At 42.9% G+C, this 144,179-nt stretch overlaps 1 protein-coding gene across 1 annotated transcript; it reads right to left on the minus strand.

Annotated features, from left to right (window-relative positions):
- Positions 1–18,384: 18,384 nt before the first annotated feature.
- CARD10 (caspase recruitment domain family member 10) lies at positions 18,385–100,375 on the minus strand. The gene is made up of 23 exons (XM_089528116.1): positions 100,121–100,375; positions 98,952–99,205; positions 97,250–97,386; positions 92,637–92,855; positions 90,747–90,884; positions 81,058–81,383; positions 74,614–74,796; positions 69,089–69,244; positions 67,477–67,602; positions 66,092–66,289; positions 64,284–64,430; positions 60,978–61,093; positions 57,913–57,953; positions 56,516–56,636; positions 52,240–52,420; positions 45,624–45,747; positions 44,112–44,352; positions 32,917–32,974; positions 31,919–32,009; positions 30,901–31,053; positions 29,688–29,809; positions 23,140–23,255; positions 18,385–19,105 (listed from the first exon to the last, which is right to left on the minus strand). The coding sequence occupies exons 3-23, from the start codon at positions 97,254–97,256 to the stop codon at positions 18,898–18,900; spliced, it is 3,072 nt and encodes a 1,023-aa protein (XP_089384242.1). The 5' UTR covers positions 97,257–97,386; positions 98,952–99,205; positions 100,121–100,375; the 3' UTR covers positions 18,385–18,897.
- Positions 100,376–144,179: the final 43,804 nt, after the last annotated feature.

Below are 144,179 nucleotides of genomic sequence, written 5' to 3' on the forward strand. Positions count from 1 at the left end.
GTTACTAGCTGAAATTGGCAAGAGTAGAGACTGCTCGTGGCTAGCGGTGCAAATCCTGACTGTTTTGTCCTTGCATGCAAAAGAAGAATAATCACAGTGGTTTCCCCCACCTGGTGAGAGAATACGAACATTCCTCTGCTGTATTCTTCCCAAATTTGAATGCCTCAAAGTGTTGTAAAGGAATTATTCTGCAGAGAAAAATATGGGGGGGGGGGGGGGTGGCACAAAAGTCTTCAGTCATTTCTTCTGTGCAGAAAATGAATTCCCTATGCGCTCACACAAAATGTGGATTATTTGCACGTGTGTGTTTGCATGCAGAGAATGGGTTTCCTGTGTAGAAAAGTGTTTTCTGTGCAGGAGACCCATCTTTTGTACAGGAAATAGTTTTCTGGTGTGAAACCCTTACATGTTTTACTCCAGGAATAATTGCTATTCAGTACTTCAGATCATCTGAATACCAAGAGAAAATTCCACATAATTTTCATTGGTTTATTGTTCTTCCAGATGTGGTTTTCTGACAGTAGGGACTATTTTTTGACCTGGTAATGAATAATTATGAATATTTTTCCATCTCTAGCTAATGCTAGCTGAACACATATATGCATACATATGCATGTGCATTGTACAATTCTTCTGCCTTTTACATGTGTGCCTAACAGACTGGTTGCTGGAAACAGAAAGACCCCCATGTTTGAGAAGTGAAAGCAATCATGCTCACCCCTTCCTCAGCTGCTTATTCTTGAAGAACTTCCCATAAGGGAAAAGCTTTCATTCCAAGTAGATCGCACTGCTCTGCATTTTTATGTGCATCTCTCTCTTTGTTACATGCTTTGATGAGCAGTGACCTAATTAAAAAACGTTGCCTTTTAGAATATTATCAATGGCATCTCAAAAGGAAGATACATGCAGTTTGTCGTTTGACCTAGATTTTTAGATTCCCATTCATTTTTTAAATCCCTTTTGGTTTTCCAAGCTGCTTTAGGCCCCAACTGTGCAACTGTACCCATCCATCAACTTGGGACTATATTTGCCGTCTCCATCTGCCCCTATCCCAACACCATCTTACCTATTGTTGGCTTACATTTGCTCAGATCCTGAAAGAATTTTTTTGCTGTAATCCCACCAAAAGCATCTGAGGAAGTAGAGTGAAGTCTAGGAAAGCTCATGCTGTCAACTTCTTTCTTTCAGTTAGGGGCTGTACAGAGGGCCCCCAAGGGATGGAGGGATGCCGCCCCTTTCCTTGCTGGATCAGGGCTGCAGCAACCGCATGCCTTGGCCCCAATCTAGCCTTTCCATGGCAGAAAATGAAGCTGCAAAAACTGGCTCCTTTTTGCATCACAGAAAGGATGCCACAGCTGTCAGTGCTTTGTCTTTTCGGCGCTCCTTTGGGGTAGTGCATGTACACACTGGGCCAAGGGAGCACCATGACGCCTCCCACTGTGCGGTGAGGTGCACAGCATCACACCGGCATGGGGGCAGAGTCGGGGCATGCAGTGTGCGGTCACCATGAGTTGCCCCTCTTGTCTCAGTGGATCTCATGCTAGATTGCTCCCACTTTGCAGTTCATAGCCTTTGGGGAGTTTCATAATTAAAGAGTTAAATATAGAAGCCCTATCCAACTACCTGTTAAGTGACCACACAACAGCCCACACGGTCTCCAAATTCTCCACAGGAGTAGCAGGGGAAAAAAACATGGAAAGCAGGAGGGATGCCTATCTAGCCCAAGGTAACCAACTGAAGCTCACACTAGACTGGGGGTGGGGGTGGGCCAAGCATTGGCAGCAAAGGAGGAAGTGGCATGGATGGTTTGATTACTTTCCTCCCCCTTTCCTGTGCTTCTGTACCACATCACCAAGCACTGTGCCATCTATTACATCCAGATTCTCTTCCAGAGGGCCAGGAAAGGTCATTCGTCCTATAGTGTGCATCCTCTGTGAAGCTAGGACCAGAGGGGTTCCATGTCAGTCGGGCAGTGCATCCACTTGGGGTTTTAGTTTGATTTTTTTTAAAAAAGCTATCCAGTCTTGAAAAATACAATTCAGCACCATAGGGATTTCTTTGAAAGAGCAGACTAAAACCCAGAGCAGTTTTACTGCCCTCCTGATATTCTGCAATTTTTTTTGGTGCTCATATAGTCACAACCAATTTAGCAGAAGATTGCTGGGGAACTTCCTACACTCAACCTTTTCTGGAGCTCTTTTCTGCCACTTTTCATAAATCTGCTGGAAAGCCTTTTCATTTACATACCATTTGCCAGTCAGCAGGCTTTTCCGCACATCGTTATTCCTCTAATTCCTCCAGGAATCAATGGCATCTCCTCCCTCATGCTCACCCCTGGCTGAGAAGATGAATGCCTTGGCTTGGGTAGGGGTATGGTAGTAGCTGGTGCCCACTATGTGGGAAAAATATCTCACAAGTACATTCACATAAATACTACACAGCTCTAACAGCCAGGTAGCAGCTCCCATGTCAGTGTGGTGAACATGTTCTGGGTTTTAGTTCGAACTACAAAGGACTACATATGGTGCCCATCACTATTTCCCCAATAATTACTTAAAAATTCAGCTCTTAACCCAGAGTAGATTCCTTGCTCCACATACATGGAAACCACCATGTACAACTGATATATTATCTAGTCCAGGGGTGGGCAAAGTGCAGCCTGCTGATGACATGTGGTTCTTCAAGGATGTTTTTGTGGCCACCAGGGGTCAAAATGCACCCAAATGTCCCCAGTTGCTTTCTAGGGAATATTTTTGTCACATTCCTGGATCTCCCTTAGGAGATTTAAGGCCTAAGAGAGAACTCTGTAAAAACAAGAAGTAAATAGGACTGGAAGTTGCATCCTGGTCTTTAAAAAGGGCTTAAAATGGGGACCCTAATGTGTATGGGAGCCAAAATTTATTTGTTTGTTTGTTTGTTTAGTGGAGTAGGTACAATGGGGTGGGGGGTAGGACCTAAATACTCTAAAGGTATGGGATTCTGCCTGATCTTGGAAGCTAAGCAGGGTCAGCCCTGGTTAGTACTTGGATTGGAACCTGCCAGGTGCTGTAAATTATGTTTCAGGGAAAGGAACTGGCAAAACCACCTCTGAGTATTCATGGGACCCTGTGAAATTTATGGGGTCACCATAAGTCAACAGGTGACTTGAAGGCACAGACACATACATGTAGTAGGAGGTGCACAGCCCTTCAAGGTCTCCAGGGAACTAGTGTGGCCCCTTAGCATCCCACAATTGCTTACCCTGATATAGTCCATGTAGTTGTTTGCTGTTGTGCTGTGTGCTTTCAGTTTGTTTCCAATTTCTGGCAGCCCTAAGGTGAACCTATCATGGGGTTTTCTTGGCAAATTTCTTCAGAGGGGGCTTGCCTTTGCCATCTGCTGAGGGTGAGAGAATGTGACTTGCCCAAGGTCCCCCAGTGGGTTTCCGTGGCCGAGCTGGGATTCAAATCCTGATCTCCAGAGCCTTAGTCCAATGCTCAATACATTATGCTACACTGGCTCCTCACAGTCCACACTGCATGTTAAATTAATCATATACAATAACATCCAAAATACACGAAACAGTTCCACTGCTTTGAAAGTTTGCATCATGTATTTTGTGCATTTTCGTTGGCTGAATAAAAATATCACTGTTTTGTGGGTTTTTGATGCTCTTTTACATTGCTATATAGTGAAAAACCTACCTTGAATATTTCCTAAATTAACTATGGCGCGTTACAGACCGCCCATTTGGGGCGGCCTGTATCCGGCCCTTTCCCCGCTGGATTAGGGCCTCAGCTGCCACAGCAGCAGCCTCTGAGGCCCTGATCCGCCGCTTTCCAGGCCACGGGGAAGCGGCAAAAGGTCGCTTCCCCACAGCCTGGAAAGGGGTGTCCTTGGGGCTTCATGCCCCAAGGACACCCGACGGTGGCGGGGAGGAGGAGAAAGGGGCCTTGCGTCACTGGTGCAGCCGTATAAAGGCTGCACCAGCAATGCAAATCCTAGAAGGAGCTCCATTTCGGAGCTCCTTCTGGGGCCGCAAAAAAGCCGTCCCAGCCGCCCTAGCACGGCGCGAGGATGTCATGTCTGTGTCGCCCCGTTTGGAGGCAGCACATTCGTGATGTCCTAATGGAGGCACCCATCTAGAATGGGTGCTGCCATTTTGTATGTACCGTGTGCGTACTAGGGTTGGGGGCGTCTGGAAGAGACACCACCCGGCAACCCTAGTACATACACGGTACGTACTTTAGGCACGTGTGTAACGTGCCAATGATAGGGGAGATCTAATACAGAGATAAACAATCTTTTGACACCCCCCCCCCCATGAGTCACACTGGCTGCCTATTAGCTAGCATCACCTCTAAACCAGGATGCATAGCAAAATGCCTTCACCTATATTTTCTCTGTCAGCCCCAAAATCATCAACAGAGATCTTATTAGTTCTTTTGTAACCAATAGAATGTAATTGCATCAAATGATGAAGGTGAGTCAGTGGTAACTCTGAGCCTTTGAAATTCTCATCTTCTCTCAGTCTGAGAAGCAAAAGCTATACAGTCAGACCTTCGTATCCATAGGAGATCTGTTCCAGATACATACACCCCCCACACACAGAGATACTAAAAAATGCTGGATCTCAAGTCCCGTTTGTCTCTAATGGTGGCACAACATGCATGCAGTTTCTAACACAGCCGCATGCATGCACCACCATTTGGGACAACAGAGTTTGCCATTTGGGGATGCTCAAATCCACAAATGACAAGCCTGTGGATGGCAAGGTCCCACTGTATCTATTCTTCAAGATCTACTGAAAAAAATATAGACAGGTGGCTCTGGGGTCAGTGGTTTGGTGAATTAGTCTGAATTTTAAAGGTGCTATTTAAAGTGATGAATTTACTTAAAATATATGGCACCTTGGATTTCCTTTAAAATTCTGACTAAAACTAGGAGCAGATTCTCTGCCCAACCAACACTGGAGCTGCCAACCTACACTAAAGGAGAACACATCTACTTGCTTAGGTTCTCCCAAGATTACCATAATTGTTGTTTCCTGTATTATAACTGAAGTGTTTTGAAAGCATTTATTACCTTTCAAAATCAGAATCACAGAGATAAAAGAAACCACAAAGGCCATTCAGTCCAACCACCTGGGGAATACACACCATCAAAGCACTCCCAACAGATAGCCATCCAGCTTCTGTTTAAAAACCTCTAAAGGAGAATGCACCAGAGGCGGTGTATTCAAACAGCTCTCACCACCAGGAAGTTCTTAATGTGTAGGTGGAATCTCTTTTGCTGTAGCTTGAATCCACTGGTCTATGTCCTAATCCCTAGAGCATCAGAAAACAAGTTTGTTCCATCCTCAATATGACATCCCTTCAGATAGCTAAACATAGCTATCATGTCACTCCTTAACCTTCTCTTTTACAGACTAAACATACCCAGCTCCCTAAACTGCCCTGATAGGCCATGGTTTCCAGTCCTTTTACCATTTTAGTCACTGTTCTCTGGACATGTTGCGGTTTTACAAAAAAATATTTTTTTGAAAAAAAATGTTGTATTAGGAGTATATTTTAAGGTTAGGTATTTAGCTATTTCATTATATCAAGTTGTATACATAACATAAGCCAGTGGCAATAGCCATGGATGGACATCATGTGTCATGTTGTGCAAGTGAGCCCAGGATAGAGGGAATGGGGATGACAATAAGGCTGGCATTTCCCATGGCCACCCTCTCACTCTCGGTACTCAAATACACATTGTTGTTGTTACTTGCTGTCAAGTCAACTTGATTTATGATGATTCTATTAAGGAGCGAGACCTCCAAGAACCTTAGTCATTGACTGCCCTGCTCAGATTTTGTAAACTCAAGGACAGAACATCCTTGATTGATTCAATCCACTTGCAATGCGGTCTTCTTTTTTCCTCATGCCTTCCACCTTGCCAATCGTTATTTTCTTTTCTAGTGAGACATGTCTTCTGATGACATTTCCCTGGTGGTGCATTGGTTAAATGGCTGTACTGCAGCCACTCACTCATAAAAATCATAAGGTTGTGGGTTCAATACCAGCCAGGGGCTCAGGGTCAACTCAGACTGGCATCTGAGGTCACTAAAATGAGTACCCAGCTGGTTGGGGACAAGTAGCTTCCACATTGTAAACCGCTTAGGGAGGGCTTAAGTGCACTGATAAGTGGTCTAGAAATGCACTTGCCATTGCTATTCCAAAGTATAAGAGTCTCAGTTTAGTCATCTTCGCTTCTAGGAAGAGCTTAGGCTTGAACTGCTCTTGAACCCATTTATTTGTCTTTTTGGCAGTCCATGGTATTTGCAGAACTCTCCTCCTCCATCATCAAATTTCAAATTTGAAATTTGATTCTCCTCCTGTCAGCTTTCTTTATATCCAGCTTTGACAACCACACACAGACATCAGAACTACTATGGTGCAGATGAACCTGACTTCAATATTTAATTATACCAATCCTTTATTTTCTCTCTCTCTCACACACACACACACACACACACACATATATATACACACCTGATGCTCAGGGAAAGTAATGTACATGGGGAAAATGGTGCACACTGACCACAAACTGCCCTCTCCAGATAGATTGCATATTTCCCAACTGTTGGAGAACTTGGCAGCAGGGCTGGTGGCCAGTGGATTTGTTACCTCTGAGTGAGGAGCAACAAACCCATTCTGTTATTGTGCTGCTCCTCCTGCAGCTGACTTGGGTTCTATAGGAGCTGTCCTGGTGCTGAATTTCTTTCCCAAGGAATTTGGCTGGCTCTTGTATGAGAAGCAGTTGTATGAGAAGCAGGAAGAGTTGCAGTTTATGATATGATATGTCCCAGTATACTCAAAACTCATAATGTAGTGCTGTATTTTCCAGTAACTTGTATGATTCATAGCACCACAGCAATGAAAACTCCATCAGGCCTGGCCTAGAGTAAGAAGATGAGCGCTCCCTTTGCCATCTGATATCATCCAGCCTCAGAGGGAGAGAAAGGCCTGCCAGCTCCATCAGGCCTGGCCTAGAGTAAGAGGAGGAGCCCTCCCTTTGCCATCTGATATCATCTGGCTTCAGAGGGGGAGAGAGGCCTGCCAGCTCCATCAGGCCTGGCTCAAAAAAAAAAAGAATGAGAGCCCTCCCTTGGTCCAGGCCTCAGAGGGAAAGAAGAAATGCTGCACCTGATCCCCTTTCCCAACACCCTTTCTCCTTTTGTGTTGTGTCTTTTTAGATTGTAAGCCTGAGGGCAGGGAACTGTCTAATTAAAAAGATTGTATGTACAGCACTGTGTAAATTTACAGCACTATATAAATAAAGGATGATGATGATGATGATGATGATGATGATGATGATGATGATGATGATGATGATGTTACTCCTGGCTGGTGGGAAGAAGAGGAGGATTAGGATTGGAAAAGGTGGGGTGCAAAGTCACCATAAGTTAAGAGTCAGTGTAAAGGCATATAAAAACAATATGGAAATCTTCAATTCTGGGAGATTTTTTAAAAATGTAAAGCTTCCAAACTTTCTGGAGGCTAATGCCTTATGTGCAATGGGCAAATGCACACCTTTGGAGCCACAGCGAGGGTAAACTGACTCCCCTTTCTTTCCTATCTTCTGAATTCTCGACTTATAAAAATCATTGCAGTAAAATCTACCAAATGCATATGTTCTATTTCTCATGATGGACAAGCTCCTGGCATTATGAGAGAAAGAGAAATGAAAAGTGCACCAGGAATGTGGCTGCTCACCTTCCCCCACCGTGAGGTAACTACTATCATTTTCTGAGCAACAGGGAATGATACAGGCTTGCCTGTAATGACCATACTCAAAACTCCCAGCAACTGTGAAAGGCATAATTTGGTCGCACATGGCCTACTAAATAGTTTATATGAATTAATGATTAATCAGGTCTACATCTGCCTAGGACCAACCCAAGACATTTTGCTTCCTGAGGTGAAATTGTAAATAGCACCCCATCCCCATCATACCACTGTGCATAGAAGCCAAGGCTGATCAAATTAGTTTAGTACCTGAAGCAGAAAATCCCACAAGTGCCTTTTTCAGGGATGGTAGTGATGATGAGTGTTTGATGATTTAAAAGTAATAATGTGCTGCCCTTTCAAGATAGCTAAAACCAGCTGCCTAAGATGATCACCTTACTCTGACTAATGGTGGGGGAGACCTACAGCTTATGAAGTGATATTTCCCAATATTCCCAAAACTCATAATGTAGTACTGAGTCTTCCAATCACTTGTAAGACTCACTCCACTACCTGAGCTTAGCAATCAACTTCCGGTCATGTTAATACAGGCATACCCCATTTAACAAGGCCTCTGACAAAGAAGCACCTTTTTATAAAGTCCTTTTACAAGGTCCAGTCCAACCCTTCTTTTTCTTGCCTTCTGTGCAGCTGTAAGGTTTTTAATTTTAGTTTAGTTTAAAGGGGACAGCATTGGCATTGGGAGGATGGCGAAGGAAAGCTGAAGAAAGACAGGCTTTCAGTGTTGCACTGCAGCAGTGTGTCTGCAATAAAGAGTGCAGAAAAACTTGGCCTCGAAAAGAATGGGATTCTATTCTAGGTGATCCTACTATGGCTGGGTGTGTTTACGTACAACAGGCAAGGTAAACAGCTGCTTCCAGAATCATTTACTGAGAGTCTGTAAAGAGAAAAACAGAAGAGCAGACTAACCTGCCTCATCAGCTACCCTGGCATGTTGAAAAAGCATATAACTTTGCCACCAAAAATGAAAATAATAAGAAAAGTTGAGGCTGTTGCAAGAAAAAAATCATCCATGATGACTTCCACTGGTTTTTAGAAGATGCAAAATGTTTTTGTTTATTTATGCTTGACTTGGCTGTTTCATTTCACATGTGCATAATGTTAGTTTTGGACAATTAATTTGCTGAAATATCTTGAACTGCTCTTCTGTTTAGTGGTGTTGGAACCTATCCCTGTTTTTTCCAAATGTTATTACTACCTCTGATACCAATGTTTCTGTTAAAAAAAGTAAAGCCCAGGAACATATCAACTTTGTTAACTGAGGTATAGCTGTATAGCAAATCTACCAGGAGCTTACACATAAAAGACATATTTCAGAGCTAAAAATGTACTATGATTCATGAAAGCAAAAATTTGGTAGCCAGTGTCTCACAGTATTTTCTATATTTCATAGCTTTCTCTCTGTCAAGTCATGTTTCCAACCCTCATTGCAGCAAAATATATGGGGGGGGGGGGGGGATGTGTGGATAGTACCTGATAACCTCTCACAAATCAGAATGGTGGCGAAACATAATTTCCATGAGCTGTAGTCAGCAGGTGTTCCTGACTCACTATTTGCTTCTCTCCATAATAAGTGAAAACAACAGAATAAATTATGCAAAGGAATAAATGTTGTAAATTATGCAGAAACAGGAGATATTATGCAACTTTTTATATCTACATAATTTATATAGGTTGCAGAATTTTTCATTTCTTGGTACAGAGTTAAGATTGCCTAGACCAAGGAGTTTATTGCATTCAGGTTAGAACGGCCCCTGAGCATTCTTAAAGGGACCATTCTGAGGACAGGCGGTGGCGGGAATGCTGTATATCGCACAGCGAGAACGCCGCCACCGCCGAGCATTCCCCTTCTGTTCTGGAAGTGTTCTAGAGGGCCAATTTTCGAGAATGCTTGAGAAAGCGTTCCTGAAAATCGGCCCTAGGGAACAGAAGGGGAATGCTAGACGGTGGCAGCGGCGGCGTTCTTGCTGTGCGATATACAGCGTTCCCCGCCACCTCCCATCTCCAGAATGGTCCCTTTAAGAATGCTCAGGGGGCGTTCTAAGCTAAATGCGATAAACTTCCAAGACTCTTTTGTGTGGGGAGCAATGCGGGTGGGAGAAATATATGTACAGGGAGGCCTCAAGGCTTTGAAAACATGTATTTTGGACTACAGCACCTATCTCCAGCTAGCACCTACTCTGAAAAATATTTTTGGAACTGGTAGTCCCTCACAAAAAGTAAAAGGAAGGAAAGCCCAAACTTGGATTATTGTTGCCCTAAGATGAACCTATCATAGGGTTTTCCTGGGCTGAGACTGTGTGACTCACCCACAATCACCCATCGCTGAGCAGGGAATTTGATTTCCATGGCTGAGCAGGGAACCAAACCCTGATCTCCTAGTCCAATGCTCAAACCACTACACCACCATGGCCTTTCCCATATTTCCACCTTTCTCTCAAATCAGAGTCTACAATTGTACTAGAAAAATGCTCATCACTTTTCATTTTAGATGCACTTGAGCCTTTGCCTCTTCCAAAGTCAATGCATTCTATCGTCCTGCAATCTCTAAACGAACTCTGGGCAGCTTTCTGCCTCTTTGGTGCTCCCCAGATATTTTCACATACATAATTTTTAGATTCCCTTTGGACATCAGCACATTTCATTTGAGAACATTGTGGCTCTGTGTTGCTGAGGTGCCTGGTGTGTTAGAACCTCCCTTGTTAGATAAACTTCATGTTTACAAGCCAATGACCAAGGTGGGAATCCGAATGAGCCCATCCTTGAGGCATGCTCTATCAGCACAAAACAACTGCCGAGTGCTTAATGTAATGGCAAGGGAAACCCCCAAGTAATGTAGAAGCAACACATAAATGTAATTAAATGATAACCTTCAGCTTTACTGTAGGCAATTCTTCCTTGATTTGGAGAGCAGGCCAGGGTATCACTTCCTTGCCTCCTCCCATGGCATTTGCGACTGTTCGGCCACTTTCCCATTATAATTTAAAGTAAATTGCTGAGCGGTTTATAAGACCGTTGTTCCCCTTTGAAACCAGTTCCAATCCTACTGTGGTTGATTTTAATTGCGATGAAGTGAGGCAAATGCAAAAAAAAAAAAAAAAAAACCACTCTTTCCCGACACTAGTTCTTTGGCAGTTTCTTTGAAAAGAATCAATTCCGACGTGTGTTCAACAAGTGAGAGCAATAGATCTGAATTGCATCCTTCTGGAGGGGAGGGATTAATGGCAGAGATCCACCATCCCCCCCCCCCCCCCAGTGCTGCCTTTGTGCTTGTGGTGTGACCTATGGGCATGCTCAGTGCTGCAGTTCACATCCTCCTGGTCTAACTTCTCAGGCTTTGGCTACTACCTCCCATACCAAGTGTAGGCAAGTTGTGGCTCTCCAGATATTGTTGAATTGCAGCTCCTAGCATCTCTTACCACTGGCTATGTTGACTGGGAATACAAGGAGCAGCACTTTAACAACATCTGGAGAAGATCACCTCAATCCACAAGTTTTTGTTCCTGATGCTAGAAAACTAGGCAGAATAAAACTAGATGATGTATAGAGTCCCCCCCCCCCCGAGACTGGATCTCTTTGATCTTGAGATGACAGAGGTATGCAGGATCTCTTTGTTCAATGTCACAAGTGCTAATATGATCTGACAAGGGCTTCTTACATTTTTTGATTTTCTGATATGAGGTACAAATCTGTAATGCATATATGCTTGTGTCATGAACTGGAAATTTAAATGTATGCATGCCTACTGTGCTCCTGTGTGAAGATCTCCTTACACACAAGGGACTAGTGCAATTTCACATGGCAAATTTGGCAAGGCAGAACACAGAATTGCCACACAGACAAACCAAACAGCCCAGCAGAGTCTCTGCCTACTGAGTAACTCCCCACTACATCATCCCAGCTCATTATCCTTTTTTGTGGGCCTCTGACAAATGTATAACAAGGGTGAAGATGCAAATAAGGGATACCAGGGTTTAGGCCAAAAATAATAATGTTCTCATTAGAGACAAGTTTGTTGTGTGTCTTCAAATCATTTCTTCATCACAGGGTTTTCTTGGCAAGATTTGTTCAGAGGGGCTTTGCTATTGCTGTCCTCTCAAGCTGAGAATATTTGACTTGCGCAAGGCCACCGAATGACTTTCCATGGCTGAGCAGGGAATTCAACCCTAGTCTTCAGAATCCTAGTCCAACAACCAAAACCACTACAAAAGGTACCCTGTACTTGACCAGAAAACACTACAAAAGGTAACCTATTATGAATACAGAGGCAATAAAGACTACATGCCAGAATACTTCACAAATGCACAGAGACAGAAAGAGACTTAAATCCAAATACACTGCAGAAATAATTCAGTTTGAGATCACTTTAACTGCCTGGGCTCAATATTAGAAAATCCTGGGAACTGTAGTTTATTGTGGCACCAGAGCTCTGACAGAGAAAGCTAAATGACTCACAATACTACAGTTCCCAGAATTCCCTAGCATTGAACCAGGGCAGTTAAAGTGGTCTCAAACTGGATTATTTGTGCAATGTATTTTGGACCAGAGACAGACAGACAAAACAGACAGCAGACAAACCTGAACACACACACACAAACAGCAGCTCTATTATCTACCAAGGGTATGGCTAAACAAGGATTTTAAAACCTTTCTTATGGAAGAACTATCTTGGTCTCTTCTGCTTCATACCCATTCTTTGACACCCTTCGATCACTTTGTAGGAATCCAAACCCCAGAAGAGAAAAGAAATATCAGAAACAATAGGCATTTAAGCTAAGTATAGAACAGGATCTGTCTAATGTTTATAGTTCATAACGGGACCTCTTTAGACCTGGAAAATGTGAATGTCCCAATTTATTGTTTCATATGAATATTTGATCATTGTGTTTCAGCTTTGGAGGCTTTTCAAAAAGACATCCTGTGACATTTTAAGAACATCAGACACTACCTTATACCTTAAAGACTATTATTCTATTTAGTCCAGTATTTTCAGCACTGAGTAGCCTCCAGGTTTTCAGACAGGGTTCTCTCCTTAGCCCTACCTGAAGGTCCCAGGACTGAACCTGAGCCCATCTGTAAGCAAAGTAGGTGATCTTGCCAAACAGCCTTTCTCCTGCTTTAAATGGTTCATTATATGACTTCTACAAGGTATTTACAACCCTTAATAAGTGCCTGCAGAATCAAATGGCATTCCTCTGCTAAACAACCCATGGGTGTCCTTGTTTCTTAGCAGAACAAATTAACCCATGTGGTTAATATTTATCCAAGATTCCACTGTCCCAGCCCCATCTCCACAGAGAACTATGTTACTGCACTTAGAGGAAATGGGTAAGCACTAAAAAAGCAGAGGGTTTTTTTTTGGGGGGGGGGGTTGTTTTTTGTTTTTTACTCTCAGTGAATCCTGGAAAAAACTGTGGGAATGAGACACAGGTAACAAAACAAACTTAGGAAAAAGAAGCAGGCTAGTTTGACTCTTGTCCAAGAGATTGCCAACATTATGTTTCCTGGGCTCCCTCAAGTCAACCTAAAGCACAATTTTTAAAAGTGATTTCCTATTTACACATCACTATCTGCTTCAGCCACCCACTTCAGCTGCAGAACAGATTAACCTCAGGTCAGCTATTCACCTCAGCATTCCACACTAATGGGCCAAGTCTTTGCAGGAGGATGACTTTTTAAAGGTAGCCCACTCCAACTGTTTTCGTTTTATATATGTGTGTGTGCTTGAGAGAGAGGCAATTCTATAATTATCAAAACAAATAAGTGAATGAAAACAATAAGCAAGCATTGTTTCCACAAACAAAACCTAGGGAATGCACCCTCAATGGGAAACTGGGCAGACCAGCTTGGAAAACTATCTCAGGCAACTATCAAAACTACCTCAACTATCATCACTGCCACCTTCTCTAACATTAGTAGTACTAGCTGGGTTTTCATGGGAAGTTTGGTCAGGCCACAACATAAAAGCCTCCGTCTTTTTAACAGTTTGAAGAAGCACACTGGCATCATCCCACCTCATTTCTCCTAAATATTCCCTCATTCACTGCAGTGTAGGAAATGGGTCAGGCTATTTGACCTTTTAACCTGGTGTTGTCTGATCTGACTCTATTGACAGGCAGAAGTCTTTCCTATAACCTCCCATCTGATCTTTTTAAATATGTATAAGTGGAGGTGCCAGGACCTGGACTAGGGGATCTTGTCTTAGCAAAACATGTCCTTGCCCACTACATTATGGTCCATTCCCCAGATGAGTACAGTGTGTAAAGACAGGTATCTTTGTCAATACCTGGAACCAAAGCCAAGATGTCTTGATTTTTAATTCATTGACACTGCCCCAGCTGAGCTACATTTGACTCATCTTGCTGTTCCACCTAAATGTCCCAGACAGGACTCTTATAGCGTTCTGCAGTGAGGGAAAGGGAAACTAGGCAAATGAATGCAGAAATGTGGGATGGGAAAACATGCAAAAACATGCTTCTTTGAAATCTAAATCTGTTAAATAAAATGTACTTAATTATATTTGGCCATAAAAATTTTAAAGTACCAATATAAATCAAAATTCTCTTTCATACACACACGGAGAAGGTAATATAACTGGCTTATGAAAATACTCAGTTGTTAAAACATTGTGTCACACAAGAGAGGAGAACAAACCCTCGGCATACACACTCCCTTGCAGGGGCAAACAAAATAGGTGGATGATTTTCAGTCATATTCCACCCATCAAATGCTTTCCTCATGAAGGGAGTGTCCTGCCTGATGTCAAATATGGTACTGGTTGAAAACTTTTTTTTTATTTGCCAAGACTTCCACTGTGTCCTCTAAGCTGATTTTAATGTTGTTTACCAATTCTGTTGTTGACCAACTCTGCTGCTTTTGAACTTTGCTCTCATGAACCCTAAGAATGTCTGCTGTGTGCAGGAAGACCTGAATGAAGTCAGAGTACAAACAACTGAACACCTGTCTATCCATCTGCCAAAAGTCACAGAGAGGAACAGAGGAGCAGTGGACATATCTTACATGATATTTCAGTCTGGCTCATGCTCTCACTTCTTCCACACCAAGTTGCAGACTGGGCTGTGGGAATGAGCTGTGCCAGAGCTCACATTTGTCATTTGCATAATCTCCAAACTGCAGCAACTCTGCTTGAAATAATTTGGAGTTGCTGGTTCATTTTTAGAGGCAGCAATGTCTTGGCTCTCCACGACCACAACAGACAGGAAGATCTTGATGGTGACTTAATGTTCTAATTGTTATGTGAATTAATGATTTCCAGTATTAGCCTGTTGCAGCAAAAACAACTCAAGAGTATTGTGGCACTTTAAAGACACAAAAACCTAATGAGAAAAAGAAATATGGAACTGCCCAGAATCATAGAATCGTAGAGTTGGAAGAGACTGCACGGGCCATCCAGTCCAACCCCCTGCCATGCAGGAAATCCAAATCCAAATCCCCGACAGATGGCCATCTAGCCTCTGCTTAAAGACCTCCAAGGAAGGAGACTCCACTACACTCTGAGGGAGTTTGTTCCACTGTCGAACAGCCCTTACTGTCAGGAAGTTCCTCCTGATGTTGAGGTGGAATCTCTTTTCCTGGAGCTTGCATCCATTGCTCCGGGTCCTAGTCTCTGGAGCAACAGAAAACAAGTTTGCTCCCTCCTCAATATGACATCCCTTCAAATATTTAAACAGGGCTATCATATCACCTCTTAACCTTCTCTTCTCCAGGCTAAACATCCCCAGCTCCCTAAGTCTTTCCTCATAGGGCATGGTTTCCAGACCTTTCACCATTTTAGTCGCCCTCCTTTGGACACACTCCAGTTTCTCAATATCCTTTTTTAATTGTGGTGGCCAGGAACAGATCCAGACTAGTTGGAGCAGCAGGGCCAGCCTAAGACATTTTGCTGCCTGAGATAAAGGGCAAGATAGTACTCTAATTTCATATACAGAAACTGACCAGACCAACAGTTGGGTGTCATTTTGGTACTTGTGGTGGAATCTAACATCCTCAATACAGAGTTTGGAAAAGTTTCTTTTATAGACTACAGTGAGCCCTCCCCATATGCAGGGGGATTAGTTCCGGACTCCCTCACATATAGGGAAAACCTATACGTGAGGGGAATACCTATGCGACGATCAGGAGCACCTGCAATCAGCTCCGGCTGATACACCAGCTGTGCCCTTTCCTGGAAGTAAAGGACCTAGAAACTGTTGTACATTCACTGGTAACTTCATGACTTGATTTCTGTAATGCGCTCTACATGGGGCTACCCTTGTGCCTAGTCCAGAAACTTCAACTAGTGCAAAATATGGCAGCCAGGCTGGTCGCCAGAAAAACTAGGAGTGACCAAATAACACCCATTCTAAAATATCTTCACTAGCTGCCTATTAGTTTCCAGGCACAGTACAAGGTATTGGTTATAATCTTTAAAGCCCTACATGGCTTGGGTCCAACCTATTTGAGGGATCGCCTGCTCCCATATAATCCGCCCTGCACTCTCAGGTCCTCTGGGAGGAATCTATTGCAGCCTTTAAAAACCAAACTAACTGCTACCTCCCAGAGGACCTTCTCTGCACTTGCTCCCAAACTATGGAACAGCCTGCCAGAGGAGATCCATCAAATTGCCAGCTTAGACAGCTTGAAAAAAGTTGTCAAGATGGATCTCTTCTAGCAGGCCTTTCCTGAAGAAAAGGGCCGGCCACAGAATGACTGCCCCTCCCCCACATCATGTATTAGCCCACTGCTCTGTCCTCATTATATTTTTTATTGTTTTTTAATTGTGTTTTTAATAGATAAATTAATTGTAATATGTTTAATCCTGTTTAAGAGGGGAAATTTGGAACATAATTTTGTAAATGTGGATATTTTAATATGTTGTGAGCCACTTTGATTGTCTCGTTACAGAAAAGCGGGATAAAAATAAAAGTTTTATTTTTATTTTTTATTTTATGTACGTTCAAACCCCACTCCTGCATGTGGTGTGGTGCACATGCCACTATATCTCCCATTATACCTCCCATAGCTTCCACATAAGGTTAAAGCTGCATATGGCATGCCCGTGTATAGCGGGCGCACTGTACAACTCTCAAAAGTATGCAGTCACCGTGACTGTTATACAATTCTAGGAGATAAAGACAAAAAGGAACTTTTTCAAGCTCTGTCTCTAGAATTATAGAATCATAGAATCAGAGTTGGAAGAGACCCCAAGGGCCATTAAGTCCAACTCCATATATAGGTATACACAATCAAAGCACCCCTGACTGATAGCCATCCAGTGTCTGTTTAAAAAACCTCCAAAGAAGGAGATTCCACCACACTCTGAGGGAGTATGTTCCACTGTCAAACAGTTCTTAATGTCAGAAAGTTCTTCCTAATGTTTTGGTGGAATCTCTTTTTCTGTAGTATGCATCCACTGCTCTATGTCCTAGTTGCTGGAGAAGTAGAAATGAAGCTTGCTCCAGCTTCAGTATGACATCCCTTCAAATATTTAAACAGGGCTATCTTATCACCTCTTAACCCTCTCTTCTCTAGGCTAAACATATACAGCTCTCTTGCACCTGAGGACAGCAGTTTAGGGTAGGGTTGCCATAATTGTCCACTAAAACCCGGGACAAAATGTAGGACAAATTCTTGACCAAACTGTAGGACAACTGCAGGACAAAAATCAGCCCAAAAAGTAGGACATTTAATGTCCTCCATTTTTCTACATGAGTGGACAATTATGGCAACCCTAGTTTAGGGTAAAGCCATAAGACTCACAATGCTCTCTCCTCCCACTCCTACAGCATTTGCCAACTGTGGTAGCTGCCTCACTGTGCCTAATGATCGGGCCAGCCCTGCATGAGTGCTGGTCACAAGGCCACAGTTCTTTCCTTAGAAAAGTATACTTTTCTAAGCTTGTGTCTGCTAGCGCAAAACACACAAAGAGAATGGAAGAAACAACACAGATAGGAAAGGCTTACTGGAGGAAAGAGAACAAATTACTGGACCCCAGTGGTCAAGAAGGGGGCATGGAGTTTATATTGCATATAGTTAGTCTTTGGAACTTGCTTTTCTTCAAAGACTTCAAAGACAGTACTTTTTTAATCCAGTGAGAGCAGAAAAATTGGGCCTCAGAGTGGTATGCAGCAAAATGGCCTCAAGGTATGCACCAAATGTTCAGGGGGTCCACCAGCACAGCTGGCACTCACTTTTCCTGTTCTCAGCTCTGCAGGCCCAGGCAACTGAAGGGAGTAGCACATGAAGCTGGTCTATGTAAAACTCACCTCAAGACTCACAAGAGGAGGGCATCTCATGAGACTTCCAGAATGCTAATCTTGTGATAACCTAGAAGCAGCCCTCTCATAAGACTTTAGGTGGGCTTTATATAGGCCTGCCTCATACATACCAGCCAATCTTGAGCTGATCTGGTAACAGAGATAGATGTTGTATATAACTGTTTGAAAAACCTGTCAACCCCAGTTGGGTGGCCCGAAATATTTTTTTTTCACCAGGACCTGAACCTGCTCTTGACAGCCCTGTCTAGGATCAAGAAGAGAGAGGGTGTGAGTCCTCACTTTACACAACACTGGAAGAAGCAACTAGTCATTCATTTCCTTTCTATGCCCAATTTAATCGACATTTACTAGGTTGGCCTTCTGATAAATAAAAAAATCCATTTATAATTTTACACACAATGAATTGTTCACAACAATAAGGTTGTCTCAGAAGCCCATTACAGTTGCTGAGATGGAGGGGGACAAGTATTGTGTCCACACATGTACATGTATGCAAACATATCTTCCTCTGGCTGCTTCCCCTCTCTGAATGTGAACTAAGGAAGAAGAAAGAATCACAGAAAAGAATCAGGATTTGGGAGCATGAGGTGGAGGCTGAGGAACTAGGCACTGGCTGATTTGGAAATCAGGAAGAAATGAAATGGAGTGACAGTTTTCACAGGGAGATTTCTCCCATTTTCAGACTAAGCAAAGAAATGACTAGACCACAAAGGCACCAAAATGTGCAGGATGTGTGGAGTGAATCTAATGTCCAGGAGAAATCATGGTGGATCATGAAGTTCAAGCCACTGTCCTGCAGAGGCTGCTCTTCTATAGATGTCCCCAAAACATACCAAGGCATAGCAAGATCACACATCATTCTCCTCAGCCCACACTATCCTGGTCTGCTCTTGGAACACCTGAGCCCGCACCACCTTCACCAGCTCCTCTGCACTACCCCAGGCCTGGTGGTCCACCCAGGCCCATGAGCAGGGCAAAGCGTAGAGTACAACCTCAGCCCTCCGGCATTCCTTCAGCAACTCAGAATCACGTCGACCTGGTTTCCCAAGTAAACTCCTAGGAGGAAAGAAGAGAAGAGGAGAAATGCACCATCAGTATATTCTTCTGGATGCTATGAATAATGCAATAGCAGAGATGGGCTAAGTCAAGCATGTTAGTTTAAGCACTCCGAAGTCTAATGGGCTGATCCCAAGAACTGATGGGCTGCCAAGGAAATGCTTCGGCTGGTGTCTCCATAGCCTGTTGCACTACTGCAACATTACAAATTACACTGTACCTGCATCGCTAGCAGATGCAAACATTTCAGATTTCTGGCTGAAGGATCTTACATTTTTGACAGCTGAGGACAGACACTGCAATAACCCAAAACAAGGCAGTTGATCTTTAACTCTTGGTGAAACCTGGTGGTCCATGCATATTTGAATAAAGGCTTTAGAGCAATCTTCTATATCTCCAGAAGGGCTAGAAAACAACACCTGCCTGAAATCATGGATTATCAATAACAGTCAACTAAATGGACCCCTCAAGCACCTTTCTACATTCCTATGTGACACGTGAGTACAGGCATACCTTAGTTATCAAATCCTCTGACAAAAAAAAACTCCTTTTTACAAAGTATATTTATGGCTGCCAAGCCCTCCTTTTCCCCCCCCCCCTTGTCTTTCAGCCAGCTAGATGTTTTCTAGCAGCATCAACATTAGGAGGATGGTGAAGGAGGGCTGGAGAAACACAGCCTTTCAGTGCTGTTTTGCAGCAGTGTTTCTGCCATAAACAATGCAATAAAACTTCAGCTGGGAAAGAGTGGGATTCTACTTTAGCTGATCCTACCATAGTATCTGCAATATCCTACTGTAGTACTGTTGTATCTGCCTATAAGAGCCAAGGAAAGCAACAGCTGTCTCCAGCAAAAGTTATCCCCAGCACATTTTTTAAAAAAGCATAGATCTGTGAATTTGGCCACTAAAATGGAAATCATAAGAAAATGGGAGATAGGTGAAAGAAACATTTCCACAACTTTCTGCATGCCTTTTGTCTTCAAAAGAACTGCTGAGAAAGCAAGGCACATTCTAAGGTTCCAGAATCCATTCTAGAGCTTAGAAAATAATACTTTTTTGGATAAAAACTCCTCTATCCTTGGAGAATTCTAGGAACTGCAGCCTCCAACAATGTAACTTTTCTAAGCTGTGACAATTCATACAGAATGCTACGTAGGTCTTTTGGGTCTTAATATCTTCCTGCATAAAGCAACAATACATCCTTAGAAATACCCTTCCCTGTATTTGTATTTGGATAGGTAAGAATAGGCCAAGTGTCCTCCTGGGAAGCTTGGCTGCTGTTATTTGTCTTCTTTCTAAAAAAACATGGGGTTTGATGACCTCTCTTTGAATACCTGATAGCTTGCCTTATAAATCCAATATTGTGTTTAGTCAGCACTGGCAACCACTGCTGACTAGGAATTGAAGCAAGTGCATAAAAATCCCTTCAGGTGAGTAAGCAGCCTAAAAAGGGTGGTGGGGGTGGTGGTTTACAATGTCCTGACCCTCCTTTATCACCTCACATAGCCTCTCTACCAGCCACAAAGAAAACACATCACTTCCACCTGAGAGAGTGTGGAAGTCAAGCTGGCTAGAAAAGGCAAAATGGTGCCCTGTTTCTCCTTTGCCAACTCACTAAGTTTCCATGCTGGCTGTGGAAGAAGCAAACACCCCTTTCTCCACAGCCACCACAGGAAGAATAGGCTGGAGAAGGAGAAAACATCCTGCTGTGCTTCTAGCTTACAAAATGTTTTATTTGCTTGCTTTTTACTCAGAAGGGAAGCTTCTCTTGTGAGTATAAAAGGCAGGAAAGTTTGTAAAAAGTTCTTTTTTTACCACTTGGTAACCTTTGAAGTGTCAGTAACAAGGCTGTTATAAACAATAGATGCCTGGCATTTGCTTGTCTGACATGACCTTGCTTTACCAGTCAATCATTTCTAGTTTCTTTTCTTTTCTTCTATTTTAAAGGCCTTCTAAGTCTAACACCAGAAAAGGACAAAGGAGAGCAAGAGCAGAATTAGGTTTAAATGACACATCACACTTCTAGAAGCTTTTGAAGAACACAATTTGCCTTTGGAGACAACCAAATTAAATATGAGGGTGGGTGGATCTTGGCACCCTGGAAAGTTGAATGCAATCCAAGTGCTACATTTTGCCCAACCCTCCTTTCCCTGATGGATAGCTTGTGCAGTGAGTAAAACAGCGAGGATTCTTAGCAGCTATCTATGGATCGCACGAGGGCCCATAACAGACCAGATCTCCAGGTCCAGAGGGGTGCATGTGTATCTTGAACACCCAGCCAACAGAGTCTTGAACTTTCGGCATGTATTGGGATGGAAGAAGGGGCAGAATGCGAGAGAAGGGAGGCTAAAAGCTATCTTCTCTGGCAGAAGAGAGAAAACTCTCTGATTTCTATGAAACATATGAGCCAGAAAACATATGAAACATGGCTGTTTATTATTGAGCAGGGAAAAGTATGGCCCTTTTTGTGGTCTCCAAGACTACCAGAAATCAAAAAATCCCACAGAGTATGGAAGGCATTTCTGTCTTGTTTGGAGGCCTCCAGGGCACCCACATATTTATTAAAAGTATAAAACTTTTCAAGATAATTTTTTACCCCAAAATGACCTCCAGAGAGTATGGAAGCATTTCCCCTTCCCGCATTTTGGGTGCCTCCCAAGTAGGGTTGCCATAATTCTCTACTAAAAACCGGGACAAAATGTAGGACAAAATTGAGACCAAAATAGAGGATAATTGTAGGATAAAATTTACCCCAAAATGTAGGACATTTAAGTAAAATGGAGGACCTTAAATGCCCTACATTTTGTCTCAGTTTTGAGTAGAGAATTATGGCAACCCTACTCCCAAGTCAATTTATGCCCAGGAGAAGCATTTTGTGAAACAAGAAGTGACTTCTGATAACTTGCTGTTGTTTAAAAAGAACCTTTTCTGGGCCTAAAATACCTCAGGAAGGCCCCCAAAATGGTCAGAATACCCCCCATGTCCTGTAGAGGATATCTGGGGACATTGGAATGCTTCCCCCCCCCTTTTTTTTTTTTCTTTTGTGGAAACAGATGCAATTCTGCCTCCTTCATGTCTCCTGGAGAGCTCATATACTCATCACTACCATTCCAAGGTTGCCCACCCTTGTTCTTGAAGGACAATCCTTTCCATATCCAAAATGGAATGGAGAAACTTCAGTATCAGCTAGTCTGTTCCCACTTTCTTCTAGTGACAGAAATGGCTCCCAAAAGCAGGTGGCAGCATCCATGTACTGCCAAGCTCACAGTGGTTTCCCTGGACAGTCTTCAAAGGGCGAGCAGCAGAGGCCATATCATTACAGAGAATGATGTGGTACTTTGGGGAGCAGATCTATAGTGCTCACAAAAATGCAGAAAATTGTTATTTATTTTATCTGTCGATGCATTTTGATTGCCAGGATTGAAGTGCTTGAGGAATTTTCTGCCTTGCATGCCAAAATAACTTGGCTGGGTTTGGGTACTGTATACCCTACCATTAGGGAGAGTAATAAGCAGCTGTCCTGAGCAGCAGATTTGGGATGGCACAAAAAAACAGCAAATAGTGGTTATTTAATTTGTTATTGTAGCTTTACTGCCAGAGCTAGGGAGTGGTCCTTGTGATTTTTCCTGCCTCAGGTGCCAAAATAATTTTGCTAGCTTTAAGCAATATTTACCCTCATTTGGCTAAAAGGGTTGGGATGTGTATTTGCACCTCAGATTCTGTCTAAAGAAGCCCCAGCTATGCTGTACTTCAGGTTCAGTAGCATCTGCAGAGATTCAGCTGTAATCCTGCTGCACACATTACCTGGGAGTAAGGCCACTGAACACAGTTGAGTCTTACAGTTATAAAACATAGATAGGATTGCACCATAAAAGATGCTACAATCACAACCCTTCATATTCACAGCTTTCCGTGTCCTGCAACCAATGCAATCAGAAATCATTAAGAGAAACAAACAGATCTTCACACAAACTCTGTAAGTAAACAGATAACACCCTGTTCAGGCAGCCACTCCCAGCCCAAGTCACTTCATACCTGACTCCCTTGATGTTCTTCTCAGTAACCTCGATGTGGATAACAATGGGGTGTATTTCACTTTTAATTAGATCCCTCACCACCTGGACCTCCAGATCTAGCAGACAGTGTTTATTCTGCAAGGAAATCCAGCAGATTTACTGATTTAAATGGAAAAGAAATAACCCAGACCTGACAAGCTACATTAAATCAAACCCGACACATTGCAAAATATCATTGCTTTTCCAATAGTAATCCCATTAAAAGATGGGATTTACAACCAACCCTATGAGGAAAAAGAGACAATCAAAGGCAGGGTCATCTGATATATAAGAGGCTGGGTGTCCAAATGTCTGGGTGGTTGGGAGGAGAAGCCTACAGCCACTTTCAGGGGCACTCTGTCTTCAGGGCTTGACAAGGACAGTAATCCAGCTCACAGAGCTACATGACCCCTGTCTTGCAGCTCCTTCAGAAAAGGCAAGAAAGACACCTTAAGATGAAATGATGATAGGGGACATTTGTTTGTAAGACACTATCCTCAATGCACCACTCCACCAAAGATAGATAGATAGATAGATAGATAGATAGATAGATAGATAGATAGATAGACAGACAGACACAGACAGACAGATTCATAGGGCCTAATTCAGTTTGGAAAGACTACTTCTTTGGATGAAAGTTACCAGTATTCTTCAGCCAGCATAGTCAGTGTGGATTCTGAGAGATATAATCAAATAAAGTAATGTCTTCAGTCTCTGCTAATGCTGCCTTACCCAGTCTGGTACCTTCCAAATATGATGAGCCTGCAACTCCCATGACCCCATCAATATGGCTTATTGACTGGAGGTGATGGGGTTATAGTCACACATTTCTGGAGAACACTGGGTTGGGTGAAGGCTGGTCTAAAAACCAGTCTACGGATACCAAACAACCACTAGACCAGTGGTTCCCAACCTGTGGGTCGGGACCCCTTTGGGGGTCGAATGACCCTTTCATGGGGGTCGCCTAAGACCATTGGAAAACACCTATTTAATTACAGTTATGAAGTAGCAACAAAAATAATTTCATGGGTTTGGGTCACCACAACATGAGGAACTGTATTAAAGGGTCGCGGCATTAGGAAGGTTGGGAACCACTGCACTAGACTATCGCCTTTCCCCACTCCGCCTCCATTCAGTAACTGCCAGCATTTGTTCCGTTCCTGCTTTTTGTCCTGTGTAAGAGACACAGGGACAGGAGGAAAATGAATAGGTGAAACAAACAAGAAACCTTCACCCAATACATTTCTGACTTGTTAGGCAGCTATCAAAAGTTGCAGACAGAGTCCCCTACTGAAAAAAAGTTGCTACTGTTTTATTTTATTTTGCCTTCCCACATCCACAGTAATGCTTGTGTGTATGTGTCTTCAAAGTGCCTGTTGAGTTATACCAACCTCATGAATTTCATAGGGTTTTCTTAGGCAAGTTTATTTTGCTTGTTTCTTCTGAAATATAGCCTACAGCATCTGGTTTTTACTGGTAGTCTCCTATGCAAGTACTAACCAGGGCTGCCTCTGCTTAGCTTCTAAGTAGTGCTTGGTCCTGCCTTTTTCATTCCCCCACTCCTTGACCAAAGCAGATAAAGATAGCCAGGACTGGAAAGCATTCTGAGTTTCCACCTTCTTAATTTCATACTGAATCATAGAATCGTAGAGTTGGAAGAGACCGCAAGGGCCATCCAGGCCAACACCCTGCCATGCAGGAACTCTCAAACAAAGCATCCCCAACAGATGGCCATCCAGCCTCTGCTTAAAGACCTCCAAGGAAGGAGACTTCACTACACTCCAAGGGAATGTGTTCCACTGTCGAACAGCCCTTACTGTCAGGAAGTTCTTCCTAATGTTGAAGTGAAATCTCTTTTCCTGTAGCTTGCATCCATTGCTCTGGGTCCTAGTCTCTGGAGCAGTCAGCTCCCTCTTCAGAATGACATCCCTTAAAATATTTAAACAGGGCTATCATATCACCTCTTAACCTTCTCTTCTCCAGGCTAAACATCCCCAGCTCCTTAAGTCATTACTCATAGGACATGGTTTCCAGACCTTTCACCATTTTAGTCGCCCTCCTTTGGACATGTTCCAGTTTTTCAACATCCTTTTTAAATTGTGGTGCCCAGAACTGGACACAATATTCCAGGCGGGGCCTGACCAAGGCAGAATAGAGTGGCACTATTGCTTCCCTTGATCTAGATACTATACTTAGAATCATAGAATCGTAGAGTTGGAAGAGACCACAAGGGCCATCCAGTCCAACCCACTGCCATGCAGGCAATCTAAATCAAAGCATACCCGACAGATGGCCATCCAGCCTCTGCTTAAAGACCTCCAAGGAGGGAGACTCCACTACACTCCGAGGGAGTGTGTTCCACTTTCGGACAGCCCTTACTGTCAGGAGGTTCTTCCTAATGTTGAGGTGCAATCTCTTTTCTTGTAGCTTGCATCCATGGTTCCGGGTCCTATTCTCTGGAGCATCAGAAAACAAGTCAGCTCCCTCTTCAATATGACATCCCTTCAAATATTTAAACAGGGCTATCATATCACCTCTTAACCTTCTCTTCTCCAGGCTAAACATCCCCAGCTCCCTAAGTCGTTCCTCATAGGACATGGTTTCCAGACCTTTCACCATTTTAGTCGCCCTCCTTTGGACACGCTCCAGTTTTTCAACATCCTTTTTAAACTGTGGCGCCCAGAACTGGACACAATATTCCAGTTGGCGCCTGACCAGAGCAGAATAGAGTGGCACTATTACTTCCCTTGATCTAGACACTATATGTCTATTGATGAAGCCTAAAATCGCATTGGCCTTGTTAGCTGCAGCATTGCACTGTTGACTCATGTTCAACTTATGGTCTACTTGGACTCCCAGATCCCTTTCACACATAGTCTCGTTCAGCCAGGTGTCCCCCATCCTGTATCTGTGCATTTTATTTTTCCGCCCGAAGTGCAGTACCTTACATTTCTTCTTGGTGAAGTTCATTTTGTTAGCTGTGGCCCAACTTTCTAGTTTATTCAGGTCATTTTGAATTTTGATCCTGTCCTCTGGGGTGTTAGCTACTCCTCCTAATTTGGTGTCATCTGCAAATTTGATAAGTATGCTCCCAATTCTGTCATCCAAGTCATTGATAAAGATGTTGAATAGCACTGGCCCCAGGACAGAGCCCTGTGGGAATTCACTGGTCACTTCTCTCCAGGACGAAAAAGAGCCATTGTTGAGCACCCTTTGGGTTTGGCCAGTCAACCAATTACAAATCCATGTAACAGTTACATCATCTAGCCCACAATTCACTAGCTTGTTTGCAAGAATGTCATGGGGAACCCTGTCAAAAGCCTTACTGAAATCAAGATATACTATATCCACAGCATTCTCTTCTTCTACCAAGGTGTTAATTTTATAAAAAAAAAAAAAGAGAGAGATAAGATTTGTCTGGCATGACTTCTTTCTCTGAAACCCATGTGATTATGGCATTGCTTTCTAGATGTTCACAGACTCTCTGTTTAATGATCTGCTCTAGAATCTTTCCTGGTATTGATGTCAGACTAACTGGATGATAATTGTTTGGATCCTCTTTCTTCCCCTTTTTGAAGATGAGAACAATGTTTGCCCTCCTCCAGTCTGCTGACACTTCTCCTGTTCTCCAGGAGTTCTCAAAGATTGTTACCAATGGCTCCAATATTACATTTGCCAGTTCTTTTAATACCCTTGGATGTAGTTCATCTGGTCCTGGAGATTTATATTCGTTTAGATTAACCAGATATTCCTGTACTATCTCTTTACTTATTCTATGCTGAAATTCCCCTATTCTTTCCTCCACTCCATTATCCTCATGTTGAGCACCCTTTTCCTTTTCTGAGAAGATTGAGGCAAAGAAAATGTTAAGTAATTCTGCCTTTTCTTTGTCTTCTGTTAGCATTTTGCCATCTTCTCCACACAGTGACCCTACCATTTCCTTCTTCTTCCTTTTGCTGTGGACATATCCAAAAAAAGCCCTTTTTGTTGTTCTTAACCTCTCTAGCAAGCCTGAGTTCATTCTGTGCTTTAGCTTTTCTGACTTTACCCCTACATGTGCTCGCTATTTGTTTGAATTCCTCTTTGGTAATTTCTCTGTTTTTCCATTTCTTATACATGTTCCGTTTAAAACCTAGCTCAGTTGAAAGTTCCTTAGTCATCCATCCTGGTTTCTTGAGGCATCTCCCATTTTTCTTCCTCATTGGAACTGTTTGAAATTGTGCCTTCAGTATCTCTCCTTTGAGAAACTCCCATCCATCCTGAACCCCCTTCTCTTTTAGTATTCCTGACTATGGGATCACCCCCAGTATTTCTCTAAGTTTACTAAAATCAGCTTTCCTAAAGTCTAGAATGCATGTCTGACTATGCCTGGCTTCTCCTTTCCGTTGTATAACAAACTCCAGTAGTACATGATCACTCCCACCTAAGGATCCCACCGCTTGCACCCCATTAACTAGGTCATCTTTGTTGGTTAGGATCAGATCCAAAATAGCTGATCCCCTTGTTGCCTCTTCCACCTTTTGGACAATAAAATTGTCTCCAAGGCAAGTGAGAAATTTGCTAGACCTGGAGGATTTGGCTGAGTTTGACTTCTAGCAAACATCAGGATAGTTGAAGTCACCCATCACTACTACATCTCTCTTTTCTGAATGTGTGGTCATCTGTTCTAGAAAGACATCATCCAATTCCTCAGTCTGACTTGGGGGTCTGTAGTAGACTCCCACAATAACGTCTTTGTTGTTTCCTTCCCCTTTAATTTTTATCCAGATGCTCTCTACCTGGCTTCCATGATTGATGTCCTGGATCTCTTCACTGGTGTAAATATCCCTGACATATAAGGATATTCCTCCTCCTTTCCTGTTTGGCCTATTTCTCTTGAAAAGGATATACCCCTGTATTCCTACATTCCAATCATGAGACTCATCCCACCAGGTTTCAATGATGCCTATTATATCATATTTGCTTTGTTGTACTAGCAGTTCAAGTTCATCTTGCTTGTTTCCCATGCTCTGTGCACTAGTGTAGAGACATCGAAGACCATGTGTCCCCTTGATTTGTGCCTGTGCAAGTTTTTTTGCCTTCCACTTTTGGGTCCTTGCTCTGTTTGTCTTGTTCCCTCTATGACAGTTTGTCTATTTTTTCCAGCCATTTTGGCTAGAATACTGTCTCCCTCCCCCACATAGCTCAGTTTAAAGCCCTCCTGATCAAATTTTTGAGACTATTGGCAAAAATGTTTTTGCCACCTGCCGTGAGATGCAACCCATCCCTTGCCAGAAGTCCCTCCTCATGGAACCTCACACCATGATCCAAAAATCCAACTCGTTCTTGGCGGCACCATCTGCGGAGCCAGTTATTCACCTCTGCTATTTTCTTCTTCCTCCCTTCCCTTTGACTGGGAGAAGAGATGAGATGACAACCTGTACATCCATCTCTTTCAACTTCCTACCCAGAGCCTCATAGTCCCTTCTGATATTCTGAAGGCTGTGCCTTGCAGTATCATTGGTTCCCATATGAACCAAAAGAAAGGGGTGATGGTCAATAGGCTTGACAAGTCTTGTCAGCCTCTCTGTCACATCACGGATCTTTGCCCCAGGGAGACAGCACACCTCTCGAGACATCTTGTCAGGACCACAAACCACTGGTTCAGTGCCTCTCAGCAAGGAGTCCCCCATGACTACCACATGCCTCCTCCGAGGCTTAGCAGCGGGTATTCCCTTTCGTGGTACTTCCAGGGTCCCCTGCTCTGTCCCTGAAGTCTGTCCCTGCTGCTCTTCCTCATCATCCTTGATAAAAAAGAGAGATTGAAATCGATTCTGTAGCTGCAAGCTCACAGAACGTTCCCTGGTTTCCCTACTTCTGTGTGTGACACTCCTCCAACTATCTACTTCTGTTGTATGTGAAGATTGTTCATCTTTGTTTTCTCTCACCAGACCAGTTTATACAGGGTTTCTACTAGTTTATTTTCTCTAGTTGTGCTCACTTCAACTTTCATCATCCTACAGTGATTGGCTGTGCTGACAGAGATGATGAAGGCAGTAGTCAGGTGCATCAGGAAGATGGTGGGTTGAGGAATGTTAGTTTATACCATATTCTCCACTTTTTGATCTCAGATTTGAAAGGGAGCAAGTAAATAAAACACTGTAGCCACTCAGCTCCTTATTACATTTCTCACTTCTGAATAGAGTTTGGAAGAAGGTTACACTGGTTGGTTGGTTGGTTGGTTGGTTGGCTGGCTGGCTGGCTGGCTGGTTTACTATGACTCCTAAAATCCTCCCACTTGCATGGTGACTACAGAAAGGATTCTGAAGACTACAGATATAAGGATTCTGGGGACTATAGTCCCCAAAAATAACTTTTCCAAACTCTGCTTCTTTCACTTCCTCTTCTAAGGGATGTTTTAACAGAATGTACCATATGAAGTCATCTTTGATGATTTCTCCTGAATGTGGGTTTTAATTTGGGGTCCTCTGCTACAGCCTATTATTATGCTTTTATCCAGTCCTCCCTCTGAGTAATGAAACTGCTCACCTTTCCAATAGCTTCTTGGATAGCACAGATCCTCCTGGAATCTTTCTGGCTTTGAGAGATCCTGTCAGCATTAGCACTGTTCTTGGAGGAGCCAGTAAAGAGTCTCTGTTCCTCAAGGACATCTATGAAAAAAGTGTAACCACAAAAGACAAAACTCTTGGAGGGGAAATGCCACTAAATACGTGTTATGTGCAGCAAAATTATCCTGAATGTTAGGGCCAAACACAAAGCCTGGATCCTGCTGTGCACGTCTTATCAGAAGTAAATCTCAGAGAATTCAATAACACTTATTTCCAATTATGTAAGCAGGGAAATACAGCTTAGGTTTGAACCATATGAACACTTACTATGAGTAATGCCTATTGAACAAATTGCGGTTTACTGACTCTCTGTGTGTGTATGTCTTCAAGTGGCTTACTCCATGTATTTCATAGAGATTATTTACACAAGGAATACTCTGAGGTGGTTTTGCCAGCTCCTTCCTCTGAAATATAACCAACAGCAACTGGTATTTGTTGGCAGTCTCTCATACAAGTACTAATTAGGGCCAACCCTGCTTAGCTTCCAAGATCAGACAAGATCTGGTACCTTTAAGGTATTTAGACTCCCTTATTATAAAATATGTCCTTTATTAGAGGTTCAGAAAGTTTGACTATTATAGGACTGGCAGGTGTCCCTTATTATAAGGAATGTTTCCTATTTGGGTGTTGGAAAGATTTACTTTTTACACAGAGTGAACAAGATACCCAAAAGCCTGTATTTTTGCCTGTGGGCTCTTCATAAAGATAGAAATATGTGCAATGTATTCTAGAAATTCTACGAATCTAGTACATAGGTTTATTTTAAAGCCAGTTAATACATGAGTAAGTTAAGTGAAACCAATAACTTTGTTTAGTATTTAGGCAGAACACAAAACCTGCTAATAACTGTTTCCTGATTGTCAGTCCCACATGGCATGGATTTTGACTGTCCTACATTGTTGTTTGAAAATTTGGCAACACGATGTGTCACAGAAAACGAGAATGACAGATGCTTCCCACTGAAGGAGGAAAGCTAATCAAAAATCAGCAGCTCACCTCCAGGAGTGATTTTATGATGGACATGCTAACTGGGGGATTTTTGTTGAGCTCCAAAACCAGTAAAGACAACTAGTTTTCTTTTCCTGATACTACCATCCCAGGGCCTTCTACAGTCACTCAAGCCTCTAGCTTACCAGCCGGGCACAAACAAAAGTCCTGATGTGAAGGAGGGAGGTCCAAAAGGTTCGTGATGATCCAGGGTGCTAAGCAGCTTGGTGAGATCACAACAGGGCGACGGTTTTGCACCACCACAGGGCGTACTGGACTATAAGGTTTTACTACTCCATCTGTATACAGGAGGCAGAGAACAGTGTGGCTGATGAGCCAGGTAGAACATAGAATCATAAAGTTGGAAGATACCACAAAGGCCTTCCAATTCAACCTCCTGCCATGCAGAAATACACAACCAAAAAACTCCTAACAGATGACTATCCAATCCCTGTTTAAAAACCTCCAAAGAAAGAGACTCCACATTCTCCGAGGGAGCGTATTCTACTGTCAAACAGTTCTTACGGTCAGGATGTTCTTCCTAATGTTTGGCTGGAATCTCTTTTGAGTCTATTGCTCTCAGTATCTTAGTGACATGTTTAAACATGGCTATCATGTCACTTCTTAACATTCTCTTCTCCAGGCTAAACATACCCAGCTCCCTAAGAATGTCTCTGCAGCATCAGTGAAGAAGAATCCTAGCAACGTCGCATTGTATTGCTGCATAACGGGAATTCAAATCAATGGGATGTGGTAGTCAGATAGGTGCTCTCTGAAGGTCTCATTTTTCTCAGCAGAAGCTGGAGGAGGGGACATCAGAAGCATCACATGTCCTTTGTCCAGAGATGTTCACTAACATCCATTCTGAAGGTTTTCTAGAACTTTCACTTTTTTAATCTTTTGTTATTATGTTTTATTCTAGCTAAGATGTTATTTTTATGAAACTGATGTATATACACATCATTTTATTTATATTGGGCATACATTTCCCAGACTCCGACCAGCAGCAGCAGCCAGCATGTCCACTGGCCACACTAACTGGAAGATTCTGGGAGCTGTAGTTCAACAAAGTAACACCAAACTCCACTGATATTAACATTAGTATAAATCAAATGAAAGTCTTTCCTTCATTAATAGTGAGAGCAGAGATGGAGGTGGAATTACCTAGGCAAGGATTTGGCCAAGGAGTCTCATTTTGCCTGCCCTGCTGCTTACGTTTCACCAGGTGAAGCTGGTTCAGGGCCCGTTTTTTCACCTAAAAAGAAGCAAAGGAGGGTTCGGGGGGAGGGGGAGGGAAAGAGAAAGGGAGGCATAAGACAAAGAATATATCACTCAGATTCTCACAAAATGATAGCTACAAATTTATTATTCTAAGTCAAAGCAGACATTGCTTTGAGATACAAATTCCCAAGTGAGTTGGGACATTTGGGCAAATTAAGATTTCTTCTTTATCCATTTTTTCTTTGTAAAACATCTCAAGTTAATAATGGAAAACATCACTTTGCATCTCCAGTAAGAGAACTGAGTCCTAAGTAAATGTGATAGTAGTAACAATAGCCACCATTGCTGTGCTACCACACACCGTTTCTTGACATTCTTGCACCCAATGAGGGCAGATTGTCCAGCCTCTATACTCCTTAGGTCACTCCTTCCCTTCCCCAACCTTTCTCACAGGGTTGTTGTGCAGAATAGAGTGGAGGAGAGCTATGTATGACAATTTGAACTGACTGGAAGGAAGGAAGGAAAGATGTAAAGACAACAATAAAAAAGAAATATCACAATAAATATTTACTTCTTTCTTTCCAATCCACATTTCATCATATTTACTTTCTCTGTTGTGCATAATAAAAGCATGATCACAGCAGCTTAACACAACATCAGAAAGTTACATAACCAAAAACATTTTCAAAAGAATTCAACAGTCATTACAACTCATGTTTTAAAATCCTACATATCTGTCTAGCATTTCACAAAATTAAATAAAGACTGAGATTGAACAAATGACTAATTAATCATACTAAGGCTGAATCAAGATGAAATCCAAATAGCAGCAAAAATAAAACATTTTATCCAAAAGCTAATGCTGTCCATAGACAAATTCAAAACCTTGCCTGCATTGTTTCCGAATCTCTCCTCCCCAATCTCTCTCACCTCTGGCTCACCTTAGTCCTGCCTCCTTTCTGCCATGCTGCAGCCTGGATCTTCAAGAGCTGTTGAGCCCTGAAAGGAAGACAACAATTGGATGTGAGTTTACTTGCAGCTGGGACTAAGATAAAAGCAATAAAGTGCAGATAACCACTCTCAACAAGCGCACAACAGCACTCAGATACATAGCATGGCCAGAGGGATTCTGGGCATTATGGTCCAAAAAGTAATGTTTCCGAGACCAGCTCAAATATAATAATAATAATAATTATTATTATTATTATTATTATTATTATATGCCGCCTTTCCCAAAAGATCAAGGCGGCTCATAATATTAGGTAAAACACAACATTCAATTAAAATACATCCCATTAATTACCTCCCCTCCAACCTAACTCACTAAAATATTATTAAACAATCAACAATTAAAATTGAAACAATTAAACATTTAAAACAGATTAATAGTCAAGCCAGTCGGAGGCAAAGGCAAAGGCAAAGGCCATAGGAATGGGCAGTTTGGGTGTTCTTTGTGATGGTCTGTATCCATGGAAGACTGGGTGGATCATTCAGGGAAGGCCTGTCGGAAGAGATCCGTCTTGACAGCCTTTTTGAAACTGTCAAGATTCGTGATGTTCCAGTTCTCCTCCAACAGGCCATTCCATAATTTGGGAGTGGCTGATGAGAAGGCCCTCTGGGTAACTGTCATCAACCTGGTCTTTGTTGGTTGAAGAAGGTTTTTCCCAGAGGACCTCAGGGTGGATTGTATGGAAGGAGGCAATCCCACAAATAGGTTGGACCCAAGCCATGTAGGGCTTTAAAGGTCATAACCAACAGGGTCGGCTCTAGGTATTTGGCCACCCTAGGCAAGAAATATTTTGGCACCTGCTGTCGCCTCTCATAATTATTTTCACCCCTTGCACAAAGGGTAAGGCGGGTGGGCGGCGAGAAAGGAGGGGGCTGTTGACCTTGAGGTTTCATTCAAGCCACGTGCGGAAGGTGGATGATGTAGCATGTGACCATACCATGGACACAGGGGGGCGCATATTTATGTTTTGGCCATTGTACAAAGAAACCGTCATACAGTAGCTTGTTTTTACGTCGCTTGCTGTAATAAGTTTTCAGTTTAATATTGTTCAATTACGTAAAAAATTATACAAAAAAGCCACTGTGCCACCCCTAAATTTTGTGGCCCTAGGCGGCTGCCTAGTTCACCTATATGGATGAGTCGGCCCTGATACCCAACACCTTGTACTTGTCTGGAAACTAATTGGCAGCCATTGTAAAGATTTTAAGATAGGAATAATGTGGTTACTTCTAGCTATCACGGTGACCACTCTGGCTGCCATATTTTGGACTAGTTGAAATTTCTGGACTAGGCACAAGGGTAGCCCTATGTAGAGTGCATTACAGAAATCGAGACATGAGGTTGCCAGCACATAGAATCATAGAATCATAGAATCGTAGAGTTGGAAGAGACCACTAGGGCCATCCAGTCCAACCCCCTGCCATGCAGGAAATCCAAATCAAAGCATCCCTGACAGATGGCCATCCAGCCTCTGTTTAAAGACCTCCAAGGAAGGAGACTCTATCACCTTCCGAGGAAGTGCATTCCACTGTCGAACAGCCCTTACTGTCAGGAAGTTCCTCCTAATGTTCAGGTGGAATCTCTTTTCCTGTAGCTTGCATCCATTGTTCCGGGTTCTGTTCTCTGGAGCAGCAGAAAACAAGCTTGCTCCCTCCTCAATATGACATCCTTTCAAATATTTAAACAGGGCTATCATATCACCTCTTAACCTTCTTTTCTCCAGGCTAAACATCCCCAGCTCCCTAAGTCGTTCCTCATAGGGCATGGTTTCCAGACCCTTCACCATTTTTGTCGCCCTCCTTTGGACACGCTCCAGTTTCTCAAAGTCCTTTCTGAATTGTGGCGCCCAGAACTGGACACAATATTCCAGGTGGGGCCTGACCAAAGCAGAATACAGTGGCACTATTACTTCTCTTGATCTAGACACTATACTTCTATTGATGCAGCCTAAAATAGCATTGGCCTTTTTAGCTGCCGCATCACACTGTTCACTCATGTTCAACTTGTGGTCTACTTGGACTCCTAGATCCCTTTCACACGTAGTTTCATTCAGCCAGGTGTCTCCCATCCTATATCTGTGCATTTTATTTTTCCGCCCTAAGTGCAATACCTTACATTTCTCTGTGTTGAATTTCATTTTGTTAGCTTTGGCCCAGCTTTCTAGTCTATTCAGGTCATTTTGAATCTTGATCCTGTCCTCTGGGGTATTAGCTATTCCCCCTAATTTGGTGTCATCTGCAAATTTGATAAGTATGCTCCCAATTCTGTCATCCAGGTCATTGATAAAGATGTTGAATAGCACTGGGCCCAGGACAGAGCCCTGTGGGACCCCACTGGTCACTTCTCTCCAGGATGAAAAGGAGCCATTGTTGAGCACCCTTTGGGTTCGGCCGGTCAACCAATTACAGATCCATTTAACAGTTCCTTTGTCTAGCCCACATTTTACAAGCTTGTTTGCAAGAATGTCATGGGAAACCTTGTCAAAGGCCTTACTGAAATCAAGATATACTATATCCACAGCATTCCCTTCATCTACCAAGCTGGTAATTTTATCAAAGAAAGAGATTAGATTTGTCTGGCATAACTTGTTTCTCTGAAACCCATGTTGACTTTTTGTGATTATGGCATTGCCTTCTAGATGTTCACAGACTCTCTGTTTAATGATCTGCTCCAGAATCTTTCCTAGAACTGATGTCAGACTAACTGGACGATAATTGTTGGGATCCTCTTTTTTCCCCTTTTTGAAGATGGGGACAACGTTTGCCCTTCGCCAGTCTGCTGGGATCTCTCCTGTTCTCCAGGAGTTTTCAAATATGATTGCCAATGGCTCCGATATTACTTTTGCCAGTTCTTTTAATACCCTTGGATGGAGTTCATCTGGTCCTGGAGACTTAAATTCATTTAGATTAACAAGGTGTTCCTCTACTATCTCTTTACTTATTCTGTGCTGAAATTCCCCTATTCTGTCCTCTGCTCCATTATCCTCAGGTTGAGCACCCTTTGCCTTTTCTGAGAAGACTGAGGCAAAGAAGGTGTTGAGTAATTCTGCCTTTTCTCTATCTCCTGTTAGCATTTTGCCATCTTCTCCACGCAGTGGCCCTACCTTTTCCTTCTTCTTCCTCTTGCTGCGGACATATCCAAAAAAGCCCTTTTTATTGTTCTTAACCTCTCTAGCAAGCCTGAGTTCATTCTGCGCTTCAGCTTTTCTGACTTTACCCCTACACATGCCTGCTATTTCTTTGAATTCCTTTTTCGTGATTTCCCCCTTTTTCCATTTCTTATACATGTTCTGTTTCAAACTTAGCTCGGTTGAAAGTTCCTTAGTCATCCATCCTGGTTACTTGAGACACCTCCCGTTTTTCTTTCTCACTGGAACTGTTTGAAATTGTGCCTTCAGTATCTCCCTTTTGAGAAAGTCCCATCCGTCCTGAACTCCTTTATCTTTTAGTATTTCTGACCATGGAATCGCCCTCAATACTTCTCTAAGTTTACTGAAATCCGCTCTCCTAAAGTCTAGGATGCGTATCTGACTCTGCTTGGCTTCTCCTTTCCACTGTATTACAAACTCCAGGAGAACATGGTCACTTCCACCTAATGATCCCACCACTTGCACCCCATTAACCAAGTCATCCTTGTTGGTTAGGATCAGATCTAAAATAGCTGACCCCCTTGTTGCCTCTTCCACCTTTTGGACCATGAAATTGTCTTCCAGGCAAGTGAGGAATTTGCTAGACCTTGAGGATTTTGCTGAGTTTGACTTCCAGCAAATATCAGGATAGTTGAAGTCGCCCATCACTACTACATCTCTCTTTTCTGACTGTGTGGTCATCTGTTCTAGAAAGATATCATCCAATTCCTCAGTCTGACTTGGGGGTCTGTAGTAGACTCCCACCGTAACACCCTTGTTGTTTCCCTCCCCTTTGATTCTTATCTAGATGCTCTCCACCTGGCTTCCATGATTGATGTCCAGGATCTCTTCACTGGTGTAAATATCTCTGACATATAGTGCTATTCCTCCTCCTTTCCTGTTTGGCCTATTTCTCTTAATAAGGTTATACCCCTCTATTTCCACATTCCAGTCATGAGACTCATCCCACCAGGTTTCAGTGATGCCTATTATATCATATTTGCTTTGTTGTACTAGGAGTTCGAGTTCATCTTGCTTATTTCCCATGCTCTGTGCATTAGTGTAGAGACATCGCAGACCATGGTTCCCTTTTACTTGCTGCCTGTGCAAGTTTTTTTGCCTCCCACTGTTGGGTCCTTGCACTGTTTGCCTTGTTTCCTCTGTGTCAGTTTGACTATTTTCGCCATCCCTTTCGCCTTCCTTAATATTGTCTCCCTTCCCCTCGGAACTCAGTTTAAAGCTCTCCTGATCAAGTTCTTGAGACTGTTGGCAAAAACATTTCTTCCAACTGGCGTGAGATGCAACCCGTCTGTTGCAAGAAGTCCCTCCTCATGGAACCGCAGCCCATGATCGAAGAATCCAAATCCTTCTCGGCGGCACCATCTGCGAAGCCAGTTGTTCACATCTGCTATTTTCCTCTCCCTTCCTGGACCATGCCCTTCAACTGGCAGAAGAGACGAGATGACAACCTGTACATCCATTCCTTTCAGCTTCCTACCAAGCGCCTCGTAATCCCTTTTGATGTTCTGAATGCTGTGTCTTGCAGTATCATTAGTTCCCACGTGGACCAAAAGGAAGGGGTATTGGTCAGTAGGCTTGACCAGTCTTGTCAGCCTCTCTGTCACATCACGGATCTTTGCACCTGGAAGACAACACACCTCTCAAGACATCTTGTCAGGCCTACAAATCACTGCTTCTGTACCCCTCAGCAAGGAGTCCCCCACTACGACCACACGCCTCCTCCGAGGCTTAGCAGCGACTGTTCCCTCGGGTGGGACTCTCAGGCTCCCCTCCTCTGTCCCTGAAGTCTGTCCATGCTGCTCTTCTTCATCCTCCTTGATAAGGGAAAGAGCTTCGAATCAATTCTCTAGCTGCAAGCTCCCCGAACAATTCCTTCTTGGCTTACTTCTCTTTGTGACATTCCTCCAGCTGTCTGCCTCCTCTGTTTGGCAAGTGACCTCTTCCACCCTAGCATCTTCCTCTGCGTGGTACTCATCCAAGATGGTTAGTTCGATTGTGTCCAGGAAATCCTCTTGTTCCCTAATATGCTGAAGTGTAGCTACTCTGGACTCCAGCTGCTGCACTTTCTCCTCCAAGAGTGCTACCAACTTGCACTTGGTGCATGTGAAGTTCTCCACTTCTGTAGGCAAGAAGAGAAACATCCCACAAGAGTTGCAGGTGACTGCGGCAGATCCCTCGTTGTCCATACTGCAAAGTCTTTAGTAATAAATATAACAGTCAATCTACTGGGAATACTTCTTTAAAGGTAAGTACTGGCTGCTATCTTACACTTAAAGGGAAGGTTCTGTTTCAATATCTGATTCTAACCTGATGCCACTTGAGCAGAGTTGTTGAGTTAAAGTAAATGAAAATAATATAAAATATATAAAGCTAGTCTGCTAGCTCCGCCCCCTTGTGACTCACAGATGTGACTCACAGAAGCTCCGCCCCTTCAGCAACGAGCACATGGTCTCAAGCACACGGTCTCAAAATGGCTGCCAAGCAGCTCCTCTCCTTCTCCTCTCTGGCCGGACTGTACTACAGTCCCTCTGTTCCAGGAAAGGACACAGCTAAAGCTGATAGCAAGCACTCCTGTCTTTCGCTTTTACCTGATTTGACATCAGAAGCACTCCCAAACTGCCAACACAGCCTTTCAGGGGAGTGTGACCCCGTCTAGGACCGGTTGACCTATCCTTATACCTGGGTTAGTGGGGTGGGCAACATGTACCTCCGTCTTATCTGGATTCAGCTTCAATCTGTTTTTCCTCATCCAGTCCATTATCGCTTTAAGACAGTCACTGAGAGTAGAGATACTGTCTTTGGTCTGAGCTGTGGTATGAGGCATGGAGAAGTATATTTGGGTGTCATCATGGGGCGTGGTGTATACTGATAACACCACACCCCATGGCTTCATATATATATATTGGATAGCACTGGGAATAAAATGGTGCCTTGAGGGACGTCAAATTTGAGCTCTCTTTTAGAAGAGCAACTGTTCCCTTTGGAACCTGCCTGAGAGATAGGACTGGAACCACCACAATGCCATGCCTCCGACTCCCAGCTCTCCCAGACACTCCAACAGAATGTCATGATCAATGGTGTCAAAAGCTGCTGAGAGGTCTAGAAGTACCAGCAGGTCACACTCCCCTTATCGATACCCAGATGAAAATCATAGACCAAGGCTACCATGGTGGTCTCAGCTCCATATCCAGTCCCAAAGCTGAGTTGAAGGGCAACTGCTCTCTCGATTACATTGCTCAAAAATGGGAGGTGTGAGACTGGTCTGTAACTGTTCATGTCCAGGGGGTCTAAGGAAGGTTTCTTCAGGAGTGGTCACATTACCACTTCATTTAGGCAAGATGGTAATTAATCATTCCTTATTGATGACACATTTTAGATAATTTATTATGCCATCTCCTCCCTGGACAACAACCATGAGAGGCAAGGATCGAGAGAGCACATTGTCTTCTTCACACTACCAAGGAGTTTGTCCACATCCTTGATACTTACAGACTTGAACTGATTCAGTTTAGCCTCATTCATAGAGTTGCTGGACACCTCATTGGTCTGTTATAATACCAGCATTCAAGTCAGTTCTTATGAAATGTGCTGCCCACATGGTCCTTTTAGTAAGCAAAGCCTACTGAGTTTTTTCTCATCCTCATCCTTAGCAATCTAGCATCAGTTCCCATTTCTCACAGGGAGACACAAAAACATGGGTGCACACAGCACATCTTTGTGAAGGAATGAAGAACCTTTGCATGCCCCCTCCCATCAGCTGCTGCCAGAATGACTAATGGTAAGGAATTGTGGGAATTACAGACCAAAATATCTGCAGTAGAGATTAGACTATTCAGTATGACAGGCAGAGAATGGGGTAGGTTTGGGCATCACTGTAATAATTTCCTAAAATAGTCAGCAATCTAAGATACAGTGGATGAACACACTTGGAAACACTGCTGTGGTAAGTGGTCAGCCTGACTGCAAGCCCTCCTTGGTGCTCCAAGTTTCTTGATGGAAAGTTTTCGGTTTTGCAAAATTTAATCGCAGCCCCTACAGACCAAGCCCACTCCAATTTGCACAGTTCCACCCCTTCAGCTGCAGAAACACTGACAATGAAGCCTAGCGCAATCCACATAGTTTCAGATGCAGAACATCACTTTGCATTCTGTTTCTTGCTCACAATAGAACAGGGATGAGCAACTCCAAGCCTCGTAACCAAATTTGATCTTTTTAGTCTGATCCTCTGGAGTTTCCCAATTAGCCATGACACTTTTACTGTGACACCACTAACTTCCCCATTTTTGTACATGTCTTCCCCATTCTAAAAAGCTAAAATGCCTCTCTTAAGGCCAACTGGCAATAAGAGCTTTAAACTAAAATAAGTTGGCATGATTAATCCCACCCAACTGCCTTTGGTTTCAGTCAGCACTGGAACTCACCACCACCCCACACACACACACACACACACACACACACACAGGTGTCCTAAGGGTGAAAGATGTGACAGAATGTGACATGGACTTCCATTAAGGCTGTTACTGACTAAAGCAAGGATGGGGAACTAGCAGACCTCCAGATGTTTTGGGACTCCAGCTCCCAGTAGTCTGCAAGAAAAAATGTACATTCCCTTTGTGTTTCGAATGGTGTTCATATCGGTTGCCTCAGGAACTGTTTTTGAAGAAGAGGATGACAGGGGAACGCCTCTTCTACAACACTGCCTACCAACTGCAATCTTTATAAGTATTTATAATAAAAATTGTAAAAATAATAATTCAGCTTCTTTTCTTTTCAAGTGTTGCCTGATTAAATCGCAGATGCCTTTTTGGTCTATTGAAGAGGGCTCTGAATTATTAATTTAAATGATTAAAGGCCACAGCCTAAACTTTTAAGTACAAAATTACTGACTTTCACTCTGTTCCAAATACTTTATGTCAAGGAGTATGAAAATGTGTGGTCCTCCAGATGCTCTTGGACTGCAGCTTCCATGAGCCCTAGGTAACATAGCAAACAGTGAGGGATTATGAGAGTTTCCATCCAGCAACGTCAGGAAGGCCACCCATTCTCCATCCCTGGCTTTACAAAATTCTCATGCCAGTCATCCCAAACACACTGGCAACTTCCAGATTAGGCTACTCTAATGAGGTCTAGGTGGAGCAGCCCTTAAACATGACTTGGAAGCTACAGCTAGTACAAAATGAAACAGATAGACCGTTGAATGAACAGAAAAAACACAAAGATATCATATAGCTCTAGTCTTAAAAGAACTATATTGGCTGCCAAGTATGCTTCTGGTCTGAATTCAAGGTGCTGTCAATGATCCTCAAGGCCCTAAATAGAGATAACACCTCTGCCTATACGGAACTGCTCAGAGACTGAGGTCTGCAGGACAGACTCTCCTCTGTGTCCCACAATGAGGGGAATACACAGTGGGAAGATGTGGGAGAAGGTCTTCTCTATTATAGCATCCCCCACTGACAGAGGCACAACTAGTGCCAGTGTTGGTATCATTCCAGCACAAAGTAAAAACATGTTATGGGGGAGTGAGTTATTAAAATCTTTGGGGCCTAATTGGTATTTCTTGAATCTGCATATATCTTTTGGCTTTAAATTGTTTTAAACCTATTCAACTAAGTTTTAACCATCTTGTTCTAATTTCTCAATTTACGTAATATGCTTTTATACTGTAAACCACTTTCAATACCACATTGAAAGAAAGGTGGGAATTAAATTAAACATTTTTAATAGTACTGTTTTATATTGTTTAAATTTGTCAAACTCATTTTAGTATACACTGCCCTGGGCTCCTATGAAGTATAAATATTTTAATTAATAAATAAAACAATATTAGAGATAAGTGCAGTGAATAAAGACCAAGGTCAGTCTTCTGGATATTAGCACCCAAACAGAAATTTGAGCCTGGGGCTGTGAAAACCTACTCCATCCATTGGGCAACAGTGACTAATTCCTTGCAGATCTCAGGCTGTCTGTCCAACAGAAGCACCTCATGTGTCATTGTCTAACCCAGTAGCATCCAAATACTGTTGTTGTTCTTTTTTACTTCTGGGAACTGTGGACCAAAAACATAATTTTCCTATGCTCTCAGCTATCTAAAACCTACATTTATTTATTCAGAATGGTGCATACCCACCCTCCTCAGGGGAAGAAAAAAAAAATCCAATAGAAATGTAATTGAGGCATCCGAGAACCAAATAAAACTCAATTAGTACTCTAAAACCCAAGTCTGTCTAAAATTAATCCAATAAATTACATAAATATTACAAAATAGTCTTTAAAACTCTGTTTAAATAAGGATGTTTTGCAGAATCATGCAGACGCAATGCTGGCCAAATCCTCCCTGGGCAGAATGTTCCATAAGACCTGATGCATATTCCGACTGTTTGCATTTCTCAAATTGATGGCATTGAGAAGGGATTTTCTTAATGAACATAATTGGGGAAGGGAGTGCTCTTTAAAATCCACACCTAAAACAGAAAAAGAATTGTTTTCCTATCCAGGCACCCGGATATCATAGTGGCACTTTGGCCCTCCAGATGGTTTGAAAGTTAATCATTAATACATTACCCACCATCCCACACATTACCACTAGCCATGCTGTTGAGGGCTTGGGGTGTGTGTGAAAAAAAAACATCTGGATGGCCAAAAGTCCCTCATTCTGGTTCTATGAAATAAAAACCAACTTATATTTCTACTTTAAAAAAAAAGATATAGACAAGTTGGAGCTGGTTCAGAGAAGAAAACAAGAATGATGAGAGGTGTGGAGAATAAAACATACAAAAGGAGGCTGAAGCCCCAGGTTCATGCTAATGAAGAGAGGATGGAAGGGGTGACACAATTACACTCTTTCAGTTGCTAAAGGCCTGTCACAAAGAGGAGGGTACACATTTGTTCCCTGCTGACCCAGAGAATAATAATAATAATAACAATAATAACAATAACAATAATAATAATATCCCGCTTCTCCAAATGATCGAAGCGGCTTACACTAAAATCCATAAAATATAATAACAGCATGTTTCATTATATCCCAAACACTCCCTAACCCTCCCATCCACAATAAAATACAATTAAATTATTGGACAGTTATTAAAAAAATAATTAAAAGCAGGGAGAGGCAGTTAGGGCAATTGTCAAATGAATAAATGCAAGGTTACTGGGAGTTCATCTTAATCAGGAAAGACCTGCTGGAAGAGATATGTCTTGACTGCCTTTTTGAAAGAATCAAGACTGGTAATACTTCAAATATCTTCCAGCAGGCTATTCCATAATTTGGAATAGTAGGACTGGGTCAAATGGTTTTAAGTTACAGGAGAGCAGATTTTGATTGAACATTAGAAAGAAATTCTTGACAGAGTGGCTCAACAATGGAACCAATTACCTAGACAGGGGCTCCTTCTGTGGGCATCTTCAAAATAAGGCTAGACAGCTACCTGCTGGAAATACTCTAGCTGTTTTTTTCTAAATTGAACTGGGAATCAAACACCATGGCCTATGGGGGCCCTTCCAACCTAATGATTCTATGATAGTACCTCTAATGCTATTCAGTTGCTGCAGTTACCAGAAGCCAAAGAAGAGGGTGTTTAAAAATTACACTAGGCCAAACTTTTGGTCTATCTAGTCAAACACTGTCCACTTTAAGGGCAGACAGAGGCCTTCCACATCACCAGTTACTTGATCCTGTTTCAAACTGGAGATGTCAAGGACTGAACTCTGAATCTTTCGAGAACAAACCACAAGTACAGAGAGTGAGCCTTCTCTGATGAAATGCAGGGAATTACTCTTTTCTTGTCATAGAATTTAGAAACACTGTTTAGGGGAGGGGGCATACTACAATTTCCACAATTCTTCCCAGTCAGCATGGCCAGTCCTGGGAGCTGTAGTGCAAAATGACAAATTTTCCATCCTTATCAGACTCTAAAGGCTAACTGGCATACAAGAAAAGTTTTCACTTCCAACACCAACACCCAAACCTTCTGTACCTGCTGTAATTAGGTATTGTGCCTTTATCCAAGTCCCGGAGAGTGAAAGGGTCCACTCGAGCACAATACCATTCCAGCCGTCCCTTGTGCAAGGTGTCAGTGATGTGCAGGATTTCACGGCACTTCACACACAGTGCATAAGGGTCCGCAAGCTCCAGGAGGTTCAGGTTGGCCCGCACATAGAAGGAGTCACCAGGAACCTTCTGCCCAGCATCTAGGGCTTCCTTGAGAGGCTGGTATCCTAACAAGGAGAGAAGGCAAGGAAAAAAGACCCTGATTGATAAGAACAGAGATCTGCCTAGTCCAGCATCCTATGTTCCATGATAGCCAATTGCAGAACTCTAAGGAAGAAAGACATCAGAGCAAGAATCCTCTTTTCCAAGTCTGAGGGTGTGCAGAATATCCACATTTAATTTAAACACCGTGGTAAAAGGTCTCTTAATACGCTGAAATTTGCACCAAAAACTTCTCACAATATGAAACACCATTGAAAAAATGCACAAGAACTGTCATCATCTCACCCAGCAGGGAGAAAACATTAAAATTTTCATTGTTACATGCAAGAATACATTCCATCAAATAGAGGAGCACCCTTCAGTCCAAGAAAAGGAGGCAGCAGCAACAGGTAGAGCCAGGATGAGTTCCTTGCTGTTTTCAATGGGACCCAAGGTTCCACGATTAGGACAATACTGTATTGTGAAAAGGCTTTCTTAAGCAGCCTTCCTCAGCAATGACTCCTCCAGAGGTGATGGATCACAACTCTAACCATCCCCACCCAGCACAGCCATGGTGATGAGAGTTATAATCACCCATATCTGGAGGACATCAAGTTGGGAAAGACTGCTCTAGGGCCCTTGAAGTAGGACTCTCCACATAAACTGACAGCAGTCTGAAAACCTGCCAGGATGGATAGAGACTTACATTGAGCATGCTATTTCAAAGGAAGCACAAGCATCCTGAAACTGGAACCCAAACTGCTCTGCAGGTAGTTACACTTATTACCTGCTTCTAAGACTACAGGGAAGTTTTGTGCATAAGGTAGCCAGATTTGGGCAACTTCTAGTTTGGAGGCATTGGTTAAGATTAGGGGTTCAAACATTTCAAGGATAATATATAGCAGTCAAGCCATAGAGCAGTTAAAAGGGGTACAAATGATAACAGGAATTTTTCCAAGTTATCACCAGCAACATATATGGCACTCTAAATATAAATCTCTATAGTATGTGCATATTTTCCACAATCCATTTTGCTTTGTGTAGGATGAGACAGAAAATGGCACCACACAGCATGCTGTGGTGAAGCCTCACTACATATGGACTCAGGATTTCAAGATATTATTCTGCCATCATAGGGACTAGAAAATTCTTGGGGTTTTTAAAATCAAATCTGAAAGATACAGACTTCTAACCCAGATGTTCAGTTCACAGACATGTAGAATACATATTGTCTTTGCTGTCCAAATGAATTAAGGATAAACAGTCACACATAACATGTGCTCTTAAAGCAACTTACCTGTTCTATCCTGTAGGAAGAGGAGAGAAGACGGGTCATCCCAGTGCAACAGACTCAGGTAAGCTACCTCCCGGGTGCAGTTCTCAAGGGAGAGCACCTCCCCATTTAGCTGTGTCCCCCTAATCTGCCACAGAATCACAAAAAGAAAGGAAACATTGATCAAACATCAAAAGCTTTATAATAATATTTCTGGACTACAAAGCAATATGCTGGTGCTGCATTCCACCTTCTCCCCTTTCTCCACCCTAGCCATCTCACTGTGTATTCGCATTATACAACTGTACCAGTTCAACAGCACTTTAACTTTTCTGGTTCTGTCCAACAGAATCCTGGGATATATAGTTTGATGGAGTACTTAGAATTGTTTGTAAATAGGCATTATTTGTCTCTAGCAGAGAATTCTAACCCTCTTACCAAAATCCCAGGACTCTGTAGCATGGAGCCATAGCAATTAAAGTGGTATCAAGATGCTAGGTTTAAATACCCTGAAGGCAACGGATCCCATCTGATATAATAAATAATAAATAAATAAAACTTTTATTTATATACCGCCCTTCCATTGATCAGGGCGGTGAACAACATAATACAAATAATACATACAGTAAAACATTTTAAAAACAATCATAAAACCCCCGGTCAGCTCTCCAAATTGCCGTCAGCAAGAGAGAGAGGCCATCTAGGACTTCATTCGGGGAATGCAGTTCGAAATAGGAGGGTCTTTAACTCCCTCCTAAACTGAGCCAGGGAGGTGGCCGAGCGGAGCTCTGTGGGCAGCGTGTTCCAAAGGGTCGGGGCAACGATGGAATACGTCCTCCTCGATGTCGAGGAGAGTTTAGCCCCAGGTACCCTAAGTAATTGCTGCCCAGAAGTTCTGAGGGTGCGGGGCGGAATGTATGGGGAGAGGCGGTCCTTCAGGTATCCTGGGCCCAAGCCATGTAGGGCTTTATAGGTAATCACCAACACCTTGTACTGTGCCCAGAAGCGAATAGGCAGCCAGTGCAGGTCTTTGAGCACCGGTGTTATGTGGCTGGTCCTGGAAGTACCAGTGACCAGCCTGGCCGCCATGTTCTGTACCAGCTGTAGCTTCCGGGTATGATACAAGGGTTGCCCCATGTAGAGCGCGTTGCAGAAATCCAATCTAGAGGTTACCAGAGCATGTACCACCGTTTCTAAGTCCCTCTGGGCCAGGTATGGGCGCAGCTGGCGAATAAGCCGAAGCTGGTAACAGGTGTTCCTGACCGTCGCATTCACCTGAGATGTAAGGTGAAGCGACGAATAAAGAAGCACCCCCAGACTGCGCACGGAGTCCTTCAAGGGAAGCGTGATCCCATTCAGGACAGGTGGAACTACCGCCATTCCTGGGCCAGGGGAACCTATCACGAGTACCTCCGTTTTCTCTGGATTCAGGCTGAGTCGGTTTTTCCTCATCCAGCCCATTACTGACTCCAGGCATGCCACGAGAGGAGAGACGCCATCCTCGGTCACTGCATCAGTCGGAGACATAGAGAAAACTATTTGGGTGTCATCAGCGTACTGATAACCCCGCGCCCCATGTCTCTGGATTATCTCTCCCAGCGGTTTCATGTAAATGTTAAATAGCATGGGAGACAGAATGGCTCCTTGAGGGACCCCAGTTGTGAGGGCCCTCTTATCGGAGCACACGTCTCCCAGCTGCACCATCTGGAACTTCCCGGAGAGGTAGGACTGGAACCACTGGAGCGCAGTGCCCCCGATACCCACCTCAGCCAGGCGCTCCAGAAGGATACCATGGTCTATGGTATCGAAAGCCGCTGAGATGTCCAAGAGCACCAACAGGGACACGCTTCCCCTGTCGATGCCCAGACGGAGATCATCGACCAAGGCGACCATGGCCGTCTCAACCCCGTAACCCGCCCGAAAGCCAGTTTGAAATGGGTCCAGATAATCCATTTCATCCAAGACCGACTGAAGCTGGATTGCAACTGCCCTCTCGATCACCTTCCCCAAAAATGGCCGATAATTATTGTGTACCAGGGGGTCGAGGGAGGGCTTTTTTAACAAAGGTTTTACGATGGCCAATTTTAATTCAGATGGAAATTGCCCTTCCCTCAAAGATGTATTAATAATCCGTCGCAGCAACGAAGTTGCTGCCGGTCCCCCCTGCGCTGCTAACCATGAGGGACAGGGATCGAGAGAGCAGGTTGTCTTCCGAACACTTCCGAGGATCTTGTCCACATCATCGGTACTCACCAACTCAAACTGATCCAGTATAATGGAGTCCACGGAGGCTCTGGACGCCTCTACCCTAGGTTCTGCTCCAATGCCAGCGTTAAGACCTTCACTTATCCGAGAGGTTTTATCCGCGGAGAAGTTGTTAAATTGGTCGCAGCAGGCCTTAGAAGGTTCAAGGATCTGGTTCTGGGTGGGAGGGAGCTGAGTTAGCTCCCTGACCACCCTGAACAACTCTGCTGGACGCGACTCCGCGGACGCGACACGAGCAGCATAGAACGAATTCTTAGCTGCTCGTATCGCCTCTCCATAGTCCTCCAAAAGGCGGTCTAGGAGAGCCTTGTCGGCTAAGCGTAGGTGTTTCTGCCAGCGGTGCTCTAGCCGTCGCAAGACCCGCTTCCTTGCCTGGAGATCTTCCGTATACCAGGGCTTACGTTTGGAAGCAGGCTTGAGAGGGCGCTTGGGAGCGATGCTGTGTATAGCCCTAGAGAGACCGGTATTCCAAATACCGGTCAGGGCATCAACAGAGTCGCCGTCACTTCCAACCATGTATCCCTCTAAGGCTTCCTGGAACCTTTTGGGTTCCATCAGCCTTCGAGGGTGGACCATCCTAATAGGTCCACCACCCCCGGGGGGGGGGTCTGGGTAGTGGCCCTGATTTTTGCCTCCACGAGGAAATGATCCGTCCATGACAGGGGGGAAATATTAATTATTTCCGCCCACGGATTTTCCACATCCGAACAGAAGACCATATCAAGTGTATTACCCTCAAAATGTGTTGGACCCTCAATCAGCTGGGACAGGCCCATGGCTGCCATGGTGTCCATGAATTCCCGAGCCGCACCGGATGGAACATAGCTGGCCATAAGAGCGATGTTGAAGTCACCCAGGACAAGTAGCCTGGGCGTCTCCAGCATCAGCTCAGCGACCAGCTGTGTCAGCTCGTTAAGGGAGTCCGCTAGCGCACGGGGTGGCCGATACACTAACAGAATCCCTAGACTATCCCTAGCTTTTAGGGTCAGGTAAATACACTCGATAAAGGACGTCTGTCGGATGTGGTTCCTGGTAAGAGGCAAGGTGTTCCTATGTATCAGAGCCACACACACACCCCGCCCACCTAACCTGGGCTGGTCTTTCACCAAGAACCCAGCAGGGGGGGCCTGTGCCCACACAGCATCCCCCTCAGGCCCAAGCCAGGTCTCAGTAATGCAAGCCAGGTCTCAATTAGAGTCCTCCAACAGATCGTGGAGGATGTGGGTCTTGTTGTTGATCGACCTGGCATTGCACAGGAGCAGTGCTTAGAAAGAAGAGTCAGCGCTTGTTAGCACTTGGATGGGAGGCTGTCAAGAAATACCAGGTGCTATAGGCTATATTTCATAGGACAGCAATGACAAACCACCTCTAAGTATTTCTTGTCAAAGAAAACCCTATGGAATTCACAAGGTCAGCCTAAGTCAACAGGCGACTGGAAGGCACATACATGCACTCAAGGCACAACAGTTATGTGATGTGGTTACTCACATGAACAATACAAGAAACAAAAGAAGACAAATGGAAATAAAGAGGTTTTCTGAGATAGGAGCTCTTTTGAAAAAACAGACTGCTGCTGGGTTTTTAGATCGTTCTCTGAAGGAGAGGTAGGCTGCTTGTGAACTTCTAAGACAGAGAATTCCTTCAGAGCTACCAAAAAGTCCAGGCCTCTGTCTAGAAGAAACTATTTCACTCTATGCATGGACATGCCCATGTCAGTAAAGGTGCATGTGACACAATATGCAGATTAAGAAAGAGAGCATGCTTGCTTGTACAGGCTACACAAATCACAGCCCACAAGGGCAGTAACACTGAATGGCTAAAGTCTAAAGGCTATAACCCACAGTTTCCTCAAGATGATGGTAGTCAGTAGCTGATACATATTATATTTAAGTATCTGCAGAAGTGCTGGCTTTGAAAGTCAATAAAAAGAAGCAGCTCCTTCACAGCAGATGTATCCTATGGGGATAAGAGACTGAGCTAAAACTCAGGAAGTCCCTGCTTCATATCTTGACTCTGCCATGAATTCACTACAGGGCCTGAAGGCAAGCCCTTCTATGAGTTTTCTTTCTGAAAAAAAGGGCAGAGGATAGAATACTTGGCCTAAGGGCTAGGCAGAGCGAGACATTTCAGGCAGAAAATACTGTGGGACAAAGAAAGGCTAAAGCTTTATACCCATCCAACCTGCTCTATATCCCCCTAAGCTACCCAGTGCCCTGGGGCACAGTGGAAAATGCTGTCTTGACAACAAAATTATCAGCTACAAGTCTACACAGTTTTTTTATAAATAGAATGGAAAAGCAGCCATATTGCCTTTTGTCTTTGACAGCAAAATGTTTTGGCCCAGAGCTGCATGACCTATATATTACAAAGCAATTAGAAGAATCAGAATTTGCAGCATTATTTTTAAACAGTAATTAGAATCATAGAATCATAGTTGGAAGAGACCACAAGGGCCATCCAGTCCAACCCCCTGCCAAATTAGTTGACCGTAACATTTTGGGAGTAGCTTCTTCTCAATATAAATTACAGGCAAATTTTATTATGTGTTGCCCCAATTTATAACATTTCAAATATACAATGTTTCTTCATAAATAAATAAATGAAAGTATCAACCACAACACATAGAGGAAGAAAGCAACTGTAGTCTTAACATTGCTGGGAGGAAGGGATTTCCTTTGCTTGCTTAAACTGAGGAGCATGAGAGGGAAGAAGAAACTTTAATGTCAGAAAAGCATCTCCTGGCCTGCCTTAAAAGCGTATGTAAGAGGGTGATGAAAAAACCTGAATCTTGCAGTTTTGGTGCAGCTGGAAAGAGTTTCCTTTGCTTGCTTTGGTGGGGATGAATAACTGGAATCTTATCATCTTGGAAGGGGCTTCTCTAGCCTGGAAAAAATAGGGTCTGAAGTTTTATGCTTTAAACCTCTTTAAAATTTGTGGCACGTTAAGTAAAAACACGAACTTTGTGGCTACTTCAGCTCCATAGGAATGCATCCCCTTGGTCTCCAATGATTTCCTAAGAAACTTACTCCCCCCCTTTATGTCAGTCTCAATTTAAATCACCTGTCCAGCAACCAACCATAATGTAAATCAAGATTTGCTTGTACTTCCTGGTCCTGATAAGGATTATGAATAAATGTATGTTAAATGCTTTAACATAGAGTAAGCAAGCTCCAGTAATCTGAGGGCTAATTTTCCACATAGAAGACCCCCTTCACATTTTGGGGGGGATGGAACTTTTTAAAACTTTAGTGGAGTCCTTTGCAAATTGAAAAGAGAATTGCTTTAAAAATTATTGGATGGAGCCAGGGGTATAGAAAAAAATTCAGATAACACAAAAGCAGTCTTGTGGGCTGCATGTGGCAGCCACATGATTCCAACCCCATAGACTAGGGTCCCATGGAAGGGCATTCCAGAGGGTGGGAGCACCCACCCAGAAGGTTTTCTCCTGTTTTCACCAAGCAAACTTGTGATGGTGGCAGGACTAAGAGAAAGCATTCCTTTGATGATCTTAAATCTCTGGCAGGTTCATACGGGATTTCAATCTGGAACCAAGACATACAGGCTTTAGAGGTCATGACCTGCACTTCGAATTATACCCGGAAGCAAACCAGTTGTCAGTGAAGCAGTTTTAACAAGGGAATTATATGCTCCCATCCATGTATATTCCACATCTCCACTCTTTTATACTTAAAAATACAAAAACAAAATTGGGCATATTGGGCCATAAAGTGAAAAAAAAACCTATCAAAATCTACAGTTAGGTAGTAACATTACTGGAGGCAACCAAAACACCTCATAAGTATGCAACCATTTGAGTTCTCCAGAAATTTTCATCAGGCTAGATGGGACAAAAATTAAGAGATTGGAGAGAGGGGAAGAAATATTGAAGTCCCAAAATTCAGCCAGACCTCATGGCTACATCTTGACTAATTATAGTATTTTCCTGTTTCTTCCCTCATTTTTGTGACCTTGGGCATGTCACTCTCAGCCTCAGAGGATAGCAATGGCAAACCCCCTCCAAAGAAACTTGCCACGAAAACTCCATGATAGGGTCAACTTTAGGGTTGCTGGAAGTCGAAAATGACTTGAAGACATATAAAACCAACAAAAGCAGACAAAGAGTTCTGAAGACTTTGAAAGCATTCCCACCTTTATGACATATGATTGGGTCCTAATAAAGTGCACCTTTGCAATGTATAACACATCCACTATGTATCAGCTGGCTTTCCATATATTTGAACTCTGTGTAGGGTGTGCTCCCCAAACCACTGAAAAGGAATACAAAAACACCACCCTCTGGTTGATTAATGTAGCTTTCACCTTCCATATCAAACTCTTCCTGTTCAAAGGGTTAATCATGACTCATTCTTCATACCTCTAGGAGTCGGCATCCCTCTCGAAGTCCTACACTCTCAGCTTCTGAACCTGGCCTCACCCACTGTACGTAAATCCCAGTTCTGTTTCCTCCAAGGATGGAGATGTCTCCCGCAAGGCCTCTGCTCTGAGGTGCTGGGATGGTCAAGGGGGGTGTGCTAGACAAATGCACCACAACAGATCTGGTTGGAGAAGGAAGGAAGTGAGTTCACCTCTGGCATTTCTAAAAGAAATACCAATAATCTGTCTTGATAAGGAGGATCCAGGAAGCCCCATAAATCATTGTGAAAATGTTTTTTTGCAGTGGCAGCTGGTGGCTCACATGTCAGTGGGCAGTGAATCAGCTCTGGGTTTTAGTTTGAACTTCAAGAGTTATCCAAGGTGCTAGACCTAGCTTGGGGTAGGGTTCAGACAAAAACTCAGAATAGATTCACTGCCTTGCTGACATGGAAGTTGCCACTGAGGGGCTTCTTGTTTCAAATTCCAGAATCTCCCCAGGCAGCATGGGCACTGTTCATATTTAATTTGTAAACCACCTTGAGTCCTAATTCTGAGAGAAAGGCAGGATATAAATAAATATAATAATAACAATAACAAGCTGGAGATTCCGGAAGCAGTAATCAAAAAGATTAACTTCCCCAAGCTCTGGTGGAGGATAGCATTGAGTCTGCCTTGCAAAAGGAATACTGCTGTTGCTATCATTGACTAATCCAAGCACAGGTAGTAGTTACAATGTTGGATTTGGAATTAGGAAGGCCCAGGTCCAAATCCCTACTTGGCCATGAGGATCACTAGCTGACCTTCAGCCAGTCACTATGTTTCAACCAAACTTATCTCACAGAATCACTATCACAGGAACGTAGCCAAATGTTTGGGGAAGGGGGGATTGGGCCCGGTGGCGCATGCACACCACAGGCGCACACCATTCATTGTATTCCAGGGCAGCTGGAATAAATTAACAGAAGAGGGGTCTGGATCTCATGGACTCCCCCCCCCCCCCCCGGCTACGTCACTGACTGTCAGGATGTGAAAGGTATCTGGGAGTCCAAGTAGACCACAAACTGAACATGAGTCAACAGTGTGATACGACAGCTAACAAGGCCAATGTGATTTTAGGCTGCATCAATAGACATATAGTGTCTAGATCAAGGGAAGTAATAGTGCCACTCTATTCTGCTCTGGTCAGGCCCCACCTGGAATATTGTGTCCAGTTCTGGGCACCACAATTTAAAAAGGATGTTGAGAAAATGGAGCGTGTCCAAAGGAGGGCGACTAAAATGGCGAAAGGCCTGGAAACCATGTCCTATGAGGAATGACTTAGGGAGCTGGGGATGTTTAGCCTGGGGAAGAGAAGGATAGCCCTGTTTAAATACTTGAAGGGATGTCACATTGAGGAGGGAGCTGTTCCAGAGACTAGGACCCGGAGCAATGGATGCAAGCTCCAGGAAAAGAGATTTCACCTCAACATTAGGAAGAGCTTCCTGACAGTAAGGGCTGTTTGACAGTGGAACACATTCCCTTGGAGTGTAGTGGAGTCTCCTTCCTTGGAGGTCTTTAAGCAGAGGCTGGATGGCCATCTGTTGGGGATACTTTGATTAAGAGTTCCTGCATGGCAGGGGGGTTGGACTGGGTGGCCCTTGCAGTCTCTTCCAACTCTATGATTCTATGATATAAAAAGAGAGGAAAGTGCTTTGGAGGAAAAGTGGTTTACTTCAATTTCAATTGATGTTTGCATTTCCATTTTATGTAAACTGCCCTAGGCACTTTTTTATTGAAGGGGTCTATAAAATGTAATAAATAAGTCATATAGCCCCAAATGGAAAAAAAAAAGTATATCAATTGCTTTCCTCCATTACCCAAAGTGGTGGGAGGGGATATCTCAAATATCTGGAATAACCCTTCCAATGTAGTGTCACTTCATTCAGTGCACTATAGAATGAGTTACTCAGTTATAACCACTTCATACTACTTTAACTGTAATCATTGCTCTTTCCTACAAAATCCTAAATGGCTCTTCTCTCAGTCCCAACAAGTACAACTGGTGGTAAAATGGGAGAAAACCTTCTTGGGGTTACACCCCAGTTCTGAAACTACTTTCCTAGAGAAACTAGATAGGCCCCCATCACAGTGTCCGACTAATGGAAGAAGAAGACTGTTTTGTTTCAATAGACCTTGGTGTACTGATTACTTATGAAGAAAGTGTTTTCAATAATAATGTCTGCTTGTTGTGTTTCCAGTGGATATCCTTTTAAAAGTATTTTTGACTCTACTGGTAGTTCAATTAAATTTTAAATTTTATTTATTTTAATGATGTGAACTTTTCATCTCTGTAATTCAACAAGTACTTAGCCTCACCACCCGATGGCGCTGCTGTTACAAAAGAGTTTTACCATTGTGCAGTACATTCTTTTAGAAGCCTACTGTCAAAGTTTCAGTCAATTCCCTTCATTTGTTTTGTTTTGATAGCCTTTGGAAGCAAGCATGTCGGTCGGTTTTACAAAAATGGCAAAAGAGCAGTATCGTTCAGTGATTCGATTCTTGTTTTTGGAAGGGAAAACGCGCAGCGAAATCAAAGAATGCTTGGATGCTGTGTACGGTGACTCTTCTCCTTCGATGGCGACCATCAAGAATTGGTTCAACAAGTTTGATCGTGGCCACACGTCGGTTTTTGATGAGCCACACTCAGGTGCCCCAAAAACGGCTACTACAGAGGAAAACATTAAAAAAATCTACAATCTCGTGTTGACAGACCGCCGACTGAAGGTTCGAGAGATAGCTGAGACTGTAGGCATCACAGAAGGAATGGTGCATCATATTTTACATGAAGAACTGGGCATGAGAAAGCTGTCAGCGTGATGGGTGCCACGTTTGCTCACACTGGAGAACAAGCACAACCATGAGACCACATCGGTGACGTGTTTGGCATTGTTTAAGCACAATCTGGCGGCGTTCTTGCATCGTTTCGTGACCGTTGACAAAACATGGATCCATTGGTACACACCAGAGACCAAGGAATAGTCGAAACAGTGGACTTTACCCGGTGAACGTGCTCCGAAGAAGGCGAAGACTGTTCTATCGGCCGGAAAGGTGATGGCCACCGTTTTCTGGGATTCACAAGGTGTGATCCTCATCAATTACCTCGAGAAGGGTAAAACAGTCACAGGGCTCTATTATGCCGACTTATTGGGCCTATTCGACGCCGAACTGAAGAAAAAACAGCCCCATTTGGCGAAGAAAAAAGTGCTGTTCCACCACAACAACGCGCCGGCTCACACCTCCACGGTCGCTATGGCCAAATTGGTCAAATTGGGCTACAAATTGCTGCCCCATCCACCGTATTCTCCAGATTTGGCCCCCTGTAACTTCTTTTTGTTTCCAAACCTGAAAAAGTCACTCTCCGGGAAAAGATTTGGGTCGAATGAGGAGGTCATCGCCGCCACGGAGACCTATTTTGCAGACCTCAGGAAAATGTATTTTTCAGACGGGTTAAAAAAGTTGGAGCATCGCTGGGCCAAGTGTATCGAGCTAAAAGGAGACTATGTTGAAAAATAAATTGCCACTTTTCCAAAATTTTCATTTTTCTTTTGTAGGCTAAGTATTTATTGAATGACCCTCATATGTAAGCTGTTTGGAGTTTCAGTCTGAGAAAAAGGCAAGACACAGTCAGTCCTCCATATTTAGATTTTTTATCCATGGATTCAAGCATCCAAGATTGCAAATATTTTAAAATTATATAAATTCCCAAAACCAAACCTTGATTTTGCCATTTTATATAAGGGACACAATTTTACTCAAAAGTCACTACTGGATGAAATTGGCCAATGGTCTGACTCAATATCAGGCAGCTCAATATTAGGCAATTTGACTCAGTGTCAGGCAGCACTATCAGGCAGTACTTTCACAATCAAGGACAGGCAAGGGAACAGTGTCAGCAACAGTAGCAGCAGCAGTATAGGTCCCAGAAGCAAGAAGAAGAAGAGTCCTGAAAATGGATGACATGGAATAGTGGCCATAGACCACACAAGCTTACCCACAGTGCCTTACCCAGAGCTTGGAAAAGTTACTTTTTTGACTACATCACCCAGAATTTCCCATGTACCAAGGCAAAGGATGGCATTCATTGCAGAAATACTAGAGCCACAATTCCTTTTGTTTGCCACTAGCTATGCTTGTTGGGCCAATTCTTCCAATCTGATTATCTCATCTTCTAAAGCACTTGAATTCATAAAGCTGCTCTTAGAAACCATTGGGAGATGGGGGACAAAAGGCAAACAGACCTCCTGGAAAACTCCTGCTGGTTAGAGATAGTGGATAAGCAGAGTTCTGACTTTGCCCTTGTGTGTGCACTGCCAGAAGAAGAAGGGGATCTAGCAGAGGAGACTGTAGTGGTGATGCTTCCTGTAAAGAGAAAAGAGTGGAAAGCAAGTTACCATGCACAGCACTCAGGGTTTTACCATTAATCAGCTTCTTAAAGAGAACTGAGCAGATTTAGATCAGAACGCTGAAGCAGATGGGGCAGGAAAAGACCAAACAGGAATCTTTTCCATGAGTAGCTCCCATATAATTGGGGTAACTTTTAACAATCCAGCCATGTGGGTGATGGCCAGGCATATAAGCCAGTCATCCTCAGTCAGAACTGCCAGACTACATTTCTCATCATGTTCAGCTTCTAGCCATGTTTGTAGACATTTGGATCCAACAAGTTTGGAGAGTACTGAGATGGAGAACACAGGTGTGTTTCCCACAGAGTGAGTCTATGTGCCTGCCGTCTTACTTGTGGGGGGGTTCATTAAGTGATCAGGCAATTACCCCCTACTTCCATAGCTGGGGTATTTGTTAGGTGAGCCATGCAAGGTCTTGTCATAAGCAAGTAGCTTCCCTGCAGCAGAACAGAGCTTGGTAATGTTACTTGTTTGGGTTACAGTTCCCAGAATTCTTCTATCCAGCATCGTCATTCTGTCTGGGGATTTGGGATTGTAATCCAAAAAAGTAACTTTGAGCAGAGGTAACTTTAACACACACACACACACACACACACACACTATTTATAAGGTCCTGAAAAATGTATTACTCAGCACAACATCTTCTGCATTCCATTGAATATCTGCACTGGATTCCAAGAAAGGAGGAAGCAGGAGAAATGTGAACTGTATTCTGCTATGTGTTTAATGGGCCCTAAGCAACTCTCCCCTATCTTTAACATCTGAATGCAGAAGCCAGTCTTTTGCACATAAGCCAATCCTCCTGGGTAAATGCACTGGTAAAGAAAAATGCCACAAATCTAGCCAGGCCCAAGATATACAGTGAGACATGCTCTAGAGATTTACAGCCTGTCAAGAGGAACCGATAACGGCCTGAAGCTGAAGCATTTATCAATTGCAGTTCTTCCTACTCCTCTGAAACTGAATCGAATTGTCAAATAAAAAAAAAATCCATTATAAATTAACCACACAAGACTGGAATCACCCAAGAACTGAGGCATCCATGCATGCATGCATGAGGGTTGGTGAGCCCCTGGAGGTGTTCCCAGAGCTAGTAGAACAAGTGTGGGGCAAGGGCACCCCCTTGTGGGAACACAGTCATGCAACTGATTTGGTGGGGGAAGTCACTCTCTCTCCCACCCCAGTCCTCTCAATGCTTCTTTCAAAGAGAAATGAAATAATATGAGCAATACCTGTTAAGTCTTCCATGCTGCCAAAAGATCCGTAAGACTGACTGAGGGCACAAAGAAATATACAGAAAGTGACATTAATTCAAATTCTTACATGTATCAGAGCTTTGTTCCCCTGCCCCATTCACACATACCCTTACACTGTTTTTTCAAAGATAATGACAAGCACTATTATCTGATATGTTTACATTTCTACATTTTTCACATTTACTCAGCCTCTTTCTTCTACCCAAGAGCAGAGGAGTATAGCTTTACCTCTCTGTTCAACTCACTGTAGAACTAACTTTGTAGAAACTCTTAATTCCCCATCACATTCCCATCACAGTGCCTTTGCATAAACCACATCTTGAGAAAGTCCCTTTTCTGGATGACAAATCCTAGAACTCCCAGCTAGCACTGCTGGGGGATTCTGGGAGTTGTAGTTCACAAGGAGCTTTCTTGAGCACTGCTACATATAGTGAAAACAGCAGAGGCAGAATGGTGATGCTTGAGGAACCAGGCTAGAATTAAAACTGCTATTTCTTTCATTTCCAGCTCTGAGCAGGGTCCCTTTGCTCCCCTGTCCATCTTGATTCGTGAGTGTTAAGTGTGATGAAAACTTGATGAGATTTTAACTGCTCACTTGAATACTTTCTGTTTTAGAATAGAAAGTAGGCAGGAAAGAGGCTGGGAAAATAGCAATCAAACTGGTCCCAAGCTCCCACAAGCACCCAGTCTGTTGTATTACTCCAGTGCTAGATTAAAATGGAGATGAGACAGGAAGTGTAGAACTCAACCCTGTTAAATATATTCCAATTAAAAGAATGGTGTACAGGTCTACAGAGCACTTGTCCTAATCTGCTCTGGGAATTTTTGTAAATTGTCTTCCTCAAATGGGGAACAATATGCAGCTGGGCACTTTCTTTCCCTACTTCACCCCTCCAGTCTTTCCTTGGATGTATGAAGCAGCCGTAACCCACATGGGGAAAGACAGAAGAGAGGGCAACTAATACTCTCTGGAATAAACATGGGAAAAGAGAGAGGATAGGGTGGTGAATCAGTTCTGGATTTTAGTCCAAACTTCTACCCAAGGTTCTGTCCAAATAGATAGCTATCCAAGTAACTATCCAGGGTTCTGCACTCCTTTGGGCTACTATGCAACTTGGCTAGTTTAAGTTCAGACAAAACTTTTTAACAGATTCACAAACCCATTGACACAGAACTCACCAGCTCCCACTGCTCTCAGTTAGTGGTTGTGATCTAAGTCCCAAGGTTGAGACCCAGGTAGTGCTTGAAAATACCAGTCCAACCAATCAATCACTTTTATATTCAGCCTTTTTCTCAAAAGTGGGCTTCCAGCTTTCCACACTGGAGAGCAGTAGACAGAAGAATCTGCACCACTTTTATCTCCAGTCACTGATTAGAAACAACAGCTGTGATTCTTCTCCATCATCCTGATAGCTAAAAGGTGGTAGAGTTTGGAGGCACCTTCTCACACCAGATTCTGACTAAATTATGGGCCACATTAAGGTCATGGACTAGACATACCCACCATGCATGTTAAATCTGTTATTAAATTTCTCTTTTTTCCTAATCATTCAGCTCATATGTAACTCCCAGAGCCCTACTGTTGACTGCTTCAGCAGTTCCCATGAACAGCTCTATAAGGATTGCACTGAATGGAATGCAAGAGTGCAAGTAGCATACACATGAGCAGTGCTATGTCCACTCTTCCGGGATGAGTGAAGCACGAAGGCCTAAGTCTGAAGAATCAGAAGCCAAGTTTGAATGGAGATAGTATATCTATAACTAAGCAACCTAAACAAAGCTTGGAAAAGTTTTTTTGGACTACAACTGGCCAAGTTGTCTGGGGGATTTTGGAAGTTGCAGTCAAAAACACTTTTCCAAGTTAAGCTCCAGAGAGTCATGGGCATAATGTCAAATGCTTAAAAAATGAAAAAAAGAAACAGGAATAGGACAGGCTGCTGTAAAATGTCCTAAATCCAGAAGAGTTTGTTAAAGTATTTCAGCTGTTTTTATAGCTACAGAGAAAAATAATGAAAATAAAAGGGGGAAGTCACATATTTAAAGCAAAGCAGTGTAATTTTCTAAAAAAATAAAATAAAAATTCATATAACTAGATATTTTAATTAAATGTAAATATTAAACTTCCTTAACTCAGATTTAATGTTAAAATAAATGTATCATAATTATGCTTTATAAGCCAATTATAAACATTGTTTGCTTAAATTATTATATTTAAAGTCAAAATTACCTTTTTGTATAGACATAAGAGACTTTCTGAGTTCAGCACAAATTCCTTCCAAGTAGCCTCCTTGAAGATTCCACACAGTGATCCATCCCAGAGTTTGCTTGGCTTCATCATCTACCAGGCTATTTCAGCTCATTATAATAATGCTCTTCAGTGATGTACCCCTCTAGCCAGCCTTCATACTTCATTTTAGATATGAGGGCCTCCCACCAGTGGCTGCTGGTGTTTCCCTTGTCAGTGGGGCCACTCCTAGTTTTAGACTTAACTTTAAAGGAGTTGTCCAAGGTGCTGAACCTGTTTGGGGAATGGGATTTGGCACCTTGGGCGGCTTCTTTACAGTACAGACTAATACACAGGGCAGATTCACTCCCCCACTGATACAGGATCTGGAAGTCACTGCTACATTTACTGACAGTTGCCCCTCAACTACAGCCAAAGTGCTACTCTCTTATTCTATAGACATCATATTCAATTCAATAGCCTTCTCTCTTCTTCTGAAGTCAAAGCTTACACACTTTACGCCAGGAATCTACAGTAACTGATGAAACCTCAAAAGAGTTTCTACAAAAATAATCCTAACTCTCCTTGTCCCCCTCCCACCTTCTGCTATTATCTCCTCCATTTGAGTGTCTTCCATCTTACAGCATGCATTCCAATCATATGCCCCTGAGTTCAACAGACCCATGCTTAATCCCCGTACACACACACTTTCAGGTCTATATGCAGCCCAGAAAATCTCTGGAATACCAAGATTCAGGAAGCCAAGAAGAAGAAATTCCATCACACATTTCAAGCGACTGGGAATTCTAGGCATCACCTCTTGAAGGGAGTTGGTCCATCTTCACGCTGCCGCCGAAGGATAGAACCAGCACAGGGTGGGAAGGGGAAGATGGAAAGACGGTTTATTTCCTTCTCTCTGTCTGGAGTCACTTCCTGAAGGAAAAAAATGAAAAGAAAATCCTTGAGTCAAAACAGATTCTGCACACATTTCTGAATTTTACTGTTTATCAACTGGACTGTCAACTGATTAAATCAGGGATGGGCACCTGGACAGGGGGAGGAGGCCACCCTGAACCCACAGGAGGTCTTGGAAAGTGTCAAATTTCACCCTCATTTTTATATTTTTTAATTGGGTGGCCAAATTGCTCATGAGAAGAATTTTTGCCACGTTTTTGGCCCCCCCAGGCCCAATATTTCACTGCAGCAAACTATACGCACAGACTGTTACCACCTTAGAAAATCTAATTGCTTGATTTGAACCACAAACAGCTGCTTACATAGGGGGTAATGAAAGCATCACTTCCATTTGCAACTTACATTTGAACATACATGCTTAACAGGATTGGGCCAGGATTTACAGAGTACAAGTCCCACTTCAACCATTTTAGGTGGCTTGATACAAGTGGATAATAAGACCTGTATATCTCCACCAAGTCTATTGGATTCCAGCTTCAATCCTACCTATGCCAATCAGTGGAAGACTGTGGAAGGCTGCTATAAGTGCCTATACATCCTAAATCACAGGATCCTTTAACACTATTAGAGTGCTATAATTCCACTTTAACTGCCATCAATGTTTCCTATGGAATTTTGTAGTTTGTAGTTTGATGAAACAGTGGAATCTCTAGCTGAGAACTGTAAATGTCCCTCCCTAAACTGCAAATCCCAAGATGCCATAGAATGGAACCATAGCAATTAAAGTAAAATAGTGCTTTTACTGTGTAGTGTGAAAAGGCACACAGTCATGCAGCCCAACTTAATTAATTTTAAGGCCAAGGCACTATATGTTGATTGTATAATATAAATCTATACACACAGTTGCATAGTAGTTGTACTATACCATTTTCTACTGATACTGACACTGTTCAACCAAATATGTATCTGCCAAAGTACTTGTTCCACTGTGCAATGGGGAACACACAGTGGAGGTTTCTGCAACCTTGTTGAATAAAGTGGTTCACTGAGGGCACTGATGAACAGTGACCTCAATGTAATGCTTGATGAATCCATGGATGAACAACTGCACAGAGAAAATTCTGTTAGTCCCAACCAGTGCAAACTCAATCAGTTGTTGCAATCAACATGTAGGTACATCTAATTCAATTATTCTACTCTAGTTGGAACTTTCAATGGGATTTAGGCCCTTGTGAAATAGTTACACTTGTAGAACTCCACTTATGCAACCCTGAACTGAATACAGCCAAAAAGAATACCCACATGAGCCTAACCCTAATCATAAAGCTCACAGTTTGCTGTGAACACAAGATGAGATGTGTGAAGTATTTCAAACAACCTCTGACTCACACATTTTAACATTCTATCTCCCCACCTCTTTCTTCTTAGTTCTGTTTATGTGATATTTTAAATTAGCCTTTTAAGGCACATAAATCCAAATCAGTAACAAAATTGCTCATAACCAACCTGAACTCCTAGGATAGGGCAGGATATAAACAAGCAATAAACATAATAGAGATGTTGAGTAATAAGGTGAAAGTGTTATCTTTGTCATGATCTCAGTGTTCACTGTAATGCAGAGAAAGATAATAGCCTTCGTGTCTTGGACAAAAACTGGATAGCTGTGAAGAATTTTTAAACTAAAGTGTGGAAATCATAGATTCATAATAGGGGATTACAGCATATCTGCCTGCCCAAGGATTAAGAGTTTCATATCCCACCAGTAAGGTCAATATGCTGTGCCAGGACATGGAAGAAGGCCTTCTCAATTGTGGCACCCCAACTGTGGAATGCTCTTTCCCTGGAGGACCAACTGCCACCAACACTCATGTCATTTAGGCACCAAATTAAAACTTGGTTGTTTAGCAAAGCTTTTAGACCTCATTTATTCAGCTCAAAGATTGTTTTATATTTAGTTGTTAAAACTTTTTTTAAAAAAATTAAAAATTAAACTCATCTTATTTTTACTATGTTTTTAGCTAATTTAAATTATCTTATGTTTTTAACCTGCTTAACCTGTTTTAATGCTATCTGCAATCCAGCCTGAGGTATCTTGATATAAGGGAGAATATGAATATTTAAATAAACAAATTGATTATTTTCATCCTTCCATCAGCCCCAAATTCTCTGTTACCAACGCTTTACGGAAGCATTTTTTCCTTCTCTCTTTTTTAAATCCTCTCTAAGTTTTTTTATAGATCTTGTGTTAACTTTTCATTTGGAAAAGCTGTAGGTAGAATAAAAGTCCACACAAATCCTGCATATACACTTCACTAACAAAATTATGGTCTTTTGGTCTATTCAAGGATGGCCAACTACAACAGTGGTGTAGCCAATTTTTATGAACATGCACACAGCAGCCAAACTGTTGCACAAAACTGAAACAGGAACTAATGCAATATCACTACTCATTTTATTTTCAGCCTTTTTGCTTTAGGAGGATTACTGGTTGGGAGGGGTGGCAAAATTGCCATGTTTTATAGCCAGTTTATATCTGAATTTTAGGTAGTCTGGTGGCTTAGAGAATGCCCTGCAGCCCTATAACTATTGAATAACAGGAGTTGGGGTTGCATGCAGCACATGGACCTAACTTTCCCTATCTTTTCTCTATCTGGATCCTGTGACCTGTAAACACAACCATATCTTTACCAATCTGTGGTCTGCTCATCTGGCAACAGTTTTCCAAAGACTCAGGTAGAGGTCTTTTCCAGACCCTTCAACTGCCCAGTTTGGTTAAACAGTCCCAATTAATCCTCTGTTGTCCCACTTTTTGAACAGTTTTTCAAATATTCAAGTTTCTCTGTCCTCCTCCCACTTTCCCCCTTTGTCTTCTGCTTATTGCTATAAACTGAGTTCAAAATGCAAAAGTCAGTTAAAGTGCACACAGTTAACTCAACAGAGTTGAGTTACTTGTAGACTCAGGTAAAATAAACTGCTGCAGCTTTCCCTAGCTTATATTTCTTCCTCATTAATAACTTTTGCCATCTTCACCACACTCTGATGTTGCTTGGCCAGACATGTTCTAGTTTTCATCTGTGAAATATTCAATGGTATGCTTTTCCATCACCTGTGACCTGACCTTTCTTAACAGAAAATGTAGGTGACTAAAGCTGGGTCTTTCCGCATGTATGGCTCCATCAAACTACAATTTATACAACTCCCCTCTTACCTCCTCCTGGCTTGTACAATCCCCAGGAAATGCAATGTTCAGGATGCCTGGTGTATCTTCCATCCCATCCTCTGCAGCTGAAGGCTTTTCTATCATGCTCCAAGTGCTACTGAGGATGGAACACAGAGAATAGGAGGAGGAACACATCTAAGAGGAAAACAAAAGCAAATTGTCACAGAACATATATGAAATCCTTTTGAAAAGAAAAGAGGTACTGAGGCTTAAATATGCCTGAAAGTCCCACTCCAACCTGAAAGCTCATCCTCAACCCACATACAGCAATAATTCTAGGGAGGAAGAAAGGAGAGACCATGAAAGAAAAATGGTGCCAGCCCTACTATTATACGGAAGGATGCAGCCACCTCAGGTAATAAATCAAGGATGTCATGAAATAGCAGCGACTCCTTCATTAATTAACTTGTTAATATTTTTTTACTGGCAGGAATTGGGAAAGACCCTTTCAAAATTTTTCTGCAATGTGCCAGAATAACCTGTCTTAATTTAAGCACTACATAGCCTGACCGCAGGGGTGAGGGGGATGACTATGCTATGTCACAGGCAATAAAATCTCTTAGCTGGCTCTAGAGAAGACTATTCCTTCAGTGACTTGAAAAGCCCCCATATTGACACAGAGAGACTCTGATGACAATTGTACCCCAAGATTTTACAGTTCTTCTCGGGCTGGAACCCTGCAGTGGAGCCAGGAGCCACTGAACACAGTGAGCCTTTATCCTACGGATGTATACATGTTTGCATATATTTAGGACTCTGTTTTTGAAAAATGCTTAGTAAAGTGGGAGGCAGTAGGAAAAGAGGAAAACTTACAGGTGAACAGGCTCAATGAAGCCACAGCTCTGAGTTTGCAGGACTTGAGCAGAGTCCTACTTAATAAGAGTATCAAGGCCAGTAGGAGCTTCAGGGGCTGAGAGCGGAGCTGCTGTACTGTGGCTTCAGCAGATGCCTAACAATGCCAACTCTCTAATCCAAAGTCAGAACCCATGCAGAATTTTGCTGCTTTGGTTAATACTGTGCATGGTATTTACAAGCCAGTTAGTCACTTCCTAGAGCTACAGTAAGCACCTCCTAGGATAGGATCCTTCCAACACTATTTTTATGGCTGCCTTGTCTGTCTTTTTTCTGGCCATAAAATAGAGAATTTGCCTTCACCAGAAGCATCAAATCACCTTCTAGACAGATGAAGGGGCTTACTGTTTAACATAAAAAATATTTTTTTGCAAAAGTGGGCATCTGACCAATTTTGTATTTGCTTTAGGTCCCAGAACAGACACTGGCCTCAGATCAGCTAGAATTGCCATCTATAGGAAAGGCACAACTTTGTATCTTACAAGCCAGGGAAATACATTGTGGGAGGACATTGGAGAGGGCCTTCTCTGCTGTGGCATCCAAGATATGGACAATGGCATTCAGCAGGCTTGGTGACACCCAGTGAGAGGGGCTTGCTGAGGGGAAAGTGATGGCAGTAGCCTACCCTAACCCCCATTGCTTGCTCCTTGTGGCTTCATTGCCAGATGAGCTCCCTCCCTGGGGAGAGAGCCGGGCCAGCAACGAAGCCACAAGGGACGTACTGGCACTCTGCCACCTCGGCTCCTGCCAACATCTAAAGGGGTGTGGAAGTGGTCCCTAGACACCCAGAACTGTCTCTTCAACACAGAAAATATACCATTGTCCTTTTACTACAATTTTAACTTTTCCCCATTCACTGCTAGGCTGCCTTCTGTTTCTCTTCCTCCCAAAAAGATATCAACCTTTTCTCTACTTTGTGCTAGAAGTTTCCTCTTTAAACACACCTTCTTTGCCAGGCTTCGTGTGCACTGGCAGCGCTGCATCTGTGCCTCTAGAATGCCAATCTTGCCTTCTGCCTGTGTAAGTTTGCTCAGCAATTCATCCTTCTCCTCCTCCAAGGCCCGAACACGCTTGCGGTACTGGTCCTTCTCAATGAGGCTCTGGGAATATTGCAGTTGAATGCCATCTCGACTCTGGATTGCCTGAAAGAAAGACACTCCTGGTGTAGAGGCAGAGATGTTTCGGCCAAATGAGATTACAGGCAGAACAAACCACATGATGTATTCTCCTCCAAATGCTAACCTCTGTTATCTGCATAATTTGTTCTGTTTCTAGTAACCACAGAGGAAGCTTACTGTAGCTCATCAGAAGCTATTGGAAGGCAACTCCCATAAACTGTAGTCAATGCAGAATTCAAAGATATAACCATGCTAGTCTGTAAAATCAGCCTTTGAGGAAGTAGACTTTACGCAAGCTGGTGCTGCCAACTTCTTTCTTTCAGTTAGTCTCAAAGGTGCTACAGATCTCTCTACATGCCTAGCTAAAATAGCCATGGATAATGTCCAACACCATCTGGAGGGTCATATGTTCCCCCTGACCCTGCTCTATTGAATTAATAGAAAGGAGGAACCACTGCCTTGACTGAGTGGGGTACAATCTTTCTAGGGAGTCCCAGCTTTCACCTCCTCCCTCCTCAGTAGCATCATGATAGGTTTGGAGATCCCAGAATGCTCAGGTTTTGGCCAAGTGCCCAAGGATGCAAACCTCCAGTGAAAGTCTTACCTAACACCACTGAGATTCCTGACTGGTAACAGTAAATGCAGACAACTTATGCCAGGATACAAAATCTCAGAACCAGAATCCTCTATTCAGGAGTCAGGTGATCTCAGGGAGCCAATCCCATGCTGCTGCCCACTATATAGTTCCAAAGACCACAGTCTTCTCCCAATCTGGCAACTGATGTCACTCAAGAAATCACTTGATTATGTATGCTTCCAGACATCTTCCTTGCCAACTGCCTGTTGGTTACCTTCTACACCAGAATTCTGTTCAGTTCCCTAGCCAGCTCTTCATCAACTCAAGTAATCAGAGGGTTTGCTTAGCTTCTTGATGTGCCCTTCTCACCAGTTCAGAACATGCAAGTGCTCAAAATCTGAGGCTGTGTCCATGCATATACTGGCATATCCTTGTTGTATGCATATGTCCCTATAAATGCCAGGCCCTGCTCTCTCATTCTCTGAGCCTCACCTCATGAAGACATGAACTCTGAAATGGGGTTTACTCACATCCAACAGATTGTTTTATCAGAAGAAATTATACCAATGAACTAGGGTACTTAGTACCACCACCTTAGTTGAAGGAAATAACTCTATTTAAAAAGGCAACTCACCTGATCTCTTTCTTTCTCAATCTCCTCCAACTGAGCCAGTACAGTGTTCATTCTGTGCTTGTATAGGTCACAGTTCTTCTGCAGAGTCTGGTATTTCAGCTGCAGATCTTCCATATCTTGCAAGTACTGAAGGGTGGGAGAAAGAATGCAGAGACTGTTGTGTTTGCCAGAGTGAGATTATTTAAGAGTTTACACTGTAGCAGATCTTGCCCTACAGTCTGTGTTCAGTGTCAAGCCTCAGACTTGGAACCAAACAATTGAGAGGAAAGGTGGAAATGCAATTTTCCCCAGTACCACTTCAACCTTACCTCTCCCGTAGTAATCTTTCATTGCCCAAACACTATGGAAATATTTTTCCAATAATAATTTCCACTACTGAAAATGAATGACATTGTATGTTCTTGGGTTGAGCTGTAATAATAATTTCCAAGCTTCATGTGCTTAGAAAATTGCTTTTTAAAATAAAATAAAAAATAAGTTACTCATTATTTGGGGGATATCATTATGATATAGTTTCTTACTATTGTGTCACATGATTTGTGTTCTTGTTCATGTCTGTAACATGTTATGTTATATGTTACTAGTTCATCTTCAAAAGATCTACCAAAAAAGGAAGAAAATGTTCTAACCTTTGAAAAGGTCCCCCTAAAATTTTCCCCAAAATATTTTTGCACCCAGTAAGTAATAAAAAAATGATTACTCATAACACAAAAGTAACCATGTTACTGGTTGTTACAACAGTCTTTAAGATATTATTACCCCACATAAGCAATGAGTTACTTTAAACTTATTACAGGTTGAGTCTCTTTTACCCAAAATGCTTGGGACCACAAGCGTTTGGGATTTTGGAGGTTTGGGGTTTTTTTTAGATTTTGGAATATTTGCATATACATAATGAGGTATCTTGGAGATGGAACCCAAGTCTAAACATAAAATTCATTTATGTTTCATATATGCCTTATACACATAGCCTGAAGGTAATTTTATACACAATACAGTCTGCCCTCCCCATACATGGGGATCTGTTCCAGACCCACCCACCTCAGCGTATGGGGAAAAGAGCATATGCTCAAGCCCCATAGAAAATAATGGGGTGCATGCTCGCAGCAGCACATGGGACCCGCAGCATTAGTACACGCCCCATTATTTCTGCCGGGGCTTGCCTTCCGGGTAAGCTCAAAGCCGCAGAAGGCAAGCCTGCCTATAAGGAGGGCTGACTGTATTGTTAATACTTTTGTGCATGAAACAAAGTTTGTCTACACAGAACCATCAGAAAGCAAAGATGTCACCATCTCAGCAGCCCATGTGGACAATTTTGGATTGTGGAATATTTTGGAATTCCAGATAAGAGAGAACATGTACTTCCAAGCTCTGGCTACAAACGTGTGCCCTATCTTTGCTTATACACTGTAGTTCAAGGACTGAGCAGTATAAAATCAGATTGGGCCCTTCCAAACTGCTGGGGACGGGACAAACTAAAAGAGTCAGTTTCTCTCTAAATAGCATCCAAAAGTGATAAAGCCCCATTTTGTTCCAACAAATTGTCCCCTCCAATTGCATTAAAGATTGGATGCATTGTAACCATGATGAGGATTGTGCAGTTCCATCTTACCTTATCTCTCAGCCCTTCAGCCCACTGCAGTTCATTTTGCACGGAGTCTAGTTTCTGACACAATTCCTGCCGGTCAGCTTGTGCTTCCTTCCAGTCATGTTCCAGAATGTCTAGAAGGATCCTCTCAGAGCCCGGCACCTGGCCTTCACCTGCTGTCTAAGCAAGAAAGGAGTAGAATCACCTGTCTGCCAGGGTAAGCTGGGATAGTAGGGTGGGTGGAGTGAGCAAGAGCAGTTCGCAGATTTAGGAAGTGGGTCAGTTTTTAATCTCTAACAAAGCCTCTAGAACAGAAGATTTAGCCCATTCGTTCTATACCCCTAAAATCTTCCATGACACCTAAAATCTGGTGACAGGGTCAACCCGGACTTTTCACCATGCTGAGTTTTGCATTTCATGCAACCCATGGTGACCCTGTAGATGAGACATCTCCAAGACTCCCTATCCACCACTGATCTGCTCAGGTCCTGCAAGTTCATATCCGTGACCTCCTTAATGTGGCCTTCCTTTCTTTCTGCTTCCCTCCACCTTTCTTAGCAATATTGTTTTTTCCAGTGAGTGCTGCCTTCTCATGATGTGGCCAAAGTACAACAGCCTCAGTCTAGTCATCTTGGCTTCCAGAGAGATTTCTGGTACGATTCGTTTGTTCAACTTCTTGGCTGTCCATGGTAACCTCAGCACTCTTCTCCAGCAGCACATCTCAAATGAATTAATTTTCTTCCTATCTGCTTTCTTAACTGTCCAGCTCTCACATCCATACATGGTGATAGGAAATACAATGGCTTGTATGATTCTAATTTTCGTGCTCAGTTGGATGGCTACATTTTAGGTTATTTTCTAGTTCTTTCATAGCTGCCCTCCCATTCTTAGTCTTCTTATGATTTCTTGACTGCAGTTTGATCAATGTTTGATCCCAGGTATGATAATTCTTTTACTATTTTCTATTCCCTCATTGCCTAGGTTAAATTTGTGTAAATTCTCTGTGATCATTAATTTTGTTTTCTTTATGTTTAACAATAAGCCTCCTTGATCTTCCTTAGAAGTTGTTCCAAGTCTGTGATGTTTCCAGCTTGTAGTAAGGTGTCATCCACATATCTTAGGTTGTTGATATTTCTTCCTCCTATTTTCACTCCTCCTTCTCCTGTGTCCAATCCTGCTTTTCATATAATTTGTTCTGCATATAAGTTGAACAGACAGGGTAAGAGGATTCAGCCTTGTCTGACCTCTTTGCCAACTAGGAACCATTCTGTTTCTATATGTTCTGTCCTGACAGTAGCCTCCTGTCCTAAGTAAAAAGATTCCTCATTAGGACTATCAGATATGTTGGCACTCCCATGTCTTTAAGGGTGTTCCACAGTCTTTTGTGATCTATGCAGTCAAAGGCCTTGCTATAGTCTATAAAGCACATGCTTATACTCTTTTGGAATTCCTTGGTATGCTCCATTAGCCACAGTATGTTTGCAATGTAGTCCCTAGTGTCTCTTCCTTTCCTGAATCCTACATGTGCTTCTGAGATTTTTCTCTCCATGTACAATTGAAGCCTATGTTGCAGAATTTTGAGCATGATTTTGCTTGCATGAAAGATTACAGCTATGGTCCTATAGTTTCTGTAGTCTTTTGTATCTCCTTTAACTGTAATAATTCCATGAATATTTTTAACTGTAATAACTTTAATTGTAATAACTGTAATAACTTTAATTGTAATAACTGTTATAACTTTAACTGTAATAAGCTCCATGAATTAACATCTTAGTGACAAAAAGTTTCCACACTCAACCTGGATGTTCTTAAAGGTGCCCAGTAATTCCATGGAAGTTCTCCATATTACTCAAGAGTTCCCTGAGAGTATCATAACAAGTTATCTCGGGAAAGCAAATAGCCACTACTATATGTTAGTTGTTTTTACTAACTAGAGTTATAGCCTGTTTTCCTCTAAAGAGCTCAAGGCAATATTCATTCATTGATTGATTGATTCCTTCATTCTTATTTAATTTATATCCCACCTTTCTCTCAATATGGGAACCACAGCAGCTTACAGTGTAGAATTAAAACTATACATGTGATTTGTCCCACCTCCACTTATATCACTGTCCTCTGCTCCTCCGTGTTATCCTTACAATATTCCTCTAAGGCAAATTCAGCTAAGATAGCAACAAGCACAGAGAACTGTGGCTGAATAGGAGTTTGACCTGACTTTCCCCATGCCTAACCAGTACTCTGACCACTCCACTATCTTCATATCAGATAATGTGTATGCTACCTAAGGGTGTGTGTGTGTGTGTGTGTGTGTGTGTGTGTGATTGTGTGTAAGAGAAAAGAGAAAGAAAGATTGGTCTTTACCAAATTACAACTGATATGAGGTGCCTAAGCAGTGAAAAATATTCTGTTCAGCTTGAATGGAAAGTGTCAAGCTGTGTCAGATTGATGGTGTACAATCAAAATGTCATACCTAAGCCAGTCTTTATAGTTCCTTTTCAACAAAGAGAGATGGACACATGTCTTCCAAGATAAGAAGCTTGTAATTACATGCTGTATGGGACCAGTTCTTAAAACACTCCAAGTCAAAATTATACAACATAATGGCAATATCAACATTTTGCTGACCATGTAATAGATTTATACAACTGTATCCAGATGCTGTCTCCTCAATTATCCTTTCCCCTAAGTAAAATTATGTATTTGCCTGGTTAAACCTTGAGGTGGGAGTGAGGGTTTCAAACTGAAAACATCTTGAAGCAATTTTTCCTCAGGTTTTAAAAACCAGGGCAAGCTGTAAATTATGAGATAAAAGTGATACAAAGAGCACTAGAGAACCATAGCCATTACATATTTGTAATATAGGGTGGGGTGTGGGCAGGTTCCTTTCCATACGTGTTTCTCTGAAGTTGCAAATATCTTTGACCCTTTCAAATAACACATCCTTTCTGGGGCTTCGAAACCCAAAAAAAGAGATTTTTTTTTTCTGAATCAAGTCCGCTAGTGAGAGCCAAATCTTGTAATTAGCATGTTTCCACTTTCAGCTCCCAGCCCAAAAGATAAGAAGAGTCTTTGCATTACACACTTCTATCAGTGTAATATGTATCTAGGTGCCACAGTTCCATTCTAAGGAATACTTAGAATTCTCTAAGGCAGAGCTTTGTCTACTCTCTTGAACTACAGTTCCCAAGATACCCCAACAAGAAGGACAGAGGGTCAGATCGCAAAACGCTGGGAACTGTGGTGCAGCTCTTTAGCAGAGAATTCTAACATGGAAAATGGTGTTGAACTGATAGTGTAGTACAGACATATGTACCAAGGTAAACATACCCCCACCCCACGGGGTTTCAGGAACGGCTCACCCTTCACAAAAGTATCTACCCTGCCTAAAATTCCACACTCCTGAAAGTTGGAAAGCACCCTCCCCCTGAATGCAGTGCTTGCCTCCCAAACGGAAAAACTGGAATTGTGGAGATAATCATCATAGGGAGAATTCCATTATTATTTTCAATTTCAAATCAAAAATAATTCTCCCACTCCACTCCATTTACAAAGCAGAATGCCAAGAGAGTAGGTAGAGATGATGCAATTATTTCTAACTGGGGATAACAATGGGTTTTCATACCTCACTTTGTTCTTACTCCTAACAAAGTACAGGGGCAGGGGGAAATCCTGCTATTATCCCCAGTCTCAAAGCAGAGATCACAGAGGGATTTCACCCCTGCCCAGATCACTTGCATTCTCATTGGAGAATATGACTGGTATGTGGCATGGGGGAACTGTACTATGATATTTGATTGTAAAGTGGAAATAACAGAGGCATTTCCATATAGAGAGAAACTCAGAATAATTTAATTATAAGAAAGCTCAAAAAGAAAATAGAAGCCTGAGTAGCTTTATACTATTTGTACTTAATACAAGTCCCCATTCTTCTTTCCCATTTTGCCTATTATGTTCTTTCAGTAAATGCCTTCTTGCACTGCCAGTGGCATTACCTTTCTGCAGTGGTGGAACTGTGTACTCTTCTGAGGCAAAAGGCTATGCTGATGGAGCATGGTGCTAGCAGGATCTCCAGTGACAGCTTTCATTGAAGAACCAGATTAATGTGACAGCTATTGGGCAACAGCAGTTGCAGGGTGGATGAGGAAAAACAGACTAAAACTGAATCCAGGCAAAATGGAGGTACTCACAGTAGGGACCCCTATTCCAGGTATTGATATACAACAACTAGTCCTAGATGGGTGTCACACTCCCCTCAAAGGACTGTGTTCACAGTCTGGGGGTGCTCCTAGTCTTGTCGCTCCAGATTACTAATCAGGTAAATGCGACGGTCATGAGTGCTTGTTATCAGCTTCAGCTAATTCGCCGCTTTCCTGAAACTGGGGGACCTGGATACTGTGGTACATGCCCCAACTTCTGCAATGTGCTCTACATAGGGCTACCCTTGTGCTTAGTCCGGAAACTTCAGTTAGTTCAGAATATGGCATCCACGTTGGTCTCGGGGAAAACTAGAAGTGACTATATAACACCTATCCTAAAATCACTCCACTAGCTCCCCATTGGTTTCCGGGTGCAGTACAAGGTGTTGGTTGTGACCTTTAATGCCCTACATGGTGTGGGTCCAACTTACTTAGGAGATCTTATCCTACTGTGGTCTGAACAAAGGCTTACAAGAAACTGCTACAAAGATATGTTAGATATTTCTAAATAGTATAGAAACACAGCAGCTACATAACCAAGATCAAGGCACTGTAAGTATAGAGATTTTGACCCAGGTCCTCTTGCAGCCAGTCTTCAGTAGCACCTAGGTTCTTAGCAAACTAGGTTGCTGGATACTGTTCTAATAAGGTAGATGAATTCTTATTAATTCTTGTGTTCAAGTCAGCTCCCTTGTCAAAGCAACTTGTCTGACTGATGTTGTAGTGTCTCATCAATCCTGACTATCAGCCCATATTTAGCTACATCATATCCCTCTTTCTCTTCTGATTTTCACTGGCTTGGGATATTCTATGTCCAAAGAATGTGCTCCGCCATCAAGTTATGGCCTCCAACTGAACAGGAGAAGAAACTCTACTGAAGCTGAATTGTGGGGCACCCAGGGCAAATCAAGGAAAGGACCTCTTCATGCACCACACTCTTAGGATTCACTAGAACCAGATTTAGTGAGGACCACCAAATGGATAACTTTAAAAAGGGATTGGAGAAATTCATGGAAGATGGGGCGGGCCATCAATGGCTACTACTCACAACATGTTACCTCCTGTAACAGAGGAAAACTTGTTGCAATGGAACACAAGGAAGGGGTGCTACTGCCACTCCTTCCCAGTGGCATCTGTTGTCTGTTGTGGGAGCAAAAAGCTGGACTGGTTGAGCCTTTGACCTGATCCAACAGGGCTCTTCTTATGTCCTTAAACTGCTGAACTGAGAAAAACCTCCTATATGCACACATTGGCTCTTACCATCCAATAGAGGCTGAAGGTTCAGAGGAAAAAACTTATACAATTCTTTATTAAATGGATTGTGCATTCATCTCAATTATTTTCAGCAAATACCTGCATCACATTCTGCAGTTCTTGAAGGGAAGCAACCAGCCTTTGGTTCTCAGCTTGCAAGTTAGAGATTGTGTCAGCAAGGCCACAATCCTCTACTTCTCTGCGGGGAGCCATCAACGCCTGTTTCCTCAGCAGAGAGCATTCTTCCTCCATGCTGCTGACCTTGCATTTCAATTGATCTACCTGAAACACAAAGAAAATCAAGAGCATGCAAGCTCAGCACCAAGGAAGTAACAAGAGCAACTTATGTAGGACTTTATTTGCACTAATAGGACTAAATCTAAAACTGCCAAACACAGCTCAACCCAAGAACATACAATGTCATAATACAGTGGGCCTCTGGTATCCACTGGGGTTTGGTTCCAGGACTCCCTGTGGATACCAAAACCTGTGGATCCTCAAATCCCATTAAATACAATGGCACAGTAAAATGGCACAGTAAAATCTCTTATATAAAATGGCAAAATCAAGGTTTGCGTTTGAGGAAATATATATATATATATATATATATATATATATATATATATATATAATCACAGCTGTGAACAGTTGAATCAGTGGATGAAGAATCCATTGATAAGGAGGGCCAATTGTAAAAAGAAGGGGAGTATATTTAACCATGGTCAAAGAAAACTTCTCTGCTTCACAACTAATTTCTGGAATTAGTGGAAATAATTACCATATCAGAGGGTAGCTGTCTTTAGTCTGGAATCCTTAAGGTATATCAGACTGTGACCCACAACAACGTCAGCCAACACAGCCACTGATCTACTAGCAGGGATTAATAGAGTTTGTTGTACAAAAGACCCTGAGATTTCTCCCTGAGTTGGAGAAGCCTGGTGTTAAGTATTTCAAAAGAACTTCATTTTTATGGCACAGATGAACTATCCCCATCACACACTGATTCACTAGATTCACTGTCAGGGCCCCAGACATATTTAACAGTCATAAATCAGCAACTAAATTTTGGTCTTCGTGATCAACCGTATCTTTTTCTGAATTGAGGAAGGAGCAACATTTCCCCCCATTTGTGGAGTACCACTGAAGTACAAGATCAGAAACACTCCCTTTTGTCACGATGGAAAGAGCAGAGAGAGTGAAAGACAACACATCAAAATTCCACCATCACACTAGCATCTGTCTATCAACACTTTTTCCCCTTGCATTCTGATTGAAAACCAGATCCAGGAGGTTTCCCAGACTTCCAGATCAAGCATTGAGGGTGCACAGGAGACTATAGGGAAGAAGAGAATCCCTTCCTCAGAGATGTTTGGTCCTGGCCAAATGTACACAGAAGAGAGCTAGTTTGCAAAGGTTAGAAAATTTACTTGTTTTGTCACAACAGCAAGGAAGAGGACAATGACTAGAATCCCAGAAGCCAGAGACCAAAAAGCATGAGTGACTGCAGAAGGATTTCTAATCTAAACACAGCTGTGAGTAGATGAATTCACAGTAAAGGTGTCCTATCTTAGAGGAAACAGATGTGCCTATTGCTCATGGTGAAAGTCAGATAAGCAAGGTGCGGTCTGATAAAATTCCTTCAACTAGCTGAAGTGAAAAGAGGATGTGGGTTTGTCACATGGCCAGTGTTTTCTCAGTCGCTATGAAAGTATTCAAGGTGAATCTCAGGTTGTATGTCACCTGGAGTACCTGCAAAGTCACTGAGAAGACATTACCTAGACAGTGGGTGACAGCAAAGATCAATCAGACAACAAACTTCCATCTTAGGCAACAAAAAAATCCTGTATGTATGAATACCATGCATGCACACACCCACACGATACTGTACTACAAATTTTTAAAAAGTAAAAAGGATAGACACTTTTTAAGTGGAAAAGACTGATGTTGTAGCATGAGAATGACAGGAAAAGCAGATATACTCTATTTCTATCTCTCTTTAACATATACATGTTGAACAGTTTGCACAACACAAATTGCAGCAGCAGCAAATGAGCATTTCTGTTTCTTTACCTACAGCTTCATTCTTTGTAAATTTGGGTTTACAACCTGGGTTTTTTGAGCTGCCTCTGCCTTGACCTCACCATATGGCCTTGTGGAAGACCCCTTCCCTCAGCTTCAGTCTTCAGGATAAAAATATTGGCTTTACTTAACAAGGTTACTTAATGATTGCTGAGACAATCAATCCATGGAAAGATCCTTAAATACCTGAAGCATCTAACTATTATGAATCTTTTGTCATAAATTGTCATAAGTTGGAAATGACTTGAAGGCACAACAAAATTAATATTTCAGGGCACACAAGAAAGTACATTGTGTGTGTGCATGTTCATGTGTTATGTACCTTCAACGTCATTTCTAACTTATAGTGACCCTAAGGCGAAGCTATCATGGGGTTTTCTTGGCAAGACTTGTTCAGAGGAGGTTTGCCATTGACTTCCCCTGAGGTTGAGAGCATGTGACTTCCCAAATGTCACCCAGTGGGTTTCATGGCCAAGTGGGAATCAAACTCTGGTCTCCAGAGTTTTAGTCCAACACTCAAACCACTATACCACGCTGGCTCTAGGAGAATCTATAATGAGGGGACCTCAAGGCTGGGGGCCCTGCAAGGCTCCCCAGACAGCTATAATCCCTTCCACATGATACCTCTGGTTGATGATTTCCAACCTTCCACATATGATAACACTTTGAAAAGCTAGCCCAGGAAATAGCACCAAAAAAGCCCATAGAGAAGAAGATCTGACCATGTTTGTAAACTATCTAAACAACATCCACCTGAACATCCAATTCACAATGGAAAAAGAAAAGGAAGGAACATTGCCATCCTGGGATGTCCTAGTCAGCCGCAAACGGAATCAAAGGTTGGGCCACACAGTATACAGAAAACATACACATGTGGGCAGATACCTGCACAAGAATGCCAAAAAAAGAAGCACAATAAAAACACTGGTAGACCAGGCAAAAAAGGATCTGTGAACCCCACTTCCTGGCTGCCAGACCTAGCAAAACCCACAGGAGTGAAGACAACCACCCAAAAGGAAGGTATTTTTTACCATACATCAAAGAAGTCACAGACAGAATAGGGAAACTGGTGAAGAAACACAACCTCCAAATGATCTACAAATGAACCAAGAAAATCCAGCAAACACTGCACTCAGCAAAGGACAGGCGAGACCCTCTCACAGCCACAGAGGTTTACCACATACCGTGCAGCTGCAGACAAGTCTACATAGGGACCACCAAACTCAGTGTCCAAACACGAATTAAGGAACATGAGAGACACTGCAGACTGGGTCAGCCAGAAAAATCAGCAGTAACAGAACATGTTATAAACTGCCCTGGGCATAAAATGCTATTTGAAAACACTGAAATTCTGGACCATGCCAACAACTATTAGGTCAGAATACACAGGGAAGCCACTGAAATACACAAACCCCTCAACAACTTCAACAGAAAAGAAGAAACCCTTAAAGTAAACAAAGTTTAGCTACCAGTCCAGGAAAACACCAAAATCAAGACCCTGCAAGTGCAAATAGAAACCACCCAGGGTGAGGGGCATTTCCTAGTTGACAATGGATCATTAATTAAATGGACACCCTCATCCCTTGCCATTCAGCAACAGACCAACACAGAGATTAACATGTAAATCACTTCCTCTCAACCAAGGGTCACACAATATATAGACCCCACTCACTTCCATGCTAGCATTCTCTGAAGATGCCAAGCCACAATGCTGGCAAAACGTCAGGAATAAATTCTTCCAGAATCCTCTCACACAGCCTGAAAAACCTGCAAAAACTATAGATGCAGGCTGTGATAGCTTTTGACTTCACCTAAGACTTTAAGCTACAATAGGATGGTATTTTTCAAGCCACCCATGTGCCTTTGGACCCTCTCATTTTTGGAAAGTGAGCCCCAAGAAGATCTCTGAAATTGAATGTGGTCCTTGGGCTGTAAAACGTTCCCCACCCCAAAATAAAATAAGACCCTTACATAATGCACAGGTGCCATGCCACACAAGCATGGTCCAGAAATGTTTCCACAATTTCTGGAATGTTGGTTCTGTGTTAAAAATTGTCTTAATCCCAAGCAGCCTGTCCACTTTCCACAGGGGCAGCCATCCCAGTCTGACTCAGCAAAAACAATAGTGAGTCAGTGGTCTGGGTCCACAAACTGTCATAAGTGTGTTAAGCCTTTAAGAAGGCCCAAAATTCTTTGTAGTACAGCCTGTTCAGTTCACTAAAAAGAGCACAAGAGAAAGCAAGAGCCTTGAGGAGGAATTTGCATCATGAGGACAACAGAGCCAGGCATATTCATTTATTTTATTTATATTATTTATTAAAACATTTATCTCCTATCCTTTATCCAAAGATCTCAGGGTGGCTTACAATAAAATCAACTTTTTAAAAAACAGATATAGACGGACCTCCGTATCCATGGTAGATCCATTCTGACCCACCCACCCCTGTGGATACCCCCCATGCCATCATTAAGAAAAATTAGGGCTTGCCGTTCATGGATAATTAAATCCAGGGATGGCAAGTCCACTGATGTGGAGGGTAGACTGTAATTACAAGTTTAAAAATCTTCCAAAAATTTTGGAATGCTCTAACAATAACTATAGCATTTACATTTCTATACCTCTTAATAGTGAACTCAGCACTGTCTAAGCGGTTTACAATCTATAAGCCAATGGCCCCAACAAGCTGCTTGTTCCTTTTACCAACCTAAGAAAGAACAGAAGACTTTGGGCCAGTACATACCGGCAGGAAACATGTGGCAGTGGAGCGATACTAGGGCACACTCCCAAGCCCTAGTACAGGCGGATGGAGGCATCATGATGGCCTCCTGTCCATATGGAGGGCGCCGTGATGACAGCAATGCCGCGCAGCATCCAAACGTCACTTCCAGGAAGTGACATCATGGCACGGCTTCTTTTTGGCAGCACCGAGCCGTCCATCTGTACCATGCCCATGTCAGCCTTGGGGCCCTGGGATTGAACTCACAATGTTGCAGCTGCAGTACCAGCTGTTAACCACTGCTCCACTAGGGCTCTACCAGGAAAGCAGGAACACAGCTCAGTTATGAAGCATAAACCTTATTAACAGAAGATCCAGATCAATCTTTAGCATCCCTGCTTTGAAGGAACAGAGGTGAGGGGGGAAATCCCTGCCTGAAACATTGAAAAGCTGCTGCCAAGTCAGACATGACAGTACTGGACCAGAAGGACAAATCATATGACTTGGTAGAAGGCTGCCCCTGTGATCTTGTACAATGTAAATTTTCTTATTGGGAAACATTTCCTAGATAAGGCTTGTTATACAAGCTAAGATAAGTTCTGGTTAGACTTTGAAAGAGACAGACATTGCTTTGAGGAACCGTATGCGAACAGAAAGTGTTTTGGCTTACTTGCTAGAGTCACCTGGAGCTCATCTACAATGCAGGTATTGTGTGTACTGCACCTTGTTTGTTTCTTGTTGTTGTTGTTGTTGTTGTGTGCCTATGGTGACTCTAAGACAAACCTATCATGGTGTTTTCTTGGTAAGATTTGGTCAGAGGACCTTGGCTTTTGTCTTCCTCTGAGGCTTAGTGAGTGTGACTTGCCCATTCAGTGGGTTTCCATGGCTAAGCAGGGTTTTGAACCCTGGTCTCCAAAATCATAGTTCAGTGCTCAGACAGCTATATCATGCTGGCTATTGTTTGCTCCTATTTTGTGCTTATGGATATTCTAGTTAGGACAGCATGTGTTACAAAGGAGAAAGGGACTGCTGCGGAGATGGAAGCAAGGACTGAACCTGATCCGCTCATGCCCTGCAGAGAAGAGAAATATTCCTTTTGAAAAGACTACAAGTATGGAAGACTACAAAGGAAAGGCTCTCCACAAGAATTAAGCAAAGAAGAAAATTTACAGATGCTCAACTGGGCAAATCAGATTAGAAATTAAAGTGATGTTTCATCTTGCCAGAGGACAATCATTCCAAACCTTTTGTTTGCTGAAGGTTTCATCCTAAAGGATGGGCATTGTCTAGGCTTCATGCAAAACCACTAGCCAGGATATACTACTCTTACAGCCTGAAGCCTCAACAATCAACCATATGAATAACACTCACTCATGCTGATAAGTGCACCATTTAGAACACACAGGGTGCGGCTTTCTCTGGCACAGATCCCATCAGATCTTTCATTTGTGCCAGAAAATACTACAGGTTACATTCTTCCCAAACCAATGCCTTCCTGCATCTTTTCTCCTTGGTTGCTTTATTTCTCTTAACTGTTGGTTTATCATTTTTTTAAAAAAGAAAGAAACCATGATAATTATGACTTAATCTTTTTAGAGTACAAAGAGACTATTTCACAACTGTGTCACCTGAAGCAAAGGGACAGCTGGGGACTTCTTTGTCATCCCACTGCTAACACCAATTCTTGCAGGCAACAACAGCATCTACCTGACCCTTGCAACAACCTTTATTGAAACTGACACCATACCCCCAGTTGCAGGTCCCGGCTTCGTAGGACAGCAGCATTCTTTTCCTCACACAGCTGAGCATAACGCATGGCCAGCATATAGTTTTCATCTTTTAGTCTCAGCAGCTCCAAACTGCTAGAGTCCCATTCTTCCTGGAACCTCTGCCAACGCTCCTGCATCTTCTGGAGCTCCCTGAGCTGTTGCTTCAGCTGGCTGCACTCCTCCTCCAAGGCCTGGTTCTTCACCTGAAGTTGGTGCTCTTTGGCCAGATGTCCTTTCCTCTGAGCCCTGGCCTTCTTCACTTCCATCATCAAGAACTGGGTCAGGCCTTCAGGACCTTCCTCATCTGGAAGAGAATTCCCAACAGGTTGGATGCTGGAGCTAGACTCAAGATTTAGCAAACACAATTAGCCAGTTCACACATTACATGACAAGCTTGTTGGCCGTACGCCCCTAAGTTAGCAGTGGTAAACACCACAACATGCAAAGCAATATTGTGGTTGTTGTTGTTGTTGTTGTTGTTGTTGTTGTTGTTGTGTGCCTTCAAATTGTTTCTGACTTATAGTGACCTTAAGGTGACTCTATCCTGGGGTTTACTTGGCAAGATTTGTTAAGAGGAGGTTCACTATTGCCTTCCCCTGATGCTGAGAGCATGCAACTTGCCCAAGATCACCTAGTGATCTTTATGGACAAGTTGGGAATCAAATTCTGGTCTCCAGAGTTATAGTCCAACACTCAAACTATTTCACCACACTGGCTCTCAATGGTGTGTCACCTGTAACCGTACAGTGGGCATGTACCAAGAGGATACTGTTCAAATGCTAGCTGTAGCTGTTTTTAAAATAAGATTTCAATCTCCAATGCTAACATAGAAAGTAACATTAAATATACTGAAAAACAAACGTTGGGTACTTAACGTGACACGTTAGTTTCCAGCAGACGAGGGTCCGGTCATCCTGTAATCTGGGTTATGTACCTCCCATTTGCTCCTGTAGGCAGGGACAAAAGAAGACCGGCCCCTATATAGGGAGGGACTAACCCCTCTGGGCCTCAGTCAATGACAAGCCAAGCGAAGCAGGATAAAAATAACTGACCTTTAATAGGCAATCATAAGGAACAACTTAAAACTAAACATGATAAGGGCCGTCCCGTGAGACCGGTCCCAAATGACTCTGACAAAAAGAAATAACAAACCAGCAAACCAGCAAACCAGCAAACCAGAAAGTAGAGGAAGGGTCAAGCAACAGGTCGCGCTGAGCCGCAGGGGCACCGAGGGTGGGCAGGATGACCGGACCCTCGTCTGCTGGAAACTAACGTGTCACGGTAAGTACCCAACGTTTGTTTTCTCAGCAGAGAGGGTCCTGTCCTCCTGTAATCTGGGATTTACAAAAGCCCTCGCCCCTAGGGAGGGACGGTGCCTAGTCGGAGCCTGCGGATTCAGCGACCACCTGCTGGAGGACCCTTCTGCCAAAGGCCGCCTCGGCGGACTGAAACACGTCTAACTTGTAGTGTCTCACAAAGGTAGAGGAGGACTTCCAAGTAGCCGCCCTACAGATCTCGGCAAGCGGGGCATGAGTGAACAGGGCGGCCGAAGTAGACACACTCCTGGTGGAGTGTGCCAAAATGCCTTCAGGGGGGGAGAGACCTAACGCCCTATAGGCCTCCACAATACAAGTCCTGATCCATCTGCTCAGGGTGGACACTGAGACCTTCCGCCCTGAAGAGCCTTGACGGAAGGAGACAAACAAGGCCTCGGAAGATCTAAAGGGTTCTGTTCTTTTAAGGTAGACCTTAAGGGCCCTCCGCACGTCCAGCGTGTGCCAGCACTTCTCTAAGTCCCTTTGGGGGTTGGGACAAAAGGAGGGCAACAGGATGTCCTGAGAGACATGGAAGGATGAATTGACTTTCAGGAGAAAGGTGGGGTCCGGGCGCAGGCACACCGAATCCGGCCTGAAGATGCACAAGTCCTTGCGGACTGACAGAGCCCCCAGTTCAGGCACCCGTCTGGCCGACGTGATCGCCGTTAGGAAGATAACTTTCAAGGTAAGGAACCTCAAGGAGACTTCGCGGATAGGTTCAAACGGCTCCACCGTTAGGGCCTTTAGAACTGTGTGAAGGTTCCAGGTCGGGAAGCGATGACGTGTAGGAGGAGCCCTGTTAGAGAGGCCCCTCAGTAGCCTCTTAACATGAGGGTGTGACGACATGGCTGATGCCTTTTTGTGAGGTAGCACCGAAGTGAGTCCTTTTTTAATGCCGTCCTGAAGGAACTGCAGTAGAACCGGGACCGAGAAGTTGAGAAAGTTGACACGTTTCAGCTTGCACCACCTCTTGAAGGATCTGAAGGTAGCCTCATAGATGCGATTGGTAGACAGTCGTCTAGCTGCCAGGATGGAATCTATGACCTCTGCAGAGTATCCACACCGGCGTAACATGAGGCGTTCAGCCTCCAGGCGTGAAGGTTCAGCCACTGAGGGTCGGGATGTAAGATCTGACCCTGGCTCAGGAGGTCTCGGCGGTGTGGTAGGGTCAAGCTGGCTGACGCCATAGTCTGGACCTCGGAGAACCAAGGGCGTCTGGGCCACGCTGGTGCCACCAGTATCACCTTGATCTTTTCTCTCCTGATATTGGCCAACAGTCTGGGCAGCAGAGGCAGTGGTGGGAAGGCATAAGCCAGTTCGTCTGGCCACTTCAGGTTGAGAGCGTCCACCGCCTCGGCCCCTTCTGTCTGGAAACGCGACACGAACCTGGGCAGTTTTGAGTTTATCGGGGAGGCGAACATGTCTATCTGCGGCTGGCCTAGCTGGCGGGATATCAGACAGAACACCTCGGGATGGAGTTCCCATTCGCCCTGGTCGACTTCTGTCCGGCTCAGCCAATCGGCTACCGTGTTGAGTCTGCCTTGTAGGTGTTCTGACTCGATGGAGACCAGGTGCTTTTCTGCCCAGAGGAATAGAAGGCGGGACTCGGTCATCAAGTCCTTTGACCTTGTGCCACCCTCGCGGTTGATGTGAGCTTTTGTTGCCGTGTTGTCCGTCCTGATCAGGACCGACCTGTTGAGGATTGATTGGCGGAAGGACTGTAGGGCCAGCCTCACTGCCCTCAGCTCTAGTCTGTTGATGGACATGGCCTGTTCTTCGAGGGACCACCTCCCCTGTGCCATCTGGTGTCCGCAGTGGGCTCCCCAACCCCTCAGGCTCGCATCGGTGGTGATCTGGACTGTCTGCTGGCTCCAGATCAGCCGTCCCCTGAGGACTGCCGGCGATCTCCACCACCGGAGGGAGTCGCGCACCTGTGGGGTCACCGTGATCCTGAGATTGGACTTGGTGGCTATGGCCTCCTGGTGAGGTAAGAGCAGCCATTGAAGGGGTCTTGAGTGGAATCTGGCCCATGGCACACAGTCCCTCACTGCTACCATGAGGCCCTGAAGATGGGCCAACAGGGAAATCTTGGCTCTGGGGAAGGCCAGGGCTTGATCGACTGCCTTGAGGATGGCTTGGACCCCTTCCGGAGTGAGAGCAATGATGCCCTTTACGGTGTCGAGCTGAATCCCTAGGTGATGGATCTGGTGAGCCGGCTCGGTGGAACTCTTGTCGAGGTTCACTAGGAATCCGTGGTCCGCTAGTGAGCGAAGAATCAGGCGGACATCCAAACGACCCTGTTGAAGCATTGGGGACCTTATCAGGAGGTCGTCGAGGTAAGGGTAGACATGTAGACCCTGTGTCCTCCAGTGAGACACCAGGGCGACGAGGACCTTGGTAAACACTCTCGGAGCTGACGCCAAGCCGAAGGGCAAGGCCCTGTATTGGTAGTGATGGTCGTCGTAGGCGAACCTGAGGTATCGCCGATGACTGGGGTGAACAAGGATGTGGAAATAGGCATCGCGCAAGTCCAGTGACGAGAGAAAGTCTCTGGGCTGAAGGGCCTCCAGTATCGAGTTGAGGGTCTCCATTCGAAACTTTTTGTAGGTGATATAGGAATTTAAGCCCTTTAAGTTTAAGATAGTCCTCCATTTTCCATTCTTCTTCGGGACCAAGAAGAAAGTGGAGTAGCAACCTGTGAACCATTGTGAGCTCACAACCTCTTCTATGGCCCCCAAGCGGAGCAAGTCTCTGATGGCTTCCAGCAGGAGAGCATGTTTGGCTGAGTTCTTTGACCTTGGAGATGGGATGAATGTTTCTCGAGGACGCCGGCAAAACTCTATCCAGTATCCCGATCGTAGGGTGTCCAGCACCCACTGGTCCTGAGTGAACTGTTCCCAGACCGACACAAAGTCTCTCAGCCGGCCTCCCACTGGAGGCGCCCCGTAATTGTTGTTGTTGTTGTTGTTGTTTGCGGGGACCTCTGTTGCCTCCGGACTGGCCTCTCTGGTGGAAGGGCAGCCGGGGCTGTCTGGACTGTTGTCTATTGTCACCCCAATGCTGGCCGAATGGTCTGGCGTCCCTGGACTGGAAGGAGGGGGAGGGGGAGGAGGAGGGGAAAGGTCTGGAGGGACGAAAAAACTGCTTCCTAGACCTAGACCTGGCCCTATTCTCAGTCTTGCAACCCCCTGGTAATGTTTTCTTTTTATCCTTGTCCTCCACCAGTACCTGGTCGAGTGACTCCCCGAATAATTTAGTCTCAAGGAAGGGAGTGAAGGCCAAATTGTGTTTTGACTTCGCATCCACGTTCCAGTTTTTTAACCAGAGCTGGCGGCGCACGGTGACCGCCGCTGCCTGGGCCCTGGCGCAGAATTGGACTGAGTCTAAGGTCGCGTCGGCCGTGTAGGCTGAGGCCAGGGCGATCTTGTTGAGGCCCTGTTTTAGATGTGGTTTTTGGGGGGGCACCTCTTGGAGGAGCTCCCTCGCCCATGACAGGGAGGCTCTGGCCACTATGGACGCTGCTGCTGCCGCCCTAATTGCCACAGACATAGCCTCATGGGCCTTTTTTACGTCTGTCTCTGCTTTTTTGTCCTCTGGGATTTTGAGGGTGTCCTCCCTGTCCTTGCAGAAGACTGCGGAGGACACGAGGGCAGACACAGGGGCATCAACGACCGGGATCTGTAGTTTATCCATCACGGAAGAGGGAAAGCTATATAGCTTTTTGATAGAGTTGGGCAAAGGGCCCGATGTGGCCGGCCTGTTCCACTCAGCCCTGATGACCTCCATGAGGTTAGCCAGGCACGGGATCTCAGCCAAAACCGGGGTGGGCACAGGGAACAGTCCCTCTCCCACCCTGGGCAACTCGGAGTCATGGGGTGGCTTGGCCTCCACTGAGGGGGCAATGGCCAGGGTCTTTAGGGTCTTACCCAGCAGTCTAGGGAAGTCCTCGGCCCTGAAAAGGCGCGCTGAGGTCACTGGGGGCTCAGACTCCTGAGCCTCCTCTTCACCTGAAAGTTCGCCCTCTTCGTAACCATCCCTGACCTCGGCCTCATCCTCCGCATCCTCATCTAGGTCGGAGAGGACCGGACTGGCCTGAGGGAGGCGGCGGGACGCCCGTCTGCGCCTCTTGTGGGGGGGCTTGCCCCCGGCCTCGACCTCGGAGTCGGAGAGGGAGACCTCATCATCGTCCCTAGGCCGCTTGTCGGCGGCTGACCCTGCATCCTCCAGGAGTGCAGGGCGCTTTTCGGCGGCCTCGCGGCTGCGGCGGCAAAAGAAGGAGGAGGAAGCGGGCTGGACGCTCCCAAGATGGCGCCTCCCAGGGCCACCACTAAGATGGCAGCCCCCATGGACCTCATCAAGATGGCCGCCGGACTCCACGTGGCCAAGATGGCGGCGCCCATCGGGCCGACCAAGATGGCGGCCCCCATCAGGCCATACAAGATGGCGCCCGCCATCCGCCGGCTCGCGCGCTCCTCCCAAGTGTGCCAGGGCAGCGGTGGGGAAAACCGCCTCAGCGGCTAGGTCGAGCTGGGGCTCGGCCTGCGGGGCGTCAGGGCCTCCAGCCAGGCGCTGGAGTAGCTGCCAGCCGGCCCCCAGAGTGGAGGGCCATGCGTGTAGGCCCGAAGAAACTGCGGGTGGGGAAGGGAGGGAGGCCAGGGAGAGGCCGGCTCCCGGGGCTGCCCGCAGGTGGGCACTCTCCGCAGCGGCAGAGGCTCCATACTGGTCCCTGGCCGGCAGGGACTCAGAGGAGGGGGAGGCTGCGGCAGCCCCTAAAACATGGGGCAGGGGCGCGGAGCCGGGGGGGTCCCCAGTCTGCCCTCCAGGAGGGAGGCTACCCACCCCCAGGAGGCTCGCGGCTTCTCGGGCGAAGATGGCCCTAACAAACTCACCAAGCTCCCGGACCGCGCCCGCCTCTTGGAGGCTGGGGGTCGACGGGGCCTCTTCCAGGCCTTGGGGACCACCATGGCCCGGGCGGAAGGAGGGGGCCTGTTCGGGGGCCCCTGAGACCGAAGTCCCAGGAAGCAGGGCCCCATGCTCTACCTCTGTTGCCGGCTCCCTTGTGGAGGCCGGTAGACCCTGTACTGGGGAAGCCCTTCCCAGGGGAGGCCCTTCACCCGTGAACTTAGGGTCCTCTGCCATAGCCCACCACCGAGAGGAGGGAGAAGGCAGGGAAGAGGGAGCAAGGAGAGGCAGGAGAAGGGACAAACTGACCGCTTCGGCGAAAGAAAGGGAACGACTTCGCTGGCTGAAGGAGTTGACCTGCTCGGAGCGTAGGCAGGAACAAGACTGAGGCCCAGAGGGGTTAGTCCCTCCCTATATAGGGGCCGGTCTTCTTTTGTCCCTGCCTACAGGAGCAAATGGGAGGTACATAACCCAGATTACAGGAGGACAGGACCTTCTCTGCTGGGAAATGATGGTGAAGCTAGAAAAGAGCATAACAGAGACAACCTAAATTTCAACAGGCCTTGCTATCACCTCTTTTCAACACACATTCTATAGCTGTCTATGGACCTACTGTACCTACAGTTCACACATCTATCATACTATCAATATGCAATATGCTTTATGAATTAGAAACAAAACACAGGTCTTTTTGCTCTGGAGCATACAGTTTAAAACAGGGTTGGGAACCATGCAGCTTGTCAGGTGTAGAACAGTACTGGGAATCAGAGCCCAACAACACCTGGAGGGCCACAGAATTTCCATCCTGGCTTAGTGGAACTGCTCCTGTATCAGAGATGTCTGAAGCATAAATTTCCAGGGCTCTACTGTAAAGAGTGTACATCACTAAACTGAACTGAAGTTCTTTGATGTTCAAAATGAGTCACGCACATTCACTTGCCCATCGCCTTTTTCCAGTGCTAGGGCCCAATGCTATTCAACATCTTTATCAATGACTTGGATGACAGAATCGGGGGCATACTTATCAAGTTTGCAGATGACACCAAATTAGGCGGAGTAGCTAATACTCCAGAGGACAGGATCAAGATTCAAAATGACCTTGATAGATTGGAAAGCTGGGCCAAGGCTAACAAAATGAATTTCAACATGGAGAAATGTAAGGTACTGCACTTAGGCTGGAAAAATGAAATGCACAGATATAGGATGGGTGTCACCTGGCTGAATGAAACTACGTGTGAAAGGGATCTAGGAGTCCAAGTAGACCACAAATTGAACATGAGTCAACAGTGCGATGCAGCAGCTAACAAGGCCAATGCGATTTTAGGCTGCATCAATAGAAGTATAGTGTCTAGATCAGTGGTGGCGAACCTATGGTACGAGTGCCAGAAGTGGCACTCAGAGCCCTCTCTGTGGGTACACACGCCATCACCTTCAGCACAGAGTTCACCAGAGTTTATTACTAGAACATCAGAGGGACATGGCACTTTGCGATAAATAAGTGGATTTTGGATTGCAGTTTGGGCACTCAGTCTCTAAAACGTTTGCCATCACTGGTCTAGATCAAGGGAAGTAATAGTTCCGCTCTGGTCAGGCCCCACCTGTAATACTGTGTCCAGTTCTGGGAACCACAATTCAAAAAGGATGTTGAAAAACTGGAGCATGTCCAAAGGAGGGTGACTAAAATGGTGAAGGGTCTGGAAACCATGTCCTATGAGGAATGACTTAGGGAGCTGGGGATATTTAGCCTGGAGAAGAGATGGTTAAGAGGTGATATGATAGCCTTGTTTAAATACTTGAAGGGATGTCATATTCAGGAGGGAGCAAGCTTGTTTTCTACTGCTCCAGAGACTAGGACCAAGAGCAATGGATGCAAGCTCCAGGAAAAGAGATTCCACCTCAACATTAGGAGGAACTTCCTGACAGTAAGGGCTGTCCGACAGTGGAACACACTCCCTCGAAGTGCAGTGGAGTCTCCTTCCTTAGAGGTCTTGAAACAGAGGCTGGATGACCATCTGTCGGGGATGCTTTGATTTGGATTGCCTGTATGGCAGTGGGTTGGATTGGATGGCCCTTGCGGTCTCTTTCAACCCTATGATTCTATGATTCTAGGACCTGAGGGTGTTCACAGCAACATTTAAAAAAACAGATGCCATTAAAAACACAGTAATCTGTGATACCAACATGCAATTATTATCTCAAAATAGCCACCAAATTCAAACCATTTAAACCACATCACAAAAAATATACAAACACCACCATCCCAATTGCCATTACAAGCTTCTTCCTCATACATTCATACTAAGGATTCCCACCTACTCAGATTTTTTTTATCCATGGATTCAACCATCCTTGGCTTGAAATTTTTTAAAAAAAAATTCCAAAAAAACAAACTTTGATTTTTGTCATTTCAAATAAGAGATGCCATTTTATTATACTATTGTATTTAATGTGACTTGAGCTTCCATAGATTTTGGTATCCACGAGGGGCCTGGAACCAAACCCCAGTGGATACCAATGGCCCACTCACTTGCAGCATAAATTCTGTCCTCTAAGGATTTTAATGTTATATACACCTCATGCTAAAAATGTATAAACATTGCACTCCGAGTTCCAGGATGAATATTTAATAAAATGCACTCAAGATAAAATATCATATATACTCGACTGTAAGTCGACCTCATGTATAAATCGATGACAAGTTTTGGGGCCCAAATTATGGATTTTGATATGATTCCTGGATAAGTCAAGGATAAAACTTAGGAGCATGTAACAAAGGATGCAAAGGAACGTCTACTGTCTTCATACAGAAATGTCTTATTCAGATCCTTCTAAGCCCAATTCCTCTTGGCACTCCTTTGAGGTGAAGCACCAAAGCAGTGCCACCACTGCCATTTTCCCACCCATGCATTCAAAAAGGCCAGAAGCAGCATCATGGTGGAAAGAACAGAGGAATTTGGTTCTTCTTTTGGGTACTCCCAGGATGAACTAATGTTCTTACCCTTTGCCACTCTGCTCAGAGAAGGGGAAGAGTATAATGTAAAATACAGTACTTACATCGACCCATGGATAATTTGACCCAGCTTTTGGTGTCAATTTTTTGACAAAAATTTCTAGACCTATACATGAGTATATACAGTACTTTAACCATGAATTTGTTTACTGCACAAGCCCTATTTCCATTCTATTAAAGTAAAATGGTACATTTTCCCACAGATAACACTGTATGATATTATAAGAAATAACCCATAATGTCTGACTTTGAAAAGCAGATGAAGTACAAACTGTAAGCCTTTGGCCATGCTGGCTGCAGGAATTCTGGACGTTGCAGTCCAACAAAATTAACTTTTCCATGCTCTTGATTCCAAAAGCTATGATTCCCCAGAGAGGAATCAAGCCTGTGAGAATTCAGCAATTAAATGTATACCGAGAACCTGTCAATCACTTCTTACCTAGAATCATAGAGCAACGCTGAACTGGCTGTTTCCCTGTCAGCCGGGTGAAATGTTCTGGATAATAGAACTCCAAGGACTCTAAGAAGGCTTCATAGCCCCGCTTTCCTCTGCCCCGTAGGATATCCATGAGGAGTCCTGCAGAGATAAACTCAGGTCAGATTTTAAAAAAAAAATGTTTCCTACCTCTCAAGACTACGGTTAGGATAAAACTATTAAAGAGGATATCCATGCCTATCACTTTGAACTCACTGAGGGAAAATGATGAACTAGAAACATAGCAAATAAATTAGATAATTAGAAACCTGTAAACCTTTGAAAACTTGCATGATATATTTTGAGTTGTTTTTTTTATTTTGTCCAATAAAAGTATCACTGTTTTGTGGATTTTGGACTATGCTATATTTAGCCAGAACTTGGAAATTTTATTGTTTTGAACTACAACTCCCAGAATCGTTGGCCAGCATGACCAGAACTAGCCACGTAAGCTGGGGTGTTCCAAGAGTTATCATCTCAAAAAGGAACATGTCCAAGCTCTGGTTAATTCTGATGTGAAAGTGTTGTATATATTCCAAAAGAACGAGAGTGACAGGCAGAGGAAACCATTACTGGTGTTGAAAATCACTAATTTAGTTATTATGGAACATACATTGTAGCAACTAAGAGAATGCTCCATACTGGTGTGACAACTCGGATTCCTAGGTGTCCCCTTAGTGACACTTGAAACCACTCTGAGGCATGCATCAAGTCATACTTTTCTGCATTCTGCAACAGGGATGAGAAAATCAGGACTCACATACAGACCTCAAACCACACTGTTGTAGCCCCTGAAACCCTAAACCCTCCTTCCAAAGACCCCAGGCCCCTCACCACTGAATTTTTTCCTACATTTTGGGACAATTCTTGGGCCCCAAATCAACAAAAGTATAACCAAACCACTGACAAATTGAGTGTTTGCCTCCTCCCCCCAGTCTCTGAAACCCCCCAAAAGCCACTGAAACCTCCGAAAATCTGATTTCCTCACCCCTGTTGTAGAGTGCAAAAAAGTGTGACTTCTTGATGTTGCAAATCACCCCAAAACAAGAACCAGAAGTAACATGATGTTCCTTCTAGGATGGCATGACACAGGTGTAGTGAATCCCCATGAAACACTGAGAAAGGTGTGGGCAAAGTCCTGCTCTCCAGATGTGGCAAGACTACAACCCAGCAGTTTTAGCCAGTATAGCAACTGCATAGGATTAGTGGGAGTTACAGTTTAACATCATCTGGAGGGTCATCCTTCTGATCCCTACTCTAAGTTCTGAGATCAGAGAAATCATTTCTTCAGTAGTACAAAAACCTTCACATGTGTCGAAATCAACCCACACAGGCGATCGCAATGTACAAGACTCCCAGAATGAGTCAAAATCACAACACTACACTCATAGGTTTGAATGGAACAGGGGTACTGTCTTTGACTGCCTGGATCAAGCCCGCACCTGACCTGGCTTGCTTGTCTTTAATGGCACTGCTACTCATGGAGATCCAAAAGAGAGTGCCTATTAGTTGGGCACATGCAGCATCTTAATTAAGGCCAAAGCCTGTAGAATTGCCTTTTTTAGATGACAACTGCCCAAATTTCCCAGCCAGCATGGGCAAATTTTGATCACACGAGTTGAGATATTCAGGGACTTCTCATCCCCTCTCCCTAAAATGTAAATTCTTCAATTTCAGGTTAAGCCTGGCGTAAAAGTGTTGCATATATCCTGAAAGAACAAGAGTGACAGGTAGAGAAACCATTCCTTGTGACTAAAATCCATTATTTAATTCTTATGGAACATACACCATGACATTTGATCTATTTCATTGGTTCTCAGATGAACTCCTCTGCAAGGCCTTCCCTTTCCTTACCTGTCCGGTTGCTCTTGCATGGTAAACGATAAGCACTGAGCACCTCCTCTTCATCTTGCTCGTCAATCACACGACACTGGCGTAGATATGGCGTCAGTTTTGCCGGGTTTAGAGAGCGGGTGAGTTGGTGGCGCACACTCTCAATCTTCTCCCACAGTACATCTTCTTCCTCTTCTCCTTCAAAGACACTTTGGATCTGGTCAACCATATCTTCAGACCCTAACAATGCACATGCAGGTTCACTAAATGCACATCAATTCTCCCTTAACAGCTATCTCTTGTACTAACAAGCAAGGTAGGTAATTCAAACCATTTTGAGGCATGTTTATAGCTAAACTTTAGCTCACAATAGAGAACCAGGTATATGTTGATTATTCAGAATTACTTTGTGTCAGAGATTAGAAATGCTACCTTTGGAGACTACAGCTCTAGCTAGATAGCTAGCTAGATAGCTGTCCAACCAACCCAACCATCCATCCATCCACATATATACACACATGCACAAACACACACAGACACCCGCACACACACTCACACATTTTCCTACACTCTGCCCTATGTGAAGTAGATCAATATGATCTTATTAAAAGTAAGAACTGCTAGTATTTGGATGACTGCTCCCATCAATTCTCAGGATGGGAATTTCCATTTTTAAAAATTTCCTAAACTCTGCTGTACCCAAGCAAAGGGTAATTCTGGGAATTGTCATTGAAAAAAATAGCAGAAGGGTGGTACCAAAAATGCCAGCATATTTTAGCTGACAACTCTTACTGGAGATAACAAAGTTTCAAGAGAGGTACTTCAACCTTTTAAAGTGGGGGAAAATCTGTACAGGTTTTGGGACACCACTGAATGATGGGAGTATGGGAAAAGTAGTTTGGCCATGTAGGAAAGCCCAGAAAGCCAGCCTGGGACTCCAGGAGGGCCAGATTTAGCCTCAGGACACAGTTCCCCACTTGTGCAGTAAAGCAGCATATGTGCTGTTAGTACTCTGCAAGTTAACAATAATATGTTAATTCCCTCTTTACTGTAACACAGCCCTGCATGCTCCAGCTGCCATTCTAGCAACTAGAATGATGTTACATCAATTCCAGCCACTGTTTGGGGTGATTATAAGTATTTGCTGTTGTTGTTGCTTTGCTGTTCCAGAGTTTCATGAGTCAAAAATGGAGGAAGTGCTAAGGCCTTGGAGGTCAGCAAAGGTTGCAAAAGGCACACTGGGTTCTTCAAACAGCCACATGTGGCTCATGGGCTGTACAACTTCCACCTTTGGGCTACAGAATTACAAGGGTGTGTCTATTACAGAGGCATATCAGTTATACATGTTTTCTAATACTATAATTCCATACTGTTTGGACACAGTTCAAGAGCACAACAGTACTTTTTTTGAGTCAACAAAGTGAGGGAATGAGATAATCTCAACACTATTTAGTTTCCAGTTCCGGGAAAAAAAATGCATGTTGCCATATTCTTGCTACTGGAAACAAGCACCCAGAGAAAGGGGAAATAATGAGCTATTCTTGTAACCATCAAAGAAACGAAAAGTGGAGCACTGGGAGCATTGCTCCTCTTTGAGATACTTTTTTATGTTTTGTTTCTTGCTACCAAAAACAAACAATCCCCCTCCCCCTCCCTCTCCCTCTCCCTCTCCCTCTCCCTCTCCCTCTCCCTCTCTCTCTCTCTCTCTCTCACACACACACACACACACATTTGCTTGTGTATCAGGAGCCATTGGGGACTCCATCTTTAGGAACAGGTCATAATGTTTTCCTGTGAAAGGTCCCAGGTTCAATTCCTAATATTTCCACTAGCAAGTATCTGAGCCAGAAGATATGAGATCCCTGCCTGAAAAACTGGGAGACCAGGTGCCAGTCAGAAAAGAGGGTACTAACTTATATCACTGATGACCACACTGATATCCTGAACAAAATCAACCCTTCCATAATTTCTAGGCTGCTCTTTTTGTAGTGCCCCCAAAAGAAGAAACTGCTTCCCCTGGAAGCCTCCAGGAACAGCCATTCAGCTTTTACATATGTTGCAGAGGCCCTTTAAACATATACCTTTTTTCCCAAATGAGGGTGGATCTCCAACCACTTCCAGTTGGGGACTGGGAGGAGTTGTTGGAATTTCATGTGGCCCTGGGGGGGGGGGTGGCCTCAGGAGAAGAAATTGATCCTGCAACCCAATGCAGTTGCCCACCATTGTTGCCCACCCTATCCTAAATATACTAACAATCTGACTCAGCATAAGGCAGCTTCTATATTACACAATTGCAGCAGTTTCATACTACACACAGGTACCTGGAATTATTTAACATGAAGCTTTTGCTCCAGGTTAGAGGAAGCTACACTGTTGAATTACTGCCAAAAATCAGTGATTTTTTAAAAAAGGATACTTTTTAAATTTAAATCAGATTTTTTCAAATTAAATGCTTTTTGAGGAGAAATCTATCTAAAGAGAGTTTTCTATTTAAGATACATTGTGTTCTAATCATGAAATTGGGAATATACATGAGACTGTATATTCATGCAATGTTTAAAAATTTTGGTAAATTCCATTAATGTCATGCTCTTTCTGTAAGATTATTGGGCAATTTTTCTATCTAGAGAAACAGATGCTTGGTTTTACAGTTCTCAAAACTGTGAATTTGTGTCTGCAGAGATCACAATCATTGTTCATGTGCAAATCTATGTACACAGAATCAATCCCTTATCTCTTAAGTGCTAATTTTCAAAACATTCAATTAATAGATTGTTGGAAGACTAGCAATGGAATAGATCTGCAGAAGAAGCAAGCAGTAAAAATGAACACCAAACCTTTTAAGCAGAACACTCCACATGTCTTTGGATCTTTATGTGTATAGTCTGAGCTTTATAATATTATTCTTTCTCTGGAGGAGAAAACCTATAATGGCACTGACAGCAGTTTTCTAAATATGAATGATTAACCTATTAAACTGGAGATAATTCACAATAATTTCATAATTATCTATCTATGATGTTTTTCTAATAGTATAACCAAATCAAACCAAAGTGTGTGTGTGTGTGTGTGTGTGTGTGTGTATCTGTAAAACTAATCTGAAAAGTTGTTATTCTAAAAATGAAACCTTCATCTGGTTGTAAATATTAAGATTATACCAGCAATAATGAGTCTTTGGTAACTCTGAGGTGTGGAATATGTGTATCAAACTTATAGCAAGGAAGAGTGCCCTTTTTTGGACAGGGGATGTATGAATCATATTCAGTTGAGTCCTTCTGAGCAGTGATTTAAATAGTGATTTAAAGGATGATTTAAATTAAATTGATCTCAATCAAATTCACCCTGCTCTCTTGTCTTCCTCCGGCCCTAGCTGTGACTAAGGGAGGTCCCTCAGACAGCAGAGCAGTGGAGTCCCAAGATATGCCATGACTCATGGAAAGCAGACATACAAATACAATAATGAATCATCAAACTCTCTCTCCATCCACACCCCTCTAAAAGTTGCCCTGAGGGAGAAGTACTTTCTACTGAAGTTTGTTTGCCATCAATCCTAAATGACTTACAGAGGTTATATATTAACTGAATGCCTTAAAGGCACTGGATCCTGTCTGATCTTGGAAGGTAAGCAAGGTCAGCCCTTGGATGGGAGGCCACCTGCAAATACCAGGTGTGTAGGCTATATTTCAGAAGAAACTGGCAAAGGCATTTCTGAGTATTCCTTGCTTAAGAAAACCCCTGAAATTAATGTGGTTGCCTTAAGAGGAGACTTGAAGGCATATCTAAGCAAAAAAAAAAAAAAAAAGGGGGGGGGAGAAAGAAGCTTCCTAGCTATACGCATACACATTCTTCCATAAGTAATTACTTTCATTTTAAAATAGGCCTATAAGATTTTTCACTCATGGCATCCACACTGTTTCTACTGCTGAACAGGACCACCCAAGCTATTTAGATGCCTGAGGCAAGGCAGCAAATGGCATGCATGCATGCACACACACAGTATGCAAAACAAGATGCAGAATGTCTATAGCTACTTAGCTGTAACTAAAGCCAAGTTGCAGAGTACCTAAGGGCAGTACTAAAGCAAGTCAAGTTATTTTTCTTATTGGCTAACACACATTGCACACCGCTTAGAGAGTGCCTAGAACTATAAAGCAATATAGAAATGTAAATGCTATTGCTATTTATATACAGGAGGGAAAAATCCCACAGCCACCTCTCCCCCCAACCTTAGCAGTAACAATACAGTAACAATAACACTTAAATAACAGTTTGCTGCCTCATAACAGAGACATTTGAGGCACCTTAGAAACTCAGTCTGCATCCACACTACAGAAATAATCCTGTTTAACATCAATTTAACCACTATGGCTCAATTCTATGGAATTCTGGGAACTGTGGTTTTCTGAGACATTTAGCCTTCTCTGTCAGAGAGCTCTGGTGCCACAACGAACAATGATTCTCAGAAATCCATTGTCATGGTAGTTATGGTAGTTAAAGCAGTGTCAGGCTGGATTATTTCTGCAGTGTGGATGCTGTCTAACAAGTTTGGCATAAGCTTTCATGGACTCCCTCTAAATCCCCACCCAAAATCTCCAGTCCAAGGCAGCAACTTCACTCTGACCCAGCTTCCTTACCTGTCATTCTGGAGAATCCCAGCAAATACCTGCCCAGCAGATAAAACTCCAGTGTCTGAGAATTCTTCTGTGAATGTATCCTTCAGTTATGGCAAGTGTCCCTTGGCCATCTCATTTTCCGGGAAGTTTGGATTATCCTACAAATGGCAACACACCATATAAAGACAATATTGTTATTACAGTACAATCCTTCCTTTCTGTTTCATTAACTAATTGTTGGTGGCTGAGAATATGCTTCTTTTCATTCATTTAGGCCTGTTACAGACTGCCAAAATAAAGCTGCTTCGGGTCTCTTTGGAGGTATGCTATTTAAATGATACATGGGTCCTAAGAGTCCGGAGGTCGCACCAAAGCCACACTCCATTCCTAAGCACTGGAGGGCAGCTTTGGTGCAGCTTCCGGATTCTTAGGATGCATGCATCATTTAAACAGCATACAGCCAAAGAGACCCGAAGCAGCTTTATTTTGGCAGTCTGTAACAGGCCTTAGATTCCCTCCCTCTTCTCTTTTCTCTTGCTCTGACCCACAATTCTTTCCTTTAGCGTTTTACACACGTCCAAAGTACACACAGTGGAAAAACTTATACTTGATTACACAGGGTTTGATCCAATCAAAAATGTTACAACATGGCACAATGATAACGTATCTTTTCACTTCTATCTCAGTCTCAAATAACTCCATGCTGCTCAAACAGCCCCCTTGGCCAAATTCAACTTTCTGTGGGTGTTGAAGGGATGCAATATGGGATGGCCTACGTAGGTTGCATCTGCACTGCAGAAAAAATGTAGTCTGACACCACTTTAGCTGCCATGCTTCAATGCTATGGAATTCTGGAGTTTGTAATTTTGTGAGATATTTAGTATTCTCTGTCAGACTGCTTTGGTGCCCCACCAAACTGCAAATCTCAGAATTCCACAAAACTGAGTCATAGCAGTTAAAGTGTTGTCAAGCTGCATTATTTCTGCAGTGCAGATGTAGCCTAAGCTTGAATACAGAGGTAATGGGGCTTATCTCCAGAACCAGAGCTTGGAAATATTACGTATTTGAACTACAACTCCAAGTTAGGGATTCTGAGAGCTTCTAAGAGTAGAGCCTGGAGGCTCTACTCAGAACCTATTGAGGGAGGAAATTTGAAAAAGTTACAGCTGACTATGTGCAGAGGACTTTTTCTGTGCTATAGTCATTATAGATGGTATAATGACATGCTTAAACAGAAATCTAAGGTTTCAGCTTTTAAAACAGAAACAATGGCCTGTTACAGACTGCCAAAATAAAGCTGCTTCGGGTCTCTTTGGAGGTATGCTATTTAAATGACGCATGCATCCTAAGAATCCGGAAGCTGCACCAAAGCTGCACTCCAGTGCTTAGGAATGGAGTGTGGCTTTGGCGCGACCTCCGGACTCTTAGGACCCATGCATCATTTAAACAGCATACCTCCAAAGAGACCCGAAGCAGCTTTATTTTGGCAGTCTGTAACAGGCCTATGTTATTTTGTGCCTGAACACCTCTGAAGTTTTAGAAATGAAGTACAACTTCTGTCCCCCTTATCTGGAATTCCAAAGTCCAAAATATTCCAAAATTGTCCACATGGATGGCTGAGACATTGACAGTGTTACCTTTGCTTTCTGAAGGTTCAATATATGCAAACTTTGTTTCATGCACAAAATCATTAAAACATTGTATAAATTATGTATAAAATTACCTTCAGGCTATAAGGTGTATTGTTGTTGTTGTGTGCCTTCAAGTCATTTCCAGCTTATGCCGACCTTAAGGCAAACCTATCATGGGGTTTTCTTGGCTAGTTTCTTTACAGGGAGTTTGTCATTGCCATCCTATGAGGCTCAGAGAGTGTGACTTGCCCAAGGTCACCCAGTGGGTGTCATGGCTGAGCCAGGATTCAGCCCTGGTTTCCAGGGTCACAATCCAAACTCTCAAACTGGTACAACACACTGGTTCCTATAAGGTGTACATAAAATATAAATTAATTTCCTGTTTAGACTTGGGTTCCATCTCCAAGATATTTCATGATGTACATAAAAATATTCCAAAACCCCAAAACACTACAAAATCCCAAACACTTCCAGATACAGGAAACTTAACCCATACCACATACACATTGTGTAGTACGGGATGAGTCTTCCATATCCAGAAGTGTTTGGGATTTGGGGAGTTTTTCAGATTGGCGTTTGCATATGTGTTATACGTATCTCCAGATGCGATCATTTTCATAGTAACCTTCCATGCACACAGATAGCCCTTTACAAAATTCGAGAGTCCACATAGAAATAAAAACGCTGAAGGTGAAAGAAATGGGAGGGAAATAGAGGCAGTCATGAAACAGGTGCAACTATACATTTCCCCTCAGATTTACAGGTTTAGGCTTTGGCATTTTGGAGACACATCCATCCACACCCAAAGTCAGAATAAGGCTGCATCCGCACTTCAGAAATAACCCAATTTGCCACCACTTTAGCTGCCATGGCTCAAAGCTATGGAATTCTGGAGATTGTAGTCTCTTGTGGCACCAATAATCCAGTTTGACACCACTTTAACTGCCATGGCTCAATGTTGTGGAATTCTGGAGGCTCTAGTCTCTGCTCTGGTGCCACAAAAAATACAATCTCCAGAATTCCGCAGCACTGAGCCATGGCAGTTAAAGTGATGGCAAACCAGGTTATTTCTGCAGTCTGTATGCATCTTAAGGCCTTCCCGCCTACTAAGAACGCATTCACAACTTCCAGAAAAGTATGCAGCCACACAAAAAGAGACATGTACGTGGTGGGTGGGTGTGTGCCTCTTTTTATCTCTCTCTCTCTCCCTCCCTCACAATTGCACACCAGCCTTCTCCTGAACCATGAGGCCTGTTGTTACCTTGAGTCTGCCAGATGATGGGCCAATCCAACAAGGAGCACACTCCACAGCCTGATGGAGAAGAACAACTCTTTCCCCTTTGTCTCTTTATTCTACTCAGTTGGGCCCCTTCCTTCCTTCTTTTCTTCCTTCCTTCCTTCTTTTCTTCCTCTCCACCCCTGCCCTCTCTCAGTCATCATCATCCTTTCGCCTCCCCATTCCTTTCCCAGCAGCCACCCACTCACACCTGGCAGGAGCTGTCTGCCCCAGCTGGCAAAGGCGAGGAGGAGGAGGAGGAGGAGGAGGAGGAGCAGGGCAAACAGGGGCAGCTGTCCGACTGAAGGAAGGAGCCAGGGGTGGGCCAAGCCAAACACACACAGCCAGAGAGAAGCAAGTCCCAGCAGCCCCCTCCTCCGCCCGCTCAGGAATGTGGGCTGCCTGGATTCCATTCCCAGAGGACGAAGAGAGAGAAGCAAGGCATGGGAAGGGGGGGGAGAGGGAGGGGGAAAGACACCACAAAAGGGCCAAGGAAGAGAGGGACCAGAGCAAAGGGAGAGAAAGAGTTTTCCTCCACACCAGACCTGCACAACTTGGCAGTTAGTAGGAAAGGGCCAAAATTAAAATAGGCTAAAATTCTTTGGGCTGCAGATAGGTTTTAATGAAATATTCATTAATTAATATTATTAGCAATTAATAATAATACATATTATGAATATTAATTCCATCCTCATCCTTCTCTGCCCAGCCTTCTCCTTGGAAGAAAGCAGAGCAGTGGGGGAGCCTTGCAGGGCGAGCATTGGCCCTTCCTTCTCCTCCACATGTCCCTCTCCTCAGGAGAAAGCCAAGCAGCAGAGGAGCTTTGAAGTCGTCCCACATCTTCCCAGGCCGCCCAAAATCCTTTGGCAGGCCGTATGCAGCCCCCTGGGCCGTATGTTGTACAGGCCTGCTCTGCACAGTTCTTGAGGCTGGTGCGCTCAATTACTGGGCCCCACAAGAGTACTAGTAGTACAGTTGGCCCTCCTCATTTGTGGCTTTGGCCTTTGCAGATTATATTCATCCCTGGGGTCAGGGGCACAGGACCCCCATGAATGGGGGAAACTCCAAATTAAAAAAGATTCCAAATTACCTGAGAGAACACCTCTCTGGGAATCTCTAGCTCCTCCAGGGCAACTCTGCAGTCAACATCTGCCAGACATTGACCATAGAATTGTGCTGGAGGAGGTACAAATGCCTACCGGAGTGTTCTCTCTAGGTCCCTCAGTGTGATTTTTGGTCAAAGTTGACTATAGAGTTGTGCTGGAGGACCTAGATATTCCTTAAAAAGGTAAAGGTTGTCCCTTGACATGAATGTCTAAATGTAAACAAGGGGCAGTGCTCATCTCTGTCACTAAGCCAAAGAGTCAGAATTGTCCGAAGACAACTCCGGTGGTCCTGTGGCCAGCCTCTGACTGCACCAAATACTGTTACCTTCCCACCGAAGTGGTACCTATTTATCTACTTGCATTTGCATGCTTTTGAACAGCTAAATTGGCAGAAGCTGGGACTAGCAACAGAGCTCACCCCAATCATGTGGCACTCAGGCCCCAAACTGCCAACCTTTCCATCTTCCAATTGTCAGAATTGGCATCTTAACCATTAAGCCACCACATCCCTACAGATATTCCTAGAGAGAACATATTAATAAAATCCATGAATAATTCATAGAATCGTAGAGTTGGAAGAGACCACTAGGGCCAATTAAATGCGCAAAAGTCAAAGCTGCAAATGTGCAGGGAGGAGTGTATTTGTGTTTTGAGTAATATGTTCTCTCTAGGAATCTCTAGCTCCTCCAGTGCAATTGTGCCAGAAATTGACCATAGAATTGTGTTGGAGAACCTAGGAGTTCCTAGAGAGAAAATATTTCTCTCTAGACATTTGTAGGTCCTCCAGCATGATTCTATTATCAGCGTCTGGCAGATGTTGACCATAGAATTGCACTGGAGGGCCTGGAGATTCCTAGAGAGGTGTTCTCTTAGGTAAAAAGAATCATGGTGTTTTGTTTTGTTTTTTCATTGCAGTTTTCCACATTCCTGGGGGTCCTACACCCCTAACCCCAGCGAATGTGGAAGGACTACTGTAGTAGTAGTAGTTGTTTGCCTTCAAGTCGTTTCAGACTTATGGTAACCCTAAGGTGAACCTATCATGGGTCTTCTTGGCATGTTTCTTCAATAGAGTTGCCATATACCAGTCTCTAATTTGCAAATTAAGCCAATTATAATTATGCATGTTATTAATTTGCATTCTGATTGTGCAGATTCAACACATTAATCATTGCACTTTTTCTACCATTATGCTTCAACCTCAATACCAGTACCAACATAAGAGTTCTCTTTTTCTTCTTCCCCCCTCCCCCACCACTTGTATGAAAGTAAAAGGGGCTTCTAAGGAGCCCCAAAAGGGGTCCCTTTACTCTTTACTCACACTTTTCTTCCAAACAGTCTTGAGTGAGTAAAACCACCTTGAGACAGTAAAAGCTGTTTGGAAATGAAGTTTTATCATGCTGCCTAGCCCTAGACTCAAGCCACCAACACAGTCACCACACTCTGCTTATCTCCTTTCATTTCCTGCTTTCTGGGACCATCAGGGGAAGCAGGGAAGGAATGGAAGAATAAGGTGCCAATGCTATACCTGTGCAGAAGCAACTGGAGCTGGTAGGGTCAGATGAGGGTCCCACTCATTCCAGTCTTCTTGCACAGTTCCCTGCTTCATCACCAATGCCACTTTTTAACCTACCCATGGTCCAGTGATGAAGGAAAAATTTGAAATTTACTGCTTCAACTGTCCCAGCCAGCCAGGACATTTTTAAACCTCTTCAATCTGTGATTTTCCAAGTTTTCAGAACAAAAGGCAACCTTTTTTGGAGGGGATTTGCCATTGCTTTCATCCGAGACTGAGAGAGTGTGACTTGCCCAAGGTCTCCCAGTGGATTGACATGACCAAGCTAGGATTCAGACTCTGGTCTCCAGAGTTATAGTCCAGTGCTCAAACCACTATGCCACTTTGGCACAAGAAGAGACCTATTGAATAAAGTGTTTAATGGTACCTCTACACATATGTAGGTCCTATTGATCTAAAGGTCTATTCTAGGTGTGACTCACAATTGGTTTTAGTCCTCTGTTCCTTTCATTATCCATGATCCATTTAGGATTTATCCAGCACTTTGTTTCATAGCTATGATCCAGGACAACCTTTGGATTTTGGATTATTATTATTATTATTATTATTATTTTGGAACACCTATATTTGCATTTGTGTTATTGTTTACCTCCAAGTCATTTCCAACCTATGATGACCCTAAGGCAAATCTATCATAGGGTTTTCTTGTCAGGTTTCTTCAGAGAGGTTTTCAATTGCCATCCTCTGAGGCTGAGAGAGTGTGACTTGCCCAAGGTCACCCAGTGGCTTTTTTTGTGCTTGAAGGGGGATTCAAACCCTAGTCTTCAAAGTTGTAGTCCAATACTCAAACCACTACACCAATCTGGCTCTTGTATTTGCATGTATGTGTGTAATAAGATATCTTGGAGATGAGACCTAAGTCTAAACACAAAATTTATTTATGTTTCTTATACACCTTATACACATAGCATGACAGTAAATTTTATACATTGTCCTTAATAATTTTATGCATGAATGAACATTTGCGTAAACTGAATGCCAGAAAGCAAAGATGCCCCTATCTCAGCCACCCATGAAAAACATTTTTGTTTTTGGAGTATTTCAGATTTTGGAATTCCAGATAAGGGAGACTCAACCTGTATTATCATTGGTGTCATGGTAAATTCTGAATTGCAGAAGGGCATTGTGCTATTATTAGTATAAACTTTCTTTATAGTGTGTGTTCATAGGCATCCTTTCACATGCAGTACTGTATATTTACATATCACCAAAAAAGAAAGAAGGAAACCAGTTCAGAAAGAAGACAGAAGAGGAGACTGGGTTATCTAAAATGTGCACATGCTAATTCACAGGTGGGAAACTGCAAGCCCTGGGGCCAGGTCTGGCCCACAGGGATTCCCCAGACAGCCACACCCCTGTCCCCATGATACCATCATTTGGTGCTTTCCCACTTTTTTGAGATGTAGATATATTCCTGTTCTAACAAAGGCTGAAATGTCCTTTCAAGGGCATAGTTTCTGGTACCAATAATTAAAGCATTTAAGCTAAAATGTACTGGGATTGGGGTTTGAATTTTTTTTTTATTTTTTATTTTTTTATTTTTTGCCTGTGGCTTTGCTCACACACAACATTTCTCTGAAACTAAATTCAGTGTTGCATTTTGTCCTCCATCCTTGTCTTGATGTAAACTTTAGAAGTTAGTCTATAGGCAAACTTATAAACATGACTGTGATTTACACAGGTGCAGTTGGCTCTCCATATCCACTGAGTATTTATCCACAGATTCAACCATCCACCACTTGAATATATTTTAAAAAATATATAAATTCCAAAAAGCAAACCATTTTACTACTTTGTATAAGGGACATCATTCACTATGCCATTGTCTTTAATGGGACTTGAGCATCCACAGATTTTGGTATCCACCAGAGTTCCTCAAACCAAACCCCAGGACTTACTGTATATAGTACATCTTGCCATGGGAGTAGAGAGACAATGCCCATGTGGCCTTCATGTACATGTTCAGCCTGCTGTCCAGTGACTAAGGCTGCATCTGCACTGCAGAATTAAAGGAGTTTCATAGCACTTCAACTGCCATGGCTCAGTGCTAAGGAATTCTGGAATTTGTAGTTTTGTGAGATATTTAGCCTTCTATGTCAGAGAGCTCTGGTGGCACAACAAACTACAACTCTGCACCCCCACGCCTATGAGCAGCACCCGTGAGGGCCCAGGGAGCACTGGTGTGGGCCCAAGAAACTCCCATAGGGGGGCAAAGCAGCACCCACGCAGGCCAAATTCCTCCATGAGCATGGTGAGCAGATGTTCTCCTTTTCCCAGATATGTCCTACATATCAGCCTTCCATCCAGGAGGAATTCCAAAATGTCCTCCTTTTGGAGCAGGACTAAGAAGCATGAATTAATATTTATATGAGTGTTTTAGCTTTTGTTTTGTCCCACATTTTTTCTTGAATGTCCTACATTTTGTGGTGCCTTGTCCTCTCTTGGAGTTAGGACATCTGGCCACTTTGCCCTTGACAGTACCAAACAAAAACAGGTATACTAAATTATGATACTAGATAAGCAAAGCTCAGGACTCTATGGTGAACAAAATGAGTTGTATATAGTTTGAACCAACATGAATCATATAAGCCAGCAACCATTTAAGTTTGCTGGTTCATATGATTCATGTTAGTTCAAACTATATACAACTCATTTTGTTCACCAATATAGAGTTCTGCGCTTTGCTTTACCTAGTATCATAATTTAGTATACCTGTTTTTATTTGGTACTATCTAGGTCAGTAGGGGTACAGTGGGGGGGGGGGGGTTCCTGTACACCTTGCCCTTGAGCCATGAAATCCTGGACCATGATCCACACTGGAGCTTATCACTCAGCATTAAGAACCAGCTGCACCCTCACGGGCTGGAGCCGGGATGTGGGATGGAGGCAGGGATTATTGCTCACTAAATCACCACCAAACCACTGGCCGCCATCAACCTAGGTCCCAGCCAGGTCTCAGCCACACTCCACCAGCACTTTTTAGAAGCCAGAAAGTTTTCCAACTTCTAAAAAGTGCTGGCAGAACGCAGCCTGGACCAAGACTGATGGCGGCCAGCAATTCAGCGGTGATTTAGTGAGTGATAATCCCCGCCTCCATCCCACATCCTGGCTCAAGACCAGGGAGGCTGAAGCCCGTTTAAAATGCTGAGCAATAAGCTCCTCTGTCTATTTCAGCCTGATCTATCTCACTGGGTTATTGTGAGGATGCTTTGGGAGATAGCTACATATGTTGTTTTGAGATCATTGGAGGGAGATAGAAATGCAGTTAATAAATGAGGTTTAGCATGGCTGCACAGCCTTTTTATAGTTACGCAGAAGTAAGCTCCATTGAATTCAATGCTGCTTGCTTCTTTTTTAAAAATTATTTTTATTAACACATACATTTCACAATAGAAAACATGTATGGTAAAAATATAGACACCAGACAACATGACTATAATTAACTACCACTACTAATTTCATACAACTATAATCTGCTACTGATCACAAACATAGAGAAAGGGATATATATGACTGCCAGCTTTCCAGCTAATGGTTATAATTGTCAAATATTTTCACTTCCTTTAAGTGAAAATAAAATACCTTGCTCCTATTTATTATGGTATCTATTAACAGTAAACAATTCTACATAATATTTAAATCTACTGTTCTTCAAAACCTAGAACTACCAACTTCCCCCGACTTTTTCTCATGTATTCAATGACTGGTCTCCATATTTCTTTAAAACTGTCTATTGTCTTGCATCTAATTAAATTTGTCAATTCATCCATTTTGGCTAAATCATATACTGTAATTAAAAAAAAAACAATCTTCCTGTGAAGGCACTGTCATGTCTTTCCATCTCTAAACAAATAATAATTTTGCTGTTGTCATATACTGTATACTTTTTCTGTTTTACTTCTCCAACTGTTCTATCAGGCCAAGTAAGAAAAGTTCTGATTTAAATTGTAGTTTAATTTTCAAGATATCTTCCATCACCAAATGTATCAAAGTCCAATATATCTTTAAAAATTGCTTTTCCCCAAGTCCACAGCATATGATAACAAGTCCCTCCTTTTTGCTTATATTTCAAACATGTATTATCAGAACATTTATACTTCTTTGAAATCCTTTCTGGTGTCAAATACCAGCAATATATCATTTTGTATATCAGTAATAATTTTAATTATGTGTTAAATAATGGGATGTCTTTTGCTCTTTTGTATTTTTGTGTCTTTTGTTTTAAATGTTTTGTGGATTTTGAAAAGCATTTTGTCATGGCCTTTGGCTACCACAATAAACGATGATTATATAATTTTGGAAAAAAATATTTAAGATCATAATTTAAGTAAACTTCAACCCCTTCTTCCACATAATTTCCCATTGTTCTATCTGTATGTTATGGCTTATATTCCAAATGCTGCTTGTTTGTGACTATATAATGTTGTTTTTAAAAAATGGTTTTCAAATTGGTTTTATTCTTTTTATAACCTTGTCAGTTTTTGCAATATTGTCTGTTGTGGTTTGATACTATATGGTTTTTTATTTTGTTAGTTGCTCAAAGACTGTCAATGATTGAAGGAAACATAACATTAATGCAGAAAATTTGAAAGACTCATTATCACCTAATTTTGTTAGTGAAATACATCAATTATGCTGGAGCTGTGGCAGATAAAATCACAACTTATCCTCTAAAATGTCCCCCAGACAGCTGCCCTTCCTGCACTACGCTTCCTATATTCCACCTCCCTTACATTACTGATCATTATTTCCATATTGCAAATTTAAATGAGAAGCTGAGAAAGCATCAATTAACTGGAGTTACTTTCTAGATTGCGACTCCCAGAATTCTCCAGCTAGATGACCATTGTCCATGCTGGTTGGAGATCCTGGGATATGTAGTCCAAAATAACCAAGCTCTACTTCTACCAGGTCAGAAATCTGTCTGCCTGGCCCAAGAATACCCCCTTTGCTTGGCAGCACCAGAGACTCTAGAGGTCTTGTGCATGATTTGCAGAGCTCTGGAAAATTATTTTTTTAAGATTTCCGTTTTCAGAATCCTCCAGCCAACACGCTGAACCAGTGATTCTGGGAGATTAGCTTTGACCCTGCTATCTGGTCCTTTCAAATTGATGATGCAAAAGATTGAACCTATATGATCTTCTAATTCACTAAACAATGTGACCCACCACTGAGCTTTTGCCCTTGCATTTGTAATGAATTAATATTTCATTTTTCTGAATCTAGACTATTTGTAAACAGTTAATATTGGTTGATGATTAGCCCTGATTCTAAATCTCATCCTTCTGGAAGAAAAATAAAGAGTTTAAATCATACAATAACAGAATCTTAGAACTGGAAGGTACCAAAAGGACCATTGGATCCAATCACTTGCCAGGAATATATAACTAAATCACTCCTGAAAGTTGTGTATCTTCATGTTTAGGTAAAATCTCTTTTCTTGTAATCTGAACCCATTACTTCATGTTCTAGTCTCTGGAGCAGAAGAAAACAAGCTCACTCTGTCTTCTACATGACATCCATTCAGCTATTTAAAGATAGATATCATGTCACCTCTCAGCCTTCTCTTCTCCAAGATAAACATGCCCAGCTCCCTAAGTCATTCCCCATAAAGCTTGGTTTCTCAGCCTTTGATCATCTTGGTCACCCTTCTCTGGACACGTTTCAGCTTGTTGATATTTTTCTTGAATTGCAATGCCCAGAACTGGATGCAGTATTACAGGTGAGGTCAAAGCAGAATAGAATTACACTTCTGCTTCCATCAATCTGGACAATATATGTACACTTGTTGATGCAGCCCAGAAATGTGTTGGCTTCTGAGACTGCAGTTATTAACAAAGGAGACTGAATCATACATAGACAAATTTCCAAAATGCTAACATAACGAAATGAGAGCAGGGGGAGAAAGAAGCCCAAAATGATTGCCACTGAATATTTATATGGCAGCAAAGAGAGATACAGCATGCTATAATGATTTGAGCATTGGGCTATGATTCAAGATTGGGGCGTGAATCACTTCTCAGCCACAGAAATTCATTGGGTGACCTTGGGGACGTCACACTGCCTCAGAGGAAGGCAAAGGCAAATCTCACAGGAAAACTCCTTATGGTCACCATAGGTCAGAAATGACTTAAAATCACACAACAACAAGGATCAGAGACAGCCCAAGATTTTGATGCAGAGAGAGATAATACAGCTACAAACAAAATACAACAATAAATGAACTAACTGGTTGTTTGCTATATAGATAATTAGAACACAGATTGGAAGGATGAGGAATTAAGAATGCTGTTTAACTACAACTCCTAGCATTTCTCACTACTGCCTATGCTGTCTAAGGTTGCTGGGACTTGGGGGCTATACAGATGGGCGGCATGCAGTCACCCTTTTCACCCCAGATCAGTGCCATGGCAACCGCACACAGCAGCACCAACCCGGTCCCTGGAGGGAGGACAAAGAAGCCGCGGAAAGTGGCTTCTTCTTGCTCCCTTGAAGGATGCAGGCGTGCCATGATGATGCCCCCTTTGATGCTGCACCGTTTGGGCGCTGTGCCGGAGGTGCATCATCATGGCGTGCACCATCTAGAAGGATGCACGACAAAATGGCACCCGGGTGGCATCATTAGGGCTTGGAGGATGGGGACGCTCAGCCCTCACCCCACCCACAGGCTGGCACAAAGTGCCGTTCTGTATAACCCCTTGCTGTCTAACAACACCCAGAGGGCCTTGAATTAGCATGTGGGAAATTTGCTTTTTGGACTATAACTCCCAGAATCGTTAGCTGACTGGCTGGGAATTCTAGTCCAAAAAGTAACTTTTCCAGAATTTGCTCTAATAACACCTCTAGAGAAATATACAATGTGAAACAGGACACTTGATCCTGCCATATAGGAGGGCCAGCCCAAGCAGTTGCTGTAAACATGATGTTGTTGTGTGCCATCAAGTTGTTTCCAATTTATGGCAATGCAAAGATAAACCTATCACAAGGTTTTCTTGTTAAGATTTATTCACAGAATGTTTGCCATTACCCTTCTTTGAGGCTGAGAGAGTGTGATTTGCCCAAGGTCACCCAATGTGTTCCCATGACTGAGCAAGAACTCTAACCCTGTAGTGCAACAAGCAAACCACTGCACACTGGCTCACAAAAACAAACACACTCTTTGTTATTTATTTGGGGTTTTTTCATATTTAGAAGTGTTTCAACATACTTCCAAGGCAACCTAAAATAGGTCCAACCCCTCCAAAGTAAAAGCGATTAAAATATTAAAATGACAACACCAATAAAACATCCTAGAGCATAAACTATTTAAAACATTCAAAAACTTGGATGCACTAAAACCCCAGAAGCATTAATCATTTAAAGCATTCAAAAAGGTAGTAACCTGGCACCCAAACAGATATGAAGCAAAGGCCTGATTAACCCATGTGAGGAAGAAATTAGCAAAATAGAAGTGAACATCATAGAGGAAAGGAAGAAACGCAAAGCAGTCTCATTAAGGCTGGGGTTAAAGGTGGGTCATGGCTCTGAGAGCATGTTGCTTCAGATGCAGGCGTTCCTTCCTTCTGGTATAAATAGGTATATATTATTGATAAATGTAGGCATTCCTATCTCATCTACACTTGAATACTGGAGAGAAATTTATGGCATCTCTTTCAATATTTCACAGCTGAAGTTGGGATACATGTGACCATGCAACATCATGGTTTGGTAAAGATGGCAAAAATTAATAATAACACAAAAGTAAGAAGAGGCTGCAGCATTGTGCTTTTGCTTAAGCTTATTGGAAGAGGCAAAATGTCCCCAGCTTTCCTCTCCACTTTGCTGAGTTAACTGAGGGTCTGTATGCACAGCCCTGTCCAGGTGGCACAGTATTAGCTCTGGGGCAGGATCAAGCAGACAAGACATAGAATCATAGAATCATAGAGTTGGAAGAGACCACAAGGGCCAACCAGGCCAATCCCCTTGCCTTGCAGAAAGTCACAATATAAGCACCCCCAACAGATGGTCATCCAGCCTCTGTTTAAAGACCTCCAAAGCATGAGACTCCACCACAAAGGAGTGTGTTCCACTGTCGAACAGCTCTCCCTGTCAGGAAGTTCCTCCTAATGTTTAGGTGGAATATCTTTTCCTGTAGCTTGCATCCATTGTTCTGGGTCCTGTTCTCTGAAGCAGCAGAAAACAAGACCAATCATTCAATGTCTGTATAAATTCTTCCAAAGAAGGAGAATCCACCACTTGCCAAGGCACTCTGTTCTAAATCTTCCCCTTTATTACAATTTGAATCCATTGTTTTATGTTCTAGTCTCTGGATCAGCTGAAAAGCTGCTCCAATCTTAAACATGGCATCCCTTCAAATAATTAAAAATGGCTATCATATCATCTGTCAATCTTCTCCAAGCTAAACATTTCCAGTTCCCCAAGTGATTCCTCATAGGACATCCTTTCCAGATCCCTTCATATCTTGGTTGCACTTCTCTGAACATGTTCCCACTTTACTTGACCTAAGTTCAAAAAACTATCATACATTTAATACTGCTATGTATCTGAAATCACATGATAAACAATATCTAACGATCATGAAATCTAATTTCTATACTAGTTTTTATACTGATTTTAATATTGTGTAGAATGACCCTGCAAGGTAGGATGGCATTTACCATCTGTTATAAAGAAAGATCAGAAACTAGAAGACAGGAACATGTTTAAGGGAATTTATAAGGGTGTTTCTTATTCCTGAGGTGATATGAGAACTCCCTGGCATGAAACTCTTATCCGCTATGTACTTCTGTCTGCAGTTAAGGAGGATGCAACCTCCATCATCTCCCAACACTCTGTAATAAAAGGGAAAGTAATTATCTACTGAGCTGAAAAGTTATTTAGTTACATTGTTAAAAAAAAATCAGCATCCTGTTTAGTTGCTATAATAATGCGAGGAAGAGAGGAAATTAGCCTGTTCTTTTGTGTACACTCAGAAGTAAACCAGTAATTTACCACAATGGCTTTTCATGGACTAACACTTATAGATATATTTACCAATGACCTGGCCATTGATCATTGTGCTAAAAGATAAAATACAAATTACAAGAGCAGCAGAAAAAAAAAAAAGGGGGGGGGGAATAGCAAAGATAACAAGATAAAATAATCCCATAAACAGTGTGACTCCTACTCCTCCATAAAAGTCTTCATAAAGCACTTAATGGAATAATAAAGCATTTACAACAAAACCAACTATATATTATGTCAGATTTATAGTCTAATTTGCTCCACCCTCCACATTCAGTCTGCAGATTAGTCCTTTCTGTAGCCTCCACCAAACCTGGATTTTACTGAACAACATTAGGGAAGGTACAGTAATAGCATCCACACCTATTCAGGTTGCTATGTATCTTAAGACAACTATGTCTATTTGTACAGGTATATACCATACTATGCAAATCCTGATGCATGTTTACTCAGAAATTTCCACCTTATTCAGCGTGGTTTACTCACAAATAAGTATGCATAGGCTTACAGACTAGAGACTCAATTTGATGTGACATTATAATATTAAAGGTTCACCTACCTGCTATAAAGGAACATCCTTTATATTTCTGTTTTTTCGTTACCTAATGAATGTCTGCTATCCTTTTGAGGATTCCTTGAATTTAGGACATGAATTCCCAGTTTAATGTGAAGTCTAAGGCTTTCACAGCCAGCATCCATAGTTTTCTGTGGGTTTTTTGGGCTATGTGGACGTGTTCTGGAAAAGTTTATTCCTGATGTCTCGCCAACATCTGTGGCTGGCATCTTCAGATAATGTTGGCATGGAAGTAAGTGGGGGTATATATACTGTGTCACTCTGGGTTAAAAAGTGATTTAATGTGTTGGTCTGTTGTTGAATGGCAAGGCCTCAGGGTGGAAGGATATGCAAGGAGGATTTGGGTCTATTTAATTAGTGATCCATTGTCTGCTGGGTGATGTTCATTTGCATGTGCTGAGTCTTGATTTTGATGTTTTTCTGGACTGGTAGCCAAAGTTTATTTACTTTCAGGGTTTCTTCTTTCCTGTTGAAATTGTCGAGGTGTTTGTGGATTTCAATGTCCTCCCTGTGTATTCTGATCTGATAGTTGTTGACATGGTCCAGAATTTCAGTGTTTTCAAATAGCATTTTATTCTGATGACCAGCTCAGAATCAGAAGGGCTGCCAGACCAGAAAAAGCCATAGGCCTAAAGACAAACAACCACCCAAAGGAAGGGTATTTTTGCCATAAATCAAAGGAGTCACAGACAGAATAGGGAAACTGATGAGGAAACACAACCTCCAAATGATCTGCAGACTGACCAAGAAAATCCAGCAAATGATGCACTCAGTGAAGGACTGAGACCCTCTGACGGCCGCAGGAGTTTACCGCATACCATGCAGCTGCAGACAAGTCTAGATAGGGACCACCAAATGCAGTGTTCAAACATGAATCAAGGAACATGAGAGACATTGCAGACTGGTCCAGCCAGAAAAATCAGCAGTAGCAGAACATGTTATAAACCAACCTGGGCATAAAAGTCTTAAGTTTACTTCCTCAGATTCATGGAGTAAAGTGCCTAGGAACAAACGTTTATAAACAAGCTGTGTATGTGAACAGCAATAAAAATGCAAAACTTGTGGGTATGGTGATGAGGTGACAAGTTCAGTTTTATGATGACCATTGGGGAACAAAAACAGGAGGAAAGATGTTGCCTAAAGCCAAGGTGAGTAGATAATCATATGAATGGTGATGGGAATTACTGAAACTGTAATGTGATGCTGGCTGGGAACCAGAAAGGAGATGTGATGAATGGGCCAAGAGAGCCCTCATGAGGCTAGGGTGTTAACTAACACTATAGTGTGTGTAGTCTATCAGGAAACCATTGTCTCTGTTTAACTCACTGTCAATGGACTGTAGTTTGTGATATACCATACACGGGTGCGCCATATGCGGCCTTGAGCATACGCGCTCAAGCCGCGGCGCGCACGCGGGGCGGAAGGGGCGGCGCATCCCATTCAATTGAATGGGTGCGCGCGCCCGTTGCTCCCCGCGCGCACCTGCGCCGCCATGCATGAGCCCCATTGTTTCCAATGGGGCTCGAGCATAGGCGGAATTCGCCTTACTCGGAGGGATCCGGAACGGATCCCCCACGTAAGGCGAGGATGCACTGTATACCAATTTTGCTGTTTCTCTTTCTAGTCTGCCTTTGTAGTCCCCCTCCCCCCAACCCAGGACTGTTTTTCTGAGGTTTGAGATGGAATGCACAGGAAGACCGAAGTGTTCTGCAACAGGTATTTGTGTATTCCCACTCCTAATGCCTGATTTAATGTCCATTTATCATTTGGCACAGAGACTGTCCAGTTTGCCCAATGTTGAGTACTGAAGGACAGATGATGGCATATATCACATTAGAGGATGAGCAAGTTCCTTGAATATTGTGGGTGATGTGATTAGGTCCTATGATGGCATTTCCTGAGTAGATGTGTGGACAGAGTTGGCACCTGGCTTTATGGCAAGATCTCCTCATCCGTGTTGTGTGTCGTCCTGTAGGTAAGTACCTTTCTGAGATTGGGTGGCTGTCCATAGACAAGTAAAGGCCTGCCACCAGGAGAACCTCAGAGGATAGCATTATTGTCCAGAATAGGTTGTAGTTAATTGTTGATATGTCTGAGTGGTCTCAGTTGGGAGCTATTTGTGACCACTAGTGGGTTCCTGCCATTTTCTGCCTTCCATCTGTTCTGTAATAGATCAGTCCTGGGTACACATCTTGCCTTGTTTATTTGTTGTTGATTTTTACTTCATATGGTGGGTTCTGTAGCTTGAGGAATGCGTTGTAATTCCATGAATTTGCATAGGGTGGTAGCCCATTTTAGAATGGGATTTTAATCTGCATGTCCCTACTCTAACCATTATTCCATGCAGATTCAATAATAACATTGATTTCACAGTGGGGAGAGACCAATTGTTATCTCGGGGTTTAAAATAGTCCCGTATTTTGTTCTCCATAATTATCCCCAGAGTTTGGAAAACATACTTTTTGGACTACTGTTCTCAGAATCCCCATGTTAACACAATAATGGGCCATGTTAGCTAGGAGATTCTGGGAGCTTTAGTAGAACAAGTAACTTTTCCACATTCTGATTTCCAGTGTCACAGATAAAGGCTTGAAATACAAGTACTTGCTTAAGGCACTGAGATCACTTTCTTTGCAATCCTATATGCGCCTTCTCAGAAAGAAGCCTCCCTGAGATCACTTGCTATGGTATTGCTGCCCGGGTGAGAGTTCACATTAAAGTTAAGAGCTGAAGTGAAATTTACTAGTCAGTTGAATGCCTGGCTCTCTACCGCACCTTTCCACTTTTTTTAAAAAAAGCACCTGAAACAGTGAACTATAATAAATTACAGATTAGCAACAAAATCTTGATTTAAAAACATAACATAAAAATGATTAAGTTAAAAATACAACAATAAAAGTCACGGCCAACACTCAGACAATTAGACTTTCTTAAGCAACAACTAACTTGAGTGCCAAAAGCTTGCCTGATTAAAAATGTATTTGTTGGTGTGAAGGAGTGAGAGCTAAACTAACTCTCAATGGGTTTTTCCAGAGTGTGGGAGCAGCAACAAAAAATGCCATTTCATGTCAACAACAGTAAACATTTCCTAAATTCCTTCCCAAGCAGCTGCAAGAGAAGGAAGGATTAAAATCCACAAAACAGTGACACCTTTCTCTTGTTTGATTTTTAACACCTTCGCTTGTTGAAGAAGTCAGTTGAGCTTTGAAAGCTTGCATCATGTATTTTGTGCATTTTGGTCGGCACGAGAAGAGCCAAGAGAAGGGCCTCTCCTGAAGAGCTTAGGTCTTTCAAACAGACTGTCAGGAGTTGCAAATGTACTTGTCCTGCCATAAAATACTGGGAAGGCTATGTGATGTGTTATGCAGTAAAAACAGCTATTGCAGAGACATGGTGATTTCAGTCACAGGTGGTGAGATAATTCTGGAGAAGAGGCAAGTATGATTCATGCCTCTTTAAGGTCGTTCCTGTGAAAAGAATCTAGCTATAACAACAAGGAAGAGGTGGTAAGGAAATCAGGAGGGCAAATGTGTTTATTGTTTGGAACGAATGAGAATTGAGCTCACCATGAGTTTGAAATTGTGTGTAGTTTAAGTAGTCAATGTTAATGCTTGCTGTTCAGTTCTGACAATGGATTTCTCTGGACTAGATCTGTAGCTACTGAATAAAGGTTTGTTGTGTGCTTTCAAGTTGTTTCTGACTTATAGTGACCCTAAGGTGAACCTATCATGGAGTTTTCTTGGCATGTTTTTTCAGAGAGGTTTGTCATTGCCAACCTCTGAGGCTGAGAGAGTATGACTTGCCAATGGTCACCCTGTAGGTTTACATGGATCAGGGGGAATTCAAACCCTAGACTCCAAAGCCACAGTCCAGCGCTCAAACCACTACACCATGCTGGACCCTAATAAAATAAAAGTTTGTTGAAGTTTCTGAACTTGGTTTCTACTGGATTTGTCACAAACTTGTCCCAACTTTTTTAGAAGCTCTTCACTTTGTTCTGGAAAGAGAAGCTGGCTTAACACATGAATCATCTGTTTCCTGTGACTTGCTCTGGTCAACAATTTGCTTTTAGCATTCTGAACCAGCTAAAGTTTCCATATGGGCCCGAACAGACAGGCCAAAATAAAGCTGCTTCAGGTCACTTTGGAGGTATGCTATTTAAATGACACACACATCTTAAGAGACCAGAAGCTGTGCCTTAAGACTGGAGTGTGGATTTGGACTGGCTTTCAGCCTCTTAGGATGCATGCAGCATTTAAACAGCATACTTCCAAAGTGACCCGAAGCAGCTTTATTTTGGCCTGTCTGTTTGGGCCCCTACATTTTTCAAAAGGCTGATCAGTCATATAGCCACTATGCTACAATAGCTCTGATTACAGACTTACTGGAATGAATTGTTCACTTGTCCACCACTTTGCAACTTTTAAGGACAAATGTGAAATAGAAGCATGCAGCCATCCACTTTATTATGTGCTAATAAAAGGGAAAGAAGGTATTTTTGTGACACCTTCATGGAACTGTGAAGTTTTCATGGTTTTGCAACAGCAGAGAATATTAACAGAAGAGAGGTGTTTTTCACACTGGCAGGCAGTTAACTCATTTTTAATAAGAAAAAATACACTGACAATGAAGAAAGAGTAAAATAACAGGCTGGATGAGATTCATCTTGATTTTTATTTCCAAACATAAGCAAAAAATCTTAGGCCCCATTCCCACTGGCCCATTTAACGTGGGTGGAACTGGGTAGATCCGGATGCCCCTCCTCCGAATCTCTCCGTTAGCAAGTGCCCACTAGATTTGAGGGGAATTTTAACCCGAATGCCTTATCAGGTTTAACTTGAAGGCGCCTGCTATCAATCAAGCGATCGTCATAGGTGACGTTTGCAGGGGCATCGGAAGTGTGGTGCCTCCTTTTTTTTTAAAGAGCCATGCACAAAATGCCCCAAAGTGCATTGTCAAAATTGTCAAAATTTAAAATCTCTTTTGTGTGGGGGGCATTTGGGTCAGTGCAGGTTATGATCTGCCCTTGGCCCCATTTTCAACCCCAAAATGCAAGTTAATGCATCCTGTATCCCCCACTCCTTGCCACCCCAGAATGCCTCTTACACATGTAATAATAATAATAATAATAATAATAATAATAAATTCCTCACCTCGGAAATGCCAGAAAAGGATGCGATTGCCATGCATTCTTTTTTGCTTTTAAAAGCAATTCAGGGCTAGCCCTGAAGAGACAGTAGCAAAAGCATGTATCATTTTGCCAATTGCCTAATTTACAAGAGCAACAAATGTAACATTCGAATTGTAGGATTGAATAGCAAAGGAAAAAAAGTCTAGCCTATTTGCAACATTTCCCCTTTGCTGGAAGCCAGCAAATAGAAGGGAAAGTGAACAAGCAGCCAGCCATGTTCTATCTATCTATATATCTGCCTCAAGAAAAAAAAATGCGCATATTTTGTCAAAAATAATTTTAAAAAATAAAAAAGGGGGGGAAGGTGCCTGATGGGAGCTCCGTTCGTGCCCTGCCTTTGACCTGAACTGACCTGACCCTTTTCCTCCTGCTAGAGGAGCTTTGCCATTGCCTTCCACTGAGGCTGAAAGAGAGTGACCTGTCAGTTCCAACTGACCCATGGAATCAATTGGGAATAAAAGGGAAATGCAGCGCAGGCATTCTTACTGTAGCATCCGCGTATAACACTAACAACAACAACAACAATAATCCAGGAGCAAGAGGAAATGAAAGTATAGAACAAGCAAGCACCCAAAAAATCATGTGCATAAATTGTCAAAAGAGGCTGCTTCTGCTGCATCCATTTCACTACATCCCACAGCTTGGCCCCACAGCCCTATTTCCCTGGGCAATCCTCCTCCTCCTCCTTCCTTCCAACCCTCACCTCCCTCTGAGCTGCCCTGGCTCCTTTATCCTCCTCCTCCTGCTCCATTATAGGATGCCCTCCATGGCTCCCTTCTTCCCACGGCTCCTCCCTCCTCCTCCTCCTCCTACACTTTCTCCACTCCCCCCACCTCCCTCTGACAGCCCTTTGCAGCCCAAAAGTCACCCTGATTTCCCCTTTTATCCTCTTCACCCTTTGCATCCAGATTCCCCATTTTCCTTTGGCTCTTTCCTCCTCCCCCTCCCCTCCGATGAGGGGAGGGAATGCTCTGACCTCTGACCGTTCTCTGACCTTAATCCCTCCCTGAATTTGCCCCGATCATGATCGAGGGCAAGTTCATATTTTGCAGAACCCGGGTCTTTTGAGAAAAGATGGATTTTAGCCCGATTCTGGATACCCCGGGGTAAGGGGCATTTCCTTGTGCAAGCCTCAACATGGATTGTGACAGAATTGGGCCCAATATGAACTTCACATGGAAGAATCAATTTCAAAACTGGTGTAAAAGGTAATGTGAATGGCTCCTTAATGTAACAAGAGTTCTCATACTGGGGAAGGGAGACAGATTGAACTCCTCTAATAAGGCATAGTATTCCAAGTGGGGCTTGGTCATAAATGGGCAATCAAGACCCTTTAGATCAGGGGTTCCCAACCTGGGGTGCCCACACCCCCAGGGAGTACAAGGGGGAATTTCAGGGGGTGCAACAATGTGTGGCTTGTCCTTGAGTCACAAGTCACGAGACATCACTCAATTTTTTTTGCTCAATTTAGATTGCATTTTATGCACTGAGTTAAAAGCTTTGTTTTAAAAAAATCAATTTGTTCATCTGCAGTATTGTGCGTGGTTCAGTTTGTGGTTAAAAAATTAGAAATTAGATTTCTTCATCTTCAAATGTGATGTTAGCTTTTTAGGGGGTGCAAACATTAATCAAATATTTCCTAGGGGTGTGGAGCATAGAAAAGGCTGTGAATCACTGTATTAGATTTACAGAAGGCCTATTCATGATGGACACGAAAAATGCTAGAACTGGTTGGTTGAATTGATCAACAGAGCTGCCTGGATTTTTGGACTCTGATTGTGGGGGCTGCTTATGACAAGTGGCACAGTAAGCTCCTGCATTTCTAAACGTGCCACTACATTACTGGTAACAAGCATGACAGGAGGGTTAATATCTTTTAAATGAAATCCTAATATTCATAATAAGAATATTAGAAGGAGAACACTGATCAGAACAGACTACCAAAAAAAAAAAAAAATAGCGTGGGCTTCAAAAGCAATTCACAATATTTCCAGGTACAAATTGCATGGAAACCAGCTAATTTAGACATACCCTCGGGTTTGGTATTTTTTTTAAAAAAATGATAAAGAGGAACTTTAAGCTCTGTTTCCTGTAGTCTGCTATCTATGCTCCCTCTGTTTCTTTGTTGTCCCTAATTGCCTACACTAATATTTCTATAATTAAATGGAAGAGAAAAGGCTGTTGCAGACATCTCAGAGTTGTTCCCTTTTGTAAGAACGCATATTGGGGTCAGTCTTAGCAACGTTTCTCGGCACACATGCCCCCAGGTTTGAGCAGGTTAATATTCTACATTTTTTGAAGTCTGTACATTTGAAGTGTTTAGAGCACAGAAGGGTATTCTGTCGCAGGGGTGGGCAAGTTGTTCAGCGGTACAGCTACTGCATCACTGCTGATTTCCACATTTGAATTGATCTCATACATTAGAAGTATTTGCATAAATGTGCACAGTCATGGAAACTATAACTGGTGGACTGGGGACTTAATCCATGAAGCAATTTGTGAAATTTCCAGCATGATATTGCAAGTGGCAGTTCTTCGAAAGCCTAGTGGATGTCCATTAGCTAATTAGGAGCTCAATTTACATTTACAGACATTCACCATAGGATGTGTCTCTGTTCCAGGCTCAGCAAATGTACAAGACTGCCAGAAAGGGAAGCACATTGTAAGAAGAGGGGGGAAATGACAGCATATTGGAGAAACTAAGAAGTTTCCCTTATTAGCTGTTAACCACTGAATGAGAGAGGGAGACAATGGTCCAAAACACACTGCAGAAATAATCAAGTTTGAAACAACATTAACTGCCCTGGCTCAGTGCTGGGGAATCCTGGGAATTGTAGTTTACTGTGGCACTAGAGCTCTCTGACAGAGAAGGCTAAATGTCTCACAGAACTACAGTTCCCAGAATTTGCTAGCACTAAACCAGGGCCATTAAAGCAATCGCAAACTGGATTATTTCTACAGTGTGCTTTGGACCAATGATGGCAAAGCTAGATCATCATTTGGCATGAACAATTTTGTGGATAAATAAGAAAAAGCAACTATTAAAAACATAACAAATATGCAATAAAACACAGATTGAGTGGTTTTTAAAGGGATTAGACAAAATTATGGATAATAGAGCTATCAGCAACTATTAATCAGAACATCCAAGTGGAATCTCCATGTTCAGAGTCAGCACAAGCTATAGGAGGACGGTCTGAGAAGGACCTTCATGCCCTTTTTGCTAGCTTCCCATAGGCATCTGTTGGTCACTGTGATAAATAGAATCAAGTAGACCAGGGGTCAGTAGGTAGATTGGTCAGCCTCCTCTGGAACTCATCAGGTGCAGCACCATCAACACAATTGCCACTAAAATGCGGTGGCCACTGCAGCACCCTCCATGGGGCAGCAGAGTACCAAAGCATCTTTCCACATCATAGGGTCCTGTGAGATTGTAGAGCAGAACATCTTGGGGAGGAAGAAGTTGCTGATGCCTAAATCCAATTATGAATCCCAACTGGAGTAGATCCATGTAAACCATGGTGTTTATATAAATGCTGGTTTCACATTCAGCATTAATTCAATAGCTCTATTTTAGTTAGGACTAGCAGTGGGGGTGTGGCCCGCCCTTGGAGCAGATTCATTTTTCCCCCTTTGGTCCAGTGGGATTCTTCTAATGTTATGAGGGGAAATCCCTTCCACCACACTGATCCTGTAACAAAATTCTAGAAAGGTAACAAAATTAAAAAGTGAATGATAAATAAAGATTTTAATCTGTTTTAAATACATTTTAATTGTTTTTTTTATTCTGATGTTATTTAATACTATTTTCATCTTGATTTGGTCTGTTTTGAACTATGTGTTTTATTGTCTTCTGTCATTTTGTATGCCATCTTGAATCTCAGTCTTGGCAAACAGCAGTACATAAATAAAGAGATGGAAAAGGGATTGATGACTTCACTGTGGGCTATGCTTGCTAGGGTTGACAGGAATACAACAAACAGATGAAACACCACAGGTGTCTCAAACAATTTCTAAGTCACGATTTGTGACTGTTGTTGGACTGCAACTCCCATTAGTCCTAGCCAGTGGTGAGGACAGGGAATTGCAATCCAACATCTAGAGGGACACACTTTGCTTTGCTCTAAACCTAGCCCCATGTCATCCTTAGAGCAGATGTTACAGGTTGACAGTGCTTAGAAGTCCACATGCTTACAAGTTAACACATGTTACAAATCCACATGTTTGCAGGATGGACACCACTTGCCATAGCTCCTATCCTGTCCTGCTCTTCCTCCTTCCTTGCCATAACAAGCTTGGAATAACCTCCCAGAAGAGATTCGCCTCATTCCCACCCTGGACGCTTTTAAGAAGGCACTGAAAACCTATCTCTTCCAGCAAGCATACCCTCCTGACCCTCTGTAGAAAAAAATCACCCCAAATATATATCTACCTCAGGATGTTCTCTTTTTTAAATTGTATTGTGATTTGCGTGTTTTTAAGGGATGTGTTTTATATGAGCTGATTTTATCTAACTGTAATTGTGATGTATTGTAAATTGATACTGGCTGTAATCCCACCTTGATCCACAGGGAGAGGCGGGAAAATATAAATAAAAAAAATATTTATTTATTATTTAAGCTGTCCTCTCCAAGCAAGTGAACAGTCAGAGATTCAAGGAGTAGAAAGAGCAGCAGCCTCTGCCTGTCTTGCCTTCTCTCCCTGAGGAATGGGGCAAACTGGGCACTCTGGAAGAAGTAGACAACAGTAGAGCCAATGAAAAGGAGCAAAAGAAACCCTCTGAGAGCACCTCGCCCAAGCCCCAAGTTCATGCATTCTGATTCAGATCTTGGATATTTTACACGCATTCTCTCTCTCTCTTCTTTTTTAAACTACAACTTTGGACTACAACTCCCAGATGGATGATCATGCACCTCCCTGGATTGTGGGAGGTGTAGCCCCAAACAGAAACTTTTCCATGCTCTCTTTCCTCTAGCCTTCTCCATTCCTTCAGGCCCTGCTTTCTCCCACCACCCTTTCTCAGATCACTGATGTTCTGCCAATTGCCCAGTCTTGCTCTGTTTATTTTGGCTTCACATCCTTTAGCTCTCATAGAACTCAACTACCCAACCATCAGGCTTCACTGTACACACAACCCTCCTTCATTCTCCCATTCCTGCCAAATATGCATAACTCCCTCTCTTCCTAGACTTCTGTCATTCTGTTCTCTAAAACATGTTAAGCCTGACCTTTCCATCAGGGAATACGCTAACTATAATGTGTTGCTCATATATGTACTTTGCAGAGCTGCCAGACAGAGATTTTTTAGCCATCTCATCACAGATTGTGTGTGCATGTGCCTTCTAGCCACCTGTAGACTTACAGTGACCCCATTAATTTCACAGGATTTTCTTAGGCAAGGAATACTCCAGAGGTCATTTGCCAATTCCTTCCTCTGAAATGTAGCCTACTTCAAGTACTAACCTGGTATTCATTGGCAGCCTCCCATCCAAGCACTACCCAGAACTGACCCTACTTAGCCTCCAAGATCAGACAGGATCTAGTACCTTTTGAGTATTTAGGCCCCTCACTACCCAACTTGTTATTGTTAATTGTCCCCAACAAGTCAACTTTGAGTTATGGTGAACCTATGAATGAGAGACATCCAAGTCTTTCTACTCAACAGGCCTATTTTCACTCAACATAAAACAGACTATCTTATTTTAATTGTAGCTCAGAATTATCCTTTGAGGGGAAAGAGAATCAGGGCAACTACCATTTTGTTTATCCCAGAACGGCCTGTTCAAAAGTGTAAATTCAAAATGGCTTTCTCTTATTTGTTCGTATGCTGGGAAATTCAAAATGGCTGCCTCTGTTGCAACTCACTGTAAGACTCACTATTATAATGAAAACTGCAGTTGAGGATCAGCCGCAACATTTATGAACCATGTGCCAAGTTAAATGTCCCCCCGCCCCAAGTGATTGAAGCAGACTTACATAAAGTGACAGGAAAGTCACTGATTTCTTTTTTTCTTTTTCTTTTTTAAAGGTCTTTCTGGAAAAAAGAATTCCAAATCCTTTATTTGACAACAGATCCAAATATTTAAATAACACGTTTTCCTGATTTTGGAGCATTGGGGGGACTTCTATGAATTTCTCATAAGAAGTGACATACACAAAGTTCAATAGGACTTGACCCCAAGAGAACCAGGGGGAAGAATCAGCACCATTATTAGAAGAAACAAATTTTGGAGACAAGACATTTCACACAACTGCTTCCCTTAAACAATCAGTTTCAGAAATGTCTTGTAGAACCACTGTTTCTCTTAGGCTTGCTGCAGTGTTAAAATACAGTATTTGTGACTAGTCTGTGACCTTAAAAGTTAATGGGAAATTGGACTCACAGGTCAACATAGTTTGCTTCAGTAGCTTCTCTTTTCCCCTATTAGAAGTTTAGAACAGTGTTGCAGGAGGTCACTATTTTACTGAGAACACTGGGGGTTTATTGTCAAAGTCTGTTTATTTACAAATCTGATTTACAGATACATGGGTGGTACTAAAAGGATGAAGCCACAGACAAATATTCAGTGCCATTTTCCCTATTAAAATCCCACATATTTTAATTTCATCAGAAATGTGGATTCATCTCCTCACCCAATAGCTGCAGTTATTTTTTTAAAAAATAAAATAAAATAGGAAGACATCAAGCAGAGATCCTGCAACTAGGGAGATAATTATACTGGCTGTCTTTTCCCAATCTAGGCACGGGCTGACACTGTGTCTTATTGCATACCTCCATGCCCAGATCACAGACATCCCGTACCAGGTCGGGATGTCTCCTGTACCCTGCTAAAACAAGACTTTTCAGTTCTTAGCAAAGTAATGGAAAACGTCCTGATTGAGTACGGGATGCTTCCAATGTGGACATGGAGCTGTGTACTAACACATGGTCACAGCCCAGTCTCAGCCCCTGCCCAGATCAGGCAAAATGCAGTGCAATAATCTCCTAGGAAGAGAGTCATGGGAGTTTATCAGACAAGGGAAATTGGAAGTATAATCCAATGGCAATCTGAACGCGATCATAGGGTTTAACGTTATTGCGTGATAGACTGCCACACACAAATTTGGGGAATGGCATGCTATTTTTGGGCAATGGGAAGCCAGTTCAAATGCAATTCGCATTCATGTAATGTCACTGAACTAGCGACTTTACATGAATGATTTCTGGCCCCACTTCATTTTCATTCAAAATTAAGAGAAATTCCTCACGTGTGATAAACTCCATGGTGGGGTCCTGTGTTCTACCAGCAGAATGAAGAGACTGGTGGAAGCATGAGGTGATATGTGCTGCTGTTGTTTAGACCTTTTGTAATCAGTGTTTCAGTAAGCATTGAAATGTGTTGGACTACAGCTCACATGCTCCCCATGCTTCATGTCTGGAGGGCAATGGGTTACAGAGGGATGGACTAAGCAATAGGAATCAATTATCTAGGAATCCATAGCCCTATTTAGAACTTCATAGAACTTGGGAAATTTTCATTTTTGGGTTACATCTTTCAAAATCCCTCTAGCTTGTATGCCCATTGGCCATGTTGGCTAGGAGATACCGGGAGCTATCGTCCAAAAAAATAAAAATTTCCATGCTCTGTAGGAAAATGTGTATAACAGGATTTCTATTTGATCGCAAGAGGGGGGAGGTGCTACTAGATCTCTTCTTAGTCTTTATTTTCTTGTTCTTCTCCTTCAACCTGCCATAAACAGCAGGTGAAATTTCAAACATATCTGCATTGTGTGTGTGTGTGTGTGTGTGTGCGTGCGCACGCGCACCTGTGTTCACACACTTGTGTATACGTGCCTTCAAGTTTCTTGCTGATGTATGACAACCCCATTAATCTCATAACATTTTCTAGGCATGGAATATTTATTTGTATTTAGTAGATGTTCTCTAGACACTATACAATTATTTTCAGATTAAACAATACAATAACAGTGCAACTAAAAACCAACTGCACAAAACCAATGCAACAAAAAGAAAGCCAGATGCAATACAGAAACCAACGTGAGGATTTAAAATACAATGGAAAGCTGATCTGCTACCATACAGTTTATTTAAAAAAAAAAAAAAAGCAAAGAATTGTAAAAAGCACAGGAACCAGACCTAGTAAATATGATGGCAACCTCAGTTATCTTCTGCTTTCCTCCAGCATATTCTCCTGTGATATAGTTTCTGTAAAGCCACCTTGGCCAGTCTCCAGTGCTGCTTGAAATACACAGTCTCAAAAGAAAAGGAGGGTGAAGGAGGATGCAGGGACTTGGAGAGTTTTCCAAACTAAGAGCACAATTCAGCATTTGCATTTCATCTGCCCCATTAAGCACCAGTTAACACAGTCAGTATTTAAGTCGTGCAGCTGACTCATCCTCAGGAAAGGAAAGGAAGCATGGTGGGGTTCCAGTCTGCTCCTGTCTTCTCCCAGCCAGCCACTGTATAGCTATTGCTCTCATAGATGCAGCTGTAAAAGAGAGAACACTCAACCCACGGCCTCTAGTCAGTGTTCAATTCCAGTCTCGCCTCCTTGCCTCCAGTCAGAGGAATCAATTCGCCAGTTTCAAATGAATGATCAGAAGCCAGTACAGGCTGTACTGTCTCCAGTGAACTGAGACCAAATGGAGCTCTGACAATTGTTGCTGCTAGTTATTCTGCAGCAGCCTCCCCAAATTTCTTTCTCTCTACCTGTCTCAGATTTGTGTTTCTTTTATTCCTTTTCCTCTTCTCCTTTGTTTTAATGAGATGGTTTCCTGGGCTAGTATTATAAGAAACATAGGGGGAGAAAGGGTAAGAAAAGCAAGGAAATAATTACAGCTTCTCCTGGGAAGTGATAGTGTAGCCTTGACCCAGCAGGATGGAAGAAGCTGTGCACAGCTCAGGCAAGAACAATGCCTCCGTCTGTCAATAGTCATACTAGAAATCACATTTGTTCTCACAACTCATGAAAACTGAGGAGGGTCTATCTTCAAGATCTATAAGGGCTGTTGTTGTTGTTGTTGTTGTTGTTGTTGCTGTATGCCTTCAAGTCATTTCCGACTTATGGCAACCCTAAGGCCCTATCATGGGGTTTTCTTGTCCAAACATGTTTAGAGGAGGTTTGCCATTGCCTTCCTCTGAGGTCAGTGGGTTTCATTGTCAAGCTGGGAATCAAATCCTGGCCTCCAGATTGTAGTCAAACACTTAAACCACTATGCCATGGCAGTCAGATTCATAAAGGTCTACTAAATACAGATATATTTGAATATGGTATATTTACGGGCTGTAGGCCTAAATACCCTAAAAGCACCTGATCCAATCTGACCATGGAAACTAAACAAAGTCAGCCCTGGTTAGTACATTGATAGGAGACCGCCAACAAATTCCAGGTGCTGTAGGCTTTATTTCAGAGGAAGGTAATGGCAAAATCACCTCTGAGTATTCCTTACCTAAGAAAATGTTATGAAATTAATGGGGTTGCCATATGTCGGCAGGCAACATGCCTCATTTACATACCATCCCACCTCATTTATAAAACGAAGGCAAGTGGGTGTCCAGACATTGTCCTCTTCCATTTGTAACCTTCCTGTGTTTTCCTATGTTTTTTTCCATTTATTTTTTAAAACTAGGGGTAAAGAAACATTAAGGAGGGAAAGATGGAATAGCAACACAGTATGTTTGGATCCGTAGTGCTCTAGGAGCTATCTGTCCCAGACCAGTTTTGTATTCTATAACCTGTCAGAATGATATCTTAGCTCTTTATTTCATCCTCATGTAAAAGCTAAAGCTCCCTGCGAGAGGCAAGGCGAGGAGGGCAAGGGATTACGGAAATGCATCAAGAGCGCTGGGTAGGGGTGGGCTTTGTGTACAAATTAAGTTGGTGATCTGAAATAAGCTTACTCAAATGCCACAAATAAGCCCCCACTGATTTCTGTCAAGACAGTGGCAAGATAACACCTGAAATACTTCATGCTTAAATCAATTTTTTTTTCTTTTTTTACATTGCCTGTGTCTGTAACTCAAAATGTAAAACTTAGATTAGCTAGTACAGAACAGCAGGGACTAAGCTTTATGGTAAAGATATTTCCAGTCAAAGCCCATATATTCAGATAATACCATTCTGTTGAGCAACACAACACACAAGCTCCCTCCTTTTCCTCTTCCCTATCTCCCACAGATGTGGCAGTGTGATTTTTACCTTTTGCCTACTGAGATGGTGAACACTACAGTGCAGGACAGGCCACTTTTAAAAGTTATTTTTGAGCTACAACTCCCAGAATCCCCAAGCATTGTGGCTATGGGCCACTATGGGCCAAGCATTGTGGCCCATAGTGAGTCTGGCTGGAGGATTTTGGAAGTGGCCGTCCAAAAAAGTAACCTTTTTAGCTGTGGTCCACACATAGTAGGCAAGTAATGTTATGTAACAAACAAACTCTCAAATGAGGATGCACATCTCATCAAAAGATCATCCAGATAGTTTTTTGTGAGTTTTTCGGGCTATGTTTGGTCACTGGAACATCTAGGTCAGAGTCATATAACACCAATATTAAAATCTCTTCATTGGCTGCCGTTCAGCTTCCGGATGCAGTACAAAGTGTTGGTTATTACCTTTAAAACCCTACATGGCTTGGGTCTGAGTTACTTGAGGGAACGCCTCTCCCTACACAATCCGCCCTGCAATCTCAGAATATGTGGGAAGAATTTATTAGAGCATGTAAAGACCAGGTTAACAACAACTTCCCACAGAGAATTCACCGCCGTAGCCCCTAAATTGTGGAATGGCTTGCCGGAGGAGATCCGTCTCATCACCACCTTAGATGCCTTTAAGAAGGCACTTATGACAGATCTCTTCCAGCAGGCTTATCCACCCAATTTGTTATAAGAGATTCAAAAATGCTCCACCTCCATTCATAATAGTATGTATTTTAGATAACAATTTAATTTATGCATTGTATTGATAGTGGTGTTATTTTTTTACTGAGTGTATTTTATATGATATTGTAGCTTTTATTGTTGTAATGTTGTTGTTATTCTTGTAATCCTGCCTCGATCCACAAGGAGAAGCGGGAAATATAAATAAAAATTATTATTATTATTATTATTATTATTATTATTATTATTACGTGGCCATTTTCTAGAAGAGAATGGCCCCATACAGACAGGCCAAAATAAAGCTGCTTCGAGTCACTTTGGAGATATGCTGTTTAAATGATGCATGTGTCCTAAGAGTCCGGAAGCTGCAAGCCAGCTTCCAGCTTTGGCTTTGGTGCTGCTTCTGGCCTCTTAGGACGCATGCATCATTTAAACAGCATACCTCCAAAGTGACCCAAAGCAGCTTTATTTTGGCTTGTCTGTATGGGGCCGTTCCTGATGTTTAGACAGCATCTTCATTCTCTGAAGATGCCAGCCACAGATGCTGGTGAAACTTCAGGAATAAACTCTTCTAGAACATGGTGACATAGCCCAAAAAAAACAACAAAAAACTATGGATGCCAGCCATGAAAGCCTTTGACTTTATCATCCAGATAGTTCAGGAGAGGCCAGATGGGCATTCATTCTCTGTAACAATGACAACCCTAAGGCAACCCTATCATGGGGTTTTCTTGGCAAAGTTTGCTCAGAGGAGGTTTGTATTGCCTTCTCCTGAGACTGAGAGCATGTGACTTGCCCAAGGTCCCCCAGTGGGTATCACGGCTGACCTGAGAATCAAACCCTGGTCTTCAGAGTCGTAGTCCAGCACTCAAACCACTATGCCATGATGGCATTGGAGATCAGCATTTGAATTCTCAGCTCGGCCATTGAAACCCACTGAGACAAGTCACACTTTCTCAGCCTCAGAGGAGAGTAAAGGCAAATCCCCTCTGAACAAATCTTATCAAGAAAACCCTATAATAGATTTGCCTTAAGGCGCCATAAGGTGGAAATGGCTCAAAGGAACACTGCAACAAAATATTAAGTAGCACATAATAATTTAAATATTGAACATAGCATCCTTTGTAGAAAATGGCTAAAATGCCTCAAAATAAGCAAACATGGATTTGCCCTATTGAGATAATGTATACAAACCCCAGTGACTTTCTCCAGCTTTGGCAGGGTAAGCAGTAGATTCTGCCCATTTAAGGTATTACGAACAAATTGTGTAAATCAGACTCTTGAGTCCCTTCCTCCTTCAGGCAGGCTTCTCCTGGGGCTAGTTCAAGTTGCTCTTACAATTCTTTATTTTAAGAGTGACAGAAATTACCTTCCCCTGCTTGCACACAAAAGACTGGATTTGGGTCTGCATTTTTTTCTCAAAACTTCGCTCAACAGTTTTAAAAAAAATCACAAAATATTGTGTAAACGTATATATTCCTCAGAATTCTTCATCTGGGAAGATGTCAAACAATGCAAAGAAGATGAGAGAGAGAAAACTGATCAATATTCAAGATTGGCATGTAGTTACAGCCTTAAGATGGAAAATATGAGGATGCTTTGGACATTGAAATTAAGCTCCACAATATACTGAGGTGGTTTCAGATTGGAGAGCCAGGCAAACTATGGTTGAGCCTCCATGTTTGAAAATTATATATCAGCAGAACTTGAAAAGGTTACTTTCTTTGATCGTAGCTCCCAGCCTCCCTCACCACCCCTACCTATACTAACTGATGGGTTCTTGAAGTTGTCATCCAAACTTTCCCAGCTTACACAGAACTTTCTTCACCCTTGCAGATGATTCCAAGAAGCTGCTCTATTATGTAGACTCTTGCCATTTTTAACAATCAGTCATTATTTGTATAATATGAATTCCCTGATAGGGATTTTGCACTTTTTCCTTTGGTTAGCTTGGCAGCCTTTGCCTGTTGTTAACATCTCTGAACTGTTCTTTAGCTGCTATTAACCAGGCAGTGTAAAAACAGTCAAGTAAGACAGTCAAGCTGAAAATGATTATCAACACTGAAAGAATGAAAACACTTGGGAAAGCTAATTTCCCCACTACTACCTCACTACAGGTGCTAATTAGCTGAGCAATGCTAGTGTAACTGTAGTATTGCCAATTATTACTGTTGTGAATGGTCCTTGTGCTTCGTTTGCATACATTAAAGCTTTAACTGAATTGTTGCAGGCTGTACTTTTTACATTTCATTGACTTCCACCACTGTTTTTTCTCTCTCTACTCCCATGGGTCTAGATAATGTGTAAACTGAGGATAAGACATCATGCATAGGATCAAAGGCTAGAAAGGTTACTTTAACATCCCCAGAATCCCCTAGTGAATATGGTGGATGGTTTGCAATTGCATGCTCCTCACTGTTGATAAGATGGGGGGGGGCACGCTAATGATATTAAGGGATGGTCTAGGATATGGCATTGTGTTGTGGACCACACCAGATGATATCCTAAGAGGGGGTGACACTACTACTCTTCAAACATCTGTCTTTTAGCAGAAACTGGCTGTGGCATTCACCTGTGTCCCATTAAAATGATGAAGAGATGGGGTGAGTAGGTTGAGGCTCAGTGGGAGGAGAAAGGAGAAGACCCAGGGTTTTGTTTTTTTCTGCTTCGTGCTTTTATTTCTAACTTGTCTTTTATCTGATTTACAATGTATTTTTCCCCAATAAAAAAAATTCCCCCTCTCCAAATCTTGTTTTGTTTGATGGTTTTTTTTTTAAATCAAATTTAAAAAATATATATTATTTTATTTTTAAAAAATTTCTTTAAAAGCATCTCATTTTACCAAATTTTCACTTTAAGCACATGAAACTATGTATATGTAAATATGTTTAAGCTGTTCATATATTGTGATTTGAATTATAATTTTCATTGTGCTAGTTGTTTAAGTCACAACTACAGTCGCTCTCTGTTTTCATGGGGGAAAACCAAGAGCATCCACACCAGATCCTACAGGCAGCCCACCCCAGGAAAAGCCTTCAGCATCCGGTGTGGCTGCTCACACCGGATCATGAAGGCACTGCCACCCAGCAACCATCACTACTGAGGAGGGTGGCATTGCAGCCTCCAAAGGATCCATTTAGGGTCTGGTGCAGCTGCTGGGTGAATGCGAAAGAGAGGTGACACCCCTTCTCACTCATTCAGTAGCTGTGCCAGTCCCTCCAGGTGTACTGACCCACTAGATGTCAGCCCCTTTGGAGTGTCACCCAGTGTGGTCCCTATCCCCTGCACCCCACTAGTGATGCCCCTGGCTGTAAGTGTGTAGCAGGTCCTATTCTGTGAGGGGGGGGGGGGAAATGCTACCCATAAAGGGCTGGCTTTCTCATTAGGAAGAAAAGTGGCTGTCCTAGACAGTAGCTCTTGGGTGTCATGAAAAGATAGCAAGCAAATGGTTAGTTATTTACATTATTGTTAATTTAGCTGGGAAATGGGTTTTTTGTTTTGTTTTGTTTTGCTTGTTACCATGCAAGCCCTACTCTTGCAGCAATCGTGTTTTAAAAATGCAAACATACCACTTCCAGAGCATCCATCATCACACATATTCTCAATCACACAACTGGGATTCTGCTCCCATCATGCTCTTTTCCTGACTCTTCCTTAACCCCACCTCCCTGCCTTATTTTATTTTACTCACTTTTTCATGCAATTCTGGAGCTCTGCTGCTGTGAGTTAAGTTTTAAAAAAGAAAGAAATATAAAAAATAAGGGCATCATACTGCTTGGGGGAGAGCCAGTGTGGTGTAGTGGTTTGAGCATTAGACTATGGCTCTGGAGGCTAAAGTTCAAATAATCACTCATCCATGGAACCCAAGTGGGTGATCCTGGGCAAGTCACTCTCTCAGCCTCAGAGGATGATAATGGCAAAGCCCCTCTGAAAAAACTTGCCAAGAAAACCTGTGATAGGGTCGCCTTAGGGTTGCCATATGTCAGAAATGACTTGAAAGCACAACAAACACAATAATAGGCTGTTTGGGGAGGGGGGGGGGACACTGACACCATGTGACTGCTGATATTGTAAGTGTCCCAGCAGCAATATTTTGCACCTGGGGACTTGAGCAATTGGGAGGTCATTGACAGGTTTCCCCTATCAATGAAATGGGTCACTGCTGCTACGCATTGAGGACAGAGAAGCTACACGTTGGAGGCATTTTGTCTTTTTGTTTTGGTTTTTATTTATTTATTTATTTATATACCGCTATTCCAAAGATCATAGCGGTGAACAGCAAGTAAGCTAATTAGCAAGTAAGCTAATTTGCCCCCAACAGTCCGGGTACTCATTTTAGCGACCTTGGAAGGATGCAAGCCTGAGTCGAGCTTGGGCCCTTTTGCTGGTCTTGAACTCGCAACCTTGTGGTTTCGAGTAAATGGCTGCAGTACAGGCATTTAACCACTGCGCCACCAGGGCTCCATTGTGTCTTGTGATAAGCATTAGCAAAGTTGCTTTTTCTTCCTGGTCAAATCATGGTTTAAAGGCTGTGTGTACGAATCTCCCATGACGCAAAATAATTCATCTCACTTTGGTAGCTAAACACTTTGACTTAGATGTGTGAGAGGCATCATTTGCTGCTCTACCTCAGACAGCAAAAGCTCTTGGGATGGCCCTCTAGCTATGAAAATTTTCAGACTTTACTTGCCCTTCAATAATATCAGGATTCTTAACTAACAATGTGTCGTATGTTTCTTGCCATATTTCTGGAATACTTCTCACCTACCTATATTTGGGAAGCAGAATTATATAACCTCTGGGTCTTTTGCAGGCTTATAGCTTTAAGATTTTCTAGTCTCCATGGAGAAAAGAATTGGTAAAGGGCCCTTTCTAAAATATAGTTGGTATCGCCCTGCATTCATTAGAACTGCAGGCCATGTGCAGGGGCAAAGAAAAAGCGGGACTTGAGTGCCTGCAGCAAAATCAAATCTCAGATATGGTCTTTTAAATGGAATCCATTTTTCATAACTGAATCATTTCTCAGCACAAAGCTGGGCCCATCCCTCAAACCAATGATGAATAAGCCTGAATCAGAATTAAACTATAAATCTCTATCTTCAGATAGGTATACCCTTGGCTCTGCTTCTGAATTGTCTTCTTATTAAAATACTGTCTCCTTATTAAAATACTGTTATGCTTGCAAAAAAATAAATATATATATATAATGGCACTCAGGACTATATTCCCTCTCCTTCTCTCCCTTTCTCCCCACCACTGTGTGTCTTTCTGTGTGTGTTTACACATGCCTGCATGCATGCTGGCTGGTTTTTTAAAATAAGATTTCTGTCGATGGTTCTATGGAAGAAAACCATATTATGTATATTGAAAATGATAATAAAATTGGAAAAGTGTAAAACATTTGTAACAGTATAACAGGCAAGGATTTTTACATAGGCCTTTTCATTGTCTCTGCTCTGCCCTGCTGCATCCTATAACTGTCTATGTACCTACCAACCAGTTCACACACTGTGAGTGTGCATCATGCTTTACAGAGTAGCAAAAAAACAACTGGTCTCCTGTGGCTCTTAACAGTTTTAACCAGGTATTGGATTTGTACAACTCTCCAGTTGTTAGTGGACTGCAAGGCCTATCAGTTTTAGCTCCAGCCACCATAGCCAATGATGGGAGTTGTAGTTCAGCAACATCTGGAAGGCAGCAAAATCCCCATTTGTGATTCAAACAATGGAAATTAGCGTTCCATGTACTCACACATATTCAGGCTTAGTTTCATTAAGAGGATAGAGCCAAAGTGGCATAGTGGTTTGAGTGTTGGACTATGACTCTCTGGAGACCACGATTTGATTCCTGCTCAGCCATGAAACCCACTGGGTGATCCTGGGCAAGTAACATCTTCTCAGCCTCAGAGGAAGGCAATGGTAAATCTCCTCTGAACAAATCTTGCCAAAAAAAAAAACCAAAAAACCCTGCCTGAGCAAATAGCAAGTGATGTCTCACCCAAAGCAAGGTAGACAGTATTCAAAGCCAGACAAGTTGTTTTAGGACATGAGGTTAAAAAAAATCCCACAAGTGTCTCTCCCCAACACTGACAGTAAATACAGAATAACAGAATAGAATACTAAAAACATGCTGTCCTTTTATGAAACCCACAGTCTACTACCTGAAGTAGCTGCTTGGTTTGGCTGGCCCTGGAGCACTCCTCTTGCTCTTGCTGAAATATTTCAAATCCTGAAAATGTTGAGACTTACATGATTTGTTCCATTGTTGTTTTGTTCCTACAGTTTGGAAGTGTTTCTTGCCATCTACACCAAAGCTACTTTGTTGCTCTTTAAGCCCACTGTTTCTCTGGTACACTAAAACAGGAGTGGACAGATTCCAAGACTGTAGAGCCTACTCTGCTTTACTACTAGATCTGCAAGGTCCACCAATTAAAGCCTGGTACAAAATACATTAGGGGATGCAGTAATTTAGTGGTTAAGAAGCCAGTTCAGACAATCAGAAGATCAGAAGGTTGGCAGTTCAAAGTCCGAGTGCTGCATGATGGGGTGACCTCCTATCACTAATCCCAGCTTCTGCCAACCTAGCAGTTCAAAAGCATGCAAATGCAAGTAGATAATTTGGGACCATTTTGGTGTGAACGTAACAGCATTTGGTGCAGTCATGCTGGCTACCTGATCACTGGAGTTATCTATGGACAGCACTGGTTTATCGGCTTAGTAATGGAGATGAGCACCACCCCCTACAGTCAGTTATGATGAGACATTCATGGCAAGGGACTACCTTTACCCTTTTACCTACAAAAGACATATACTCAAGAGCCAAGATCTAGTCCATGTCTCTGTGTTGTGCCTGCTGGGGAGTGTCACTGTCTGTCTCAACCACTGGCATGTCCCCTTTTCCTTATGTTTGCCTGCCTGTATCATAGTCTAAACAAGGCATGTCCTCCACTCCTTCTCCTTCACTGTCTGTTTCAGAGTCTGAACCTGGGTTCTGGGAACAAGTAATGACAGGTGCATTGCCCACGGATGTGCATTGCCCATGGGTATGTGTTTGGTTGGTGTCTTGGTTCAGTGGCACAACATTGCCATTCAAGGCAAGTGTGGTGTAGCACAATTAATGTGCAACTCTGCATGTGTAGATTGATGCTATGCAATTCTGATGTAGGAACTCATCAATATTAAATAGCTGACAACTAGCTGCCATGTTATGGCACCCCAACTCTAGTTGCATTTGGCTAATGCAACCTAAAATGACATTTATCTTTAGTACTGCCTTGCCTTGCTAGCTCATGGCCCTAAATCCAACTGCTAATTCCACTGACTAAAATGGTGAAGGGTCTGGAAACTGTGACCTATGGGCAATGGCTTAGGGAGCTGGGTATGTTTAGTTCAGAAAAGAGAAGGTTAGAAGGTGATATGATAGTCCTGTTTAAATATTTGAAGGGATATCATCTTGAGGAGGGAGCAAGCTTGTTTTCTGCTGCTCCAGAGAACAGGACCCAGAACAATGGCTGCAAACTACAGGAAAAGAGATTCCACCTCAACATTAGGAGGAACTTCCTGACAGTAAGGGCTGTTTAACAGTGGAACACACTCCCCCAAAGATTGGTGGAGTCTCCTTCCCTAGAGGTCTTTAAACAGAGGCTAAATGGTCATCTGTCGGGGATGCTTTGATTGAGAGTTGGACTGAATGGGCCTAGTGGTCTCTTCCAAATCTATGATTCTATGACTCTATGGATCCAGGAGATTTGCAGCATGTGATTCAATGGTTCCACTCTAGTTGAATCCAGACTTAGGCCATGTTTAGTGCTTCTCTTCCCCCCTCCCTCCCCATTATGTTTGGATGCTAGCATGTGTATTGGAATGGAAAATGTTGTCTCAGACTCAGAAGCACTGGGATAGGGAAGGCTGTGCTACCTGATCCTTTTCCTCCATTGGAGATGGCAGGAATTGAACCTGGGATCTTTGGCATGAGAGGCACACACACTTCACTCAGTAACTGTCCTTCCAAATTTTTATAGTGCTGGAATGATTAGTTCTAATGCCTAGGTGTGGTTTATAATTTTACAACTTGCTTTGTTTTGTTTTGTTTAGTTTCTCAGGTAGAGCTAAGGACACCATTAATTCTGTGTGCCAAAAGAATAACACACACAACAAGTGATAAAATAAATTAACAATTTAATCAAGTTTAATTCTTCCCATCTCCCCTCTCTGATCTTTGGCTCCCGTGAGCTACAGTACAGAGACCATGTGTCAGTTTAATCGAAATGTTCTGTCATTTTGATTACCAAATACATAAAGCTTGATTCTTCACTCTCTTGCTTCAGAGCAGTAGAAAGCTGCAACCTCCCCAAAGACTTTAACGACAAATTGGAGTTAAACATTAGTTGCTGTTGATTGCAGAAGCATGCCTATCCCATTACATCACACATTTCTAACAAACAGAGCAACAAAACTGGATGTGTTTTTTTCTTAATGCAGATGAACTCAGGGTGACCAGACATCCCCCTTTTCCAGGACATGTCCTACATCTCAACCTTCTGTCCAAGAGGAATTCCAAAATGTCCTCTATTTTGAGCATAATGAAGAAGTGGGAATATATATTTATATTAGTGTTCATAGCTTTTATTTGGTAATAGCCTATATGTTCCCTGAATGTCCTACATTTTGCAGTGCCTTTGCAGTTAGGACATCTGGTCACCCTGATTGAAATGAATGCCACAGAAGGAGGAAGTGTGGTGTGGTGATTTGAGCATTGGACTATGACTCTGGAGATCAGGGTTTGATTCTCTACTCAGCCATGGAAACCCACTGGGTGATCTTGGGCAAGTCACACACTTTCAGTCCCAGAAAACCGTGACGTTTATCACATGGAGATTTTTAGAGCTTTTGCAGGTCAGTTCCGACGTGACTGCGCTTCCAACGATGCAAATGTGTTATCTAACGCCATTCGTTTCTATGGGAGCTCCTTCCTTGGCACTTCCACAGTGATTCCAAAGTGACTTGTCATTTTGATGAATTCAGAAGCTCACTTCGATTTCACTTCAAATTGGTCTGGTGTGGAAAACCACTCCGATGTCACCCCCCCTTGGCCCCCTGCATCCTGCTCCGTCATCCCCCTCCTCCTTCTTCATGCCATCTCGCCCCCTCTGCCACCCTACCACCCATCCCATCATCCCCTGCCTTCTCCTGCATCCTGATCCTGGCCCCAGCAACCCCCAGCAACCTATCCCATCATCCCCTGCCTGCATCCCAATCCTGGCCCCAGCAACCCCCCCCAGAGATCTATCCCATTATCCCCTGCCTTCTCCTGTATCTAAATCCTGGCCCCAGCGACCCCCAGCAACCTATTCCATCATCCTCTGCCTTCTCCTGCATCCCAATCCTGGCCCCAGAGAGCCCCAGCGACCTATCCCATCATCCCCTGACTGCTCCTGCATCCCCATCTCAACCTCTCTGCCAACCTGCCACTTATCCCATCATCCCCTGACTGCTTCTTCACTCCGATGAAGGATGACAGCTAAGGAGGGGGCAGGGAAGGACAACAACATCCAGAGCCCCACTGAGCATGTACAAGGGTGCCGATTCAAATCATTGAACCCTCCAGTGTGGTAATACAAGGTGCACTCACTCCGCTTTGCTGGAATCCGCATCACGTGACTTGCTTGGAACAGAACTGACTTCACTTCTCCCTCAATTCAGAAGGGCAATACAAAGGCAACCAGGTGTGGTAAAACATCACATTTTAACCTTAATTTGCATTGCTAGACAGGAGTGACTCTGAATCTGGTGTGAAAAAACATCATGCTTCGCATTGCTAGAACAGGAGTGACTGCGGATCTGAGCTGCAAACACCTCCCCCCACGTGTGATAAGGTCCCATATGATAGGGTCCCCTTAGGGTCGACATAAGTCAGAAATCACTTGAAAGCATGACTTGAAAACAACAACAAAAGTATTCTAAACTGAAATTGTTCTATTTATTCCTATCTAGGTGGATACAATGGCCTGACCAACCTTATCAACACCCAGATATAAGTGGCAAACCTCTGGTGGCTCACTGTGAGAAGTAGCTGTAGACATAACAAAAGTTTCTCAGCTTTAGCTCCAAGGTCCCTAGGAGAATGGAGTAACCAGTGGAGAGTAATACCAATATTTCTCAGCCAAATTGTCTGATGGAAAATAAAAGAATGATCAGAGGGAATAGAAGCACAATCAGTGTAGGAGGAGAATCCTTTTTGGACTACAACTCCGAGAATGCCCAGTCAGCATGAGAAGATTTGACACCCCAAAAGGAATCTTTCACACTTTGCAGATGAGCTTGCTTCCATAAAACATACTTTTGGTCATTATGAAATAGGAGTTTTGAACTCCACTCAGAGCAGTTCTTTTGTAACACCAGTGGATTTTAATTGGCATTCATATACATTGTTTATTGGTTATGTTTGTTGCTGTAAACATTTAAATTACAGTATTACTTTTAGGAAAAACCATGCATCCCAAAATACTTTGCTTTAGAACAGGGAGTGTTCAAAGAAAAATATATTTTGATGGAAAAATCCACTCCACCAAACACACACACATACACACACACCATTACTGTAAACATTTTGTTGTTGTTGTGGTTAACTGCCCTCAAGTTGATGTCGATCCATGGCAGCCCTATGGATGAGACAACTCCAAGATTTCCTGTCCTCCACTGTTCTGCTTAGTTCCTATAAATTCATACCTGTGACCTTTTTAACAGAGTCCACCCATCTAGCATGTGACCTTCCTCTTTTTCCACTTCCACCTTTTTATTTATTTCAAAGATTTATATCCTGGTTTTCTCTCACAATGGGATTTTTCTAGCATTATTGTTTTTTCTGCTCCCAATTTATGGAATGGCCTGCTGGACGAGATCCGTCAAATTACCAATCTAGAGAGCTTCAAAAAAGCCATTAAGACAGATCTCTTCTGGCAGGCCTTCCAGGCATAAAATACTTGGCCACAAATAAGACTTCCCTATTTATCGAACTCTGCCCATGGTTATTGTTTGGATTTTAAAATGTTAGTTTTAATTTTATACTGTTTAATCTTTTTTTAAGGGGGGGTACTGTGTATATATGGATATATTTCTGTTGTACACCGCTTTGATTGCTTGGTAAAAAGCGGGATAAAAATAAAAAAAATTATTTCCAATGAGTCATGCCTTCTCATGATGTGACCAAAGTACAACAGCTTCAGTTTAGTCATCTTGGCTTCTAGGTGTATTTCAGGCTTGATAAGTTCAAGGACCAATTTGTTTGTCTTTTTGGCTGTCCACAGTATTCTCAGCACTCTTCTTCAGCACCACATCTCAGATGCATTGATTTTCTTCCTATCCACTTTCTTAACTATCCAGCTCTCACATCCATACAAGGTGATGGAAATACAGTGGCTTGCAATTTTTGTCCCAGTTGTATATTTTTATATTTTAGGATATTTTATAGTTCTTTCATAGCTGCATTCCCCATTCTTAGTCTTCTTGTGAACATTAAAAGGGTAAAAAAAACATTGAACATTGCAGGTAAATAAATCTGAACAACGAAGGCTGACAGGAGTGGCAGATCACGTCATCTTCCCTGCTAATGAAAAGTCCCAGCGCTTCTCTGACCCTGAGAACTCTGGCTCTTCTACAAGACAGGGCATGCACAACCCACAGTGTGCACACTCTACAAATGTCAGCAATTATGTTCCCATGCTTCAAATCTAAATGCCTGAAAAGCCCTCCAAAAGACAAGATGTTCAGAGACTGCAGTGCCAATAAAGCAAGATGATGATCTGTGGGGCTTGGGGGCTAATCCTGCCCCATTTTGCTCTTCAGGAGTTTTGCTGCTGACTTTGCAGTTACAGCAGCAGAATGAGCAGCTTTGCTGAATTCATTGAGAGATTTGGTTCTGTTTGCAATCATTCTCCCACACTGCACAGTACTACTAATGACTGCTGAATCTGGGAGCCACGCTGGCATCCTCCAAGGCCTGGAATAAATATTTAACATCCTCCAGCTGGATGTGTAAATGCAGAACAACGTTGTTTTCTTCTCTCTCTTTCTTAAGAAATTGGGAGTTCAGTGCTGCTTTTTCAAGGTCAGGATTTTTCCCCCCAAGAAGAAGACATAGGATGCTTAGGTTGCCTTTATTTTATTTTAAAAAAATCTATATATTACTACAGTTACAGGTATGAACAGACTAAATCCTATTATTAGTCCCCCTCACTAGGGTAGGCCCATTGAATCAGTGAACTATAACTGTGATACCCTCCAACTGTCCAGATTTGGTAGGAACAGTCCTACTTAATTCCTGCTATCCCACTTTTTCAGATGCTTTTTAAATGTTCTTGTTTCACTCTCTTTTTCCCACTTTCTCTCTTTGCCCTCAGCTTACATCAATTGCTGCAAATTGAAAAGATGGTTGCACCCAATCAACTCACAGAGAGGAGAGAAGAGGAGAGGGCAGAGTATTGCCCTTTCCCAGCAGGCTCAGGCAAATACAAACTGCTGCAGCCTCTCTTAGCATGTGTCTTATTCCTCATTAAAAACTTTTGCTGTCTTGACCATTTTGGCCACACTATGATGTTGCTTGACCACACGTGTCCTTGTTTCCATCTGTGAAATGTTGGAGGGTATGAAGTGTCAAGTTCCCAGTTGATTCCAGGGTGTGGCCTAGTTGGGACTAATAGGTGTCTTTAGACTGGGATAAATGCCTGTTAACAAGCAGAAATCTTGCACCAGAAATCAAACAAATTCAGAGAAGACCACTACCATCTACCAATGTGGCACCCCCTGAAAGTGTTGGATTACAATCCTCATCATACCTTTAGTCAGGTCATTAGCCATACTGACTAGAATTGTTGGGAGATGTAGTCTAACACTCCTGGGCATTCAGGGAAGGCTGGTCTAAGCAAAAGGTACCCCCCAATGATGGACTATCTCACAACTGGGAAAAGTTTCTTTTTTGGATTACAACTCCCACTCACCTTCAGCCAGCATGGTCAAAGACTGTGTTGACCAGGCAATTCTGGAAGCCAGAAAAATAAACTTTTACAGGCTTAGATCTCAATGCCACCAATGAAATTCCATATTAATAATATTGGATAAGAAATTTCAGTGGTTTGCCATTGAAAGCAGACCCAAGACAGCAAATAACACTGTCACTACTGCTGCCTCGTATCATTACCAAAGCTGATCAAGTTAGTTTAACACTGGATGCAGAAAATCCCACAACTACTCCCTGTCTGTAAAACACAATAATAACAAAATAACAAAATAAACAATATACTATCCTTTCATGACATCAAAGTAATTAAGCTGTTTTCCCAAATACAGAAATCACTCTAAACAGAACTTTGCAGGGAAGAGCAAGTAATCTCTCCCCTCCTACCCAAAAAATTTTTTTGCCTCACTTCCCCTCCAATTATTTTCAGAATAAAACAGACAATTTCATGGTGGGCAAAAAAGCTGAGAACAGGTTCCTGTGAGAAATGAACTGTAATATCTTTGAAATCTTCCCTAGATATTGCTATGATATTCCCATAATTCTGTCCAGTTACAGGAAAGGTGGTGGAGGGCTGTGCTCCCTTTTACAAAACACATTTATAGATCTTTTAACAGGTATGGCAACATCCTATAGATTCCTGAGATCTGCAGTTTAAGGAGGGGTGTTCAGAATTCTCAGCCAGAGAGATCTAGTATCTCATCAAACTGCAAATCCCAGGATTGCATGAGATGTTCCCATGTGAGTTAAAGCAAAATCATAATCCTATAACTGTGCCATGTAAAAGAACTCTTGACTCTGACAACTTCCCATTGTTGGTGTCATGCCTTGAAGTAATGTCTGACTTAGGCTGACCCTAAGGGATTTTCTTGGCAAGTTTCTTCAGAGGGGGGTTGCCATTGCCATCCCCTGAGGCTGACAGAGTGTGACTTGCCCAAAGCCATCCAGTGGGTTTATGGCCAAGCAGGAATTTGAGCCCTGTTCTCCAGAGTCATAATCCAACACTCAAACCACTCTGCAAAATAGAAAAACCCTTGCATTATTAGGACCAGCCCACACGGTGTCTCTCTCACTCTGTTATTGACTTATATATGCATTGGTTAAGGAGGAGGGAGTATAATAAAGTTTGGGCAAAAACAGTACTGGACGAACTATTTGCATTTTTGCCTTTTAAGGAAAGGCTAGATATTCATGAAATTCCAAATCTCAAAAAAAGAAGAAATTATGCTGCATGCTGCCTTCAGTCTCTGGCAGTGTCCAAATTCCAGGCCAACAGTGCCCTCTGCTGTTCAAGTCAGCAGTTTTCATCCAGTGTTCTTCTGGGTACCCCTTCCTTAGGATCTGCAAGCATGCTATAGCATAGTCCAATTACTAATTAGTACAATTTTTCCCCTGACAGGTTGTGATTTTAAATAAATGACTTATTTCCACTTTTTTAAAAACAAATTCTTGGCAGGAAGCAGTATGGACAGGCAGTTGCAGAGAACCAAAAAGGAATGGCAATCACCAAGTTCTCCCCTTAACCTCCTCAAGAAAGGCAACCTAGACCTAATATGGGAAATCCAACAATAGGATGTCTTGCAGTTGTTGTTTTTTCAAAGGGGACAGTACCACATGGTGGATGGATGGGAATAGATAGAAACAAATTCATTCAGCATTCCTCCATGCTGTTGTTTGCCCAATGGCAATCACATGCCACTTTTCAAAACTGCCAAGATTCCATGGCGAGTTGAGAAGACATTAATGTCAGGGATAGCCCTGCTATTAAGCAAAGTAAGGTAGCCATCTGTGATTCTGGGTTCTATGGAAGTGAAGCAAATGGTTGCTGTAGTTATTTAATTTGCTGTTGTAGTGTTTTTATTGGAAAGGCAGGGGAACATATGCTTGAGAGATTTTCTGCCTCATGTCCCAAAATTTGTCTGTCTTTAGATTGCACAAAAAGCTTGGATGAGTTCTGTTGTTGTTGTTGTTGTTGTTGTTCCTACAGTGTTGCCACTGGCTGGGATATTCTGGGAGGTCTTATTTTTTAAAAAAATATTCTTGTTATTCTTAAAGTACCTAAAAATTTCTAAGAACTATAAAGATACTGAAAGATAGTGCCTGGCAGCAGGTTCATAATCTTAATAAACATCATACAAAAGGAAGGAGAATGAGTCCAGGAGAGGAAAGCAAGCACTGGAGAAACAGCTTTTCCTCTGGCTGATGGATGGGGTCAAGGAGTGTGTTCAATATAGCAACAGTTATTAATGGGGAGGGGGGAGGGCACAAGCAAGCAGAGGTTGCAGCAGTTTGCCTTTGCCTGAGCCTATTGGGAAGGGAAAGAGTGTGCGCTCTCCTCTCCTCTCCTCTCTTCTCCCCACTCCTGAGTTAATGGAGTGCCAACTAGTTGGACTTTAATTCTGGCTCCATACAGACAGGCCAAAATAAAGCTGCTTCATGTCACTTTGGAGGTATGCTGTTTAAATGATGCATAAGAGTCCGGAAGCCATGCCAAGGTAACGCTCCAGTCCTCATTTAAACAGCATACCTCCAAAGTGACTTGAAGCAGCTTAATTTTGGCCTGTCTGTACAGGCCCTCTGCAGCAACTGAAGTATGCTGAGAACAAAGGGGGAAAGTGGAAGGAGGAGAGAGAAATTGGACATTTTAAAAGTAACTGAAAAAGACGGATGACAGATGATTAATTGTTCCATCCTTTCCAAATTGAGCCAGTTG

The sequence above is a fragment of the Sceloporus occidentalis genome, unplaced genomic scaffold (genome assembly GCF_023333645.1).
Source record: "Sceloporus occidentalis isolate IW3139 unplaced genomic scaffold, rSceOcc1.0.p SCAF_5, whole genome shotgun sequence".
In the NCBI taxonomy this organism is placed as follows: Eukaryota; Metazoa; Chordata; class Lepidosauria; order Squamata; family Phrynosomatidae; genus Sceloporus; species Sceloporus occidentalis.

What these genes read in the sequence shown, in the direction of transcription:
- CARD10 (XM_089528116.1), bottom strand. An exon ending in GCGTTGCTCTATGATTCTAG is followed by an intron (nt 81,384 to 90,746) that starts GTAAGAAGTGAT and finishes ATTCTCTTCCAG; the next exon opens with ATGAGGAAGGTCCTGAAGGC. An exon ending in ATTGTACAAGCCAGGAGGAG is followed by an intron (nt 61,094 to 64,283) that starts GTAAGAGGGGAG and finishes TTTTTCCTTCAG; the next exon opens with GAAGTGACTCCAGACAGAGA.